Source organism: Tenrec ecaudatus, chromosome 15, assembly GCF_050624435.1.
Source record: "Tenrec ecaudatus isolate mTenEca1 chromosome 15, mTenEca1.hap1, whole genome shotgun sequence".
Taxonomy (NCBI): Eukaryota; Metazoa; Chordata; class Mammalia; order Afrosoricida; family Tenrecidae; genus Tenrec; species Tenrec ecaudatus.
Genome location: NC_134544.1, coordinates 112,358,562 through 112,502,740, shown reverse-complemented (window position 1 = coordinate 112,502,740; position 144,179 = coordinate 112,358,562). Strand labels below are relative to the sequence as shown.

General features: G+C 41.6%; 1 protein-coding gene and 1 pseudogene across 1 annotated transcript; both read right to left on the bottom strand.

The window, feature by feature from the left end:
* Positions 1 to 69,429: 69,429 nt before the first annotated feature.
* On the bottom strand, positions 69,430 to 104,522 carry SUCLA2 (succinate-CoA ligase ADP-forming subunit beta). The gene is made up of 11 exons (XM_075532600.1): positions 104,389 to 104,522; positions 100,055 to 100,229; positions 92,175 to 92,274; positions 91,792 to 91,954; positions 83,188 to 83,316; positions 78,273 to 78,411; positions 76,783 to 76,944; positions 76,528 to 76,670; positions 74,271 to 74,391; positions 73,619 to 73,707; positions 69,430 to 69,541 (listed from the first exon to the last, which is right to left on the bottom strand). Exons 1-11 carry the CDS (start codon positions 104,476 to 104,478, stop codon positions 69,467 to 69,469), a joined length of 1,386 nt encoding a protein of 461 aa, XP_075388715.1. The 5' UTR covers positions 104,479 to 104,522; the 3' UTR covers positions 69,430 to 69,466.
* Positions 104,523 to 126,551: 22,029 nt separating this feature from the next.
* LOC142427690 (proteasome subunit alpha type-5 pseudogene) lies at positions 126,552 to 127,273 on the bottom strand (annotated as a pseudogene).
* Positions 127,274 to 144,179: the final 16,906 nt, after the last annotated feature.

Genomic DNA, 144,179 nt, shown 5'->3' with positions numbered 1-144,179 from the left:
TATACATCATAAGAAAGCCAGGAGGGCATTAAAATAAGTAATCGTCCCAGGCCACCATTCATCAGACATGCTTTCAAAAAGAGTCCAAAGACCTGCAATTCTATAACCTTGGGATTGCAGTCACATGTTTCTTCTCAAACTAGGGCATCTGCTAAAGATGAGTTTGAGATTAGTGGGGTTTCTGCTTCGAATCTTCTGATGTGGTCTCTGAAGGACATTGTGTGCCTTGAAAGAATAGTAGTCTGTAGCACAAGGGTTGGGTCACCACGAGCTGCTCAGAAAGTCAAAATTGGTCAAAAGTGTCCAATTAGGAACATGGTATGTGTACATTCTCCCCTTGTGTTCTGTTGACCACCAACAGAAATGTAATTACCATCCCTGAGACATAAATACAAACACTGCCCCAACACACACACACACACCCTCTATCTTGACTTGAGTTTCCAGTTAAGTTCATTTATCACTCTTGTAGGAATGTCTGTTGATTTGGGGTGAATGGTCTTCTCTCTGTCCTCAGTCTTGAGAAACTGACCCAAGCTGGAGTGAGGTCTCCTCTGTTGAAGTGGTTTTAAGGTGTACATATCAAGAGCATAATATATGATTCATGGACTTTGGAAGACCAGATCAGAAGACTTAGACTCGGGAGCAGAAAATTTTCTTCTTGGTGTGTATCCCTATAGTAGTGGACTCATAAAATATTTCTCCTTTTGTGCTTGGCTAACTTCGCTCAGCATAATGGTTTCCAGGTCCACCCATGTGTCATGAAGTGTTTTTTGTTTCATCAATGTTATTTTAGAAATGTGTGCTATTCCCTTGTGTGTATGTACCACAACTTTTTTATAAATTCTTCTACTGATGGGCATTTGGGCTTGTGAAATTTGGTTCCCGGACTGTCGTTCCCAGGGGAACTAGCAAGGTCCATGTGGTTTGTTAGGGTCCAGAGATAAATTGCACGCTCACACACATACACACAGCAGCAGCAAAGAGGTAAGCCGCATGTTTATTAAAGCACAGAGTCACTTCGTGAGAAAGAAATTGGGTCCCTCTAGCGATCTGAGAAGGACATTTTAAGCATAGATGACATACAGTTTTCTCCAGGACTGAAGTGCTTCCTCCTCACAAGGTGATGGGGAACACCTTCAGCATAGTTAATATATTCTTTGTTCCAGGGCAAAGCAGCACCCCCCCCCCCATCAAGAATTGAAGTGAGGACCTTGTCTAGGAGAACACTTCTAGCTGTTTTGTTTTTTTTAATGGCACTTTCAGAGGGGTTTGCTGCTCTCCAGATAGTCAAGCAAATTTTGAATTAGTTACTCAGATTATCTTTAGGTCTCCTACATCATTTATTTCCATTTTATCTGGGCTTTTGCTTTGGGTCAGCATGTCTCAGAATTTTCTTGAGTACTGTCAGACTTTTATTGGGGCCTGGCTTCAAGGTTAAGGTGTGTACCCAGCCAGTTCACACAGTCTTTTATTCACTTTCTTCACAGGGTCCTTTGTTCATCCTTTTTGCAGACAGAGAGGGGGTCCTTGTTGTGCCCCTGTCACAGGTTTTTCCATCTTCTTCCTTTTGTTAACTGTGCTACAGTGAACACAGGACAGCATACTTCTGTTCGTGTTCTGTCTCTTATTTCTATGGGCTATATGCACAGCAAAGGTATATGCACGGCACATCATATACTATAGGCACAGCAAAGGTATTCCTATGATGTTTCTATTGCCAGTTGTTTTAGGTAAAGCCATGTTCTTTCTACAGTGGCTGTGCATTTTCACAAGCCCACCAGCTGTGCATAAAGGTTCCAATCTCTTTGCACCCCTCTCCAGTAGTTTTCATTCTTTGTGCTTCTTTTTTCAATAGGGCATTGTGTTGATGTGCATTTCGTGGGTGGCTAGGGTTCATAAGCATTCCCTCACATGATTGTTAGTCATTCAAATGCTGTCCCTTGTGAGTTGTCCATTTATAAGTGTTATTTTTCAATTTAGTTTCTTATTGAGATGTTGCAGAATTCGATAGGGACACAATTCAAACCATAACAGTAAGTACCGCAATATGTTATAAATTCTCTATTTATGATCTTTTGGATTGCAATTTCATTTTTGCCTTCTACATACCCCAACAGGGTTCTGGGTCCTTGTTCGATAACCAAAGAATAAATGTACTCCCAACACAGCCTCATGCTGACCTCCTAAGAACCCCCTGAATACTCATTGATTAATTCTGCAGGCTGCCGGCTCTAATTCTTTGTGATTTCCTTCTCTCCCGTGCCCTATGGTTGTTTACTTTTCATTTGGGTGAAATCAATACTGCAGCTTTATTGCAGCTGGGAAGGCTTTCTGATTGCAAAGCAGATGTGATAGCTTGTGGGGATAATTCAACTGGAAGAGTTTTGGAAAGTGGAGTACTGGAAGGGTCAGCAAATGCATCTTGTCACTTCAGTTTCTCTTTTACAGATGCATCTTTTCCTCATTCTCAAAACCTCGAAGAACAGCAATTTCAGAGACCCTGTGATTGACATCTTTCCAGCAGCAGGGTGGCTACGCAGATGTGACAGGCAGTTCCGCAACATTCAGATGGGCATTGTTCAGAGTGCAGAATTCAGGGTTCGGGCGTAGGGTGCGCTTAATAAAAGGTCCAGCCTCACAGGAATGGTAATGGACTCACAGCTACATAACCTCAGTCCCACATCTTGGCCTTCCATCTTTCAGGAGACCACAGGGTCATTTTGGACTTGATAATTTCTGCTATTTAACTGGTGTTTTATCCCACTCCCCTTCCTGCTTCATTTTTTGCAGTATTTCTTCAGGGTTAGAATTCTGTCTGTATCTGGGCATGGTCAAATAATAGTATTATTTTTTTAAACTATTGCTTTTGAGTAGATTCCGAGTCATCGCAACCTTGTTGGACAAGGTAGAACTGCCCCATAGAGTTTCCAAGACTTTACAGAAGTGGATTACCACATCTTTCTCCCTTAGAGCTGTTGGTAGGTTTGAACCGCTGACCTTTCAGTTAGCAGCCAGTGCCAACCGAGCATCTGGATGCACACTCCACTCTGATACTAGGGTGCAGTCATCCATTTAAGTGTTATAATGCTTTGACACATATGAGTGGTTACTCCCCCCCACACAAAAAAACTATTTTTTCCAAAATTATGTATTCAATTTTTTTTTACAAAACAACCTTATCACCTTCAAAGTACACCCCATTACACTTAATACAGTGTTCAAATATGCAATTCCATTCTTGGAAACAATTTTCAGACTTATCTGTTTGGATGGCTGACAGCAATTCCCTTGATTTTTCTTCACCTCTTCTATGTCCTCAGATAATGTCCTTTCATGTCCTCTTCATTTGCAGAAACAAAAGGAAGTTGCACAGAAGAGAGTTCGTATGTGTAAGGTGCAAGAGAGGTATGCTGGGTTTTGCCCAAAACTGGTGCACTGAGATGGCTATGTGAGCAGGTGCACTGTTGTGGTGGAAACCTCAGATCCCCATCTGCAGCAAATCAGGCCCTTTTTTTTTTTTTTTGGTCACAATGTGTTATGCAGTCTTTTCAGAACTTCTAAATAGAAAGCTAGATTAACAGTCTGGCCTGGTGGAACAAACTCCAAATGCATTATGAGTCCACATTTTTGTCCATTCGGGAAGTTGATGGACTAATGAGGTTTGTCAGCAATAGACGTTTGATCTCTTTTGAAATGAGAAAACCACTCATACACCTGAGTCTATCCCATAGTGCTGCCCTTGTAAGCTGTGTCAACATCACAACAATCTCAGCACCTTTTTCCTGAGAGGTAAACAAAAAAACAGCCACACGCTGTTCTCTTAAATTGACCATCACCAAAAACAAAAAAAATGAGGTTTGAGCAAAACTGCTTTTATGAAAAAATTCACTGTGCCCAGAGAGAACCTTCCCAGGTGATGCCACTGGGTGCACTAACTCAGAGCTAGTTGCCGTATGCTCTCCCAGCAGGAAATATACATACTACAAAGCTCCTCCCAGTGGAACTTTGTTCTAGTTTTTGTTTGTTTGTTTGATTTTTGTTTTTTGAAGGGGGACCTCTCCATATACGCACACATACATATATATACGTGTGTCACTCGTTAGCATGGAACTGCCTCTGATTCATGGTAACCCCATGTGGAACAGAGCAAAATGTTGCTTAGTCCTGTGTGTCATCTTCATGATCATTAATATGCTTGAGTTCATTGTTGCAGCCACTGTATGGTTTTGAATCCCTTCCAAATTAAGGGGCTCATGTTCCAATATTTTCACTCGCTTTTAATTCGCAGCGTTTTCATTGGCTAATTTTTGGAAATAAGTTACCAGGACTTTCTTCCTAGCCTTCCTGACTTAGTCTGTGAAAGTTCCACTGAAACAATCCACCAAACACCCTACTGGCATTTGAAATACCGGTTAGCTTCCAGCATCAAAGGCCTCCAGCAACAAAGCACCAGTTTAACATCTAGCAAGAAAGCACCTAGCCATTATAATATGAAAAACTGATAAACTATCTTTCTATTTATTGAAGATGGGGCTTCGAACGTCCTTAAAAAAATTCTATTTTTTTCATTCCATTTTTGCACAAACATTTGGAAACCCTCTCATGCGTGTGTGCATGTACACACACACACCAACACACACGTGTCTGTCTATCTATATATCATCTCTCTGAATATGGTGCGATTGTAGCTGTGGTATAAAGTGTGGCTTAGAAGAGGCAGGGCTACCCATTTTTAAAGGTTTGGCCTCATGTAATCATGCATCCTGTTTTCTAGCAAGTCAAATCAGCAATGAGTCCCCTTCTCATTTCACATAGTCATAAAAATGTAACTGCATGTCTCATTCTCACAGCTGTGAGAATTTCAAGGGGAAACAAAGGCCAGATGTGTTTTGCTTTTTCCCCTTAGTAACCGCGCATGTCTTTGTTGGCTATCTGTGTCTCCAGGATGCTCTTCGCTCTCTGAGGCCTGCGCTATTGTTAGCGCAGCACACGTGGGCTGCATGGGTAATTTGGGTCCTGGGAGGTTTCAGTTGACAAAAATAGGCAATGCATGACTTTTCACAGTTGCTTCCTCTGTAATTAAAATGACATCTGAAGTGAGAAATGGGTGAATTTGTGGTATGGAACTGAATTTATATTCTTGAACCATTGCCACAGATCATAAAAGGCTCATTATTAATTGAAAGTCATTTTCAGGGTTGGTGTAACTAGATAGTGCAAATTGAATAAATTATCCTTCGGGCTCTTTTGGAGAGCATTCTGCCTTTTTTTCCTGGTTGATCCTGGGGAAGTGGATTAAAAAGGAGTTTTTGGCAAGGTGCATTTTTAAAAAATGTAGTTAGAAATATGCAAATATGCATATCTTCTTCTGGAGGGGTAGAGAGATTTTTTTCCCCCTAACTTTGTTTTTGAGTTCAGGTACTGTCAATTAAAGTATATGAGCGGGCTTCAAACAGTCTATGGAAAAAGTCTTTTATCTTTGAATTCCAGTTTCCCATGAACTTTATAAAGCCTCCTGGTATAGTATTTGGCTCTTTTTTTACTTGCACATTTAGTTTATGATGGAAAATACTCTGCCATTTCATCTGTGGAAACAATGCTGTTCACACACCACAGACATTACAAGAGTGACAACCACCTAATGAAAGCATTAATGCTTGTTACTACTTACAGCTCATCTGGGACAAGGGTAGCCTGGGCTGATGCCTTACACCGGCAGTAAAAGGACTGGTAATGAATTGTTTCCATTAGTTTCTCAGAGCCACCTGGGAGAATTTGAAATTGACTACAAGAAGAAAAATGTTTAGGAGAAAATCTCTCTCTCTCTCTCTGAATATCTATAGACAAAAATCTTTGCATCATCTTTGGAGTAATTGAGGTAAAGGGGCTGTTTGCTTTGCTTATTCAGCTATCTCAATTTTCCACCTTGTATGTGAAGTGTGGTTCTGGGGAATATATAAAGTAGCATGGACTGATAAAAGGACAAATTGATCCGTGTTGGAAGAAGTAAGGCCAGAATGGTCCTTAGAGGCAAGGATGGTAAAACTTTGTTTTACATACTTTGGACGTGTTTCCAGGAGAGCTCGGGCCCTGGAGAAGGACATTATGCTTGGTAAAGTGGAGGGATATCGAGAAAAGAAAGACCCTCCTCAAGATGGACTGATACAGCGGCTGCAACAGGGGACTCAGGCATGGGAACAGCTGTGAGAATGGCGCAGGACCGTGTCAGTTTGGGTTCCGTTGTGCAGAGGGTCGCTATGGGTCAGAGCTGCTTTGGTGGCACCTAACCACAACCACATGTCAGCTGAGACCTTTAATGTGACTAAATGCCTGGTTTCAATGATGATCGAAATAGCAAGTGTAGTGGGTCGTGAAGATAATGTCCTTTTTTGTTCTAATTTATGTATGTAGCAAATATTGAGATTTGTTACAGGCACAGCTTTGCCCTAGGACGTGATGTTCACAATTCAGTCCTCACGAGGTAGCAGTTTCACCAGAGACTGTATATGTGAAGATGCTGGTGAACCTTGGCAGGGCAAAACCAAGTGGAGGTTTTCTGTAGTTCATAGATTCTTCAACATTCTATCAAGAAAGGGTGAAGATTATTTTTTCTCTATGAGAATAAGAATGTTAACTACACTTGACGACTTGCTTCTAGCTAATTATTAGCTGCTAGTATATTGTGGTGGGGGGATGTTCCATGGCTTCTTCAAACCAAAAAACTCAGTGATACGGAGTCGATTCCTACTCAAAGTGATCCTATAGGACAGAGTACACTTGCTTCTGTGTGTTTCTGAGACTGTAAATCTTTACAGAAACAGAAAGCCCAGTAGTAATAAGGATACTTTTAGAAATGAGATAATTGTACTGAATCTTTGTCCTAAATCACACTCTAGTGTAACAGTAAAATCCTTTAAATACATATATAATTGAATTAAATGTAACCTGTGAGGTTGATTTGGCGACAGAAAGAAAGAAGATAAAGGTAGAAAACCAGATTGCTGATAATTTTATATGTATATATATATATATATATGAAGATAGTTAGACATACAGCACAAGAAATAAACTGTTAAATTGTATACAGATAGATATATAATACAAAAATGAATAGTTAAATTATAGATGATAGATAGATAGATAGATAGATAGATAGATAGATAGATAGATAGATAGATAGATACAAGAAATGAACAGGTAAATTATAAAGCAGTACAAATGGCTCAGGGCAACTCACTCCCATGAGAGAGTTGTGAGACACTAGCAATCCTTCAAGTCTTGAGAGCCACCAGGTAGTCCTCTGTAGAGAGAGAGAGAGAGCTAGGCTGTCCCAGCACAGGCAGCAAACAGCAAGGCAGGTCACCAACCATCAGCCAGGTCAAAAACTGTCAGTCCCCAGCTCCAGAGATGTAAATTTCAATCGTGTGGTCTTCAAGGGACCTCAATTTACAGCGACACAGTCCACAGGCTTGGTGTCCCACAGATACTATACCCTTTAAATTGAGGCCTAGAACAGGCAAAACAGTTGCACACTGGTCTGATGATTAAAGAGCGAGAGACAAAGGCAAGGCTCACTGAGCCATTATCTCTCGGCCCTTCAATTAATCCCACTTGTGTTTATCGGCCAGGCTGACACAATAAACTATCTCATGGGGTGTCATTGTGTGTCTGGCTGCTTCGTGCTGGTAGGGGGCACTGTAGGATTAGACACTGGAGCAGGCAGAAGGGCTCATGGACAAGTGGGTCTACTGTGACCCTGGACAGTTCTTATATGTGCTGCTGGGCAAATCTGAGAAAACATGGAGCTAAGAGAAAAAACAAAGAAATAAGGATTAGTGGCCCTAATAGGGGCAGCAACCGGGTGGCCAAGGAGGATTGCAGCCAGCCAAAAGAGGAGTAATTTGTCCTTCCATGACCATTGAGGTCCTCACTTAGGTGGTCAGCGTTTCTATGTCTTGCTCCACCAGTCCAGATTCATTGATGTAATAACAGCACTCTTCCATGAAGAAAAGGCAGGTACCCCTTTTTCAGCAGTGAGAAGATCCAAGGCCCATCTGTTTTGTCGGGCAACTTGGGCCAGAGAGGTGATCTGGTGCTGCAACAAGGCCAAGGAGGCTGTGGTAGACTCCAAAGCAGTCTGCAATCGGTCTTTGAAATCTTGTGCTGAGATGATGGAGTGGCCGAGTGCTCCTCCAGCCACTAGAGATGCTGTGACTGGAGGCGAGGCTTATACCTACCATTATAGGAAGGAATACTGTTGTCTTTGGTCATGGGACAGAGAGTGACCAGGCTAACTCAGACTGACTATACAGGGTGAGCTGAGGAACTACGGTAACTGGAAAACAAGGTGCTGCTGTGGAGGAATTTACACATTTAGTTAAAGTTCCATTGCACCAAAAGAATTTTCTGGGGTTGGAGAAAATTTTGGTATTAACAGTTAAATTATGTCTGCAAATTCTGTGCAGAGAAAAGCCATTTACATTCTGACCTGTGACGTACCAGAATTCCTGTGGCTGAGTCCAATTCACTTCCTCTGGTTCCCATAGTGGGACCTGACTCAGTGGAGTGGTGCATCCTGTTGGGGGTGCTTTTGGGGGAATGAGCTTACCAACGTTGACAGGGACTACGGCCAATAGGGGTCTCTGAAGGAGGCACACAGGAAGCAATGTGGGGCATTCGTTAGCGCATGGGTTCGGTTAAGGAAGAGCAGAGTGCGTTTCATTATCTGGATCCACGAGGACATGATGTAGTCTGAAGTTTGTGAAGTATCTGATTCTGAAGTGTTTGTTCCACCTGGAGAATGTTGGAGACTTGAAAAGCTAAAACATTCCCTGCAAATGTTAATCCTGCCTGAGGGCCCTGAGCTATATTGAGAGCTGTATAGTTTGCCTGACTCCCTCAACCCATCTCTGGCTCCATGGGTCGGTAATACAAAGGTGGAATATCACGTCCTAAATAAAAAAGGTTGAATCAGCAAGTGCTCATCTGTTAGATGCATCGTGTATTTTGCATGACCAGTATGGACACCCACCGTACTGCTCAGGCCACAGTCGAGAGAGGGTCCATTTTGGGTCACATAGGAAGCAGACATATGGTCTAAAATGAGTTGTGACCGCCTTAAGACGAAGGGGGAAAAATAAACTATAACTTATCACTGGGTTTACCATGAACAGGAGTTGATGTGATGGTAACTAACAACAACAGGAAACAGTACAAAGTATAAACACAAGGTCAGGCTACATGATGATGTAAGTGAACTGTAGCTTCCAAGGTGGGGGGTGGGGGAGGGTTGTTGTTGTTGTTGTGCTTCTTGGAGATGTGTTTGTCAAAAGTTGAATGGTTTCAGCAATCTACAACAAGAAAAAAAATTCAGTCAGGTCAGAGGAAACCATAGATTTATGATTCTTTGGGGGCAATACAGCTAAAAATCATATAACGTATCTTAGTCTGGATTCTGCAGAAAGCAGAGACTGAGGCAAAGATTATGTGCTCTTATGTTATCAAGTATTCCATAAGAGTAAGGCAGAGAGCAAGAAAAAGCAAGGAGGAATTATTAAAGGTGATCATTTGAATACAGTGAAACTGTCTTCCAAGAGGCATGCGATGGCTAATTTTGCATGTCAATTTGATGAGGAAGAATACAGCTCAACATTTATCAAGTTAAAAAATGAAGAACAAATTCAAGCTTTGAGTCACAACATTGAAAGACTATAGGCAAAATATTGAACCGAATGCAGGAAGCAGTAAAAGAAGATTGAAGGAGTACAGAGAATGACAGAGTAACAATACCAAAAATAAATGGTTGACAGTCACTTCAAGAGGGAGCATATAATCAAGAACTAATAGTACTGAAGGAAGAAATCCAAGTTGCACTGAAGATATTATTTTAAAAAACACTCCAGGAATTAACAGGATAGCAATACAAATGTTCCAACAAGCTCATGAAGCATTGGAAGCACTACTCATCTCTGCCAAGAGATTTGGAAGACAGCTACCCTGACAACTGATTGGAAGCGTTTCATAATTTTACCCACTGCAACGAAAACTGACCCAACAGAATCAGGACAATATTGAATAATATCATTAATGTTGCATGCAAGTCAAATTGTCCTGAAGATTATTCAACAGTGGCTTCCGCAGAACATTAATATTAATATTGTCAAATGATAAGGTGTTACGTTTCAACCTAAAGACGCCATCAGTAATAGACTTTCAATACTCTCTGTCTGACAGCAAAGCTGTTCACATTGCTGGGCTATATTGCAGGGACCGCTGGAAGCTTGATCGATGTAGGGACATTGTGAATGGATTTGGGGCTTCCAGTGTCATCCATAGCCTTCTTCAAATGAGATGTTCATAATTTGATCTCTAATACCATTTCCTCCAGATTTGGATTGTATTATTTAAAATCCTTGGATCACACAGCTGCTGTGCTTACTCCGTGTGGACTTAGTTGACTCCTCACTTGGGTGTCTGCTTGTTTTAAGACAAGACTTTAAGACCTCAGATGCTATTCTTTCTGATAGTTGGGTACCAGCTCATTTCTTCTCTACACTTTTCTACAGCACCCATATCTTAAGTGAGGGTGAGTATCGAGTAGGCCCATGTCATAAGAACTAAGTTCATAAGAACTTACACTAGGCCTAGGATTAAATATGATTAAGAGCCCCAAATCCACTCATATACTTAGGGCTCATGTACATCACTGGTTCACTTTAGAGATATCATTATGAGTTTATAAAAGAGAACATTATAAATCATTCCCATGAGACAGAAAGTAATTCTTTTAATAGTATCATTAATTAAGCCAGTGGTGTAGAATCTCAAATGCCATGGAGAGAAGGAGAGTATGCATGTATCGTCTGGTTTTCCAGACCTTAATACATGAATTGTTGACTTGGACTGATTAAAAGCTTAAGTGACTGGATGTTAGATACATGAACAATGAGGACAAGGAAAATCTTTCAGCAATACTCATTCACAAAGGCAGAACCATGCCTGCTAGACTAATCTATACCACAAAAAATCAACGAGAGCAGTAAAATAGCAAATAAATGGTAGTCCCAGGGCCACCATTTATTGGGCATCCTCAGAGCAAGAGATCCAAAGCAAAGTCCAAGGATCAACAACTCCATAACCTTGGATGGCAGGCTTCTGCTTCTTCTCACATGAGGGCGGTTCAGATTGAAGGGAGTAAGTCGGATCCTTATATCTACCAGATGTGAGTGTCAACTATAGCCCAGTTGGCTTGGTGGGTTTTCTGCCTTGAGTTCTTCTGCCTATGAAGAAAGTTGTACGCTTTGAAAGGACAGAGTCTAAAGTCCCAGTTGTCTGAGTCACCAAGAGCTGCATAGAAATGAGGTCAAATGTGTACAATTAGAAACATGATACCAGGACTATTATCTCCTTGGGTATTAAGATTTAAGTATTAAGATTTTTTTTTTCCTATTGGCAGTTACCCCATCGGATTATCCAACTCTTACTTAATCCCTGTCCAGTTGCCCCATCCCATTTATCTAACGCTTTCTGAATCATTGTCCAGTTGCCCCATCTTATTTATCCAACTCTTACTTAATCATTGTCTGGTTGCCCCATCCAATTTATCCAACTCCTACTTAATCACTGCCCAGTTTTCACATGCATATGAAGCAATTAAAGAATACCAGGGCTAGGGTCATGTACGCCTTACTTCTCAAAGTGATGTTTTTGCTTTTTAACCCTTTAAAGAAGTTTTTTCCAGCATATGTTCCCCAGTGCATTGTCATTTGATTTCTTGTCTGTTGCTTCTAGGAGCATTCACTGTGAATCCAAGGAAATAGGAATCTTTGACAACTGTAATCTTTTCCCTGTTTATCATGTTGTTGTTTATTGGCCTGATTGTTTGGATTTTAATATTCTTTATTTTGATGTGAAATCCATACTGACACTTTTAGTCTTTAACTCCATCAGTGTTTCAAGGCTTCTGATATCAGCAAGCAAGGTTGCAGGTTTTTAATGGCTTTCAACCCTGATGCCCTGTTTTTCTTCATATAGTCTAGCTCCTTGGATTATTTACTCAGAGTACAGATTGAATAGTATGGTGTACTAAAAGGGTCCAATGCTGGTGCACACATTTCCTGATTGTAAACCATGTATGTTTTCCATGTTTTGTGACATAGAGGATTAAGCACTTTCAGAATTACAACTGTTTATCAAAACAGCTCAACAACTATTCCATTAATTCCTGCAAACTTGTTTTTTGTTGTTGTTGTTGTTGTTGTTGTTTTCAACCTTGTTTCTCTCAAATGTCTTCAGTGCAGTCAGCACTTCTTTCTTCCATTTTAATCATACGTTTCCCCCTGAAATAGCTGAATGCTCACCAATTCTCTTTGGTACAGTGGCTGTATTTCTTCCATTTTATTTTGATGCTTCCCATGACATTCAATAGTTTGCCCATAGAATCCTTGAATATTTCACTTCAAAGTTTGCATTTATTTCTTCTATTAGTTCAACTTGAGAAATGCTGAGCAACAACTTCCTTTTCGGCTTCTATCTCCAGGTCTTTGCATATTTCATTATAATTCTTTACATTGTCGTCTTAAGCTACCCTCTGAAGTCTTCAGTCTGGCTCTTTTGTTTCATCCTTTCTTCCTTTCACTTTAGCTACTTTATGTTAAAAAGTAAATTTCAGAGTCTCTTCTGACCACTGTTTGGCTTTTTCTTTCTTTCCTGTCTTTTAAATGACCTTTTTCTTTTTTTCTTGTGTGATGCTTTTTATGTTATCCCACAACTGGTTTGGTCGTTTGTTATTAATGTTCAATGTTTCACATGTATTCATGACATGGCCTTTAAAATCAAGTGAGCTATACACAAGGTCATACTTTGGCTCTCATAGACATGTTTTAACTTTCTTCAGCTTCAACTTGAATTTTCATATGTAAAATGGGTTTTAAAAAAAACATTGCTGGTGAACACAGCCCGACTCATGGTGACTCTATGTGTGTCAGAGTAGAATTACCCTCTAAAGCAGCGGTTCTCAACCAGTGAGTCGCGACACCTTTGAGGGTGGAACGAGCCTTTCACAGGGGTCATCCGATTCATAACAGTAGAAAAATTACAGTGATGAAGTAGCAATGAAAATAGTTTTATGGTTGGGGGAGTCACCACAACATGAGGAACTGTATTAAAGGGCCGCAGCATCAGGAAGGTTGAGAACCACTGCTCTAAAGGGTTTTCAATTAGTGATATTGTTTTTAGAGGTCATGCAGTAAATTCCTATTCATAATGATCCTATGTACAATAGGGTGCTTTTAATGATATTATTCTGTAATTTGAGCATTCAGTTTGATTAGAGGAGATCCATATTTGTACTCATTCCAAAGAAAGAAGACCAAATGACCACGAATTTCCTGTCATAGGCGAGTATTTCCCGTACTTCATCAGATTTTTGACACAGTTCAGTTGGTATTTCATCAATTCTTGGAGCCTTGTTTTGGGCTAAATCTTTCAGTGCAGCTTGACATTCTTCCTTCAATATCATTGATTCTTGGTCATGTACGACCTCTCGAAATGACTGAGTGTTGATGAGTTCTTTTTGATACAGTGACTGTGTGTTCTTACCATCTACTTTTGATGCTTCCTGCATCATTCAATATTTTTCCCATAGACTATTTCAATACTGCAACTCAGATCTTGATTTTGTTGTTGTTGTTGCTGTTGTTGCTGCTGTTCTTTCAGTTTAAGATATGCAGAGCATGCTCTTCCTTTTAGTTTCCAAATTCGATGGCTGTGAACATTTCATTATGAAAGTTTACCTCATCTTCTCAAGCTGCCCTTTGAATTTTTCTGTTCAGTTCTTTCATACTATATTTCTTCCACTTGTCTTAGCTACTCTCTAATGGAGAACAAGTTTCAGAGTCTCTTCTGACATCCACTTTGATCTTTTCTTTCTTCTTTCCTTTTCAAAGCAGCTGAGTGGTAATTCATATGCACTACCTAGGTTCCCTTTTTATTGTCCTAAATATGTATGCAGCGAAATACTCTTTATATGTTTCACATGCACAGTTTGGTGATTTTGTGTTTATCATGTCTAGCCATAACCACTATCTGTATGATAGATCTATATGATTCCAGAATCTGTATGATTCTTTGGGGGCAACACAGCTAAAAATTATATAATGTATCTTAGTCTGGGTTCCACAGAAAGCAGAGACTGAGGCAAAGATTACGTGCTCTTATGTTATCAAGTATTCCATGGCTTTTTCTTTCACCCTTAATAATTTATGTGTCCATGAAGCATTTAGTTTCCCTTCCTTGACCCCTGATTAATCATGTGGACCTTGAATAAACTTATGCATAGTAAACCATAAGAACCACTAAAAATAGGTCATTAGACCCTATTAGAGTTGATTTTATTGGGTCCTGCAGAACATCTTTAAAAACCATATGAATCAGTGTAGGCCTTGAAGTAATTTTCATGTCAAGTAAATTATCTACTAGGATCCCTTTAATTCAAGAATCCTGACAAGCAATTACCATTGAAATTCATTGATTGTGGAAATAATTGTACAATTCTATTTGAGGTGATTAAACGATGGAATGATATGATATGATATATGAATTAACTCCCAATTAATAAATACAATTTTAAAGAAATTCACTAATTATACTTTATTTAAATGCTGAGTATTGGAGTACTTTGGATCTTTGAGTACACTTAATAACATGCATACCCATTGTTTTGGGGAAAACACACTTTGTTGTCACCCATTATTTTTATAAGATTTCCCAGAGCTCTGAGATTAACTTTACAGGATCCCTTCTCTATGGCTTATGGGGTCCATTTCCTAGCCACTGTCAACACAGTTTAGGAAGAGCCATTCACAAAGAAACTTCTGCCATGAAACTGCATACATTTAAGCTTAGAACACAAAGTACTTTGAGTTAAATCTGTAGAATACTAAATTTATCAAGAGATATGGTCAACTATTTCATTGATTTTATTTACTTACTTCAGAGATTTGTGATATGAATATTGTCCTATATACTGCAGTCTATCAAATCAACATCAACTCATGGCAATCCCATCTGTGTTCAATCAGAATTAACCCTATAACACCTGAATTTTTATGTTCAGGGGAAATTTTTTTGTTTTTATTCTTTATTTTCAGAGTTACCAATATATATTATAAATATATACAATAAATGTCATGAAAGCATTGTACTCAGCATTATAGGGTTAAGCAGAATTGTTCTCTATAGGAATTCCAATAACTGACTTTTTAAAGTAGAGTACCAAACTTTTCTTCTGGCATATCTCTCTGTGGACGTGAGCCTCTAAACTGTTGAATAGCAGGCCAGCATGTTAACTATATATACCACCTTAAAGAACACCTCCTTCAATTTTCCAACTCCGCTTAAATGTGTTTTGTTTAAATTTGGTTTTGGAGAAGTGTTTAAATTTGGTTTTGGAGAAGTGTTTAAATTTGGTTTTGGAGAAGGGCAAAGCAGAACTTAATTTGCTGACTTGTTGGTTTTATAAATAATAATGTAAAAATCTATTATGTGTTCTTCAATATTCAACGGTGACAATAAGCTTATGGCTGCATCCTTTGCCTCAAGGAGCTCCTAATCTAGTATGGAAGATGGATACCTGGGGTGGGGTGGGGGTGGACCGCCCTCTGATTACTCTCCGAATCTTTTAGGAAAGCCTTCTGCCTCATTTGGGCTGCCTAAGCAGAGGGCCCAGATTATTCTCTGATGAGGAGGCTGGAAATTAAGTCATACTTTCTCTGCTAGTTCCCTTTGATTGGAGAAGCCTTCCTGTGCTCTAGACACACAGCAACTTTGTCTCTTGCAGATGCCTGGGCCAATCCCATTCCTACATCCATTTTCAATCTTGAGGAACAGAGATCCTTGAAGTGCAGCATAAGAGGGTTGTGTATAAAATATCTGCCCTACACCAGTAGGGATTGGTGTCCTGGCCCTGAAAGATTGGTGGCCATTAGTGAATCTGATCTGACTGTCTTTCTCTATGCAAGTAAAGCATTATCCCTTGAATAAGTAGAACAGATGTGTGTCTTTTGTTGATGACTTCAAACTCTAACAGGAAAAATTCCTTAGGACACGTGTATGTATTATCCAAAACATAATTCTAACAGCAATTCTCTAGGACAAGGTAGAACTGCCCTATAGAGTTTTCAAAGCTGTGGGTCTTTATTGAAAAAGACTTCCATGTATTTTTCCTGTGGTGAAGTTGGTGGGTTCCCACTGCCAACCTTTTGGTTCATATCTGAGTGCCAACCACATGTGTAGTGGCAATTATATTTCAGTGTAGTGGCTCTATATATATATTTTCTGCCTTTCTGATGGGGTGAGATGACATCGTTCTATGTTAGTTAAAGAATTAAGAGCATACACTTGAGTAGATTTAGAAAACATTTTATCTGGAGCCTTTAATCTAACAAGAAATTCAAGGGAAAAAATATTTAGACTATGATTCTTAACTATAATTGTATCACTTATATTGGAATACTGTTGTTTAGAGGCTACAGAATTTTTTCAAGAATTTCTGAAAATGCACAAATTGTTTTTGGTGAATTTGTAATTTAAATTAAAATGCTGCTCTGATGGATATGCTTCAAGCAAAAAGATTTCATTAGTTCTTATTTTCCATTTTTGAAATTAATAAAGATGCTTATGAGTGAGAAGCAGGAAGAGAAAGATGAATTTCTAACTTATTTCATCTGCCACTCAGACACAATGCTGTTTGGTGCTTTTTTTTTTTTTAAGCTTAGTTTTTGATAATGCAGTTCCTCATATAATTAATGGATAGCTTTGCTGGCTTAGCAAATGCATAATTTCCCCATTCTTTGGCAACTGCCAGCTTGAAGTAAGTATAACTAAAAGTTGAATATGATCTGTAAGATATACACTAATTTTCATGACTTTTATTCTAATTAACTTTTTTGTAATGGATATTACTAAAATGATTAATGTCAAAAAATTGTTTTGAAACAATTCGGGAAAACTAATATGGTAGACAGCGAGTGATAAATAGATATTTCAATGATTGTTTCAGAAGAAGCAAGTTTATAATGTGAAAAAAATAGCCATTTGCATCACAAAACCCAATGTATTTCATTCTGTTGCGAGAGTGGAATGCTTGATGATTGATTACAAATCGAGAGTGCTGCATTAAAAATCTATTGTCATTGAGTGGATCTTGACTTACAGCCACCTTATGGTGCTGAATTCTGACATCTGTTCCCTGATAAACCACTGGTTTTGTTTTGACAAATACTATTACAATACATAATTTTCCTGATTGTGAACATAATATATCATTTATTTATATATTGATATTAAAAAGATAAAATAATGTTATTCCTAATCCTACATCAAAAAAATAGCTGTTGCTATTATTTTGGTATCTGTCTTTACTATCTATATGTAACTACTTTATTGAATGTGCCTAATTTATTAGTGCTCAATAATGAAAAGGAATTATTTTTCCTCCAATATTTTCAAAAGCATTCTATTAATTTTCCATTCCATGTATCTTGACAATATTCTTGGTATAAAATTCTTCTACCATATCTCACTCTTGCTGTCTCTCCCAAACATTATTGGCTGTGGCAGAAGTATTTGCAGCAAGGGAACTGACAAGTGTTATAAATCAAGGTCCTGTCCTGTCACCCCAGCCACCACAATAATTACGTTGGGTAGCCTAGTTCTAAGGATTTAGTATATGACATTACCTCAATTTTAGGGCTTGAATCAGAGGTTGTCCAATTAACTTGATGCTCAGAAAATATGCTGGGAATTTTGGAACACAGAAAATCTTTCATATGCTATGATGCATATGAAGCCTTAAATTGCTGTGGCTATTGTGTCATATTGGGAAGCTACCTTGAAGAAGTTCACAGAGGAAAGGAAAATGTACAGATTGAACTGAAGTCACCTAAGCAAACCATGCCTAATTTCTGAGCTAGCTCTTTACTATTAAATTAAGTGGCCCAATAAGTCACGTTCACTGTTTGACACAGTTTGAGTCATTTTCTGTTCATAACTACTGAAAGTTTCTTGATTCGCTCAAATGTAGTTTTAGTAGATGATAATTGGAAATTATACTCACTTCCTCTTGTTGATCTGAACCTCCATGAATTCTCATGACTTATGGAGTTCATGAGCTAATCTGTGGAAGCAGCTGATTTCTTTAATTATTAAGAATTAGGTAACAACTCTGTGGAAAATCTTTGCCTACTCACTATGGTCAGAAGACCCTCATCCACCAAGTACACGCAGGAGACCACCATATACCCCAACTCCACCCAGAAGCCAACACACTGAAAACAATTACCATGATAACATAGCCTCAAAGGGAAAAGAAGGCAAGAATGAAGCCCCACACACAAACACAGCACACTGATATGAAGGGAGATAGGAAAACACCCAACACAAAAGGTATGAGAAGACAACAATGAATCCACAGATGACGATAATAACTGAATGTCAATAGCCTCTACTCGCCCATTAAAAGAAAAAGGATAGTAGACTTCACAGAAAACATGACCCATCAATATGTTCCCTGCAAGGGACATATCTTAAGCTTGCAGACAAAAATAGACTAAGTATAAAAGTTGGGTAAGATATACCAGACAAACAGCAACTTAAAAAAAATAAGGGTTGCAATCCTAATCTCTCTGAAAAAAATTGACCTCAAGGTGCAAACCACAAGAGACCAGGAAGGGGACTATATAATTCTCAAAGGATCAGTAGACCAGGAACCAGTGAGCATAATAAATATATATGTGCCTAATGAGAGACCTGCAAAATTCAGCAAACTATTCCAAAAATGAAGAAATAAATCACAGATTCAATAATAATGGTAGGTGACTTTAATACACTGCTATCAGAGAAAGATGGATCACTAGGAAAGAAGCTCAGCAAAGATACTACAGAGCTAAATATAGGTAAATGGACCTGATCGACATTTATAGAGCATTCCATCCAAATGCTAGAAAATTCACATTCTTTTCAAATTTTCATGGCTCATTTCGAAAATAGACCACATGTGGGGGCACAACTCGAGCCTGAGTAAATTCAAATATATAGAGATTATTTAGATGTCCCTCTCAGATCACCACTCCATAAAGCTGGAGATGGATAAAAGGACAACCAGAAAAACAAGGGCAAACAACTTGAGAATGAACAATGATCTTCTGTGCCACAAATGGGAACTGGGCCAAATTAGAGAGGAGTTTAGGAAGTTTCTGGAAACTATGAGAATGAGGGCACATCATGTCTTCAGCTGTTGTCAGTCTTACAGTCCTCTCTGTGACTTAGCAGCTCCATGCAGGGAAAACGTCCTCCAGGTTTGGTGTGCAAACATAGGGTGTAGACTGTCCCTGTATTTTTTCTCTTCTTGCTTTGCTTTCATGTAGGTGTGGTATATCAGCCCTTCTCCCCAACCTGTAGGTTCAGTGTTGTTCTCTGTAGCACAGACTTTTAGGAGGGGGTCAGTTTGGATCTGATTGGGGCCGTCCCTGTAGCCCACTCTGCTCATGCATTTCTCCATGTGGTTACATTTCCCTCAAGGTTTGATGCGCCATGGTGGAGTCTGTATGCACACTCCCAATTTTGTGAAGACATAACCAATACTCTCTCCCTAGGTGGTTTAGTGCCCTGCTTCCCCCATGCCATCAACCCACTTTTCTCCATCCTCCTTCCCTGCTTTCCCCTTCTTTGTGTTGGATTAGCATGCCCCTCCTTGGGTTTGATCTGACCTCCACTCGACTGCCTGTACCTCAACCTGTATATTGTGAGATAAGTGACTTTTCTTCTATACCTACTGTGCTGATTATACTTACCTCAGGGCACTCATGTTGCACTTGTCCTTCTGTGATTGGCTAACTTTTCCTCTATTGCTCTCAGTACTCCTGTTGTGGAGCTTTTGGGATTTTCAATGTGTAGAATCATGTCATCTGCAAATAGCAATAGTTGCATCTCCTCCTCTCCCAGTTGGATAGTTTTAATGTCTATCCACTAACTTATGTTTTTAGCTAGATCTCCAGTACAATGTGGAATAGAAGATGGGACAAGGAGCATTCTTGTCGTATGATCTTTTTCAATGGGATTATTTTAATTGTTTCTCCATTGACTATGATGTTGGCTGATGGCTTTTCATAGATAGCTTGTATTAACTTGAGGAATTTTCCCTCCATTTCTATCTTCTTGTGTGTCTTAAATAGAAGTGGCTGTTGGATGTTGTCAAATGCTTTTTCTGCATCTGTTGATATTATCATGTGATTCTTATACCTTTTCTTATCAATGTGGTGTATAATATTGATGAATTTCTGGATATTTAACTATCCATGCATAACTGGAATGAATCCCACCTGATCATGATGGATATTTTTTTGTACTTTTGCATTCTATTGGACAATATTTTGTAAAGGATGTTTACATCTAAGTTCATTAGAGATATCTGTCTGTAGTTCTTTATTCCTGTGGGATCTTTACCATATTTGGCTTCATAAAGTGAGTTTGGGCGTTCACCCTCCTTTTCTATGCTTTGGAATAATATGTGGAGAATCAATTTCAACTCTTCCCTGAATGCTTGATAGAATTCTCCTGTGAAGCTGTCTGGTTCGGGAGTGTTTTTGTTGTTGTTGGAAGTTTCTTTTTTTTTCAGTATTGTAATATATTTTTAATTTCAACATAAAGTACAATATACAAATATAATACATTAAAATTATGTATAGTGTTATTTTATTCTTTGGCATATTTCTCATTTGAGTGAATTTTTTAAACAATTTATTAGGGGCTCATATAACTCTTATCACGGTCCATACATATACATACATCAATTGTATAAAGCACATCTGTACATTCTTTGCCCTAATCATTTTCTTTTTTTCTCCTCTTTTCTTTTTTTACATTTTATTAGGGACTCATACAACTCTTATCACAATCCATACATATACATACATCAATTGTATAAAGCACATCCATACATTCCCTGCCCCAATCATTCTCAAAGTGTTGGCAGTTTCTTGATGGCCGTATCTGTTTCTGCCTTTGGTATGAGTCTGTTGAGGTTCTTGACCTCTATCTGGGATAATCTAGGGATGGATTATTTTTCCAAGTATGTATCCATGTCTTCCATGTTGTTGAATTCCTTAGAGTACAGACTATCTTTTTAAATTTATTTTATTGCTGACTCTTACAGCTCTTATCACAATCCATACATATATCCATTGTGTCAAACACATCTATACATATGTTGTCATCATCTTTTTCAAAACATTGTTATATCTACTTGAGCCCTTGGCATCAGCTCCTCATTTCTTTCCCTCCCTTTTTCACCCTCCCTCCCCCATGTCCCCTTGATAATTTATAAATTATTCTTTTTTCATGTCTTATATTGATCGCTGTCTCCCTTCACCCACTTTCCTGATGTTAGTCCCCCTGGGAGAGAGGCCATATGTCAATTATTGTGATTGGTTCCTCCTTACTCCCCCCTCCCTCCCTGCCCTCCCCTTACCCTCCTAGTATTGCTGCTCCCCTTATTGATCCTGAGGGGTTTATCTGTCCTGGATTCCTTGTGTTGCGAGCTCTTATCTGTACCAGTATACATGTTATGGTCTAGCCAGATTAGTAAGATAGAATTGGAGTCTTGATAGTGGGTGGCGGGGGGGGGGGGGAGCATTGAAGAACTAGAGGAAGGTTGTGTGTTTCATCAGTGCTATACTGCACCCTGACTGGCTCATCTCTTCCTTGTGACCCTTCTGTAAGGGGATGTCCAATTGTCTACAGATGGGCTTTGAGTCTCCACTTCCTGAATCGCCTCATTGACATTGATATGATTTTCTGTTCTGGGTTTTTGGTGTTTGATACCTGATTCCATCAACACCTCATGATCACACAGGCTGGTATGCTTTATCCATGTGGGCTTTGTTGCTTCTCAGCTAGATGGCCTCTTGTTTATCTTCAAGCCTTTAAGATCCCATACACTCTATCTTTTGACAGCCAGGCACCATCAGCTTTCTTCACCACATTTGCTTATGCACCCATTTTGTCTTCAGTGGTCATGTCAGGGAAGGTGAATATCACAGAATGCCGTATTAGTAAAACAAAGTGTTCTTGCATTGAGGGAGTACTTAAGTGGAGGCCCAAGTCCATCTGCTGTCATAAGACCTTATAAATAAATATATGAACATAGATATATTCCCCTCTCATTATATATAAATGTATTTACATATATAGATCCCTGTATTTAGACCTCTATAAATGTCCTTGTCTCCCAGCTCTTTCCTCTATTTCTTTTTACTTTCCTTCTGTCCCACTATCATGTTCAGCCTTCATTTGGGTTTTGGTAATTCCTTTCGGCTACATTGCCCTTGATGGAGGACCGCCCCCCCCCCCCAAGCATCCTATGCCCTCATCACCATCAATTTTAGATCACTTATTCTTCCCTTTTCCCTGGGATTTTGACACCCCCTCCCTTTCCCCCACCTCCCCCTCTACTCTGTCCCCACAGAACCATCAGTCCCATTATTCTCTCCTCTGGATTGTTCTTCACGCCTATCTTGTCTAGATAGACATGCATAGACAATAATACACACAAAAACAAAGCAAAGCAAAACTTAGCAAAGAAATAAAACAACTAATACAACAAAACAAATTCATTAATTGAAACAGCAAAAAAAGAAAAGCCTTCAAATAGTTCCAGGTCTGTTCATTGACCTTTATGAGTGTTTTCCAGTCGAATCTTCTGGGGTGCCAAGCCCTGGCCCCAAAGTCTACCTCTGGCATTACTCAGGAACTTTGTTGCTTTGCTCCCCTTGCCATGCCACTGTACACCCTTGGTGTTTCACCCCAGTGGGATGAGGTCGGATCGAGCACATCTCCCACCTTTAGTGCTATGTTTCAGTGAGGGAGGTCGTCGTGTCTTCTGGTGGGGTCAGAACTGTTATGCTTGCTGTGCATTGACTGCTCTGAGCTAGAATATTGTCCTCAGGACTTGGTGGGCTGGGATGTGCTGCTCTTAAAATTTTCTCTTTTTCCTCAAAGTTGGATAATTTAACTATAATATGCCTTGGTGAGTCCTTCCTGGGGTTTAGTCTAATTGGTGTCCTCTCGGCTTCCTGTATGAGGGTCTGATTTTCATTCATTAATTAGGGGCAGTTTCTTCCAGAAATTCCCTTGTTAATTTAGCTGTTGGATCTCTTCATTGTGTCTTATTCTGGTAAATCAATTATTTGGATATTTTCCCCTGCATATCATCTATCATTGATCTCAGGTTTTCTTCTGCCTCTTCGATTATCTTGTTTGACTGTCTTTCCCATTTATTGAAGTCTGCCTGATTTGTGCTTGAGATCACTAATGTGATTCTCTGCCTCCTCTAGTCTGCTTGTGTGATCTGTGATCTTGTGTTTAGCTTGGGTTACCTCATCCATTAACTCCTGTCTTTCCCTTTGGCTTGTGGACTTCATCTCCTCTATCATTGTTTTCTTATTCTGTGTTGCTTCCCTCATCCCCTGTTTTACTCCAAGCAGTCTTCTGAAGATTTCTTTTTGTGACAGATTCACATCTGATTCTTCTATGAGCATCGTTAGCTTCTCTGTAGTAGTTTGTTTATCATGTTTTCTTGATGAGGGTGTTGTGGTATGTTGTTGTTTCTGTGTCATTTTGGAAGAACTGGACTTCATGTTTCTGGGGGACCACGGGACCCTGAGCTCTTTCTCCGTGTGATTAGTAAGAGTGTTTTCTGGGGCTGCCTTTGGACTACTATGGTGGTGGGTCGGACCACTATGTAAGCAGTGTGCCGAGGTTAGTCAGTGGCCAAAGGCAGTGGGGGGCCTTAGAGACTGGGGTGAGGCTGGTGACTGTTAGGTATGCCTCCTAAGCCAGGTTGTGGCAGGCCTGCAGCTTGGTCGGAGGTCTGGTCTGGACAGGCAGGCCATGATTTGCAGCCTTTTTTTAAAAAGGCACAAATAGAAGACAAAAGTGGGGAAGCTTCACTGCCATGGGAAGGAGTACTGAGTGAAGTCAGGGATAGCCCAGCTGCTGCTGCTGGTGCAGATGCCCAGATTAAAGCCTCTCTCCCTGCTGCAGGTGGGATGAAGGGCACATGTATGGTGGGGGGTGTTATTGAGGGAGGGAAGAGGCTGGGTGCCACAGCATGGGAGGTCAGACAATTATGGGGAGAGCTGCCATGGTCACAGGTGACCAAATTGCTGCAGGCTGGCTTCAGACATGCCACTGGGACCACAGGTGGATGGTGGGAGGGACCCAAGCTTGGCGGCATGACCCACCACCCTTTGGGGAGAAAGGAGCCTCAGGAGGAGGGAGCAGCTCATGATGGAGTGTGTCTTGGGTGGACTATCACCATGTGGGGGTCCACCTGTGGTTGTGGGGAACTCAATATGGTTTCTGACTAACTCTGGGTGCAGCGATAAGGCAGAGGGGGGCCAATTGGTGGGTGGTGACCTCTGAAATAGTGTGGTCAGCATGGGCTGGGGTGATCCAGGGACCAGTTTGCTGATCCCCATGGTTCAAGAGCACTGCTAGATGAGGGGGAGGGTTGCCTCCCAAACTGAGGATGTATCCTCGGCTGTCACAGGATATTTTTCACTTACCTAAATCCCTACATTGGCCTTCCTGGAGACTGCTTATACATATGTAAACATATTAATTCATGAAATAGAGGTATTGGCCTATGTACATATATTTATATGGCAATACACTGTGGTGGTGGAAGGATTTCAGGCATCTGCTCAGGTCCTCCATCACTGTAAGAGCACCTTGTTCTAACAAACTGGCATTCTGTGATGCTCACCCACCTGGCACAATCACTGAAGATGAAATGGGTGCATAAGCAAATGTGGTAAAGAAAGCTGATTGTGCTCAGCTTTCAAAAGATATAGCTTCTTGGGTCTTAAAGGATTGAAGTTAAAAAAGTAGCTATCTAGCAGAGAAGCAACAAGCCCACACGGAAGAAGCATGCCAGCCTATGGGATCATGAAGTGTCTTTGGGATCCAGTAACAGGCATCAGACACAGACAACAGGCACAGGCACCAAAACAAACAAACAAAACATATTGTTGAGAATGAGGGGGCTTGGAGCAGAAACCCAAAGCCCATCTGTAGACAATGGCACATTCTCCTCACCAAAGGGTCGCAAAGAAGATATGAGTCAACCAAGGTGAAGTATAGCACTGATGAAACACACAATATTCCTCTGAATGTTTTTAAACTGACTGTGGTATCAGTTGTATAATACTGCTAGATGTGATTGAACTATGAAATGTTATGATATCTGTAAGAGCTCCCAAAAAATGGTTTAAACAAAGAAACAGATCTGTCCTGGGTGAAGTGCAGCCAGAATGCTCCTGAGAGTCAAGGATGGCAAGACTTCATCATTTCATGTAATTTGGACGGGATATCAGGAGAGACCAGTCCCGTGAGAAGGACATCATGCTCAATAAAGTGGAGGGGCAATGATGAAGAAGGCCATCAAGGAGATGGATTAACACCATGGCTGCAACAATGGGCTCAGACATAAGGACAATTGTGAGGATGGCACTGGACTGCCCAGTGTTTTGCTGTGTTGTACATAGGGTTGCCATGAGTCATAACCAACTCAATGGCATCTAATAACGGCACCTTAGAATCTTTGTAAAGTTAAAAACCAATGTATGCATTCCAAACCTGTAATGAAATTAAGTGCTGTATGGTTAAAGTGGGGGTAGCATTTATTTCTACCCCACTACCTGAAAATTCTTTAAGAGGAGTTTATATACAATTTAAGAATTATCTTTGAGATAACTCTAGAGTCATAGACATATTAATGTCATAATTTTTGAAACCTGTTCATTTTTATTCAAATCATTATTTTGATTGATTTGATCAATTTCAATATCCATCTGAATGTAGTTGATCATTTGACTGTTCTTTTTGTATTCCATCTGTAAAAATACTTTGATCACTATTGGTGTAGGGAGACTATGGTGGTTAAATAGTAAAATTCTCACATCCCATGCTGGAGACTTGACTTCAATTGCTGGCCAATGCACTTCATGCACAGTCACCATTTTTCTGTCAGTGGAAATGTGCTTGTTGCTTTGATGCTGAGAAGTTTCCATGGAGTTTCTGGACTTAAACAGACTAGGAAAAAAGAGTTGGAGACATACTTCCAAAAAACAGTCAATGGAAACCCTATGGCTCATGATAGTCTGATCCTATTATATATGGAGCAACTAAAGCGCAGAGGTTGACTAAATGGCAGCTTACAACAATAGCAATGTCACCATTTTAATCATTTTCAAAATTCATGCAATTTCAGATATTTGATTCTCTGATCAGGTGTCCCTTTGTTAAAGACTCTTGTATGCTCCTGTGTTAATTTGTGGGTGTATAGAAATCAAATATTTTTCACTATTAATTTTATTTGATGGTACCTGTTCATTTCTCTCTGGATGTATTGAATCCTATTTTCACAAGATAGACCATCATCAGAAGATCCAAATCAAGCCAACAACAACACCACATTGCTGAGAAGGAGGGGCTCAGAGCGGAGACGCAAAATCCATCTGCAGAGAGTGAGCACATCCTAGCTCACCGATTGCCAAGGATGACATTGCTGTTTAAAACAGCCAATGCACAGAGAGGACCATCGGGCTGGCCCCACCATGAGACACAACATCCCTCACTGACCCTTAGCACTTGAACAGACAACATTGGCAGCACAGTGTGGGGATTATGGCCAATCTGACACCCACACCGGGTGAAACCCTAAGGGCGTGCAACAGAGCAGCAAAGGGAGCAGAGCAATGAAGTCCCTAGGGAATACCAAAAATAGACTTTGGGGCCAGGGTGTGGCATCCAAGCAGACTCAACTGGAAAATACTCCCCAAGGTCAACAAACAGACCTGGAACTATTTATAGGCTTTTATTTTTTGTTGAGATTTTTTTTACTGTTGTTTTGTTTTCTTTTGTTGTTTTGCTCTGTCTTGTTTCAGAGCTTATTATTGTCTCTACATGTCAATCTAGATAAGATAGGCAGGATAAACAATCTGGGGGAGAAAACAATGGGACCAATGATTCCAGGGGGAACATGGAAAAGGGGGAGGTGGGGGGGAAGGAAGTGGGTGTTAACAAACCCAGGGACAAGGAAACAACAAGTGTTCTAAAATCAAAGATAAGGAGGTCATAGGATGCCTGGTAGGGCTTGATCAAAGGCAAGGTAACCAAGAGGAATTACTGAAACCTGAATGAAGGCAGAACATAATAGTGGGACAAGAGGAACGTAAAAGGAATTAGAGGAAAGAACTAGGAGGCAAAAGGCATTTATAGAGTTCTAAATACAGGCATGTACATTTGTAAATATATTTATATACTTATAGGAAGATAGATCTATGTACATATATTTACATATTTAGTATTTAGGCAACAGAGGGATATTGGGCCTCTACTCAAATACTCCCTCAACACAAGAACTTTTTGTTCTAATAACCTGGCATTCCATGATGCTCACCCTCCCGACATGATCACTGAAGACAAAATGGGTGCATAAGCAAATGTGGTAAAGAAAGCTGATGGTGCCTGCCTCTCAAAAGATATAGTATCTGGGATCTTAAAGGCTTGAAGGTAAACAAGTGGTCATCTAGTTGAGAAGCAACAAAGCCCACATGAAAGAAGAACACCAGCTTGTGTGATCATGAGGTGTCAATGGGATCGGGTATTAGGCATCAAAGGCACAGAACAAAAAATTATTTCATGTGAAGGAGGGGGAGTTCAGAGAGGAGATCCAAACCTCATCTGTAGACAATTGGACATACCCTTACAGAGGGGTCACAAGGAAGAGATGAACCAGTCAGCATGCAGTATAGCACTGTTGAAACATACAACATCCCTCTGGTTCTTTAACGCTTCCCCCCACACACACACTATCATGACACCAGTTCTACCTTACAAATCTGGATAGACAAGAACATATACATGGGTACAGATAAGAGCTGGAAACAAAGGGAATCCTGGACAGATAAAACCCTCATGACCAATATTGAAAGTAGTGATACCAGAAGGGTAAGAGGAAGGTAGGGTTAGAAAGGGGGGACTGACCACAATGATTGACATATAACCCCCTCTCAGGGGGATGGACAACAGAAAAGTGGGTGAAGGGAGACATCGGTCATGAAGACATGAAAAAATAATAATACTTTGTAAATTATTGATGGTTCATGAGGGAGTGAGGAGGGAAGGGGAAAATGAGGAGCTTATGCCAAGGGCTCAAGTAGAAAGAAAATGTTTTGAAAATGATGATGGCAACAAATGTACAAATGTGCTTGATACAATGGCTGTATGTATGAATTGTGATAAGAGTTGTATGAGCCTCCAATAAAATGATTTTTTAAAAATCTGTAGACAATGGGATATCCCCTTACAGAAGGGTCACAAGGATGGGATGAATCAACCGATGAAGCACACAATATTTCTCTGGTTCCTTGAGGCTTCCTTACCCCTCACGACCATGACCCCAGACCTGCCTTTCACTGTGTTCTAGACTGAAGCATGTGCACAGGTACAGATAAGAGATAAGAACTGATGATACACCAAATCCAGGAACAGGAATGGGAGTAGCAATACCAGGAGGAGTGGAGGAAGGGGTAACCAATCCAAATAATCAGCACATAAACGCACACCCCCAGGAGGACAAACAACAGAAACCGTGGGGAAGGGAGACAGTGGTCAGTGTAAGATATGAAAATAATAATAATTTATAATTTATCAAGGGCTTAGGAGGAAGGAGGATGGGAAAACATATTAGCTGGTACCAAGGGCTCAATAGAAAGTAAATATTTAGAAAATAATGATGCCAACATATGTACGAATATACTTGATAAATTGATTATGGATTGTTTAGGAGCTGTAAGAGCCCCTGATTTTTAAAAAATTAACCTTGTTAACAAGAACACACAAATGATTAATATAATCCTATCATTATCTTTCCCCACCTTCTCTTGTTCAGACCCATCAGGAAACAATCATTTGGTGGAAATTACAAAGACTATGACTAAAAGGGCTATAGTAAACAATTCACTGCACAGTACTGTAGAGATTCTTCTGGAAATTTTGTGAACTACCCAATACATTCTCATAAATACGTCTCTATTTAAAGAAAGAAAAGGACATGTCAAAAACTATCATTTCAGTCCCCATTTCAGAAAGAAAGCCTATCTGCTCTGTCATTATTCTTAGTAGATGTGTGACTATTTGTGTGGGGTTTTTTTTGTGGTTATCTATACAGATAATTCAGGTTAAGCAACCTTACGGAGACAGCGACTGGACCAATGGTTCCTGGGGGACATGGAAGGGGAGAGGTTGGAGGAGGAGAGCAGGGAGCCAATGATGATGGGTACAAGAGAATAGTAAATGTTCTAAAATTGATGGTGAGGAGTGGGTAACTTTTCTTACATATTTGAACAATTGAAAAGCATCAGAGAGGAATTATTGAAATGTGAATAATAGATAAACATAACATTGGGATGAGGAAAAAATATATATATAAATGTAACAAGTAGATGAACTTTGGGCTTCTACTTAAATCCTGCCTCAGTCCAAGAACAGTTTGTTCTAAGAATGTGGTATAGTATGATACTCACCTTCCTGACATGATCACTGAAGACAAAATGGGTACATAGCAAATGTGGTGAAGAAAGCTGGTGGTGCCCAGCTATCAAAAGACATAGCAACAGGGTAATTAAAGGCTTGTAATTAAACAAATGACCATCTAGCTGGGAAGCAACAAAGCGCACATAGAAGAAGCACACCAGCCTGTGTGATCATGAGATGTCAACGGGAAAAGGTATCTGAAGTTCAAGGACGCCCAACCAACTTAATGTGAAGGGGCATGGATGCAATGGAGACCCAAATATCACCTGAAGGGTGATTGGATAGACCTTCTCAAAAGAGCCACACAGAAAGGATGATAAAGTCAGGCTGTGGTAAGTCACTGGTGAATCACATAATTATCCACTAGTTCTTCAGTATTTCCTCCCCTTACTATTAAGGCTGTTGTTTTTCCTCATCAATCATGCTAGATTTTCATATGCTCATTTTTATGTTTAAGATTAATTGGTATATAAAAGACAAGATAGATAACCCTGCAGAAATAGTAAAAAGGCATAATAGTTCCCTAAGGTGTGGGAAGAGAGAAGGGTATGTGATAGTTAGGTTTATTGTGCCAACTAGGTGTCCATAGAAACATGTGGGCAGAATTTAATCAGGTCCCAGCATGATTGGCAGGCATCTGAGACAAAAACTTTCTATGGTTGGCATCCCATCTTCCTTTCCCCCTGGTGATCAGATCAGCATGCTGCTGCTTGAACTAGTTCTTTGGCCTCAGCCATGTGTTGCACTACCTGTGGGCCAAGCCAACCTGTGGATCATGTCGCTACACCTTGAGGCTATGTCAAGTCCTGCTTCACCACGCTACTGGTGCATACAAGGCTTGAGCTCAAGCTGGTGAATTGTGTCCCCATGTATCCCATCGGGGCCCGCTTCACCAAGTTCCTGAGTTACTGACTGTTGCTGCCCTACTCTGCCGTCTGCTGCCTGTGGACCTATTGTCCTGTCTTGCCTGAGGAACGACTCCTCGGTCTGCCTCCTTGATCTTGGACCAGCAGCCTGCATGAGTTAAAGGATCTTCAGTATATTAACTCTTCCAAGAAAGTGAGTTGAACTGAGCCCTCTGTACTGCTGTGTGGACTAATTAGCCACTATATTCCTTCTTGCTGTAAAAACCTATCCTTTTATATATAAATGTGTTAGTCTGGGTACTTTAGAGAAACAAATCCACAGAAAGTCATGTATAAGAGAGAGTTTTACATAAAGGTTAAGTGCTCATCCAGAAAACATCCCAACCCAGTGCTGCCCAAGCCCACAAGTCCAACATTAGCCCATATGTCCGACACCAATCCACAAAGTCCTCCTCCATCTCACAAAACACACCCAATGATGCCGACTGCAGGGGGAAAGCCGAGTCAGTGAGTGTGTAAGCATCTCAGTGCTGGCAGGGGTCTCCACACGGCTTCTCCAGTACCTAGGGCTGCATCAGGGTAGGTCCATGTGGCTTCTCCTCAGGGATGTCTTGCAGGAGCTGAGCCTTGCCAGTTAAAGCAGGGAACTGGATAAGGCAACTGCACCCTGATCTGACCATCACAAATCAAGAGACTCGAGGACTCGAAAGGTGAGGCTCACTGAGCCATTTATCCTTCTGCCCTTCAATTAGCCCCACATGTGTTTATCAGCCAGGTTGGCACAATAAACTAACTACCTCAATGTATAATCATAACTATCCTGGTTTTGTTTCTCTAGAGAACCCTGCCTGACACAGGTGGGGAGGGTTGGGAGGTAATGGGAAGCTGTTAGACTTGATGATAGTATAACTCCACTCAGTGGGATTGAACAGCAGAATTGTATGTGAATGGATATATTGGATTGTGTAAGATATGTCAATAAGACATATTATATTATATATTGGATTGTGTAAGATGTCAATAAGACTATTATAATATATAATATATTATATTATATATTCTCCAAGGGAGAATGTTGGGGTTGGGGGAGCAAGCAATATATGAGAGAGGCAAAGGAGCACTCTCTAGAAATGATGGTGATTATACAACTTATTTTTAAAGTGATTTAGGCCAGAGGAGGGGCGATGGGAGGGAATAAAGTATTCTAAAATTGATTGTGGTAATGACTATACAACTTTTTTCATGTGATTGAACTACTGAATTTTGTGATGTGTGAATTAAGTGCCAATAAAATTATTAAATAAATAAATAGCCTTCCTACATTGAATTAACCAAAGTCGATTTCTAACACCCCAATAGAGTAGTTACTGATGCCCAATAGCATCACAGAATGTGTCAAAGTTGAACAAACCCTAGTGTGACATAAACAATGCTACATTAATTATACAACTTTCCATAGCTTAATTAATAAACATACATTTGTGAACATCAAAATAACAATTTTTAACAATAAATATAGATAATGTGCTGGCCTGTAGAACTTGCTACGTGTTGCTTCAACATGGCTTTCAAATCTCTTGACTGTCACAAGTGGGAAAACTGATATTTGGAGACTTGCCTAAGTTATATAGCTAGCTAATGACAAGCATTTGAGCTCTGAGTCTGACTGTAATATATGTGAATAAGCTTTCTGAAACAATCCCCTAAAGAAGACATTAAAAATGAAAGCAATAAGGGAAAATGCAAAGTTTCTGATACTGAACCTGCTATAAAACAGTATTTGAAGTCTGCTTAATCCCTACCTATTTGTCTGAGAAAACTTACATGGCTCTTTTCCTGAAGGAGGAGAAATTAACTAGAAAGCCTCTACTTTTCTGGTAGTGAGCCAAGTGAAATCAATGCAAACAGCCAAGTAATTTCAGGCACGAATTATTCAGGCAACAGAAAGAACGAGTTTTAATTTAGCTGAAAAATTATATTATGTCTGCTTGACTTATAAAACCAAATTAATTTTTTAATGTGTTGGTTATTACAAGTTCTAAGAAACTTGGTCAGCTTTATCCTTGTCAAATGAGAGCGGTTGAAGAAAAAAAACAGATGTAGAGAACAGAGCTAAAATATGTGGTTCAAAAATGATGAAAACTGAAAAGCAAGTATCAGGATAAATGCCATTCTCCTGTGTGGCAGAGATGTCACTATCAGACTGACAGCACCGTATTTGAGGAAATGTGGAGATACTTGTGGAGTAGAGTACAGGAGACACGTTTCCCTTTTTCCAAGGTCACACCATTCTCAGAAGAAACCATTTCTTACAGGGTTTACTACTGAAAAGGGTACTTGCCTGTATATTTATCCAGAATCAGGTCAAAAATGCTATTGATCAGTTTCCAAAGAACATTGTAATGACAAGGATACTGTTCTTGCTATTGCCAAGTTCAATGGACTGGTTAATACATTGTAAATATTCACATACATATAACCAAAAACCAAACTCAATGCCATCAATCCATATTCATAGAAACACCCAAAATGCTCCATTTTTTAAATAAATAAAGAGTAAGAAATGGTTTCTGTTGATTCATTACCTCTGCATAGACTTTGGGATTAAGCCATTGGAGTTCTTTGCTGGCCTGTCTTGGGTGTCATCTGTCAATTTGTCAAGCTCTGACTTTCTCATTAAACTCAGAGGCTACCTGCCTTACACTGACTGGCCTTCCATTGCTGTCAGGAGAGGCTGCGGCTGCTGAGATCCCTGCCAGTTTCCAGGTCACTTCTCTTTTCTCCCCAGGCTCTGAGCTAGGAAGCTGGGGAAGCTGAGGTTCACCAAAGTGAAAGCTTAGATCCAAGATTCAATGAGGCTCAGGCAAGCTATTTGGTCAGATTCGCTCAAGCTAAACGTACATTTATCCCACAATCCATCACCCCTATTTCAAGGTACATAAAAGCAAAAAACCACATATGTTACTATCAAAATGGATGCACTCAGGGGCGATTCCATGTGTACAGAGTCAAACTATTTCAAAATTGAGTTTTCTGGTTTTGTGTGGAGTTTGGGGTTACAATCTTTACCGAAGAAGATCATCAGGCTTCTCCTTCATGGAGCCACCTAGTGAATTTGAACAGCTAACCCTGTGCTACCAATGCACCCACACAGTACAAACCCAAGAATAATGAGTGTAAACCTCTTTCAGAAGACAGGTGCTCCTGATAGGCAAAAACAGGGCATAATCTAAATGGGCATCAGTAGTACAGTGGATCAATTGCAGCATCTTCATAGATACTTGTGTTCTATTGATTAATCAAAGGCATTCAATGTGTGGATTATAACAAGCTATAGATAACATTGTGAAAAAGGGGAATTCCAAAACACTTAATTGTGCTCATGAGGAACAACAAACAGTTGTTTGAACAGAAAAAGGAATGCTACATAGTTTCTATGAAGAAAGATGTTTGTCAGGATTTTATAATCCAAGAAATTACATGATATGAAGAAGAACTTGTCATCAGGATTGGATGAGGACTTAATAGCAACCTTTGATATACAGAGGACACAACCTTATTTTCTGAAGGCTAAGAGGACTTGAAACGCTCGCTGATAAAAAGCAGACTGTAGGCATCAGTATGGGTTGCAACTCAATGTGAAGAAAACTGAACTAAGAAACAACTTAATGGCAAATGGAGAAAAGATTGAAGTTAGCAAGGCTTTCATTTTACTTGGATCCATAATAGTTGCTCATGGCCGCAGCCAAGAAATCAAACCATATCATGAATTGGGCATATCTGTTACACAAGAACTCTTTAAAATTTTGAAGAGCAAGGATGTCACGTTAAGGACTAAGGGGCACCTAACCCAAGCCATGATATATCCAATCACCTCATATACATGTCATAGCTGGACAGGTAACAAGGAAAACAGCAAAACTGGTGCCTTTCAATTATGGCATTAGTGAAGAATATTAAAAGTACCGTGAAGTGCCAGAAAAAACAAATCTGTCTTTGAACATATTATCAAGAAAGACCAGTCACTGGAAAAGGACATCATGCTTGGCAAGATAGAGTCAAAGGAAGAGCGGAAGACATTCAAGCAAATTGGTTGACACTGTGGCTGCAATAGTGGACTCAAAGATAACAAGTGTAAAGGACCAGGCAGTGTTTCCCTCTGATGTACAATGGGTTGCTATGAGTCAGAACTGACTCAATGGCACCTGACAACAAAAGCAACATCTTCAGATATTATTAAACCCAACCCCCACTGCCATCGAGTAAATTCTGACTCATAGCAACCCTAAAGTATAGAGCAAAATTGTCCCATAGAGTTTACAAAACTATAATCCTGACAGAAGCATACTGCCATATCTTTGTCCCATGAAGAAGCTTGCGGGTTTAAACTGTCAACCTTCATATTAGTAGGTTACTATTATAGGCAACAATACTGATACATAATGAGTGGAAAAGCTAGACACCAAAAGTTTATATTTTATGATTCTGTGGTAGTTAGATAATCTGGTGTCCATTTGGGCATAAAAGGATTAAGAGTGAAGGGGTGGAGTCTGCTCTGTCAATCAGGTCATAGCCAATGAAGCCTCTGTGTGGGCATGGGTTTTCCCTAAGAATTCTGGAAAATCCGGTTTTTCCTCCTGGGAGGCAAGAGACACTTCTCTCACTTTACTCACTTCCTTGGAGACACTCTACTGACAAAACACAAGGCTGACTACCTGCCAGACATCCCTGAGGAGAAGCCACATGGACCTACCCTGATGCAGCCCTGGGAGCTGGAGAAGCCACATGGAGACCTCTGTCAGCGCTGAGATGCTTGCAACACCACTGGATCCAAAGACTTTCTTCTGACCTGTGATCATTCTGTATTTGGCATTATTTCATGTGTTTCATGGGTCTGAAGAGGACTTTATAGGTTGGTATTGAACATATGGGCTAATATCATATGTAGGGGCTTAGACTGGACTGGATTGAGATGCTTTCTTAATGTACAATTAGCCTTTATGTAAAACTCTTTCTTATACACATATGAGCTTCAATGGATTTGTTTCTCTAATCAACCCAGACTGACACAGATTCCATTTATATAAAGTTCATATATGTCTTTTATTTATTTTATATAACATAAATTATTATAAATATGTATTTCTGTGTATATTTAGATATGATTTCATTTATATAAAGTACATGCACAGGGATCACAAATCTGTGGTGAAAAGAACACAGCATAGGAACTTCCCACAGGAGGGAAGATGAGTATTAAAATGGGAGCAATAAAAATGCTAAAAATATTCTTGATCTCTGCTTTAATGGAAATTTCATGGTATACACGTGTTTTGTTAGGTGCCAGGAGTCATGATCAAGGGCAATGTAACCAAGAAGAATTACTATAAACCAAATGAAGGCTGAGCATGATAGTGGGACAAAAAGAAAGTAAAAGGAAACAGAGAAAAGAACTAGGAGGCAAAGGGCATTTATAGTGGTCTAAATACAGGCATTGTACATATGTAAATATATTTATATATGATGGTGGGGAAATATATCTATGTGCATATATTGTAGATTTAGTATTAAGGTAGCAGATTATGCTGATTCTAACTCATCTCTTGGTCAGTTGACCACCCTATAGACTTGACCTGAATTTGGTCTCCGTGAAAATATCTCTTACTGTTTCCTTTACAGAAATTTCTTCCCTGGCTTTTTTATTATTGCTGGGGGTCTTTCCCTATTAAGGCATTATTAGTGTTTTCGTCTGATTACTATTATGCTTTCACCCTTACCATCTTAGCACAGTTTTGTTTGCCATTGCTTTCTGTTGAGTCTCCCACCTGTAACACACCTGTGAATGTATAATAATGCTAACAGATACAAGGGAATACAGGTGTGGGGTGGGGGAGCTAAGGAGAGAAAGGGGATTTCAGGAGTAACTAATGAAGATGGGAGAAGGGAGGGATTGTGACCAAATTATCCCCTATTGACAATAGGGGATGGTGAATGCTCTAATATTGATGGGTGGGGAGTATTGTACAATTCTCTGTGATATGATTGAGTGATTCAACTATTGAATTATATGATATGTAAATTGCTTACGAATAAAACTAGAAAAAATGTTTTGACAAAATGAAGTTAAGGTAGGTTGTAGCAGGGAGGAGCAAGAGAGATCCCAATTAAAGGTGCTGAAGTGAGAGCACACGCCTCAGTGTTCATCATTTGAGATGAATCAGCATTCAGACACTGGAAACAGAAATATTCACAAATATCCATTTTGCAGAATCAGGAAGCACCTTGAGCAAGGCCACGCTGCCAGAGAGGGGTGAGGTCAGGTTCTAAAGCCGCTCTTTCCAGGATGGAGGAGTATACGATAGCAAGCAAGGGAGATGAATTTTCATGTTCCTTTGTTTTCAGCCTTTATTTTTCTTGGCCAGACATTAATCAATGCTTCAGAAACAGTAATTCCTCACCTTCCCTAGGCGGCCAAGCAATCAATAAATAGAAGTAAGGAATATGTTAAAGGGCCAGTGAGAGAGTGGCTTCTGCTTTTGTCCACCAGCACTTTCCCTCCCCTTTCTTCTGGAACAAATCCCACTCTGTGACTACAGCTGATCAGCATCCTCTCTTAAGAAGAGAAGCTCTAGTTCTGACACAAGGATGTGGAAGAGGCTGGGGCAACTCACTGCACACTGTAGCTGAGCCCCTAGGGACATCTTCTGGTACCTTATTTCCCACCCTCTTCATGAGCTGTTTCCCCCCACCCCCCAATAAATCCAATGTCATTAATATTCAGAACTCTTGGTATCTGTGATGGTGAATTTTATGTGTCCACTTGGCTAGGCTCTGGTGCCAGTTGTTTGGTCAAACATTAGCCTAGATCAGCAGTTCTCAACCTGTGGGTCGTGACCCGTTTCGGGGATCGAATGACCCTTTCACAGGGGTCACCCAATTCATAACAGTAGCAAAATTACAATTAAGAAGTAGCAATGAAAATAATTTTATGGTTGGAGTTTAGGAAGTTCGAGAACCACTGACCTAGATGTTACTGTGAAGGTATTCTGTAGCTCTGTTTAATATTGACAATCAGTTGACTTTAGATAGAAAAGATTCCCTGTGGCTATGTAGGTTGGCCAATCAGTAAAGGCCTTACAGCAAAAACTGAGGTGTTCCAAAGGACCAAAAATTCTGCCTCAAGATGGTACCATAGAAAGACTGCTGGAACTTCCAGTGCACAGGCCTGACCTGCGAAATCCAAACTCAAGGTTGAAACATCAACTTTTGACTAAGTTTTCAGCCAGTCTGCCCTGAAAATTACAGAATATCCAGCCCCCACAATCTTATGAGCCTAAAAGAAATCCTTTCTGTATGTAAATACTTATTATAGTTCTTGTTTCAACGCACAACAACCCTAGAGGACCAAGTAGACTTGCTTCCACAAGGTTTCCTCTGCCATAAGAATCCTTATGGAAGCATATCTGCAGGCTTTTTCCTCCTGTGGAGTTGTTGGTGATTTCTGTTAACAGCTGAGATTGTTAAGGTTTATTGTACTTAGCTGATAAACACATGTGGGATTAATTGAAGGGCAAAGAGATAAATGGCTCGGTGAACCTCACCTTTCTAGTTCTTGGGTTGGTTGCTCTCTGATGGTCGGACCATGGTTCAGCTGCCTTAGCCAGTTCCCTGCTTCAGCTGGCAAGGCTCACTTCCTGCAAGACATCCTAGAGGAGAAGCCACATGAACCTACCCCGATGCAGCCCTGCGTGCTGGAGAAGCTGTGTGGAGACCCCTGCCAGCACTGAGATGCTTGCGCTCACTGATTCAGCTTTCCTCCTGCAGTCGGCATCATTGCATGTGTTTTGTGTGGTTGAGGAGGACTTTGTAGATTGGTATTGGACATACCGGCTTGGACAGCACTGGGTAGGGATGTTTTCATAATGTACACTTACCTTTTATATAAAACTCTCTCATACGTTTTTTGAGTTTCTGTGGATTTAGTTCCCTAGTTTATCCAGACTAACACAACAGCTAAGCACTTAACCATTGTGCCACCAGGTATCCATATACACATGAGGGGGCTTCAAAAACATTGTGGAAAAATGGAATTGGAACGAATGGAAGTTTTTCACCAATTTTTTAATGTACACCTCATATATAACAAAAAGCCCTATTGAAATCAAGTTGAGTCCTCCTCATATGTTACAGAATTTCACTGTTTCACAGGGTTTACTTGGATGTAATTTTTACAGGAGCAAATCAAAAGACCTTTCTTATGAGACACCGAACTACCAAACTGTAGGTTAGTAGTTGAGTGTAAGTCATTTCTGCCACCCAAGAGTCTAATAACACACACACACACACACACACACACATTTCCTATCAGTTTTATTTCTCTGGAGGAGAACTGATACCTTCCCCCTCTACCCTCAGCCCCCCCAAAACAAGCTCACTGCCATCACATGATTTCTGACTCAGACTGACCCCATAGGACTGGGTAGAACTGCCCCCTTTGGATTTCTGAGACTTCACATCTTTACAGAAAAGATGCCCTTAACAAATAAGCTGACCTGTGGTTAGCAATTCAGTGCGTAGCCCACTATTCCACGACAGGCATATCAAACCACACCAAACTCGGCCATCAAGTGGATGCCGGCTTATAGTTAACCTATAGGAAAGGCTAGAACTTCCCCTAATACTGTTTAGACCTTTTGGATCACAGCCAAATGCATAACCATTATGCTATCCCACCAGTTTTCCAACACCGGCATACACACACGCACACACACACACACACACTTACGTATTGTGGGAAACAAAAAGATTTCTCCAAGATTTGTCTCCCCAAAATATATGCCAAACCTAGCTGCTTGCTACACATGGTAAATGACTATACACTTGGAAGTCAATGAAAATAGGTCAGGGGTTATTCGCCCTCAGGATTAGCAGTCATCTAGAGCAATCAGACTGTATAGTCTGTCCCACATAGGGCCCATTCCTTTCTGATAAGGATAGTAGTAGATTGTTTCCCTGAAGGAGAGCCCGGGAAGGTCAAGTCCACTCAAGGGTGACCAAGGTTAGGCTGCCATCATGAATCTAGGGTTCACTCTTGTTCTCATATATGTACACCCCTAGTCCCTCCCCTTCCTATTATGTGCACACCCCTAGCTCATCCCCTTCCTGTTATGCTTATTCCTATTGTACAAGCCCTTCCTGTGATGTATGTCTTTACTTGTAATTAGGGGTGTGCACTCCCCCAAAGGCATATAAGCTTTGGTTAGCAATAAATCGCTCTCTGGCTCTCGCTCCTGCACTCTCTGGCCGTGCTGTGCATGGACCAGGCTGTTAAGATCATGGGTGTCCAGAAGGTGAGCATGCTACTATGAAATGTGTCTTTCTGACTTCTTTATTTTACTCTCTCTACCAACTCTCCCATTTCTTTATGCCTTTAATATAATCCTGATATATCTTAACCATATTTCCTTTTAGTTTTGTCTCTGGAAAAGAACTAAGACCATTACAGTTTAAAACAAATTCAATCTGCTTAAAGGTTAAAAAGAAAAAGTCTTTCATTCAAAAACCTGGGACATCTTGCAAACTCCAACGATGAAGGTACAGCCAAGTTCAGAAATGAAAGGGTGTCTGGAGCCCTCATTACTCACCTCCCTCCCCGTCTGCATCTCTTTTATTACAGTCTAACTTTTATTACAGACCGGCCTCCTCTATCCATACGGTGAGGTGGCCACCACTGTTTCCAGTCAAAGCATCCAACAAGACACCCATCTCTGTCTTTTACTTCCAGCCCCCAAACCCAGGGGGACGGAGCCAGCTTCAGTCACGTTCCTCAGGTGAAGCAAAGGTGGCAGCCGTCAAGGTTACAGAGAACCAGGGCAACTCTTTGCACAACTGTGTAGATGCACTAGAGAAAAAGTGGGAAAGGGAGGGTGAGCAAAAAGGATCTATCGCATGGCCCAATTACTTAATCCTCTGACAAGAGGGAAAACATCAGCTTTGGGTTCCAGGGCATTTGGGTAAGAGCTCCACCACTTAGAAGTTGTGCAGTCTTGAGCAAGTTATTTGACCTACCTCGCGATGTACTCGTTGATGAGCCAGCAAGAATATGCCAGCACATACCGAAACCTACTACCATGGAGTCAATTCCAACTTATTGTGTCCTTGTAGGTTAAAGTCGACTTTGCTAGTCTGCACTTAAAAAAAAGAAAGAAAGAAAGAAAGAAAAGGAAGTAAATCGCCCTCATCTTTCTCCCTTGGAGTGGCTGGTAGATTTGAACACGGACTTTGCAGTTATCAGCCCAATGCTCAGCCCACTGTACCCAAAGGGCTTTTTAGTTCAGCCCTTCGTACATTCTCTTATTTTGAGCATTATGCCTTGGGGTTTAATTTTGTTGTTGCTGCTGGCATGGAGATCTTCTTATGCTATGTAGCACATCGACTTTTAACTAGAGCACCTCACACATCCAAAATTGTGTTCTCTTGAAATCACATAATAGTTCCCTTAAAGCCAGTTGCAATAAAGGTGAGAAGCCAAGACGCTCATACTGGGCATACCACACTATTTTCTTGCTATGAGGCAGATAAAGGCTAAGCTTTATTCTGAGGATGCGCACATATTTTTTTTTTGAATGATGAGCAGTAAGTTTTAAAGAAGCTAAAAGACTTTTCAGATGAGAGGGAACTTCCGGTTGTCAGAAAATGAGGGTGAGTCATTCTTCCATCTTTTCCTCTCCTTTCAGAGATCAAAGAGGAAGATTCCTTATTTCAGAAAATCCCCTATTGTCTCAAACACACAGCATTCTGGGGCTGACTTAGCATGTTGAATGAGCTGGCTCTGTGTTATCCATAGCAAGATGGCATTTTCAGATAACAAAGACAGGAGACATTGACTTTGAAGACTGCATGTCAGGGCTTTGAGGCAGTGTCTTCTAAAGAGAAAAGGCCACTCTCTTGACATTTATCAGAGTGATACATCTTTGCTCAGGATTCCCAAAACAGTTAACAGCCGGCTTCTTGCTTACCGCAGGATCCATGATAGCTAATGTATATTCTCTGAAGCTCAGTGAAGACAGGGAAATTGCTCCATCTACTGTCCTTGCTGGAAATCAATGTATGTGTGTCGATAATATTCCAATATAAAATACCATGGGGCTTATAAATATTGTAAAATAGTAATCCAATTTTTCCTCAGGTGGACAAAGAATTGGCTTGCAACATAAAATTTTGAGACTTCTTTGATTCATTTTAAATTGACGAAGGCAGAATTTCCTTATGAGCATCATGAAAACTATAACATATTCTTATAAGAATCATAGAAATACACCCATCAGGATTAGCGTCTCAGAGGATACACTGGCATAACAGGGTTCACACAGACAAAGTTCTACACCCTACTTTGGTAAATAGGTGTGGGGTCTTAACGGCTGTTAAGCTATTCATATAGCTGTTGAAGTTGCAGGCCTTAGTCTCTCCCTATCTGGAGGAAAGAAAATTAATGAAACTCAAAGACATGTGCACATATACAGTACACAACCTTTAGACAAGTAGTAGATGGTACTCAGCTACCACTGCCAACTGTTCTAAAAGGGATCGCCTTAGAAAGTTCTGGATAGAACGGGAGAAAATGTGGAACATAATTCAAAATCATACGGGAAACCAAGATTACTGTTTGGATAGAGACTGATGGATCCCCCAATACTATGGCTTTTCAGGTCCAGAACTGAACTCACCTCCGTGTTAGAAAAATCAACCGATCAAGATTGACAAGTCAAGGTTTACCCAAGCACAAAGTCCATGGTGTTATGAAAGAAGAAAAAAATGGAAACAGGAGACAAAAGGAGGAATTAAGACTGAGGGGACTGCAATGGAAAAGTTCAAACAAAATATCATGAATTACTAAATATAAAGCTAGTCTGAGCTGTAAACCTTCACCTAATTCACCATCAAAAGTTTTAAAAAAAAAAAATAAATAAAGCCACCCAACACAGAAGACCCCTTGAGCACGGTCCTGTCAATAATCGTCTGGCTCTGTTCATCCTTTCACATGACAGAGAGCTTCTCATTAATTCATAAGAAGTCCTTGCCTTCATTGCCCTTCTTTCACTTTCTACCCGCTGATACTTCTGATGCTTCTGAATAAAAGAAGAACGAGCCTGCCTTCCATGACAAAATTATTGTTCAAAGATATAACAATGGTCATTGTATTGGGTCTCAGTCTTCTTCACACCCAACGAAGTATTTGTCATCCTCTCAAGAAAATGCAGTTTCCAGTCTTTCAAACATCTTGGAGAAGGTCCTGGGTGATGCACGTGGTTAACACACTCAGCTGCTAACCCAAAGTTTGGTGATTCAAGTCCATCCACAGGAACCTCAGAAATAACTCCTAGTGGTCTTTTGTCCAAAATAAATCAGTCATTTAAAATCCTGGGCTCTCAGTTCTCCTCTGACCCACATGAGGTCATCATGAATCAGAAGCCACTCAAAGTCATTCTTGCGTTGTTTTGTTTGGCTTGGCTTGACTATCTTAAATTCCTTCCTTTTTCAATTATAACAATTGCTCTTGAAACTCCATATTAATAATGGAATGGAATGGCTTAGCCATGATTTGATGTAGCAATTTGCTTTCAGGGTGATGTTTCCTAATTCCTTGGAAACCACAGCATACTGCTACTTTCAAAACATCAGAAAATTAATTGCTTTCTCCAAGATATGATATGTCATTTTCAATACTACACATTACTTCCTTTTCTTTTTTTTAAGTGATGCTTATTTAATCAGTTATATTACAGGCTACCACTGACCTTAAACTGGATCGATTGTAAAGAAATTGCTGATGTCAGTCAGGGAATGATTCTTTTGCTGGCAGGCAGAAAGGTCACTAGGTTCTGGTAGAAGCAAAATAAAGAAAATGTCTTTCAAATTGGGCAGTGTCTTTGAGAAAGAGAGAAAATAAAAAATGATGTGAACCTCTCTGGGGAGAAATAATGAGCCATGAAAAGAAGTGAAGTACATATAATTTTATTTGATGTGTTAATTAGATAACACACTGTGCTGAAGACTGAATAAAAGACAAAGAAAAGCCACATACCATTTCTGATGCTAACATTCTCCCGGCCCTACTCATCCCTAACTTACAGGAGAGGAGCATGCCTTGCTCACCAGAGAATTTTCTTCAAGAAAGATATCCTTAGAGTGGTTGACTTTGTACTCAACTTTTGGGCATTGTGGTAGACATAATATTGAGAAAGATTTATACTGAGAAGCTGGTTCCTGAGAACTGATCTTCAATTTTTTTTTTCATTCAAAGCATTCTTCCTTTTTGCCATCTCAGCTACACTTGGTGAAATTGTAGATAAAACAGGGGACAATCTTCAAATAAGAATAACTGACAAAAAGAAAGGTATGGGATGAAAATCAGAATGATTAGTGTTGCTATTTGGTCAGATAGTATGTACTCTTCAATGATAATGGTATAGTATGCTATGGGAGTGTTCCGGGAGAGAATCATGATGTATCCTTTCTCACCACATTCATTCCTTGCAGAAAGCTTCTAAGTCATAAGGTCGTTCCTCACGTACTGCCATCACGTCCAGTCTGACTCATGGTGACTCTACGGGGAAGAGCGTTGCTGCCCCTTTGAGTTCCTGAGGTTGTACTGAAACAGACAACCTCATCTTTCTCCTCTGTTCAAACCACTGACCTAATGCATACCCCACTATACCACCAAGGATCCGATAAAAGTAGTTCATACTAGTGTAATTCTGTATGAATCTCTTCAAGTGAATATTGGGAAATAGAGTTACTTTTTCCATACCACATATCCAGAGGCACCATGTGTACTCCTGGGAGTACTTAAAGAGGGAGGAAAACATGTGCACTCTGTGGTTTCACGAGACAAAATGGGTGCATAAGCAAATGTGACAAAGAAAGCTGATGGTGCTCGGTTATCAAAAGGTATAGCATCTGAGGTCCTAAAGGCTTGTGATTCAACAAGCGGCCATCCAGCAGAAAAGCAACAAAGTCTACATGGAAGAAGCGCACCAGCCTGTGTGATCTTGAGGTGTCCACAGGAAGAGGTATCAGACATTCATAAACAAACAACTCGATGTGAAGATGTAATATAGACTCAAAGTTTATCTGCAAAGTAATTGGACAGACCCTCTCAAAAGGTCCACATGGAACAGATGATAAATCCAGGGTGCAGTATGGTACCGATGAACCACATAAATATCTTCGAATTGGTCTATATTTCCTCCCCTTACTATTAAGGTATTTATCTGTTTGTAATCATGTACGATCCACGTATGCTCATTTGTCCTTGTAAGGTTGCTCAGTACATGAAAGTTAAAATAGATAACCCTTCAGAAACTGGAACAGGAATAATGGTTCCCTTAGGCTACGGAAAGCAGGGGAGGGAAGGCTGGCATGTGGAGCTGATAGATAGCATTGATGATTGTGCAACTCCTCTCAGGGGGATTGAAAAACAGAATTGAGAATTGTATGAATTGTATGTGAATATTGGATTGTGTAAGATATGTCAATAAAACTTTTATTTTAAAAAATGAAGTATAATGGTCTTAATAAATAATTCATGCTCTCAAGAAAAATCAACTTCTGTTTGAACTCGAACAATGGAAGTTGACTCCTACAAGCCAGTTCTTCCTGCAGTGTGCATTTCATTAATAAGATTTTGTTTGTAAGTTTGACTAATAATGAAGCCCAGGAGTTCTTTTATAAAGAACAATATCTCTAATGAATATAAAAGCTATTTGACAGAAATGAAATCATAATCACAAAACATACGTTCCATATCCACTCTGAGAAACCCTAGGCAATCTTGATAGTGACCATTTTCTTTTTTTTTTTTAATTTCTCTCCAAAATATTTTCATGCTATCCCTTCCTTTGCTCAGTCACCTTTGACCTCCTCTGGGACCAAACTTTCTGGCTATATGTCGATTGCATGAAATCTTCTCTGCCATTTGAAGCCTATAATGCCAACTATGGATGTTCCTGGTTACATTCCTATCTCTGCTGCCATGTGTTTCAATCCCAGCTGTATACAGAATCACTTTGAGACTTCCTTTTTTTCTTTTCAGGGAGGGGGGTACTTTTAATCATGTATTCTGATACTTCAAAGCCTACTTTGTAAAATTCTTAAAGTCTGAGTAACTTGAAACCTTTCCAGTTCAGCCTGCCAATAGGTCTTTTCTGAGAATCACAGTAAATGGAATTCTTCGAGAATGATTTGCTTTATGGGCCAGAGACAGAATGATTACTGATTATTTTATTGATCAAGGGATGTGGAAGCCTGAAACTTTGTAAGAGTGGGCTTGTTTATTTTTCCTTTGCAGTTCCATTAGTTCTCATTCCTGAATTTCAACGATTGATTTTAGCCTTTCTGGCTTCATTTTTCTTCTGTGCATTTGTTAGCTTTTCTAATTATGAAATTATGACTTCTATTGTAGGAAGTAGAGGAAAATGAAACTTAACAAAAATCGTTTCAAAAATGCCCATGATGACTTTTGTTAATACTGGACAATTTATTTTTGTCAAATGCTTTTTAAGTACATCAAAGGCACTAAGCTGAAAGGTGAGAGAGAAAATAGTTGAGTTCTGGTGGAAGATGGCCAGCTGCAATCACATACAATTGCGCCCTTCTGCGAGAACCAAGAGAAATTCAGCAGGAAAAAGGTAGAAAGTGCCCTGAGATCTCAGAGAACAACTGTAAAGCTAAAGTAAATCAAAATTCCCACCTCCCAAAGTTTGAGGACCTATCCTGGAAAAGGGAATTGACGCACACACGAGCTACCCAGAATATCCCTCGGACTCCAGCCAACCGCCTCAGAGCTCCCCATGGCACCAGTTACCAGGCTTGGGTGTTGGCATCCTTGAGGCCAGATGCCAGATCCCTGCTAGGCCCCCCATGGTGCCAGCAACCAGGCTCAAGAGTGGACCTAAGCAGTAGTAGCATTCAGGCCTCTGCTCAGTCTATGTGGCCCAGCAATCAGGCTACACAGTGAATCTCTGTGACTACAATGATCAGTCCTGTTTGCTTGACCCATGCAGAGCCAGCAGCCAGATTTAGGGGCAAGCCTCCACAATACAAGAGAATACGCCCCTTCCCAGCCCCCCATGGCGCCAGCAACCAGGCCCTGGTGTGCCTGGTGGTAGGGAAGGCCCCCTACCAAGCCAGAGACCAAGACCCAGCAGAGTTCCCCCTGGTACCAAGAAGCAGTCTCTAGCATGACGCTGCACCACAGGGCCCAAAGAGCCAATCATGACTGTCTCAGGCATGACCTGGAGCCAAGGCATTTTCTCTGTTGATGATTCAACTCTCACTGACCAGCACTATAAACGTTCCTAGACCAAGGAATGGATCCAACCAAAAAAGATCTTGTCCCCGCCCCCTTTTTTCGTTTTGCTTTATTCCTCTAATTAATATTCTTCCTTTCCCCTCAGTCTCAAACTCCCATTTTCCCTTTCTTTCTCCTTTTCTTTCGTTTTTTTAAAATTTAGTCATTTTATTTGGGGCTCATACCACTCTTATCCCAATCCATACATCCACCCCTTGTGTCAGGCACATTTATACATTTGTTGCCCTCATCATTCTCAAAACATTTGCTTTCTACTTCAGCCCTTGGTATCAACTCCTCGTTTTTTCCCCTCCCTCCCTGCTCCCCCCTCCCTCATGAACCCTTGATAATTTATAACTTATTATTAGTTTGTCATATCTTACACTGCCCGACGTCTCCCTTTACCCACTGTTCTGTTGTCTCTCCCACAGGGAGGAGGTCACATGTAGATCCTTGCCATCGTTCCCCCTCTCTCTCCTTTTCTTCAAAGTGCCTTTTTCTTTTCTCTACTTTCTTTTTTTCTACCTTCTCACTACTTTCATTTCAGGTTCCTATTGCTTCTCTCCAGTAGGACCTAACACAGTGAAGTGCCCCAACGTGACTAACAGCTGAACCACAGCATTAGAGGCTCTTCTGGCATAGGTGGATCTTTTCTTTCTTGCCTCTCCATGTCCTCCCACAGTTGACCAGGTCTTCTGTCTTTAGTGTTCAGTGCAACATATATGTTCTTGAGATGCTCTCGAAATTCAGGTGGGATAGAGTCAAGGTCGTATTTGGCTCAAGGACTTGATTTCATTTTCTTCAACTTGAACTTGAACTTACATAGGACAATTGATGGTCTGTTCCACAGTCATCCCCTGGCCTGGTTTTAGTTGCTGATATCGAGCTTCTCCATCTTCTCTTCCTACAGATGTAGTCTATTTGATTTCTGTGTATTCCATCTGGAAACATTCATGTGTATGTTAGCTTTTTTGTGTTGTTGACAAAAGGTATTTGCCATGAGCAAATCATTTATCTTGCAAAATTCTATCATGCGATCTCCAGCTTCACCTCTATCATTGAGGCCATATTTTCCTGGTGTTATTCTTTCATCTTGGTTTCCAACTTTGTATTCAAATCACCAATAATTATCAATGCATCTTGATTTCATATGTGATCAGCTGAAGTTGTTAGAATTCTTCAATTTCTTCATCACTAGTTTTGTGGTGGGTGCATAAATTTGAATAATAGTGTATTGTCTGGATTTCCTTGAAGGTGGATAGATATAATCCTGTCACAGACAGTGCTGTACTTCAAGATCGCTCTCAAAATGTGCTTTTTGGCAATGAATGCAATACCATTCCTCTTGATTGTGCCGTTGTTGACATAGTAAGCTATACGATTTTCTAATTCAAAAGGGCCAATATCAGTTCAGCTCAGCTCACCAAAGCCTAGGATATTCATCTTTATGTGTCCCATTTCATTTTTGACCACTTCCAATTTTCCTAGATTCATACTTCACCTATTCCATGCTCGCATATCAGCAGATGTTTGCACCTGTTTCTCCTTACCTTGATTCATGCCCCATCAGCAAATGAAGATCCTGCAGCTCCACTCCCCCAGTATTACCCCACTCACACAGACTCCATGCTGAGAAAGCAGCTCCATCTCAGTCACATTTCAAGTGCCCTCCAACCCCAGGGCCTCATCCTCTGACACCATCTCTGACAATGTTATATTTCCATTCATTAGGCCTTCAATATCTGACAAGTTTTGAAGCTTTACATAAAGTTTTCAGCAGCTACTTCCTCTGAAGTGGTTGAGTCCTTCTTCATTGTCTAGTTTCATCTGGAAATGCTACTGAAACCTGTTCACTTTGGATAGCCCTGCTGGCATTCGAAACACCAGTGAAATACCTTACAGGATCACAGGAACACATAAGCAACCACCTTACAATAACTAACAGACAACAGTGGATAATGAACATTTACATACCCAATGAAAGACCCTCAAAATCCATTAGTCAAACTCTTACACAGTTGAAGGAATAAATAGAGGTGGGGGTGGCGAACAGCTATAAAGTGTAAGAGACTTCAATGCAACAATCTCAAGGAAAGAAAGATGGGGGTGGGGGAGAGACTCAGTATAAAGACACAGTAGAAGAAAACAACTGGCTACAATTACACAACACAAACAATACAATTAACTCAACCTCCTAGAGCACTCCACCCAACAACATAGTATACATTCTTTCAGTGCACATGGGGACATTCTGCAGACTACCATATGTTAAGTCACATAGCAAGCCTTAATATATTTTGAAATATTGAGATTCTATATTTAATTTTCTTAGACACAGTGCTGTAAAACTAGAAAACCACAATAGAAAGAATAAGGGCAAAAAATCAAATGCATGAAAACTGAATAACAAATGACTTTAAAATAATTAGATAGTAGATACAATCTTTAAATTACTTGAAACAAATTATAAAGAAAGCACAACACAGTAAAACCATAGGGACACAGCCAAAATAGTTATTAGAGGACAATGACAGCACATAGGGGGGAAAAAGGAGAGACCTATCATCTTCAATGACTAGAACAAGAACAACAAAATAAAACTTTAACCACCAGAGGAAAAGAAATAATAAAGAGTAGAGCAGAAATAGATGAATTGGAAAAACAATAGGAAAAGCAATAAGACAAGAAGTCAGGTCTTTAGCAGATTAACAAACTTAACTACCCACAGGCAAACTTAAGAATGGAAAAGAGAAGATGTAACTATCAAGAATTAGAGAAGAGCAGGGTGACGTCACAATGAAATAAAAAGAATAATAACACAGTACTATGCAAGATAGTACTCCAGCAAATTTAGATAAAACTCCAAAATCTAGAAACTCCAAAACCCTAGAAGAAATGAACAAATTTCTAGAAACACACCATCCAAGCAAATTAATACACACTAACATAGAAAAATTTGGCAGACCCATAAGAAAAGGAGAAATAGAGCAGGTCATTAATAAACTCACAACTAAGAAAATCTAGCAACAGATGTCTTCATAGGAGAATTCTGCCATGTATTAAGAGACTACATCAATTCTACCCAGACTATTCCAAAGTACAGTAAAGGACAGAAACTCCTAAACTCATTTTATGAAATGAGTATAACCCTGAAACTAAAACCAAGTAGATACATCCCAAAGATGAAAAATTACAGACCAGTATGCCTCATGAACATAGACAGGAAAACACTTAACAAGATCCTGGCCAATAGAATCCAACATTATATAAAAATAATAATACATCATGATCAAGTGAGATTCATAGTAGATACTCAAGGATGGTTCAACATTAGAAAAACAATCAGTACAATCCACCACATAAGCAAAATAAAAAATAACACCAAATGATCATAACAGAAAGGGTATTTGACAAAATACCATTCCTGATAAATTCATTTAACAAAATTAAAATAGAAGAGAAAATCAGCGCAAGAATTGTCAATGATCAATAGCTCACTCAGTGGGAAAAAACTGAAAGCATTCTCCCATCGCTCTTATGCAGTGTTGTGCTGGAATTCTTAGCTAGAACGATTAGACGACAACAACAACAAAAAAAAACAATCAAAGGAATATGACCGGGCAAAGAAAAGGTGAACCTCTCACTATTTGTAGATGACATAATTTTATATTCAAAACTAATGACACTACAAAAATGTTGCCGGACGTGTTAGTCTATGTTGACTAGACAAATCCAGGGAGATACTCATGTGTGTAAGAGAGAATTTTATATCAAAGAGCAATTGGACATTACGAAAACATCCCATCCCAGTCCAGGTCAAGTCCATAAGTCCAATATTAGCCCATGTGACCCATATCAATCTGTAAGTTCCTCTTCAAACTCACACAACACATACAATGACACCAAATGCCGGATGATCACCTACCAGTAGGTAGAAAATCTTGTGGATCCAGTGGCAGTGAAAGCATTTCAACGCTGACAGGGGTCTCCATGTGTTCTGGTTTTTTTTCAGCAAGAATGTCTCTAGGCTGTGAGGGTGTGTTCCGCCTCCAGTAATCTATTTATCTCCTTAGTGTCTGCAAATGAGGTCATCAAACTGCAACCTGGTTGACTGGCTAAACTCCACCACTTCACTCTTAATAGTCTCAAATTGACAACAGACTACCACACTGGAAATCATTGAAAGATTTGGCAATGTTACAGGATACAAGTTCCCATTCAAAAATCAACTGGATTCTTGTACACTAAGGAAAAGAACTCTGAAAATAATACCATTTAAAATAGCCACACAAAAGATGAAATACATAGGAATAAATCTAACCCAAGACAAAAGACCTATACACAGAAAACAACAGAACACTACTACAAGAAACCAAAACAGACCTACGCAAATGGAATAGTATTCGATGTTTATAGATAGGAAAGCTTAACATTGTTCAAATATCAATACCACCCAAAGTTAAATATAACACAATTTTGATCCAGATCCCAACTTTATTCTTCTAAAAAAGTGTGTGGGAGTCGGGGAGGGGGGGGGGTTGCTAACTTTATATGGAGAGGACCCAGGATATTGAGTGATTCAGGAAGCTTCACGAGGCGAGGAATACACAAAGTCACTGTATCAAAGAGAACTAGTCGACAGTCCTGAATTTCAGTGGATAGCACAGGAGCAAGAACTAATGGTACTGAAGAAAGAAATCCAAACTGCACTGACTCCATTAACCAAAAACAAGGCTCCAGGTATTGACAGAATACCCATTAAAATATACTAGAAAGCTCAACTGGAAGCACTCACTCATCTGTGCCAGGAAATTTGGAAGACAGTTACTTAGTCAACTGACTGAAAGAGATCCATTCTTGTGCCCATTGCAAAGAAAGGTGACCCAACAGAATGTTCAAACTATAGAGCGATCTCATTGATATTGCACACAAGTAAAATTTTGCTGAAGATTATTTCAGCAACATTTGCAGTAGTACATTGACAGGGAACTGCCAGCAGTTACGGCCGGATTCAGAAAAGAACATGAAACAAAAGATATCATTGCTGATGTAAGACAGATCTTGGTTTCAAGCAGAAAATACTGGAAAGATATTTATTAGTGTTTCATTGTGTGGACTCTAATAAACTGGGGCTAAGCTTGAGAAGAACGGAAATTCCAGAACATGTCATTGTGCTCATTCAGAATGTGCTCATGGATCAAACAAGCAGTTGTAAGAACAGAACAAGGGAATACTGCATGATTTAAAATCTAAAATCAGGAAAGATGTTTAATATGGTTGTCTTCTCTCACCATACTTAATGAGTTAGACTGGGTTGACTAGAAAAACAAACCCAAGAACATTACTGTCACATAATCTGGTAGTTACATAATCTGGTGTCAATTTGAAAGGATTATGAGTGAAGGGGTGGAATATAGTCTGTTAATTGGATTATAGTCAATGAGGCCTCTGTGTGGGCATGGTCTTCTCCTGAGAATTCTGGAAAGCCTGTTTTCCTCCTTGGAGATGGGGGACACTCTCTCTCCCCACTCCTTGGAGACTCACTACTGATAAGGCTAATTCCCTGTGAGACATCCCTGAGGAGAAGCCACATGGACCTACTATGATGCAGCCCTGGGTGCTGGAGAAGCTACATGGAGACCCCTGTGAGCACTGAGATCAGCGGTTCTCAACCTGTGGGTCATGACCCCTCTGGGAGTCAAATGATCCTTTCACAGGGGTCACCCAATTCATAACAGTAGCAAAATTATAGTTATGAAGTAGCAACGAGAATAATTTTATGGTTGAGGGGGTCACCACAACATGAGGAACTGTATTAAAGGGTTGCAGCATTAGGAAGGTTGAGAACCACTGGCTGAGATGCTTACAATGCCACTGGATCCACAAGACTTGCCACCCACTGGTCTGTGATCTTCCTGCATTCGTCATCATTGCATGTGTTACATGAGTCAAAAGAGGACTTTTTAGATTGGTATCAGACATATGGGTTAATATTGGATTAATGGACTTGATCTGGACTGGGCTGAGATATTTTCTTAATATTCAACTGCTCTAGTATATAAAGCTCTTTCTTATGTACATATGAGCGCTCTATGAATTTGTTTCTCTAGTCTACCCATACTAACACAATTCAAATGTGTGTAAGACAGAACTTTGTATCAAAGAGTACTTGTATATTAAGGAAACATCTCAGTCCTGTCCAGATCAAGTCCATAAGTCCAATATTAGCCCATATGTCTGAAACCAGTCTATAAATTCCTCTTCAGATTCATGCAACACATGCAATGGCACCAAATGCAAGAAGATCACAGGCCACTGGGTGGAAGGTCTTGTGGATCCAGTGGTGGTGGAAGTATCTCAGAGCTGGTGTGGGTCTCCACATGGCTCCTCCAGCTCCAAGGCTCTGGCTCCATCAACATAGCTCCATGTGGCTTGTCAACAGGAATGTGTAGCAGGAGACTGTGTCTGGCCTCCAGTGAGCTATTTATCTCTCTTGCACTTCCAAATGAGTTCATCAAGCTGTGACCTGATTGACAAGCTAGACTCCACCCCTTCCTCAAGTTGACAGTAGATTATGTAATTGACACACTTATTCAATCTATATGCCAAGCAAATCATCAAAGAAGCTGAATTAGAAGAATTATGTGCAGCATTGGAAGGATTGGAAGAAGGCTGATTAACAAACTTTGATATGCAGATGACATAGCCTTGCTTGCTGAAACTAAGGAGGAATTGAAGCATTTATTAACGAAGATCAAGGGCTGTAACCTTCAGTATGGATTACAGCTCCATGTAAGGAAGACCAAATTCCTCACAACTGAACCATATAACATCATGGTAAATGGAGAAAATGTTGAAACTGTCGAGGATTTTTGTCTTACTTGGGTCCGCAATCAATGCTCATGGAAGCAGCAATGAAGACATCAAAAGATGTATTGCATTAGGTAAATCTGCTGCTCAAGACCTCTTTAAAGTATTAAAGGGCAAGGATGTTACTTTGAGGACTAAAGTATGCCTGACCCAAGCCATAGTATTCTCAAGTGCACCATATGCATGTGAAAGTTGGACAGAGGAAGAAATTAGCATTTGAATTGTGTGCTAGAGAAGATTATTGAAAGTACCATGACCTGCTAAAAGGACATATCAAGCTGTATTTCAAGAAGTGAGGCCAGTGTGCTCCTTAGAAGCAAGAGTGGAAATACTGTGTGTGACATACTTAGGACCCATTGTCAGAAGAGATCAGCCCCTGGAGAAGAACATCAGGTTAGGTAAAGCGGAAGGTTGGCAAAAAGAGGAAGTCCCTCAGTGAAGTGGATTGACACCATGATGGTGTCAAAGGGCTCAGGCATCAGGACAATTGGGAGGAGGGCACAGGGTCATGCAGCATTGCATTCTGTTGTGCATAGAACCGCTAATCGAAGCTGACTGAATGGCTCCTGAAAGCAACTTTAAATGGAGAGGAAAGAGACCCAGTGCATTAGTCTGGGTAGACTAGAGAAACAAATCCATGGACACACATATCTGTATAAGAAAGAGTTTTATATACAAGAGGAATTAAACATTGAGAAAGCATCCCAACCCAGTCCGGTCCAAGACTATAGTCTGATATTAGCCCATATGTCAGATACCAATCTATAAAGTCCTCTGCAGACTCACGAAACATGCAACGAAGCCAACTGCAGGGCAATCACAAGCCAGTGGGTAGAAAGTCTTTGGGTCCAGTGGTGTTGTAAGCATCTCAGTGCTGGCAGGAGTCTCTCTGTGGCTTCTCTGGCTTCCGAGGTCTGCTTGCATCCATGTGGCTTGTCTTGTGCAATGTCTCCAAGGGAGTGGCAGGGAGAGAGAGAGAAAGAGAGAGAGGTTTTCCACCTCCAAGGAGGAAGTACCAGATTTCCCAGAATTCTCAGGAGAAGGCCATGCCCACACAGAAGTCTCATTGGGTTTCTCCAGATTGACAGCCTAGACTCCACCCTTACACCCTTAATCCTTACATTGTCACCAGATTAGGTGACTACCACATCCAGGAGAAGCCAAGAACTTCTTGAGAAAAACCAAGTGGGAGATTTTTCACTACCTGACCTTAAACCCTATGACACAGTTACAATAATCCAAACAAGCGGGAACCAACTCAGTGATAGGTACATAGACCAATGGTTCAGAATGGAAGACTCAGAAATAAAGGTCCCAAAAACATCACTAAATGGGATAGGAACAATCTAGGGGGAAAAATTCGTGCTGGCACAATCAGCTCTCCATCTGCAAATGAATGAAGCAGGACCCAATATTCACCCATGGGCAGAAATGAACTCAAGATGTATCAAATACCTCAATGTTAATCCCAGAGCTATAAAGATAGTGCAAAACTAGGGGCAAATTTAAGGGCTCTATGGACGTCAAGAACATTAGACTCAGTGAAGCTAGTCAAGGACAAACATCTTGTGAGACTGCTACTGGAAGGCTAAAACACTTGCAGACCCAAAGGAACAGGTTTTGGAGGTTCCCCAGGGAAGATTTGGAGGTTCCCAAAGGTGCGGACGATGGTGCAAGACTGGAAGGTTGACAGATGTTGACTCAGGTGTAAAGGAGAACAGTGACTCGTAAGAGAGAGGAGAGGAATGAAGGGGACAGGATAGCATTAAGGGGCAGGGACTGATGGGTGATTTGAACTGTTGAAAGCACAACTGGTTGTCTGAAATGTAACACATCTAATTCATGATTTTTAAAAATCATTTTAAAAAGAAATAGCAATTCCAGTTTCTAAAGACATAAATTCACTACTGTGGCTTTTTATGCAGTTTTTAGAATCTTTATATAATAGAAAATAATATATAAGGCATTTACTCTTCTTATTTAATACATGGCCATCAAGAAAATTATTGTTTAGTCCTGCAGACATAGTTCTGTTTTAGTAAATGAGTGTTACTGATATTATTTGCCTTCTGGCTAACACTCGTTGTTTTTTAAAACAGTGTTTGGTCATTTAAGTTTTAGCCTGTATAAGTAAGCATCCCATGTATTTTAGTCTGAAATTTTTTCCTATATGTGGGCAGAGGTCAAATGCTTACAGATATCCTCCCCAGGGTAGTTAGTCACCAGACTACAGGGTAGGCCTCTAGGGCAGTTAGTCAACCAGACTATATGGCAGGCCTCACTCCCTGCTACTGGGGACAATAAACTATTCCTCCTTGAGGCCTGAGACCAAGCGTTCACACCCTATTGATAATGGTTCCTATGGAGATCTAGGGAATAGGTCAAAGTTAGGCCGCCATCCTGAACCTAGGATCCCTCCCCTTCCTATTGTGTGTATGTCCCTAGACCACCCCCCTCTAATTACTGTATTACCTATAGGACAGCCTCTTCCAGTGACATATGTACTCACCTGTAATTAGAGGGCTTGCATGTCCTCAGAGAATATAAAAGGGGCCAGGGCTACCCTTAATCTCTCTGTCCCTCCACATGGACCATCAGCAGGGCAGAGGTGAGCATGTTACCATGAATTGTGACTGACTTCCATTTATTTCAATACTTCACTTCTATCTCTCATGCTCTCATAACTTTACTATAATCTTTACTTATTATCGCTGTACAATTGCGCCTACCGGACCCGTAATGATGTGTTAGGGGCTGGCTTCCCCTGACACCTATATATGCATATTTTCCTTTTCTCAATAGTAGCTTAAATTCTATACCACTGGTTAGATAAATATTATTGTGAGAATTGGCAAATATCTCATGGAAGTTACTTAAATTATTCCTCAAAAAATTAAGAACGCAGCCTCTAAAGTGGAGCAGGGATTTATATAAGCTTAGATAGAGGAATGGGTTTTGAAGCTCACATTTAATTGTAAAGCCTAATGTAAGAACCATTACTTCATACACTGTGGCCCTGATCAGTACTTTCCCTCGTAAAGGGAGCACTGAAGATATACGGGTGCCAGAGAAAAGTGCAGCGAAGGAATCCGGGGATGTCTGCTATCAGAAACAACATCTGGAGTCTTTTTTGTCCTTCTATCTTGCCATTACTTCCGGGTTTTTTTGTTTGTTTGTTTTTAATCACTTTATTAGAGCCTCTTACAACTCTTATCATAATCTATACATGCATCAATTGTGTAAAGCACATTTGTACATTTATTGCCCTCATCAGTCTCAAAACATTTGCTCTCCACCTAAGCCCCTGGCATCAGTTCATTTTTTCCCTCCCTCCCTACTCCCCGCTCCTTCATGAACCCTTGATAATTTATAAATTATTATTTTTGTCATATCTTGCCCTGTCCAACGTTTCACCCTTCACCCACTTTTCTGTTTTCCATCCCCCAGAGAGGAGGTCACATGTAGATCCTTGTAATCGGTTCCCACTTTCCAATCCACCCTCCTTCCACCCTCCCAGTATCACCGCTCACACCACTGGTCCTGAAGGGATCATCCTTCCTGGATTCCCTGTGTTTCCAATTCCTACCTGTACCAATGTACATCCTCTGGGCTAGCCAGATATGTAAGGTAGAATTGGGATCATGAGATAGTGGGGGGTGGGGGGAAGCATTTATGAACTAGAGGAAAGTTATATGTTTCATCGATACTATATCACACCCTGACTGGCTCGTCTCCTCCCCAAGACACTTCTGTAAGGAGATGTCCAGTGGCCTACAAATGGGCTTTGGGTCTCCACTCCACACTCTCCCCCTCAATATCTGGAGTCTTGAAGATTTGTCTTAACATAAGCAGCCAATTGAGGTGTCAGCTAAATCCATGTGGAAGAAACCCACCAGCCTATCAAAGGATTGTAAACAATAAAATCCAAAATCAGAAGAGAGAATTTTATTGGTATTTAAATTCTGAGCACCTGGGTTGTGGATTGAAGTTGTTCTGTGTTTAATTTGGTTGTGGCTGTTTTGTGTGATTTCCTTTATATGATATCCAGGGTAGGTAAATCTATAGAGACAGTAACTGGATCAATAGTTCTTTAGGCTTAGTAGGGAAGTACATGTGGGCGCACAGGCTAGGCCATGACTTCACATAGGTGGAACTAAACTCAATCAATGGCTCATCCAAAACCCACACCCACCCCTAGGTAGTGAGTGGGAGAGAATAAAAGTCAGGCTTGAAACCCAACACACCCTCTTTGTCCTCTGGGTCCGCATCCAGTCTGTCTTTTACCATGCTCCTGTTCAGCTGTAGGCAGAGGGTGGGCATCGCTCTCCCACATGCAGGAGCACAGGCAATTGTGTGCCCCTCAGGGTCTCTCAGGGCCTATTCTTGGTCCACATACTCTTGGCCTCTGGGTCTGGGGATGCCCCAGTTACACACCTGGGTTCCAAGCTCCTGTTCCAGAGATCTTTACCATGTGGTTTTTTGCTCCCAGTTGTGAATGCCAGCACGGCTTCCATGAAGCCTGGCCCGCATTCCAGAAACAGTGTGTACCCTTTTGAGACTGTAAAACCTGAAACTTTTCTTTTCCTTAAAAAAAAAAACTCACTTGGATTACAAAAGTGTTTTTGCAGCGTGAATTCTTTCAGCACCATTGTGTTAGATAGGGTTCTCTAGAGACAAAACCAGATTGCTAATAATTTATATATATATACATATAGATATATAACACTAGAAATTAACAGTTAAATTATATACAGATAGATAGGTATATAATACAAAAAATGAACAGTTAAATTATAAAGCAGTACAAATGGCTCAGTGCCACTCACTCCCGTGAGAGTTGTGAAACACTGGCAGTCCTTCAAGTCTTGAGGGCCACCAGGTAGTCCTCTGAAGAGAGATTCAGACTATCCCTGCACAGGCAGCAAACAGCAAGGCAGGTCACCAACTATTAGCCAGGTCACCAACAGTTCCCAGCGCAAGAGATATAAATTCCAACAGGGTGGCGAAGCAGGTTTTAAAGGGATCTCAAATTACAGTGACACAGTCCACAGGTTAGGTGTCCCACAGGTAGTGTAGCTTGCAAATTGAGGCACAGAACAAATAAGGCAGCTGAACACTGGTCCGATGATCAAAGAGCGAGAGACAAGAAAGGTGAGGCTCACCGAGCCATTTATCTCTCTGCCCTTCAATTAATCCCACATGTGTTTATCGGTCAGGCTGGGACAATAAACTAACTACCTCAGCCATGAAGCAAGAACGGAGGTATATCCCACTCCAAAAACAAAATATTTTTCTTATAACTTTAGGAAAGGTTTCTTTATATTTAGAATATTAATCTTTTTTCTATATTTACAGCAAGAATTTTTTTACTTCATGTACATATTAATGTCTAATTCTTTCAACAGTTTTATTGGCACTTAATCCACATACCACATAATTCAATCATTCAATTGTATCAAAAAGAGTTGTAGAATCACTACCACAATCAGTTTTAGAATATTTTCTCCCTCCCCCGGCCCCCGCCATGGTTAAATAACTTTTTTAATGAGTTGTGTAATCACCATCAGTTCCAGTTCTCTCTCCCCACTCCCACATACATTGTCCCCTCATCCTCCCTGTCTCCCACCCCTGACCTCTACCTCCCCTATAAACCCTTGAATCAGTCGTTATCTCTATGCATGTACTCCTTCTGTGTGTCACAAACTGGAAAATCCAAAAGAATCAATAAAAAACAGAAACAAAATAAAGTGGTAAGGAAAAAATAATAATAATATAAAGATAAAAATATAAATAGCGAATAAGAAAGAAAAGACCACTGTGAATATTTAAAGGCCAGATTAAAAATTTTTATCATGGAACGAGCAAGAAATATTTGTACCTAGAAGGGAGAGCAGGGAGGGAGGGGGGAAAATGAGGAGCTGATGCCAGGGGCTTAAGTGGAGAGCAGATGTTTTGAGAATGATGAGGGCAATGAATGTACAAGTGTGCATTACACAATTGATGTATGTATGGATTGTGATAAGAGTTGTATGGGCCCCTAATAAAATGATTTTTTAAACAAAGAAATATTTGTACCTAGAAGAATTTCAGCTTGGTCAAAAGGGAGGTCAACTGACCAAGTATCAGGTGCCATTCAGTATAATCACAATTACAATGATCTTTATCTGATAGTAAAGCTATTGGAGACCCTTGCCTGTGGCTAGCGGGGACCTGTCAGTGGCTTGATTGGACTAGCTACTCTGAAAATAGGTTTTGGGCCCCTACTGTCCTCCATAGCGTTCTACTAATTGGATGTTCACAATTTTGGTTCTGATACTTTTCCCATTGTCATATTTGAATTTTGTTATTGTCATCTTTGGATCACACAAACTGGTGTGCTTCTTCCACGTGGACTTAGTTGTCTCCTTGATTAGATAGCTGCTTGTTGGAATACAAAGCCTTTAAGACTCCAGACAGTATTCTGATTAATAGCAGGCACCATCTGCTTTCTTCTCCACAACTTGCTCTAGCACCTTTATCTTCAGTGATCATTTCATGAAGGTGAATATTGAGCAGGGCCAAGTTATCAGAATGAACTGTTCTTGGATTGGACTAGAGTTCAGTGGGGTCCCAGAATCTATCTGGTTGTCCCTGGGACATGCATGATTCAGCTTTACTTTGGGGGTCCTATGATGACAAATTCAAAGCCCCAGAAGATCAACTACCTCAACAACAGCAACAAATCAATTAGCAGACAACAAAAGACAAACAACCAAACGAAAATAAGAAAACTAATGGTGAGAAAACAAAAACCCATAGAAGAAGAAAAGTAAAACATAGTCAATCACCCCCCTGGGGTAAAAGGCAATTGCACTTGTAATGTCATCAATTTGTCCAATGACACATCCTGGGCACTGTGGCTAGGAGTCTGTGCAAGCACAGTTCTACTGTGAGCAGAAATCCATGAGGTTCTTCTCCACACAATTCAATTTCCCATTCGATTGGGATCTGTTTACTTACTCTAAGCATGGAGCTTGGTGCCAGGGGGAAACTTCCTGGATCAGTTCTTCCAAGTTCAAATCCTTGCCCAACAGACCAAAATGTGTCACGTTGCTGCAAAGCGGGCATTGAGGTACTAAGTATATGGCGACTCTGGGACCCTTTCCATTGGACACCCACCCACCAAACTGAGGATTCCCCCCAAGGTCCAATGACTGACACTTCCACAGGTACAGGACAACCAGTCTCTGCTTCCTCTCCCATCTGAGTACCCCAGTTCTCAATCCTAGGGTTCAGGAACCTTTGAGGCAGGGCTCAGTTCATTCTGCTGGGTCTCTATGTTAAGTTCTTCTGGCGTAGCCCCTGGGTTACACCACATGCTGGTCTTAAGGTCAGCATCCAAGGCCATCGTGGTGTTTAGACCACACATTTTTTCACTGAGGGTTGGGTAGAAACATATTTGTAGTGTCTACCCAGGACCAAAAAATATGTATCATTGGTCCCCTATAATTCCCTACAATGTTTAGCATCCCTTCCCAAGGGTGAGGCTACTTCCGCCACATCAGCCACCATACTCACCAACAGAACTGTCAGTGTCTCCCTGGAAATGTAAATGCTCCTCTCCCTGGTGTTTAGCTTGGTTTTCCGGAAAAGTTCTCCTTTCCTTCCTGTGAGTTTGGGTTGTCCCAGCCTTGCCTCCATTTTATCTAGCCTCAAGTGGATGGTCTCCTCCCCTTTTTGCCCCCCTTGAAGCAGTGACCCCAATGTAAGGTCTCCTTCCAGGTGGCTCTTGGAAGGTATGTAAAAGGGAGATGGTGTATGTTTCATGTGTCTCCCCTTTTGTTCAGGAATTGGTCTCTAAGATTTGTTTAACTGGTGTTTCTCCTTATAGTAGTGGACTCAAACAATACTTGTCCTTAAGTCCTTCCATGTCATGTGATGTTTCATGCTTTCATCTCTGTTTTTAGGGATGCATAGTATTCCATTGTATGTATGTACCACTGTTGGGCATTTGGGCTGCTTCCAGTTTCTTGCTATTATGAACTGTGCTGCTGTGAACATGAGAGAGCACACCTCCACTTGTGCTGTCTCAAATTCCCTCAGGGTATTGCTGGATCGTATGAGATTTCAATTCCCAGCTGCTTTAAATATCGCCATACCATTTCCCACAGTAGCTGTATGTACTTACAGGTCCACCAACAGTGTATGAGTTCCAATCTCTCCGCATCCTCCCCAGCACTTATTGTTTTCTGTTATTTTGATTTGAGCTAGCACTGTGGGTGTAAAGTGGTATCTCATTGTGGTTTTAATTTGCATCTCCCTGAAGGCTAGTGATCATGAGCATTTTTTCATGTGCTTGTTAGCCATTTTATTTCCCTTTTGGTGAACTGTCTGTTCATATCTTTTCCCCATTTCATAATTGGTGTTTTTGTTATTATCTTATTGAGCTGTTGTAGAGTTCTGTATGTTTGGGTAATTAACTCTTTGTACAATGTATCACTGGTTAAAAAATAAAATCCCAATCTGTGGGCTCTTGTTTTACTCTCCTGATGAAGTCCTTTGATGTGCATACGTGATGTAATTTCAGCATGTCCCAGTCATCTATCTTGTGTTCTGCTGTATGCACCTTCTTCATTACACTTGGTAATTTATGTATGCCCTGCAATAGGGCCCTTAAATTTGCGCCAGCCTCCTCCTTGATGATCCTGAGAGCTTTGGGATTTACTTTTAGGTATTTGATCCATCTTGAGTTCATTTTTGTACATGGGGGAATGGCTTGGGTCTTGTTTCATACTTCTGCATATGGAAATCCAGTTTGTCCAACACCATTTGTTGAAGAGGCTGTCTTTCTCCCATTAGATCTTTCTAAGTCCTTTGTCAAAGATTAGGTGCCAGTCCGGGTGCAGTGTAGCAATGATGAAACATACAACTTTCTGGAGTTCCCAGAATACTCAAGAGAAGGCCATACCCACACTGAGGCTTCATTGGCATTGACAGGCTAGACTCCATCCCTTCACTCAAGTTGACAAAATATTATTTAACTGCCACAGGGCACTTAGCTAGTGGGTGGGCTGAAAATGTGGTGGGTGCATCTGGGTAAGGTCACTGGCTCCCAATTGCTGGGAGAAAGTTTTTTGTTAAGAGGAAAAAAAGAGTGGAGACCCTAAGTCCACCTGTAGACAATTGGACATTCCTTCACAGAAGTGTCACATGGAAGGGATGCAGTATAGCATCCAGGGTGCAGTATAGCACTGATGAAACACACATTCCTCTAGTTCTTCAATGTTATCTGTCCTTACAACCATGACCCAAGTTCTACCTCACAAATCCTGCCAGACCAGAATATGTACATTGGTACAAATAAGTGCTTTCATCATATGGATTCCAGGACAGTTAAGAAGCAGTAATGGGAGTAGCAATACCATGAGGGTAGGAGTGGGGGAGAAAGAAAGGGGAACTGATAGCAATAATGAATACAACACACACACACACACGGACAAATAACCGAAATGTGGGTGAAGGGATACAGCAAATGGTATAAAATATGAAAAAATATATAATTTATTAAGGTTCACGAGAGTGGGAGAGTGGGGGAGGGAGGGGGAAAGGAGCTGATATTAGAAAAGAGAAAGACAATGTTTTGAAAATGATGGCAACATATGTACAAGTTCACTTGATATAATTGATTTATGGATTGTTTGAATATCTGTAAGAGCCCCCAATAAAATGATTTTTGAGAGAAAAAAGGGGCAGATAGAAAAAATAAGATGGAGATGGCAAGAAAGAATAAGAAATACTTGAAATGGGGTAGGGGAGCGGGGAAAGTGGCACAGCTGTGGGAGAGTGCACAGAGGGGGCTGGGACACTCCACGGCTGGGGCCCCCTCCACGATATTCAGAAGGAAAAAAAAGAAAATGAATACAGGCAGGAAAAAAAGGGTGTGGGGGATTAAAGGATAGAAGCGGGATAAAACGTGGCGCAGGATTGCCACAAGCACTAGTTGCCAAACACAAATGCAGCAGCCACTTCCCAAGAGTGCATACTGCTCCACACAAGGATGGGGGTCGGGGTGGACTCTGCTGACCTTGGAGGTTGGAGAGGGTGGGTCCCTACCTTGTGGGAACCATAACAAGTGGGGACAGAAGAAGTAAAAAAGACAAGAGGAGGGGGCGAAGGTAAGGAGGTACTAGCTAAAAAACACAGCTGTCAGCAACACAGCACTTGCTCCACCAGCTAGCACACTACCAGCGGGGAAGGGACATATGCAGAGGTGGCAGGGGCGGGGCTTAAAGTAGGGAGAGAGAAGAGGGAAGAACTAAAGGGAATGGGCAGCAGGGGGGCGGGGGAGAGGAGTTACTTACTGGCAGCTGCTGGTGTCACCAGCTGTCTGATGGGTGGGCTGGGGCGAGACCTACCTCTGGTCACTGGGAGGTTGTGTGAGGTGGGTGGGTGGCTCTGGTAGCCAGTTGTCAATGTGGGTGCTGATGCAGTCACTCCTGGGTGAGCGGGGCCAGTTATTTGGTGCCTGCTCCCATCAGAACACTGCTGGCCATCAATGGCCTCTGTGCCAGGGGACAGTAATCCTGGACGGCTGTTTACTGTTCCCAGTCTCTTCCTCTCGCTGGTACCTACTCTTCTTGGTCCTCTCCTTTGACGCTCTGGTTTCCAGGATTGTCGTTTGTATTTGTCTTGCTGACTCTTTGTTTCAAAGGGTTTGGATAGTGTCTCTGTTTAGTCTTGCCATCTTAGACCTGCCCCACCCATAAACGCAATCAAATGGGCTTCATAGGGAGTGGTTCATAACTATGAGACATTGACCTACCGTGGGCTAACAATTTAGTTTCTTTTCCTTTGTCAGAAAGAAACTCACCAAAACATTAAAGTTCAATGTCTACCTTCAATGTCCTGCTGGAGTTTTTGTTTTGGGCTTTTGCTTTCCCAATTGTGGATTTTAAACATTTCCTTTGCTACCAGGTAGTCATGGTGTCCTGGGTGTTGCAACTGTAAATTGAATGCAGTAGTCAAAGGTTGCTATAGTCTGTGTACAAACTGTAGTCTCTATGGATCTACTCAAGAGGATTCAAACATGAATGCAGCGGTTTTCCATAAGGAAGCAGATAGGAATGTGGGGAACTACCAACCCTTTATAAAAATTTCAATAATGCAGGAGGAGGCCTGGTGGGGAAGTGATTCTGGGTTGGGCTGCAATCTGCAAGGTCAGTAATTCGAAACCACCAGCTGCTCCATGGGAGAAAGATAGGCTTTCAACTCTCATTAACAATTAGACTCAGAAACTCACAGGGGCAGCTCTATCCTGACCCAGACTGTGAGTTGGTATCAACTCAATGGCAGTGCATTTTTGGGGTATATGTTTACAGGATGAAGTGAGATGCTTTTAGATAAGCATCTACCAGCAACTCCATTCGCCATACAAATTTGAGCTCCTCCTTCCAATTTCACTATCATTCTTGTCAAGATTACTTATACGAGACACAGTTCAATGCCACTGGTTACCTTTTAGTTCTGACTTCTTGGCAGATCACCCTATTGATCACGTCCTCCTTGAAACACTCTTTCCTGGCCTCTCCTTGTCCAAAATTGTTTTCTTTGATCTCCCTTCCACTTTAGGTTTGGACACCAGCAGACAAGACACTACTTTCATTAGACAAACCACTAGAAATCTTCTAAACTTTTAGGCTCTGGATTACCACCTCACTCTTATCATTTATCAGTCTCTAAGTTAATTCCGCATCCCCTCTATCTTCAAATGTGTTGGTCCATCTCCCCTCAAGAAGTGGCAGGATAGAAAACACACTGTGGTTTCCACTTTGCTCTCATGGATCCCTTGTCAGAGGAAATCAGCTGCCCTGTCACAGGCGGCCTCTAAAGTGGCCCGTGTGGTGAGGAACTGAGCCCTATTGCCACAGTAACATGAGTAAGCTATTCAACCATGTCAGACTCTCACACGGAAACTGCTCCCAAACGTATAACCCACAAGCATTTGTTAAAAATTAGGTAGAGGGTAGTTTGTTATCCGAGAACAGATACCTAAAGCATCAGTATTATCAATTACCTGTCTTGCATTTTGAGTGAAATATTAGGTACTGTTTGTAAGTACTGTTTAAAAAAAAACACCCACAGATGCAAACCAGTTGCTGTTGAGTTCATTACACCTCATGTCGATCTGTGATCCACAGGCAGCTGGTCTTTCAGTGGCCATGATCTTGCAGTAGATCAGCAAGCCTTTTTCCACAGTGCTTCCAAGTGGCTTTGAGCTGCTAACCTTTCTGTTGTCATCTGTGCCATTCAGAATCTTAATTCCTAATTAAACCCACTGCCATCAAGTGGATTACAACCTTATGTACTATGTACTGTATAGGGTTCCTGAGCCTATAATCTTTATGGGAACAGCCAACCTCATCTTTCTCCCATGGAACAGCTGATGGATTTGAACTGCCAACTTTGAGACACAGTACCACCAGGACTCCCAATTCCTGAGTAGATCCTAATAATACAAATCCTAAGCTTAACTAATCACTGCCTGGCATTTTTTGGAAATGGATTTTCTTTAACACAAGCTAAAGGCTAGAACTTTCAAACTTAAGTTTATCACAATACATGATTTATAGCTCTGATTTGGTCTCTTAATGCTTAAGGCAGACCAGTTAAATAAAATGTAGAGACATTACGTGAAATGTAATGTTTAAAATACACAATTGGGAAACCAAATAAGCAAAATCAAAAAACAAAAACTCTAGCAGGACACTGAAGCTTTAATATTTTGATGACCTTTCTGACAAAGCAAAAGAAGTCTTAAATTGTTACCCCCCAGTTGGCCAGTATTTCATAGTTATGAACCACAGTTTATAGGTGGGGCAGGTCTAAGATGGCAAGACTAAACAGATAACACTATTCAAACCCTTTGCAATGAAGAGTCAAGAAACCAAATAACTCTTCTACATCATCAAACTGTGACCCTTTCATGTCCCTCTTCATTCTCGGGGCGGGGAGAAGTCTCACAGAGCTAGGTTAGGTAAGTCAGGTGTGTGGGGCAAGAGAGGCATGCTATTTTTTTTGCCCAAAACTGGCACAGAGATGGCTGTGTAAGTAGGTGCATTGTCGTGGTGGCAAAACCAGTCCCCCGTTGTCTGTCAAAAATCAGGCCATTTTTGTTGAACACTGTTATACAATCTTGATCAACAGTCTGACCTGGTGAAATGAACCATCCCCTCACCTCAAAAAAACCAAAAGAGCATTGTCTTGATCTTTGATTTCACTTGACGAGGATACGAGGAGCAAGGTGACGATGGCGTCTTCCACTGGCTTGGCTGGTGCTTGCTTTCGGGGTTCTAAGAACAGCACCATGTCATGGTGTCTTGCTACCAGTAATGACCTTGGGGGGGAAGTCTGGTTATTTTGGTGCTGTTCTTTCAAAGCACGGGATGTTTCCAGTAGACGCTCTTTTTGCTGGTCAGTCAGAACCAAGGTTCAAATTTCCCAGCAACCCTTCTCATTCCCAAATTTTCATTAAAATTCACAAAACTGAGCTCCAGGGTAGTCCAGAAAACTGCCCCATCTCTTCAGTGGTCTGGCGTTAGTCTTCAAGCAGAAGTGCATAAATTTTTGTCAACAATTTTGTCTGTTTGGGAAGTTGATGGGCATCCAAAACGAGGTTTGGCATCAACTGACATTTCTTCTCTTTTGAAATGAAAAAAACCACTCGTACACTTGGTTTTCCCATAGCGCTGTCCTTGTACGCTGTTCAACATCACAACATCTCCACCCCACCCCTGCCCAAAGTGGGAAACAATTTCACAGATGCAGGCTGTTCTCTTAAATCAGCCATCATTAAAAACAAGGTTCAACAAACTTTTACGAACAAATTTACTGTGACCAGAGAGAATCTTCCCAGGCGACGTCACTGGGTGCACTAACTCATAGTGAGTTGCTCAGTGCTCACCCAGCAGGAAAAAGGCGTGCTACAAAACCTCAGCTCAGCCCAGCGGCCTTTTTCCATTGTGCAGGGAAGGTAACCCCTCATAGCATATATATATACATATTTGACTTGAGCATTTTTTTGTATGTTCTCTCTATAAAAATACCTTCAGATAGACAGGCTATAGATCGATAACTGAATAATTCTCATGAGGATTAGAATTGAGTTAAGGAAACTGAGGTACACCGAAACTAACACATTTGGACAAACTCATGTATCTATACATGAATACGGCCAAGCTTCAAACCAGGCTGTCTTACGATTACTATGCTCTGTTGCCTCTCATAGAATGTATTCTGACCACATTTAAGAACTCACAATAGTAAAACAAGAGAGACGGTAACTGGATTAACAATGTCCTGGGGTGGGGGGATGACGACAAGGATCCCTGATAGTGTAGCGGTTACACACTGGGCTGCCAACTGCAAGGTCAGCAGTTTGAAACCACTAGCTGCTCCAAGGGAGCGCGGTTGGACTTTTTGCTCCTGGGAAGAGTTACAGTCATGGAAACACACACAGGCACTTCCACCCTGTCCTGTAGAGTTGCTATGAGCTAGCACCGCCTCCTTAGCAATGACTTTTGATTTGAGGAAAATAGCAGGGAAGGCTTGTGGGAAATGTGGAACGAACAACAATGAGTGGAGAATAAGAAGAAAATGTTCTGAAATTGTGGTGAAGCTTGTACAACTCTTCTTAATAAGATGGAAAAATTAAATTGTAAGGTATGTGAGGTATATGCCAATAAAACTATTAAAAAAACTCAAAAATAGGTGGAAGTTTCTGAGGCGACCAATAGTACTGAATAGGCCACTGCTTGGCTGATACTACCATGCATGTTATCACATGTTATCTCTCTGGAGAATGTACCAGATGGGATACACAACTGCAGGATCCCAGTGGCATACCACCTGCAGATCACTTTATAACATGTACGTGCCGTGAACACAGTTCTTTAGTGCTTTTAGGACAATGATTAGCACATCATATTCAGCTACATTTACTACAAATGAGGGAAAAAAATAAAAATACATGAAATCCGATCACATTTCAAAAATTTTTATTAACTTAAATCGACAGTCCTAATTTTGTCTGCCAAGTTCTTAGTAAATATGCCTTTATTTGATACAGACCTATGGGCATTTCTCAATAATACAGCAGAATCATGAAGACTTGTAGCTATCAATGTTTCATAGTGATTAAAACAATGTACAAATAATTAACTAGCTACCTCACTAAAAAACTTGAAAGGCTACTCTGGGGAGTGTTTGAGAGCTGTTTATAAATAGTGATTGACATAATGAGCTTGCATTTGGTGTTTCCCATAACCACTTCTTATACAAAACTTTGTTTTAATACAGTACTCCAGCAAGGCTAGTTATTAGATATAATATGCTTCTAAGACTAAAGAATAAAGCTTTATCTTCATATTTATTTTATTCATAGGAAACCTATCAATGAAAAACTCTGTAGCCAATAGTAATACACAGGCATATCACACGTGACATTCTACAGAAGCAGAAAAAGTTGCAAGCAAAGGAACTAACTGCATTCTATACACTCTTTATACAAACAGCTCACCCTAAACAGTAGAATTAAATGCAGACAAAACGCTTTGTAGAAGTTTGTTTCCCGACAAGGCAATCACAACCTCCACACACTGAACAGAAAAGGAATAATACAGACACAGTATTTTCAATGTTTGTAGCACATTTAACAGCTTCCACCATCCACTGGGTTGTCAGTTCAGATGGGCAACTGAAATTTCACATCCACCTGGGCTTGCTTGGCTAAGGTCACTATTTCAGATAGTTTTACAACCTGAAAGGAAACACAACAACAGAATGCGAAATCAGAACGGGAAAATGAATGCACAAGTCGATCTATTTTCATTTGGAACATGATATAAGAATAAACTACATTCCTGAATTGGCATCAGATATGTCAGTTTGAACCAAGAACTAATCTCTTGAAAAAATATCGTTTCCAAGATTTTCCCTAAAAAAAGCCTAGAAACAGTCAACAATGCAGTAGCAGTCATTAGGGCTCTTAAGATCACATGATGGTCTCTAGTATTTGGCTGGCTCCAGGTCTGGGCTGAGAAAGGTACCTGCGAGGGTCCTAAAACATGTCACACCAGGAAGCACACCCCAGAAGGAGTGGAAGAAGGTCTCAGGAGTCAACTGGAAGACGTTCTCACTGACCAAAGTCAGGGCAGTTTGAGAATCGTTAAGAATTAACTAAGGTAAAACACTAAGGGGGTGCAACAGAACAGAAAGGGAACGGAGTGGCGAGGTCCCCAGGGAATGCTGAAGGTGGACTTTGGGGCCAGGGCATGGTGCCCCAATAGAGTGGACTGGAAAATACTACTAAAGGCCAACAAACAGTCCTTGAATTAACTATAAGCTTTTCTTTCTTGTGGGTTTTGTTGTTTTTTGTCATTGATTTGTTGCTGTTTTGTTGTATATTGTTGCTTGGTTTTGCTCTGTCTTGTTTTTGTGCATGTTATTATCTCCGCAGGTCTGTCTAAATAAGATAGGCTGGATGAACAAGCTGAAGGAGAAAGCAACGGGACTGACAGTTCCGGGGGGGACATGGGAGAGGGGGACGTGGGGGGAAAGGTAGTGGTGTTAACAAACCCAGGGACAAGGGAACAACAAGTGACCCAAATCAGTGGTGAGGTGGGTGTAGGAGGCCTGGTAGGGCGTGATCAAGGGTAATGTAACCAAGAGGAATTAGTGAATCCCAAATGAAGACTGAGCATGAGAGTGGTACAAGAGGAAAGTAAAAGGAAATAGAGGAAAGAGCTGAGGCAAAGGGCATTTATAGAGGTCTAAATAAAGGCATGTACATATGTAAATATATTTATATATGAGGATGGGGAAATAGATCTATGTGCATATATTTATAGGTTTAGTATTAAGGTAGCCAAAGGACATGGGGCCTCCACTCAAGTACTCTCTCAATGCAAGAATACTGTCTTCTATTAAACTGGCATTCTATGATTATCACCTTCCCGACACAACCGCTGAAGACAAAGCGGGTGCATAAGCAAATGTGTTGAAGAAAGCTGATGTTGCCCAGCTATCAAAAGATATAGCATCTGGGGTCTTAAAGGCTTAAAGGTAAACAAGTGGCCATCTAGCTCAGAAGCAACAAAGCCCTCATGGAAGAATTACACAAGCCTCTGTGGTCACAAGGTGCTTAAGGGATCAGTTATTATGCATCAAAGAACAAAAAAGCATATCATTGTGTGCTCATCTCCCTGATATGATCACTGAAGACAAATGGGTGCATAAGCAAATGCGGTAAAGATAGCTGATGGCGCCCGGCTATCAAAAGATATAACATCTGGGATCTTAAAGGCTTGAAGGTAAACAAGCGGCCATCTAGCTCAGAATCAACAAAGCCCACATGGAGGAAGTTTACCAGCCTGTACGATCACGAGGTGTCAAAGGGATGAGGTATCAGGTATCATCAGAACAAAAAACCATATTATAGTGAATGAGGGTGGGGGGAGTCCCGAGTGGAGACCCAAAGCCCATCTGTAGGCCACTGGACATCCCCTTATATAAGGGTCTCACAGAGAAGAGCCAGTCAGGGTGCGATGTAGCAATGATGAAATATAAAACTTTCCTCTAGTTCCTAAATGCTTCCTCCTCCCCCACTATTATCACCCCAATTCTACCTTAAAAATATGGCTAGCCCAATTCTACCTTAAAAATATGGTACAGATAGGAACTGGAAAGACAGGGAATCCAGGTCGGATGATGCCTTCAGGACCAGTGGTGTGAGTGGCGGATACTGGGAAGGTGGAGGGAGATGGGTTGGAAAAGGGAAAACAATTACAAGGATCTACATGTGACTTCCTTCCTGGAGGACGGACAACAGAAAAGTGGGTGAAGGGAGACATCGAACAGGGTAAGATATGTGACAAAATAATAATTTGTAAATTATCAAGGGTTCATGAGGGAGTGGGGAGCGAGGAGGGAAGGGAAAAAAAGAGGACCTGATGCCTGGGGCTTACATGGGAGAGTAAATGCTTTGAGAATGATGAGGGTAATGAATGTACAGATGTGCTTTACACAATTGATGCATGTATGGATTGTGATAAAAGTGGTATGAGCCCCTAATAAAACGATTTAAAAAAGAATTAACTAAAATTAATCAAATATATCTAAATCCATGGGTTCAAAGTAGCATGTGTGCTTATACACATGTGCCTGTACACACACACACACTTGAAAACAACAAAAAAACACTTTAAAATCTTTGTAAGATATAAGAAAACCCATCTCCTCTCCTAAATGAGTGGGTTAATTAGGGTGCGAGGTAGTACCGATGAAGAACACAGCTTTCCCCCAGATCCTGGATGCTTCCTCCCCCCAACTACCATGATCCGAATTCAACCTTGCAGGGCTGGATAGGGCAGAGGTTGTACACTGGTACATTTGAGAGCTGGAGGTACAGGGAATCCAGGGTGGATGATACCTTCATGACCAAGGGTGTGAGGGGCGATGCTGGGAGAGTGGAGGGTGAGTGGGTTGGAAAGGGGGAACTGATTACAAGGATCTACATGTGACCTCTTCCCTGGGAGAGGGACAGCAGAGAAGGGGGGGAAGGGAGACTCCGGATAGGGCAAGATATGACAAAATAACGATGTATAAATTACCAAGGGCACATGAGGGAGGGGGGAAATGGGAGGGAGGGAAGGAAAAAAAAAAGAGGACCTGATGCAAGGGCTTAAGTGGAGAGCAAATGCTTTGAGAATGATTGGGGCAGGGAATGTATGGATGTGCTTTATACAATTGATGTATGTATATGTATGGATTGTGATAAGAGTTGTATGAGGAGAAAAAAAATGATTAGGGCAAAGACTGTACAGATGTGCTTTATACAATTGATGTATGTATATGTATGGACTGTGATAAGAGTTGTATGAGCCCCAAGAAATTGTTAAAAAAAACTGGAAAATAAAGCAAATCATTGTGGCTTTCAGTACACAAAATGTCCTTCATGGTAGCAAATGACTGTAGAAGCTTTCACTTTTTAGAGATGTTCCACTGTGGCAAAATATATATATTTTAAATGTATCCTCAACTATCTTTATTCTAAAAATAAATAAATAGAACACTGAGGGTGGGGGACGAGTATTCTACATCCATAAATGAAATAGATCTAAGCAGTATTTTTCATCTTACATACTTTCTATGGAATTACACGACATGAACTATCCTATGTCCTTGCTCGCTGGTCCCCACATACAAAGAGGATCAAACCCCTAAGTCACACTCCAGCAACACAGACGAGAGCACCACAGGGCTGCAACAATCATCAACACCCAGCCATGAGAAACCCTTGAAGACTTTTACCGGAATTGCTTCGAACGGCAATGGAAAAATCAATTACGAACCTAACAATTAAGAGATCTAAGAACCAAATGCAATGTCTGGACTTATTTTTATCTTAATTCTAGCAAACAACCCAGACCAAAAAATATGTACATTTGCAAAGAACAAGGAAATTTTAAAACTGGCTGAATTCTCTTTATAAAATAGCCACAGTTCCATTATCCCACCTGAAACACAAATTAGTCTATATAATTATCAATATTCTTTTATAGACAATTTGCTTGAAAATAATCACGGGCAAGGGGAGAATTTGTATTCTTCAGAATACAAATAAAAAACAAGGTTGAGCAAAACCCAAACAAACAAGATTGAGCAAGAGTTGATCGTCATTTGGAAAATGGGGGAAGAGCACAGGGGACTCATTATGTTCACAGTAATCAATTGAAATACCTTGAACAGTATTAGCTGGTTCATATGAGGCTCTCAATGCTTACAAATCTTTCACACGTGTTGCAAATATGGTCTTCAATGAACAGAACCTACTTACCATTTTAGCAGCTTCATCCAAATCATCACAAGCAAGAATTTTCAGTCCGCTGTCTGTTATGAGTGCCTTAGCATCATCAACTCGTGTTCCTGAATTGAATGCATGCAAACATAAAGATGTTTAAATACAAACACAAAATCATCTAAACCGTTTGCCACAACACATTCAAAGTATGAAATTTCAATGTAACTCATTACTTAATAGAAATAATTCCAAACAAAATAAATGAGCAAAACCCAGGTTAGTTCATACAACATATCGCGTCTCCGAACACTCATAGTAACTCAAGCAAGTGAGAATGAGTGACAGACCACAGCACACAAGAGAAGGATCAAAAGTGTACGCTTTGTTTGTTTGCCACTATGTGAAAAAATGTTAAAGCAAACTGGTTGTCAATGCTTTCCTGTTCTATAAAATGTCATTAAAAAGATAGAACTACAAAAGGACAGCTGTTGAAATCTATCTTTAAATGAAGTGGATTCTTTGGAATTATATAAGAGTTTCTTTTTTTTTTTTAATATAAAAGAGTTTCAAAGAGTTTGGGGAAAACTGGAATTAAAAGATAAGGGAATGTTTCCACAAACTTTGTGCAGTCCCTCATCAGTATGTGAACAAGTTCGCTGAGCAACTGCAAGCTGCCTTTTCCCCTCACCTTGCAACCGTACGACAATCGGTATTCTGATTTCCAAATCCTTGACCGCCATAACTATACCCTGTGCAATGACGTCACACCGCATGATTCCTCCAAAAATGTTGACCAGGATAGCCTGGACCTATGAATAAAGAGTGTGGGGCAGACGCAAGTTAAACAGAAAAATGAGTTTTTGTTTACCTTTCCCCCACAAAATACTAGTGGCTGTGTCTTCTGATAAAAATTAACTCCACAGAAACATTGTCAGACCACGACAGCATACCCTCTGTATTTCTAGTTCTCATCCCGGATGTTAGTACTCCAGCACCTGGCTCACACTCTCTTCTCCGTCCCCACAAGAACAAGCCCTCCTGATTCCATGCACTTGCTCCCTATGCACCATCACGACACGACATTAGGCCATGTTATTGGCAACAGCACGTGCAAGAACTCCTACTTAGTCCTCATGATCTATTCGCTCTTCGTATAGCCCCAGCAATTCAGCCAGCTTTCCCCTGCGTGCCCACTCACTCCTGGCTTCATTTCAATTCAAGCTGCCAGGCCTGTTTGGGTCAGTGTTTTCACCGCCACCACCACACTTTAATCTACCAGTCGTGAATCACTTTCGTACTGTTTCCAGAGGAGGTTCATTCACCTAGACCCCAGCTTCTCAGCCAGTGAGATGTAAACGAGCTACAGATACACAGACGTGAGTAATGTGCCTCTCCTTCCTTAGGGTAGCTAGGAAGGGGGACCTGGAGCCTCTGCTCTCTGACCATAAATAACTTTCTCCACCTACCACTAATCCCTGTTCTGTGACTGCTATGGCACCGAGAAGGTGGCGATGTGCTGAGCTTACACAGCTTAGTCTTTGTATTCACTACGACGGACAACCTAGGGTTGGCAGCATGGTAAGATTCACAGTGGACTGTGGCACCCATTCTCCTCTCCCCCACCCCGCTCCTCCCAGCCTCATTCTGGATGGCTTCAATATTGGCCACAGTGTCACCTAAGAGCTCAGCCTTAAAGTCCTGGATCTCTCTCTCTCTTCCAGTTCATTCCAACGAATTGCTAGCACGGACAAGCACTCGAATGGCCCCGAATGACTGTCTCGGGAATAACAAATGACAATCTCGTCTCAGCTTTCACATCTATCACCACTAAACGATGTTCCTCCTAAAGGCTTCCGGGTCCTCTACATCGTGCTAATCTTCTCAGTCCATCAGCCCTGCACTGATCCCGCTTTCCTCATTAAAGAATCTGGACCTCTGGCTGAGTGATCCAGTGACACGTCACCTGTGTGCTCAATTCTCATGGGCTCCTCCTTCACCGGCCCTTTGGTGGAGCTGACCTTCCCTCTGGACATCTTGGCGGGGGCGGGGGGGGAGGTTGCTGGATGCCTGTGGACCTGCTGGCTAACTGCAGACCACAGGACACTGAGCTTTCTCCAAAGGCCACATAATAAAGACTTAATAAGCAAGTATGCCTGTGGGCATTATTCCAGCTACTGAAAGAAGTAACACAGGAAAGACAGGGCGCATACCAAAGTACTGATCTGGTTTGTGCTCTGCTAACGGGTGGTAGTTCAAACTCACCCAGCGGCACTGCGGAAGAATGACCTGGCAATCTGTTTCCACAGAGGTCACAGCCAAGAAAAGCCCATTCTGCTCTGTAATACGTGGAACTGCTATAAATTAGAATTGACTCTATTATAATGAGTTTGATTTTGGGTAAAAAAGCAGTATTTTTTTCCCTAAAGGAATGGCACCCATGCCAGATCACAACAACTTATGTTACCATGCAAGTTATGGGGGTTCATGGGTAGAATTCTCTTTCCACATGGGAGAACTAGTTTGAATCCCACTCAATGTACTTCATGTGCACACATCACCCACCTATCAGTGGATGTTTGCATGCGACAAAGATGCTGAACAGATTTCAGAAAAGCTTCCAGATGAAGACAAACTAGGAAGAAAGGGCTACTTTCAAAAATCAGCCAATGGATCCCAACAACCCAATCCCACTGTGCATGGGTCACCATGAGTCAATAGCTGACCTGACAGCCAATGACACCACCATTTAATATTCTCCTACTGTGCTTTCTAAATCACAGCGTACCACGTTATCTTGTTCTCTAGTTAACCTCTACTCCTTTAACTCCCGCCTCTCTCTGCACACTGTTGAGAATGCTTTCATTTCTAATGCTCAACCAAATGACCACATTAACTAATTAATCAAGGGACTTCTCACTATTCCACCTCCAAAGCAAGAGTCTTACCTTTTTATCTGAAGTAATAAGCTTGAATGCTTCTGTCACTTGGTGGACTGTGGCACCGCCCCCAACATCAAGGAAGTTGGCTGGAGTCCCTCCGTGAAGCTTTATTATGTCCATCGTAGCCATGGCCAAGCCAGCCCCATTCACTGCAAAGAGGAGAAAACTATTTGGATAAGACACACACACACACACACACACACACACACACACAGAATGAATTATGCTTAAATCCAACCCCAACGATTAAAGCACGGATACCCAGACAGCCTATGGTTCCATCCAGGCCAATGTAGTTGAGGTTTGCTTCACTTGCAGCTTTGTCCCTGGCATCTTCCTGGGTCCAGTCCTGTAGGGCAAAGAGTTTCTTCTGGCGGAAGGCTGAATTACTATCAAAATTAATCTTTGCATCCATACACACCACTTTGAAAAGAAAAAAAAAGTAATGTTATTTCAGTAGCAGTTAACATACAGGAAAAACGGGTATTTTAATATCACAGCTTTCGAAAATATTTTAATTTATGCTTACAATGAATTCAAACTGCTTTGTGAAAATGAAACTTAAAACTACCCCAGGAGAATTGCTGGTACTACACTTACCCTAGACAACAGACACAGAAGGGGGGGGGGACTCAAAAACATTTCAACACATTTTTCAATTATTAAGAATTTGCTGTCCATGCTCCTGGCACTTGTGTCCCAGATAATCTCACTCACTTATCTCAGGACTTCACGACAGTCATTATCGTTCCTGAATTACTAAGTTCCCCTTTCTATTAGCTATATCCCTCTGGCTTGCAGAATGTTGTGATTTCCCCCATTGTCAAATAAAAAGCAAGCAATCTGACTCCACATTCCCTTACATTCCTCTTTGTTTAAATCAGGGGTCAGCAAACTAGTTGCCCATATAGACCAAATATAGCCTAGGCCAATTTTTTTTATAGTCTGTGAGCTAAAGATAGTTTCTCTATTTTTAAGAAGCTGTGGAGAAATAAATACTGAGGGGAAATGAGGTGTGGCCCATAAAGCCTAACATATCTGTCAACTCCTGGTTTGAACTTTGTATATCAGACTTACCCCATCATTCTCTCGTGAGCCCTGTTTAACCAGGCTTTTAGGTCTAGTGCTCGAGCAAGAAGGCTCCTATGAAATCACCAAAGACACCTAGGTTGCAACTAAGTGACCTAGTGGACAATATCAAGGAGTCTAGTATCTGTGAAACTGGAATAAAAAGGGAATAGTCAAAATATTTGAATAATGGCTAAAAGTTCTCCCAGCTGAAAGCTTGCTGAGGCCCAAAAATTCACTTAAAACGGAAACGGCCCTATCACGTGAAAGCCCGGCTAGCGTACAGAGGCTGCTGCATCAATGGCGACCTGTGGTCTCTTCCCTCCAGCGTCTGGACTTCAGCCCTGGCTTCCTCATTCACTGAGGCTGATGATGCTCTCTTTCTGGGTTCAACTTGAGGTTCTCCGGCCTTTCTAAAAAGGCTTGATCCCGCTAAAAACTGCTGTTTTATGTGAGGCCGCATTCCTGTGAACATGTTGCAACGCTTTGATGATTTGAGTCTGTAAATCTCTAGTGGACCAGAAGAGCTTCAACCTCCCTCGCATAAGAAAATGCTGGGTTTGAAACGCCAGCCTTGTATTATGCAGCCCAACGCCAAACCCTAAGCATGACCAGGACTCCTGACGAAAGCTTATAGGTGGATAAAGGTATCGTCAATATTTTACTGCAAGGAGATCCTTTACCAGCTCCATCTGAATCTTCTACCATGGGGTTGATCTCTACCATGGTTGCATCATACTTCAGGAAAAGGGCATAAAGCTTGACCATGTTCTCTGCTGCAGATTCCAAAATATTAGGTGGAAATCCCATCTTCTCTGCAACCTGAAAGAAGTATCTCTTTTTATTATTATTAATAATTTGTGCATATCTAATCAATATTAAATTACTTTAAGCAAAAAACTTAATTTATCACTTCAATAATAAGCATGAACCCTTTGTAATTAAATGTTAATGATTGTTACTATTATTAATTAGCTAAATAAAATGCATACTCAAAATCCTCACAAGGTATTACGCCCACTTTACAATAAGAAATTCAGAGAGTACAAATAACGCCAATCCCTTACATTCTAATTCCGTAGTTTATTCTATAGTTTCCATACTGCCTCTACCTAAAAGAGGCTTATACTTTATTAAAATTACAAATCACAAGTAGATTTACAATCAAATTAGTTCCGATCGTTAGGTTTTTTGTACTAACATGGCACCCAAAAGAAGATGTAGGTATAGAGTTTGGCTTGTCAATCAAGTCGCAACTTGATGACCTCATTTAGAGGTGCCACTGAGATAAAGGGCTCTCTGGAGGCAGGCCCCTCTCCCCGCCCCTCTCTCTGCCTTCACATTCCTGTTGGCTAGCCATGCAGAGAACTGCGCCAGCCCTGGGATGCTTCCACCGCCATTGACCCACAAGACTTTTCACTTACCAGCCTGTGATCTTCTTGCATTTGGCATCATTGCTTGTGGCTGCCTGAGTCTGAAGAGGGATTTATGGACTGGTATTGGACTTAGGGACCTGATCTGCAAAGGGCCGGGATGTTTTCCCTGACACATAGCTAGTTCTTGGTATAAAGCTCTCTCTCACAGATTTATCTCACTAGATTTGTTCCTCTTGTCCACCTGGGCTAACACATGAGTATTACCTCAATCCATTAAATCTACTGAGCACTTAACATGGGCCAGACACTGCGCTAGGCTCTAAGAATATAGGCATTGAAGCTTCTAATCCACTAGAAGAATTTACAGCCTTGAGCAAAATTCCCAACCAGAAATCAGTGGAGCTTTTTCTAAAACAAACAAACAAACAAATATAAACCAAGGTCCCAATCCAGAAGTTAAAGTTTAAAAGTTCTAAAGTGGACCAAGCATCTTTTGTTTTAAAGTTCCATAAGCAATTCTCAAATATTGACACAGAGGCTGTACATCTGCATATTAACCCTAACAGTGCTGCCACTGCCCAGAGCATTGTAAAATGGCCCTTTCCTTTTTCACAATTGCTATTTAAGGTTGCCAACCCATTCTTTTGATTTTCAGTAATAGAAAATATTAAATTCTTTAAGAGTAAATTTGAGTTTTACAGAGTCAAATGCCAATAAATAGATGAATTATGCTTAAATGTGGTTGAGATTTTTCAAGTAAAGAATTCTCTCAAAACTCATGGCCCTCAAGTTGAGTCTGCCTCACAGTAACCCTACTAAACAGTGTAGAACTCCCCCTGTGGGTTTCTGAAACTGAAACTGTTTACGAGAAGAAAAAGGCTCATCTTTCTCCGATGGAACGGCTGGCTTTGGGGTTAGCAGGCCAACACATAACCTGCTGTGTGCCAAGAAGGCTCAAGTAAAGAATAAGGAGGGGGGAAAAAAAGTTCACTACGAAAGCTCACTAGGTCATAGCTCACCACTGTTAGATTTAAACATTTGAGACTTGCAATCCTTCTGCTTGACAAAGCTGGATATTAACTCGGCAAGCACTGTATGAAACTGTTTCTGTTCATTGCTTCAAGTGTTATGTTCTAAGCAAATTATTCCATTGAATATTCTTGTGAAACAAGTATTTTCTTCCTTATCTAAACTTAACTCTTCAGTCATCAGTCTCACATACAAATAACTATGCAAATGGATCCCATTTTGGTACTTTTCAAACATTTATATCATTAGCTCACTTAAATGCTTTATTGCATGCTTTATCAAGAAAGCTTCCCTCTTTAAATCTTTGTTTTACTGAAAAGTCTTGCTCTTTCTGTACTTCAACATCAAACATTTATTTTGGTATGTTCTTTCTCAGTGAACGGATGTTTACTTTCTTTTTTTTTTCAGATGTTTACTTTCATTCCAGGTTTAATATTCAAACTTTTAAAAATGGGTCACTATTTCTATTCTTAAGCAATTTACAAAATATTCCAAGTAATCCTCCGATAACACAGTAAGTGATTGTATGAGTAGAGAGGCTTTTGTGTGTGTGTTGGGGGGGGGGGGGGGGGAATGCACAAAGGAAAGACAGGACGGAAAACTAATGAAACTTCAGGCAAATTTAGTATGTGTGTACATACTGAGATTCTTTAAAGGGTCAGATCCTTTAGAAGACCCATAAACTCAAAAAATAAATAATAAAACCATTATCTATCATAAAGATACAGAAGGCAGTATCCCTACCTTGCATGGGTGGCACCAAAAAATGAAAACAGTGCAACCAACCACAGGACAGAGTGTGATAAGTAGGTTTACTGTGCCAACCAGGCCTATACGAATATATGGGATTAACAAAGTCACAGTTTGATTGGAGGGCAAAGAGAAAAATGGCTAGGCGAGCCCTGCCTCTCTCTCTCTTGCTCTCTGGTGATCTTACCAGTGTGTAGCTGCCTTCGCTACTTCTGCCTCAACTTGTGAGCTACACTACCTGTGGGACACCCAGCCCGTGGACGTGTCACTAGAGCTTGGGGTTCCTTCAAGACCTGCTTCACCACACTGCTGGGGTGTACATCGCTTGAGCTGGGCACTGTCGAATCCTGTCACCTGGCTGACTGCTGGTGACCCGCCCTGCTGTTTGCTGCCTGTGCCTGGACTGCCTGCATTGCTCTACGGAAGTCTCAGTTGTCTGCTTTCTTGACCTTGAACCCAACAGCCCATGTGGGTTGAAGGACTTCCAGGATATTAACTCTGTCATGGAACTGAGCCCTCCGTACTGCCGGGTGGACTAATTAGCTGTTATATTCCTAAAACCGTAAGTGTCCTGACTTTGTTTCTCTAGAGAACCCTGTCTAACACACAGAGATAGTGAAGAAGAAAAAAAAAAGCTGTAGTTATCAGAAAAGGTTCAGGAAAGCAATCCGGGGACACGGAGTTGTAATCTAAGGGAAGAGATGAGCATTCTGACAAAGGGCATGTAAGACCACCAAGAAAAAGCAGGCAAAATGTTCTGAAGTTAAAGTAGCTTGACATTGAAGTGTAGCATATAAGGGATCGGAGAACGCTGGAGAAGTGGAGGAGGGACAAAATCTGAAAGCACAATAGAAACCATAGGCACGAGCACACGAGTGAGTACTTGGCCCCTGTGCGCTTCTATAAGCTGCGGGAACTCATCCATCCCAACGCACGCCCTCACCTCAGTGAATGGGACACAGCGCTGCCTACACGTCCTAACCTCCACTATGACCATTGAAATACCAGGGGCTTTAAAACGTTCATGGAGAAATAGCATTGCTTTAAGTCCTGTTTGCCACACTTTTTGAAGTCCCAGTGTATTAATTTTTTGGCCTCTCTTAATAATACCTCCCCATACCAATTATAGGAAACAGAGGTGCGTATTAAATGCCACAGGTGCATATTAAATGGCACTCTGGGGGCGAGCAAAATCTGGAATGAGAAATAAAAAGACTAACCACCCCAGCTTCTCCAACAGATTTGAAAGAAAGGGAGGGAAAGATCAAGAGAGGAGGAACTTCTAAGTTATTAAAATACCCACTGCAGTAGTTAGTTCATTGTGCCAACCAGACCGATAAGCACATGTGGGGTTAACTGAAGGTGGAGGGATAAATGGCCTCGCCTTTCTAGTTCTCGGGTCTCTTGCTTTCTGATGGTCGGACTAGGGTGCAGCTGCCTTAGCCAGTTCCTGATTCAACTGGCAAGGCTCACCACCTGCGAGACATCCCTGAGGAGAAGCCACAAGAAACTACCCCAACGCAGCCCTGGGTGCTGGAGCAGCCGTGTGGAGATCCCTGCCAGCACTGAGATGCTTACACATTCAGTGACTCGGATTTCCTCCTGCAGTCGGCATCATTGCATCTGTTTTGCGAGATGGAGGAGGACTTTGTGGACTGGTGTTGGACATATGGGTTAATGGGTTAAGTTGGACTTGTGGGCTTGGGCAGCACTGGGTGGGGATGTTTTCTCCATGTACACTTACCCTTTATATAAAACTCTCTCTTATACATATGAGTGGTTATGGATTTGTTTCTTTAAAGTACCCAGGCTAACACACCCATAGTACTCTATAGACTATAGATGGATCTTGACACAAACTGGAAAAGTAACCTGAAACCAATAGATTTGAAAAACTGGGTGATAATACTCAAACCCAAACCAAACTCACTGCCACTGAGCTGATTCCAACTCATGGCAACCCTGTAGGGCAGGGTAGAACTGCCCCTGTGGGTTTCTGAGACTATACCTCTACAGGAGTAAAGTCTTGTCTTGCTCCTGCAGAGCGGACTGGAGGTTTCAAACTGCCAACCTTGTGTTTAGCAGCCCAATGTGTAACCACTACGCCACCAGGATTCCTAATGACAATATTAAGGAATTACTATTAATTTTACAAAATATGTTAATGACACGGTGACTCTTTTTAAAGAATCCTTATCTTCTCAAGGTACATTATAAAGTATTTAAGGAGGATGTGAAGAAAAATATTATAGGTATCTCAAAAATGTCAAAACAAGATATGCACATTCAGATTTCAAACAAAATACTAATGTGTTGGCATTCTTGAAATTTTTTTTCAAAAAAATGTTTGGGGACTCATTTCACTTGTACAAGGTGAACTGATATTCTTCGGTTGCTGTACTTCTCTAATTGGAGTTTGGAAAATTCTCATAACATAACATACCCTGAGAGCTTGTTCCTTCTTGATGCCTTCTACAATATCAATTGGCTCGGTAACTATGGCCTCTGGAGACTCCGCAGCAACGTCTTCGATGTTGACGCCACCTTGGGAACTACCTATTAAGACAGGACCCTGGTGGGAGGGAAAAGGAAAAATGACGACGGCTAACTTTGCTCCAGCCAACAACATACTAAAGCCTATCTGCATGCAACTGCTACTCCACATCACTACACATTTTCCATAAGAATTTCTCTCTCGATGGCCCCAGCAATGCTCCCTTAACTGAAGGAATGGAAAAAAATAAAGAGGAAGAAGGGAAGGGATTACAGATACACTTGAAATATATAAAACATGAGACAATTTCTTTACAATGAATATACTAGTCTTAAAAACCAGTAAAAAGTGGACATTCATTTTTTTATTTAGTTTTAATTTTTTTTCAAAAGACGAACTTCGCTTTTTTGTAAAGAACCTTGTGTTTCATTAACAAAATCATGTCAAGGTAAATTTAAAGGAATATTATTGCATTTATTACTATTTAAAAATCCTTAAAATAAGGCAACAATCCAAGGGGGTAAAATAGTCTATTACATTTTGAAAGAACAAAATAGGGAAGAATGCAGACACAGAGGAGGCACAAATAGACAAGTGGGAAATACTGAAGATAAATCACCTGTGTCCATCGAAAAAATTCACCAAGAGAGTAATAAGAGAGCCCACAAACTGGGAAACATCTTTAGCAATGACACATCAGACAAAGGCCTTATTACTAAAATCTACAATACTTTGCAAGCTTTCAATAAGAGAAAAACTAACTGCCCACTGAGGAGGTGGGCAAAGGACCTGAACAGAAACTTCAGAGTCTGAAATCGGAAGGGCCAATAAACATATGAGAAAATGTTCCCAATCATTAGCCATAAGAGAAATGCAAATCAAAACAACTACGAGATACCACAGCCCAATTCAAAAAATCAGAAAGCAACAAGTGTTAAAGGGGCTCTGGTGAGATAGGAACTCTCATCCACTGCTGGTGGATCTGTAGGTATGTACAGCTACCATGGAAATGGATTTCGCAATTTCTAAAACAGAGAGAAATTGAGCTACCAATCCCCTACTGGGCATATACCCAGAACAGGCAAGAAACAAACCATGGCCAGACATCTGTGCTCCAATGTTCATTGTGGCACAGTTCACGATCGCAAACAGTTGGAAACAACCCAAATTTCTATTAGCAGACAAATGGATTAAAAAACTGTGGTCCATACATACAATGGAGTACTATGCATCGCTAAAAAGCAGTGATGAACGCACCAAGCATATCGCTGCATGGGAAGAAGTGGAGGAAATTATGCAAAGTGAAGTAAGCCAAGCACAAAAGAACAAGTACTACATGAGTGTGCTGAGGTAAGTTTATTTAAAAAAAAGAAAAATGCAAAAGGGGCACAGGGAAAAAAACTACTGTACACAAACACTCCAGGGGTGAGGTCCATGTAGTATGGCAGGGGCCAGACCAAATCCAGGGGTACATATGGAAGCCAAATAAAAAGGAGGGGGGTGGGGAGAAGGTTAAAAAAAAGATGTGTGGCGGGAGAATAGGGCACTGACCCACCCAAGAGAAGGGTATTGCTTGTGTCTCCTCAGGGAAAGAGGGACCAGACTCAAACCCAGTGTTCCGGGATGCGAATGCAGCGTGAAGGGGAGCCAGTGGAGGGGCCTGAGGACTCGGCCCCCATACCAGCTATGTGGACAACTGTCCCACCCCCCCCCACCCCCCCCGAAGAATTTACTTTAGAGGACGGCACTGAAGCTGCAGCTAGGGGAGTGGGGCATGTCTGGTCAGAGCACACGGGAGCAAATGAATGGCAGGAACAAAGAGTGGAACACATCCTGGCCCACCAGGCCTTGAGGGCAATATCCCCACTCCGAACAGCCAATCACAGAGTGGACCATATGGCTGATCCCACTACGAGACACTCCGTCCCTGCTGGCCCAGGGCCCTAAAGAGGAAACACTGGAGACTCAGTGTCAGGATTGGCCCCGACTGACCCCGCGACATGGAGGCAAAACACTAAAGGCGAGCGGCAGAGCAACAGGGGGAGCAGAGCAGGGAGCTCCCGAGGGAGTACAAAGGACAGACTCTGGGGCCAGAGCGTGGCACCCCATTGGACTTGATTGGAGGACACGCCTAGAAGTCAATAATCAGACCTTGATCTATTTACAGGTTTTTCTTTCTTTTGTAAAATTTTTTAATTATCTGGTTTTCTTTTTTTAATTAACTTATTCTTTTCTGGGTCATTGGTTTTCTTATTTGTTGTCATCCTTGTGTTCTCTTTCCTTGCTTTGTCTTGCCATGCCTTGTTTTCTGGTACATGTTCTTATCTCTGCAGGTCTATCTAGATCAGACAGACTGGATGAGCAGTCTGGAGGAGAAAACAATGGGACCAGTGGTTCCAGGGGGGACACGGGAGAGGGGGAGGAGGGGGCAAGGAGGTGGTGCTGACCAACCCAGGGACAGGGGAGCAACAAGTGATCCAAAATTGATAGCAAGGAGGATGTGAGAGGCCTCATAGGGAGTGATCAAGGGCAATGTAACCGAGAGAAATTAGTGAAACCTAAATGAAGGCTGAGCATGATGGTGGGACAAGAGGAAAGTAAAATGGAATAGAGGAAAGAACAAGGAGACAAAGGACATTTATAGAGGTCTAAATACAGGCATGCACATATGTAAATATATTTATATAGGAATGGTGGGGAAATAGAGCTATGTGCATATATTTATAGGTTTAGTAATAAGACAGCAGATGAACATTGGACCTCCACTCAAGTACTCCCTCAATGCAAGAACACTTTGTTCTATTAAATTGGCATTCCATGATGCACACCTTCCCAACAAGATCAATGAAGACAAATGTGCGCATAAGCAAATGTGGCGAAGAAAGCTGATGGTGCCCAGCTATCAAAAGATATAGCATCTGGGGTCTTAAATGCTTGCAAGTAAACAAACAGCCATTTAGCTGAGAAGCCTCAAAGCCCACATGGAAGAAGCACAACAGCCTGTGTGACCACAAGGTGCAGAAGCAACCAGGTATCAGACATCAAAGAACAGAAAAAATCATATCAGTGGATGCCCACCTTCCCGATATGATCACTGAAGACAAATGTGTGCATAAGCAAATGTGGTGAAGAAAGCTGATGTGCTCAGCTATCAAAAGATATACATAGCGTCTGAGGTCTTAAAGGCTTGAAGATAAACAAGTGGCCATCTAGCTCAGAAGCAACAAAGCCCACATGGAAGAAACACACCAGCCTGTGTGACCACAAGGTGTTGAAGGGATCAGGTATCAGGCAACATCAGAAAAAAATCATAAAATTATAAAGGTGGGTGAGTACAGAGTGGAGACTCAAAGCCCATCTGTAGGCAACTGGACATCCCTTACTGAAGGGTCACGGGGAGGAGATGAGCCAGTCAGGGTGCAGGGTAGCAATGAAGAAACATACAACGTTCCTCTGATTCTTAAATGCTTCCTTCCTCACCCTCACCCTCACCCCCACTATCATGATCCCAATTCCACTTTATAAATCTGGCTAGACCAGAGGATGTACACTAGTTCAGATTGGAACTGGAAACACGGGGAATCCAGGGCAGATGACCCTTTCAGGACAAGTGGTGGGAGTGGCGATACTGGGAGGGTGGAGGGAGGGTGGGGTAGAAAAGGGGAACTGATGACAAGGATCTACATATAGCCTCCTCCCTGGGGGATGGACAACAGGAAAGTGGGTGAAGGGCGTCGGACAGTGTAAGATAATGACAAAATAATAACAATTTATAAATTATCAAGGGTTCATGAGGAAAGGGAGAGCAGGGAGGGAAGGGGAAAATGAGGAGCTGATATTAAGGGCTCAAGTTGTAAGCAAAGGTTTTCAGAATGATGGCTACAAATGTACGTAACACAATGGATGTATGTATGGATTGTGATAAGAATTTTTTAAACATTTTATTAGGGGCTCATACAACTCTTATCACAACCCATACATATACATACATCAGTTGTATAAAGCACATCTGTACATTCTTGCCCTAATCATTTTCTTTTTTTTTTCTTTTCTTTTTTTACATTTTATTAGGGGCTCATACAACTCTTATCACAATCCACACATATACATACATCAATTGTATAAAGCACATCCATACATTCCCTGCCCCAATCATTCTCAAAGCATTTGCTCTCCACTTAAGCCCTCCGCATCAGGTCCTCTTTTTTCCCCCCTCCCTCCCCGCTCCCCCCTCCCTCATGAGCCCTTGATAAACCACAGATTGTTATTTTGTCATATCTTGCCCTATCCAGAGTCTCCCTTCCCCCCTTTCTCTGCCGTCCATCTCCCAGGTCACATGTGGATCCTTGTGATAAGAATTTTAAGAGCCCCCAATAAAATGATTTTAAAAATAGTATTGCCTATTACATAAGCCCGAAAATCCAGACTAACTGCCACTGAGTAATTCAGAGTCATGCATAATGACCGTATATAAAGGGTTTCTGAGGCAATAAATCCCTATAGAAGCAAATAGTCTCATCTTTTCCCCGCAGAGCCGCTAGTGCGTTGGAAAGCCATGTGATTAACAGGCCAGCATTTACTAAACAGCATAACCAGGGCTCCCAACTCCAAAGAATCCCAAACTAAGCCCACTGCCAAGAAGTCGATGATGACCCTTAGTGAGCCTGTACTTGTGCCACTATCTGGGCAGAGTAGAGCTGCACTTTTGGTTTCAGAGGCTGTCAGGGGTCCTCAAACTACGGCCCGCGGGCCACATGTGGCCCACAGAGGACATTTATCCCACCCGCCATTGTGTTTTTGCCCATGTTGCTTTTTACTTCAAAATAGGGTATGTGCAGTGTGTGTAGGAATTTGTTCATAGTTTTTTTTTTTAACTATAGTCCAGCCCTCCAGCGGGTCTGAGGGACAGGGAACTGACCCCGTTTAAGAAGTTTGAGGACCCCTGCAATTCATTCTAGGAGCAGAAAGCACCATCTTTCTTCCTTCTCTCTCAGGAGAAGCTAATGAGTTTGAGCTGCTGACCATGCAGTTGGCTGCCAAATGTATAATTCACTATGGCACCAGGGCACTCTCGGGGTTCCTAACTATCACATAGAAACTGCCACTGAGTTGATTCTGACTTAAGAGACCCTAGATAAGGCTTCCAATGCTGGAAAGGACACAGCTTCCTCTTCCTCTCTCAGGCAGTTGATGCGTTTGTCCACTAACCTGGCAGTTAGCAGTAACAAGGCTTACCTGATGGGGCCACAAAATAACTGTCTCCAAATTAAACAACTGAGTAGCTAACAATTAAGAGCAGTAGAGAGATAGATATATCCTATATAGCTTTTCTTTATTCCCCCTCTGCAAGGTGATTTAATATAAACAAATAAATGTACATATATTCTATTAAAAGAATTCATTGTGACTAGAGAGAACATCAGTAAGTCTGATTAAGGAAATGGAAGAAATTGTAGTCTAATTTTAGGTTCTTCTACAAATTTTAAATGTAATGGTATTTATTTCCTTTTTCTCCCTATCAAGACAATTCTTCATTCATAATTATAAGCTTTTACAAAGATCAAAGTAGGTGGGGTGGGGGGTTAAGAAGTAAGAAGAGTGTGTTCTCAGGTTATTGGGTAGAATACAAGTAAATTAAATCTAAAGATAATCACACGATATAATTTTAGTCACCAGAAGTTGAAGTCAACAAACCATTAAAGTATTTGATCAGATTTAGTTTTACTTTCCTTCTTATTTTATATCTAACATTACGGGAAATTAAAAGATCTAGACAGCAATAAACTCTTCCTAAAGTTTACACTTTCAACAGTGGCACAATTAGTGAGGAGAAAACGCTAGAAAAATGCTGAATGTGAAACAATAATAAAAGAGAGAAAGTAGTCTCTCCTTGTACTAATTCCATGCCCAGTTCAGAAGGAACCCACCACTCGCACGGCATAACTGGAGGTCAGTGAATCGGAGGACCACAGTTTCCCACGCGGCCACAGAAACAAAGAGCTGCTCCCGTGCAAAAGCTGGCTTAACATTCAAATCTTCATGATAAACTTTCAAACAAATTCCTAGCAAATCGCTGTGACTTCAAGTTAATTAGTAATTCTATTTTTCACTTTCTTAAAATAAATCCCTCGTCTTGCTTTTTGCTTCAAATATACTTGGTTTTAACATTATATGGCAAAATAGCCACTCAACAAATAGTACATCTCTCCAAAAAATAAATTTGAAATTCTTCTAGAACATTTCATATCTATTCAAGGCAGTAAAACAATGATGTAGTGAAAGGCAGCATCCATTTTCAGCAGACTGAAAATGATTTTACTTGAAAACAAAGTATCAAGTAGGATTTGTAAGATTAAATTTGTTGCAGTTCAAAAGTACCCAGAAGGCACTGGACAAAAGTCCCAAATGCAGAGTAGGTGCGGAAATCCATTTCCTCGGTTCATTACTGCCCATAGATACCTGTTCAGGCATTCTCATGTGGTAAGCACTAAAGACGGCGGATACGTCTTAAAACTAGATATACAACAAATGCAATTTTTGTTGATTAGGCAACTGCTACACGTAGAACTCTAATCTAAAATACCACTTTCTCTTTGTTTAAATAGTTGATTGCTTTTTTTAATTGTTGTAATAGGGTTCTAATGTCCATAGAGATTCCCAAAAAATAGTTGGCAACACCCCCAAAGTACTGCCAACCTACTCCATATTGGCCTAGTGCAAAAATAACAAAGTTATTTTAAGAGTTTTGGCCAAAGGATTTTACTAATATTATATTGCTAGCTTGAATTATTACAACTATGTATTACTCTATAGTTAAAAATAAAAATGTTTCACTCTTAATAAGACTCAAATAGTTTTCTGAAAATTTAAATTCCTGAAACTTAAGAACTAAAATTTGATCATTTTACCCTAAAGTTTTAACGTATTTAGTAATATACAGTACATTTGCTACCCATATTACAATCAAGATGAGCTAGAGGATCTCTGTCAGTTCATACACGTACACAGATATACACAAACAGACCTTGTTTCTGGCTATAATCAAAAATAAAAACCTAACTAAAAGATGAAACATGCTGATATCTAAGGCCAAATAAAAGCAAAAAATGTAATAAAAATAAATGAAGGTTTTTAAATTTTTAATTTCTACAAGCATGAGTAAAATATTAGGTTATCTTTAAGGTATTTCTAGTAAAATTTACAAAACTAAATTCTGTTAAAAAGCAAAGAAACCTCTTAAGAATATCTTGTATTCTGTATGGGTTTTTACTACCATCTTGTTATAACTTAAGAAATATTCTTACATAAAAAATAAAATTTAAAATAAATTAATTCTACCACTCAAACATTACTACAAAATTATAGGGTAAACACAATACGAAAAGGTTGCTGTTTTTAAAAGAGCTTTTCTATGTAAGTTACTCTCATACACTGAAAAAAAATTTTTAAATCATTTTACCAGGGACTCATACAACTCCTATTACAATCCATACATACATCAATTGTGTAAAGCACATCTGTACATTCGTTGCCCTCATCATTCTGAAAGCATTTGCTCTCCACCCAAGCCCCTGGCATCAGCTCATTTTTCCCCTCCCTCCCATAAGCTTAAAAATTTTTATTACATTAACTTGTACACAATAACGTTCTATATAAAATACTAACTAGGGCTTCCAACGTGTACCTGAATTACTTCAAGAGAAGCTAGTTATCGCATAGGTTCATCTTGCAGTACCTGACTGATGAACTGAAAATGCCTTTAATAACATGGCATAAGATTAGCAATGCTCTCTCCAGGCGCCACATCTCAGAAAGGCTTGTTTTCTGCCCTGATTACTCAAGTTCTTGCTAGCATTTTCAGATCCTTACAGAAGAGAGGGCTGCCTTTCCGTTGGACTCCTCAGGAACACACTCTTTGTAATTAAATGTCACCTTTCAACTTACCAAGCACCAAATGATGGAGTACAAGCAACTCCAAACCATACAAAGTACCTAAACCGCTGCCATCAACTGGACTGCACATCACAGCAAGCCCGCAGGGCAGACTCAGGTGCCTCACAGGCTTCCGCGAGCACAAACCTTTCCAGAAGCGCCCTATGCCACCTTTCCTCTGCAGAGCGCCTGCTGGGCTGGAGCAGCGGCTTCAAGGACTCGCCACTGTGCCGGCAGAGCTCTTAGAAACGCTCCAGAGGGTGGGACGCAAAGGATACATACATAGCCCCTTACTGGATTCAGACTTCTTTGGTTATAAGTTACTATGTGGGGTTATGTTCCAGTCTCATAAACTACAGATAAATAGAATAATTCCAACAATTCTTAGTAAATTAACAGTTTGAAAATCACTTTGATCTAAAGCTCACCCCATCGTACTATATATGAAAATTTATGGTAATAGCCATGCTGTTTGTCAAAAATAATGTAAATATTTTATTTATGATATATACAGATTACAGATCATCCTTTTTTTCTCTCATGTTAATAGCAATAATCATCAACCACTTCAAATTAATGTATTGAACTGATTTTAAATCTATCCTATCAGCAGTTACTCACTTGAAATGACCTTTCCATTGTTATTGCAAAATAGCACTCTCTCCTGGGATATCTTCTCTCGCAGACCAGCACTTGATTGCATATTCTGCCCTTTTTCCCAGTTTGCTTGGTAATCAACTTTTTTCCAATCATTTGTGATGAAACAGCTTTTGCTTCTTCTGGTCTAAAATAAGAAAGAAAACAAAAACCCTCAAACGCTTCTCCTCCAATTAGAAGACAAACAGAAACAAAAACAAAACCAATAAGCCCAGAGAATAGCCAAAATCGTATCCACTATTTAAATCCCAGTATTCTCATCAACTCAGTAATAAAGAGAAGTCTATCTTGTATAAGAGAGGTTTTTCTTTAATAAAGACCATTTTTCTTTAAAAAATATGACTCACGAGAAAACAATCTTCACCCCTCCTTTGAGGCCACTCTCAAATGTTCCTTTTCCTCTCCCACCAGCTAAAACCTGGGCCTTGATCACAACATCTTTTGAACCTAGAAGAAAAAGATGTCAACTAAATGAAATGACGCGTGAAGCAGTATGTCAGACACATATAGGGACATTTTAAATACAACAAAACTGTCAAAACCATGAACCCCGACAGGACACAGCTCATCTAGCAAATTGGAGCACTAAACATTCAGATTCAAACTTAAAAAAAAAACAGCTGCTCACATTAAACAGTTTTTCAATGTATGCTGAAAACAAGCTAACCCTTTTTGACACCTTAAAAATGTCAATTACTTTAAGAGATATTTAAAAATGCAAATTGAGACTCAAATGCCTTCCTAACATTTCCACTCCCTAACTATACTTGAGATGGCGCCTAACCAAAGCATATGTACACAAACTTGCCCTATGAATTTTAATCTCTGCTACTGGGGGCAGAGATAGGCAGTACCTTAACTAGGCAATGCTGGCATTGATACCAATGCACACGGTCCTGAAAAAAAGTCTTTAATATAAACTGTACGATTATGGTGGTGTGGACGACCCTTGGTGGCAGAGTTTGCAGGGCTGCAAGCCACAAGGTCGGCAGTTTGAAACTACTAGCAGCTCTGTGGGAGAAAGACAGGGCTTTCTATACCCTTCGAACCACACAGGGGCAGTTCTGCCCTGTCCTATAGGGTTGTTATGAGTCGGCATCGACATGATGGCAGTAAGTTTTGGTTTATTATGAGACATAAGGAGCCCTAGTGGTGCTGTCATCTAAGTGTTGGGCTTCTAACCAAAAGATCAGTGGTTCAAATCCACCAAACAATCCACAGGATAAAGATGAGGCTGTTCCCTGAAAGACTTACGGCCTCAAAAACCCAGTACAAACCTCTACAAGTGAGAACCAACTCAATGGCAGTCAATTTATTAGTGCTGTAGGTATTATGAAGATCTACAAAACTCTGTGGAAAAATTCTATTATCTTTTCATTCCCTTTCCCACAAAGTTTTTGAAGACTCCTGATATTTACCCAAAGATTTCAGAACATTATAAAGTGCTATGGATTACAGGATTTTAAAAAAATAGTCGTAGTTATTCTTCAAGGCTCTTTTCCTCCCTCTTGTAACTTATTATAGAAACCCAGGAATTGGGGGAACATGAGAGAGGGGAAGGTGGGGGGAAAAGGTAGGGGTGTTAACAAACCCAGGGACAAGGGAACAACAAGTGATCCAAGTCGGTGGTGAGGAGGGTGTAAGAGACCTTGTAGGGCGTGATCTAGGGTAATGTACCCAAATGAAGGCCGAGCATGATAGTGGGACAAGAGGAAAGTCAAAGGAAATAGAGGAAAGAGCTAGGAGGTAAAGGGCATGTATAGAGGTCTAAAGAAAGGCATATACATGTGTACATATATCTATATGATGGGGAAATAGATGTATGTGCATGTTTATGTTTTAGTATTAAGGTAGCAGATGGATATTGGGTCTCCACTCAAGTACTACCTCAATGCAAGAATACTTTCTTCTATTAAACTGACATTCCATGATGTCACCTTCCTGACACAATCACTGAAGACAAAGCAGGTACATAAGCAAATGTGGTGAAGAAAGCTGATGGTACCTGGCCATCAAAAGCTATAGCGTCTAGGGTCTTAAAGACTTGAAGGTAAACAAGCGGTCATCTAGTTCAGAACCAACAAAGCCCACATGGAAGAAGCACACCAGCCTGTGTGATCATGAGGTACCGAAGGGATCAGTTAATAGGCATCAAAGAACAAAAAAACCATATCATTGTGTGCTCACCTCCCCAATACAATCACTGAAGACAAATGGGTACATAAGCAAATGTGGTGAAGAAAGCTGATGGTGCCCGGCTAGCAAAAGAGATAGCATCTGGGGTCTTAAAGACTTGAAAGTAAACAAGCGGCCATCTAGCTCAGAAGAAATAAAGCCCACGTGGAAGAAGCACACCAGCCTGTGTGATCACAAGATGTTTAATGGATCAGGTGTCAGGCATCAAGAACAAAAAATCATATCATTGTGAATGAGAGGGAGTGTGGAATGGGGACCCAAAGACCAACTGTAGGTACTGGGACAGAGGGGAGGAGCCAGTGTGCAGTGTAGCAACAACGAAACATACAATTTTCCTCTAGTTCCTAAATGCTTCCTCCCCCACTATCATGATCTCAACTCTACCTTAGAAATCTGGCTAGACCAGAGGATGTACACTGGTACAGATAGGAACTGGAAACACAGGGAATCCAAGACGGATGACCCCTTCAGGACGACTGGTGAGAGTGGCAATACCAAGAGGGTGGAGTTGAGAGGGGGAACAGATTATAAGGATCTACATATAACCTCCTCCCTGGGGTACGGACAATAGAAAAGTGGGTGAAGGGAGACATCGAACATTGTAAGATATGACAAAATAATATTAATTTATAAATTATCAAGAGTTCATGAGGGAGTGGGGAGCGGGGAGTGAGGGGGAAAAAATGAGGAGCTGATGCCAGAGGCGTATGGGGAGAACAAATGTTTTTAAAATGATGAGAGTAACGAATGTACATATGTGCTTTATACAATTGATGTATGCATGGATTGTGATAAGAGTTGTATGAGGACCAAAATAAAATGATTAAAAAAAGAAACAAACCTAGGAAGATGATGTCTTACTGAGGTGTCTCATCATAGCAACCCTATAGCACAGTGTAGAACTGCCCTGTAGGTTTCCAGGGCAATAATTCATGGGGGGAGAAAGTCCTGGCTTTCTCTCCAGGAGGGACTGGTGGTTTTAAACTGCTGGCCTGTGGGTTAACAACCCAACATGTACTACACGACAGCACCTCATCAAGATGGATTGACACGAGGGCTGCAACAATGGGCTGAAGCAGAGGAACCAGAGTGAGCATGGCACAGGATTAGGCAGTGTTGCCATCTGTTGTGTATAAGGCTGACATGAGTCAGAATCGAGTTGATGACACCCGACAACAGCAGTAGTGTAGCAACTATATTACATCATGGCCAAGTAATTACCTTCTCTACTCATTAAAGCCGTAGAGCAAAGCAATCTTTGGGATATAACCGCCACTCTTTAAAGACTTGAAAAGCAAGGCTGTTCCTTTGAGGACTGAGGTTCCCTGGACCCAAGCCAATGGATTTTCAATCGCTTCATATGAACCTGAAAACTGGATCATGAATAAGAAACACCAAAGAAGAGATGCTTTTGAAGTGTGGTGCTGGCGAGGAATACTGAGAACCATGGACTGCCGAAAGAACCAACCAGTCTGCCTCGGAAGAAGCGCAGCCAGAAGGCTCCCTAGAATCAAGGAGGGCAAGACTTTGTTTCAAGCACTGAGGACATATTTGAGACCTGCCCCTGGAAGAAGACAGCAGGCGTGGTAAGGTAGGGGCAGGGAATAGAGACAGGCTGACTAATACCGTAGCTGCAACAAGGGCTCGAGCATAACGAGTGAGGGTGGCCCAGGGCTGCGGTGCTTCCTTCAGCTGGACATGCGGTTGCTATGAGCTGTACCCAAACTGACGGTGCCTAGCAACAACTACACATCTGCAGTTGTATAAGCTGACGAGGGAGATTCTACTCTTGGGGAAAACCATCCTCTAATGAACATGGCCAAACAAATAAAAGGGTCTCCCACCTACTAATCTAATGAACAAATCCATGTAGTCACAAATGCCATTCGTGATCAAACAATTAATGAGACAGCAAAGGAGATGTGTGCAAGATGGCCCTGTGAGTCAGTGAAGGGTGTTTAAAAAAATTGTTTTTAACTCTTTCTCATATTCCACATCCAATCCACCAGGAACTCCTACTAGTTGTACCATCCACAGAGAGAGAATCCGATGACTCCCATCACCTCCTGGTTGGACCATTTCCTCTTCCCTAGATTACCTTTATCCTCAACTGGCTTTGCTCCAAAGTCAGCAAATCACTGCTTCACTTACAACCCGGCAATGAATGCCCATTCCACTCAGAGTTAAAGGCAGTCCTTATGGTGGCCTGCAATAATCTCAACAGCCTTACCCTCCTCACCCCTATGCCCCACTCACTGTACTCCAATACACTCCTCTCCTCACCATTCCTGGACACATTCTGGCTTTTGTACTAAAGCGCCCTCTGCCTTGAACACTTTCCTGCCAGATGTCCCTATGGGAAAGGTCCTGCTCTTTTTCTCACATTGACAATGCACTTCCTCTGAGAGCACACTGGATAGTGCAACCTGTCCACATGCAACCCAGCTCTCTTCCGGCTCTACTTTTACCCATAGAACAAACTTCTAAGTATATGTGTATCCTTTCCTGTTTTCCTTCGCACTAAAAGACACGATTCAAGACGGCAGAACCCTAATGGTCCTTGATGCTTCCAAGCTGCTAAAAGGGTTCTCAGCATGTAAAATTTTGCTGAATGTTGAATAAGAGAACATTTCAAAATAGGGAGAAGTCTTCTAAATCTAGACTTGCTGCTGCTCTTGAAGATTCTGGGAACTCTCGATTTAGTCATCCAAAGAGGCGGGTCTCTCTCTCTCATTCCCACTGACAAGTCACATGGAGCCATGCTGATGGCAGCCAGAGTCCTGGAGATGCTTCCACCGCCACTGGACCCACAGGACTTCCCCACCCACCGGCCTGTGATCTTCCTGCATCATTGCAGGTGTTGTGTGAGTCTGAAGAGGAATCCATGGGCTAATATTGGACTGTGGGCTAATACTGAACTTATGGACTTGATCTGGACTGAGCTGTTTGATTGATATAAAGTTCTCTTTTATACATATATGAGCGTCTCTGGATTTGTTTCTCTAGTCCATCCAGACTAACACACCGAGCAGGAGGCATCCAAAGAAGATGAAAGGGCTACAAAGAGTGACTGTAACCAAAAAGAATTGGTCGACATTCAACTGTTTTAAGAAGTAGCATCTGATCAAGGACCAATGGAATTCACAAGTTGTCCAAACCATACTGAAGGTATTAGCTAAAAACAAGGCTCCAGAAACTGACAAAACACCAATTAAAATACTTCAACAAGCTGACAATTGCTGAAAGAACTAAGCCAAGAAACTTGGAAGACATGGATAACTAACTGGAAGAGATCCATATCTGTGCTTATTCTGAAGAAACGTGACCCATATTGATGCCTACTCCAACGAACCGTGACCCAACAAGAGACAGAAGAAGTTACCCAACAAGATCACTCAATTATATGCAAGTAAAGTTTTGTGAAAGATTAATGGAAATTGCAGTCATTCATAATCAGGGAGCAGCCATAAATCCAAGTTACACGCCAAAGAGAACTTGAAAGAAGAAACACCATTGTTGATGTCAGCCAGATTGCTGGATCTTAGCCAAAAGCTGAGAGAGAATACAGAATGTTTCCTTGTGTTTTACTGACTACCAAGGCATTTGTATGTTTGCACCAAGACTAAGGGTAACACTTTGAAGAACAGAAATTCCAGACATTTTTAACCATGCTCATGTGGAACCTGTACATAAACCAAGAGCAGCCATTAAAACAGAACTAGAGAAGACTGCATGACTTGTAATCAGCAGAGCTATGTGTCAGGGTTGTATCCTTTCACCATACTTATTTAATCTGGATGCTGAGCAAACATCCGAGAAGCTGGACTATGTGGAGAACTCAGCACCAGAAGAGAAGGAAGGTTCAATAACAACCTGAAATGTGGAGGGGAGACCATCTTGCTCGCTGAGAGCCAAGAGGACTTGAGGCATTTATTAATGAAGATCACACTGCAGGCTTCGGTATGAATTACAACTCAACGTAAGAAAATCAAAATCCTCACAACTGGGCCCACAGACATCAGGATAGCATGCTGTGTTGAAGGATAAAGATGTCTCTAAGGTGCGCCTGACCTGAGCCAGTTTTTCAATTGCCTCCGATACATATGAAACATGGACAATGAGTAAGGAGGAATGCAGTACAAATGATGTGTTTGAATTATGGTGTTGGTAAGAATATTGAAGTACCATGTACTGTCCAAAGAACAAACAAATAAAAATCTGTCTTGAAAGAAGTATACCCATCATAAATATTTTGGATGTGGTTAGGAGGGGCCAGTCCCTGGAAAAGAGCATTACACTTGATAAAAGTAGAAGGTCAGCAAAAAAAAGAGGAAGCTCCTCTAGGAGACAGACTCATACAGTGGCTGCAACAATGGGCTCCAGTGTCACAATTGTGAAGGTGATGCTGGATAGGACAATGTTCTATTCTGCTATACACAGGGTTGTTATGAGTCTGAACCAATTAGGCCGCAGCAAATACCCACCTAAAAGGAAGCAGTCCTTGTCAGTTTCTGGTTACCAAACAAATCCCAGTAAAAATTTGATCTTGTAACCCTAAACTGAAATCCACTTGCCAAGACTTCAAAAATATTTATTTAAATCTAAGGAAAACAATTATAATCTAAACAGAGGAACTGCGGTATAACCATGGTCAATAGTTAAACCAGTACCAACTGGTCAGTTATGCTATGGAGCTGATTTTGACTCCTACTGACCACATGGGACAGAACAGAACTGCCCCAAAGGGCTTGCTTGGCTGCAATCTTTACAGGGGATGGTGACCAGGTCTTTCTTTCTCTGCAGACCTGCTGGGTGGGTGCAACGAGCCACCTCTCAGTCCGCACAGCAAGGAGGGCTTACTATATTGATCTACTAAATGAGGGCCAGGAAGCCATACTTTTCAACAATTATTCTACAAGATGGAGACTCTTCCCTCAAAGTGGCTAACCTTGCTTTCTTTGGAAATGTAACAACCCAAGAAGAGTCGAATGATGATGACGACAATAACTATCAGGAAAGAGACTGGAAGGTAAGTGATTGAAATAAATATACTGCTAATTACACTCAGTCATGCATTCAACTGGTACTACTAAATTTGAGACTGCACAGGAGCTGTGGATAAAAACAGAACACAAGTGACCACACTCAGTCTCCCAGCTTACAATCTTTTTAGATTTGCTTCTTTGTTCCAGTCACAAGATCTTTTTTCGATCCCAAGGAAATAGTCAAAATATATTCACTGTCTCCCCCAGCTGTATTCATTCACAAGTATTTTAAACATCCCCCTTATAGCTAATAAAAGACTAGAAAGCAGAAAATGACAAGACAAAGTTCTTTTGTTCTCTATTTAGAAGTCTTTCTGGGCTGACATTTATTAACCATCACCATGTGCATTCACTTATCCAACTATACGCTCTACCTTAATACTAGAATCTAAACTGCACTTAAAGTTATAAGAAATTCTTGTCTGACTGGTTTAGTAAGGAGCCCTGGCGGTGTGGTGGGTGAGCACGGAGCTATGAATACAAGGCTGGTGTTCAAGCTCACCAGCTACTCCGAAGGAGAAACATGAAGCTGTCTTTTCCAGTGAGAATTGAGTCATGAAAACCCCCAGGAGCAATTCCAGGGTCAACTATGAGCTAGAATCACCTCGATGGAACTAGACTTTACAGCCCGGTTGTCAGTGCTCCTTGTCACACAGCCATCACAAGTATAAGCCAAAGCAGTAGGTAGGAGTGTCTGCTCCACAAATAAAAGCGAGACTTCAGCTACTTTCTAAAGAACCGCAGTCTCAGAAATTCACAGGGGCCAGTTCCACCCAGTCTACAGCATTGCTGCGTGTCCACTCGATGGCAGTGAGAATGCGAATATAAATAACTTTTGAGTTTACTAGCCACCTCGCATAGTAATTCTAGAATCTCAATAACCACAATGTTCTTTTCAGTAAATAACATTTATTTTCCAGCGCGAACATTTGTCATCATATCACAATAATGTTCACATTCTGTCAAAGGTTTTCTTAATTCGGTACCTAGTTTTTTCGCAATTGCAAACGCTTCATCTGGCGATTTTGCGACGTGCCCTTTGGGAACAGAGATCCCGGCCTCCTGCAGCAGCTCCATGCTCATGTACTCATGGAGCGACAGATTCCTTTGCTGCTGCGCTTGGAGCCCATGACTGCTTAGCACTCCAGAACTTCCCAGAACCTGAAAAAATTGGGACATATTCATATCACACAGACTTGGCAGTTAATCTTATTAAAAATACCTTTTCCAAATACTTTGTTTATATATGCACACATTTTTTTCATAACGGTAATGAGACTGCTATGCTAAATCATCAAAATACTTCAATTACAACCTGAAACTGACGGCTACTCTACCAGCTACGTTGTTAAAACCCCAAGATATTAATTGCGGTTAAATCTTCTGATGAACATCTTGTCGTTTTTAACTATTTCTTCATCATCTCCACTGCTTCTCCTGCATTTGAGTCGTACGGCCATGTCTCCAACAAGAGTCAGGTGGTACAATGGTTACAGAAGCACTCTGATGCAACACAGAGGCTAGCAGCTCAAACTTACCAGCCAGGTCACAGGAAAAAGATGCCAGTCTGTTACCACAGAGATTGTAGCTTGCGTTAACTCTACAAGGCAATTCTACTATGTGGAGTGGTAATGAGTCAGAATGGACCCTCGGCAAACGGGTTACCACATTTCCATACCAACAGGACGGTTCTCTCTCAGTGTCAACTTCAGCAGCAACAAAAATCAAAAAGTTTCTCCAAGCTTCTTCTACCATGACTCCAGAACCCAGCAAATGCCCAGGAAATAAATAGATGATAACTGGATGATTTGTACCATTACTCTTCCATACACTCAGGGTCAAGACGCCTGCATCATCAGTAGTGGGCACTTGCTTGCCAATTTCAGGTGCCATGAAGTGTTTCTTATCAAAAGAACTGAGCTGAATCCCTTCACTGAACCCCAATTATCCAGCCACGTCTCTTTCCACTGGCAGCCTGCATTCAATGACTGGCTGGCAGAGCACAGGGGAGACATGGGGACCCAGTACCAATTGCCGATGAGTCACCTCCAACTCAGCAACCTCAGGAGTGTCAGAATTGAACTTTGTTCCCTAGGGTTTCCCTGCGAGATCTACTGGCTCTGGATCACCAGGCCTTTCTTCCAAGACACCCGCAGATAGGCTTGAAACCTCCACGTTTGCCGTTAGCAGCTTAGAGTTAACTGTGTACCACGCTGTGTATCACAAAGTAACTGGTTACTTAGTGGTAGAATTCTCTTTTCATGAATTTCTCACCAATGCACCTCGTGCACAGCAGCAACCATCTGTCAGTGAACAATTGGAAGTTACTAGGTTGAGTTTCTAGACAAGCTAAGAAAGAAAGGCTGGTGATCTACTTAAAAATTAGGCAATGAAACCCATATAGAACTCAATGAGCCAATGCCCAACCAATAATGGAGATGGCTCAGATCCGGGCAGCACTTCATTCTACTGTAAATGAGGCCACCAGGAATTGGGGTCCAACTCAACGGGCGCTAACAACAGAGCAACAATAATGCTCGCTACACACAGTAGATGAGTTGTACTAAAACACTATTGAACAAAAGAAGTCAAACTGAAGAGAGTCGATTATATAATCGCCTTTTATATATTTCAAAATGGTTCAAATTAGCCACGGTGACAGTAGTCCAGATTAGTGGGAACCTTCTGTGGAGAGTAGAGGTAGGGAGAGACCAAGGGGGCCTCTGGGGGCTGGAAAGCTGTATTTTGAGCTGCATGGAATCTAGACAGGCACATGCATATGAGAAAATTAGTATGTGTGTATGAAAATTAGCCTAACAGCCACCTGAGTTCACTTTTTATATTCACTGTCATTAAGTGATTCCGACTCATAAGGATCCTGCTGCGGAGTACAAGGGCTCCCTCCCTAGGCTTTCCAAGACTAAACCTTTAAGGAAGCAGAATGCCTCATCTTTCCCACTGGTGGGTTGGAACTGCCAAGTTTGTGGTTATTGGCCCAATGCTTAACCAGGGCTGGGGACAAAAAAACCAAATGATTAAAACACTAAGTTCATAGATATGTAAATAAACAACAACAATCCATATAAGAGGACACTAGGGGATGAATCAGAAAAGATAGAGGCCCCATTCTGCAGGTGAAAGAGAAGGGTCCTTTAACAGCCTAAGGATTAAAGCTGTTATTGACAGTGGGTTACTCACTGGGCTGCTGAACCAAGGTGGAACCCACGCGCTGCCAGAAGGGAGCGTTGAGGCAGTAGGCTTCCTAAAAGCCTGTACAGCACAGGGCCCCTAAGGATCTCAACTATACATTAGTATTATATCAACGTGAAATTTTCTGAGTATGATCATTGTACTGTGACTACATGGGAGAATGTCCTTTTTGTAAAGCGATTTCTGATTAAGTGTCACAATACCTGCAATGTACTCTTCAGTGGCTCAGCAAAAATAAACAGATATTGTGTGATTTTACAAATAGACACGTTACCGTATACACGTTTTAAAGATAAAGCAAATGTGGCGAACAGTTAACAAATTTCAGTGAAGGTAACACAGGTGTTCGATGTGCTACTCAAACATTTCTATTGGCTTAAAATTTTTTTACACAAAAAAGTTGAGGGAATACCAAGGCGCAATACTCTTACGATTTTTATGTTTGCAAAGAATTAGTACTCATAGGCATTGCCCACAGCTTTTATCACAATGTAAAGGGTTTTTAATACCTGAATTACGACCAGAACTCCTCATCTGAAATACCATCGGGTTCCAAATTTGTTGCTATTATTGACCTACTGACCCTGACATAATCATTTATAATATTTATATTTCTTGATATTAGTAAATAGATACCTATTGCTAAAAGGTCACCTAATTCTAGTTAGATTCCCCACACCATCACCCAAATAATATTAGTCTAAAAAAATGCTTATTCAATGGTGGGAAAATATAGTTACTGGATAGTATGTTCCACAATGACATACACACAAAAAGGCCTTAATTACTAAATGTGTGTAACCTGAACAATTTTCAAAGATACAGGGGAAGAAAGATAGAGAGAAATTGGAAAAGGATAACAGAACTAAACTAAATTTTGAAGAGAATTTCCTCAACTTTCCTAGTATTCTGCTGTGGTCCCATCTACAAAAAGCCAGGCATCAGACTGAGGTACTGTACTTCCAAATTCTAATTCTACACTCTGCTACTTCATGAGAAAGATGCTTTTACACTCAGCATATTAGGCATTTCCATATGGTGACAGTCTTTCAACTGTCAATAAAAGTTTATGATTTGATGAAAATAAATTAGCACACCAAATGCTCCGTTTTACAAAACTAGGACAAGCACCCTTTAAAAATCATCAGCAAGTTCATGGCAAAAAAATATTTAATTACATCTCTTACTAGTAGTAAACTCAGAACTCATTATTAGCTCTATGCTGAAATTGAGAACAGCTCTAAGAGAGGACGGGGTAGGTCTGAATGAATTCACAGCCTCAAAGCTACAATTGCAGAGACTTCGGATGCCCTCCTCCCAGGAGTTCCTGGGAGCGCACGTCGGAAGGACAGGCCGATCCCTAAGTTCCAGAAGTTGGGGACAACTCTGGAATTAAAACTCTGCTTTAGCACTGAACGGATGGCAGTGGGTTTGGTCTCCTCGTCACATTTTCATCAATGCTGCCGAAAAATACATGGCACTGCCAAGGAGGCTGGGGGGCAGGGGGTAGTTTGTGGCTATTTCTCTCTGGTCTATGCAAAAAGGAAGGGATCCCAAAAGATTGGTATCTTAACCCCCCCACCCCCCCACTTCGAGCGCTGGAAAGCATCCAATTTTCACTCTCAGCCCGAGCAGCTCCTGACCACTAGGGGAGGAAGGCCATGTCCAGGGCTCGGCCGAAAAAGGCAAGTGAGCAAGCAGTGGGGGTGCTCCGAAGTCACTCCCATGACAGCTCCCAGGGGACACAGAGTGCGCTCGAAGGGCACCTCCTCCTCCCCTAGCGGGGGCCCGGGCGCCTCGACTCCGGGCGCGGCGGCCCGGTCCGCCGTCTTCCCGAACCCAGCGGGCAGGGGAGCCGCGGCGGGACGCCGGCTCCGGGCAGACGGAGGGAGGGAGGGAGGGCCGGGCGGAGTGGGCCAACGCGAGGCACCCGCTCGCTCTGCGGGGCCGCCCATCGCGCCAGTTCCCCGCCGGCCCCGCCGGGCCCCCGGGAGTGTCACCGCCAGAGAAGCGGCCGCGAGCCGGGGTTCGAGTCCCCTCCCGCGTCGCCCACCCACGCCGGCCTCCCACCTCGCCACCCTCCACGAGAGCGCGGGGCGAGCCGTGCTACCTGCGCCGTGGCCCGCAGCGCCGTGCGGGCACCCCGGCCCCGAAGGCCGGCGCAAGCCAACTGCCGGCTGTACAACATGCAGGCCGCCATGTCTGCGTCCGACCCTGTCCCCGCCGCGCTACGCGCCTGCGCAGAGACGCGGGACGAGTCCCCGCCCCGGACACGCCCCCTCGGGGCGGGGCTTTGGATTAACTATGCGGATGCCAGACCCGAAGCTTCCAGGGAACTCGAACCCGGCATTGGCTTGCACAGCGCAAGCTTTCACCTTTGGAACTGGCCGCCAAAGTAGTGATGTCACTGGTGGGGTGCGGGGACGTGTGTGTGTGTGTGTGTGTGTGTGTGTGTGTGTGTGTGTGTGTGTGTGTGTGTGTGTGTGTGTTGAGGAGTTGCCCTCACCCCGTGACACTATCAAATGAGGTGGCACCAAAATGACTATTAAATTTTGTATATTGTTTCAAATGAGGTGGCACCAAAATGACTATTAAATTTTGTATATTGTTTCAACAGGAATTTATTTTATTTTTTAACTGTGGTAACAGTTATATATTTTCAATTACGGAAACATTTAAATGTATAAGTTATTTTTAAAGTTTTTTTTAAAACGTTTTATTAGGGGCTCATACAACTCTTATCACAATCCATACATACCTCAATTGTGTAAAGCACATCTGTACATTCATTGCCCTCATCATTTTCAAAACATTTGCTCTCCACTTAAGCCCCTGCCATCAGGTCCTCTTTTTTACCCCTCCCTCCCTACTCCCCCTTCCCTCATGAGCCCTTGGTAATTTATAAATTATTATTTTGTCATATCATGCCCTGTCCGATGTCTCCCTTCACCCCCTTTTCTGTTGTCAGTCCCCCAGGGAGGAGGTCACATGTAGATCCTTGTAATCGGTTCCCTCTTTCCAATCCACTCACCCTCTACCCTCCCAGTATCGCCACTCACACCCCTGGTCCTGAAGGTACCATCCGCCCTGGATTCCCTGTGCCTCCAGCTCCTATCTCAGGAGGAATTTTTTCAATTAAAATATTCCCCCCGAAGTTCATATGTTCCCAAATTTATTGGGCCTACTGCCCCTTTTCAGAAGGGGGGGGGCTGCTCAGGACAAAAAATTGTTACCTCCAGGGTAAATGGAAACATCTCCTTTTGTAGCCCCCCTGCATGGATCTAGTGACCTCGCCCCAAGGGGATGGCATCTCTCACGCATTTTTCGTAAACAGTTTGCATGAATCAATATAGCCCAAACTCTATGCTAACGGAAAAAGAAGACAAGCCGTGAGATGGATTGGCCCAATGGCTGACACAATGACCTCAAAGGTAACACTTTTGAGGATTGCAGAATATCAGCCAGTTTTTCAATCGTGTATCGGGTCCCTATGAGTCAAAATCAACTCAGTGGCACTGAACAGCAATAAAGTGCTCCAGTCAGAGCTAAAGTTATTACCCAATCACAATGAATGCCGTGCTCCTGTTTTCACTGCTGTCAGCCATTCGAAACCGTCATTAAGTCCCATTAAGAGTCACAGTCTCAATTGGACCTCCCCTAACAGAAGGGTTACAAGGAAGGGAATTGCCAGTCGGGGTGCAATATAGCACCAATGAAACGTACAACGTTCCTCTAGTTTTTTAATGCTTCCGACCCCCCACTATCATGACCCCAGTTCTACCTTACAAGTCCAGTTAGACCATGGACACTGGTACAGATAAGAGCTCTAGACGCACAGAATCTAGCAGAGCTAAACCCCTCAGGAACAATGATGGGAGTAAAGATACCATGAGAGTAGGGGTAAGGTGTGGGGGAAAAGGGGGAACTGATTACAATGATTATGTATAACCGCCCCCTCCCCCAGGATGACAAACAACAGAAACATGGGTGAAGGGAGACAGAGGATGGTGTAAGAGATGAAAATAATAATAATTTATAATTGATCAAGGATTCATGAGGGTGGGGGGGGGGAGGAAATGAGGAACTGATACCAAAGGCTCAAGTAGAAAGAAAATATTTTGAAAAGGATGATGGCAACATACGTACAAATGTGCTTGACACAAGGGAAGTATGGATTGTTGTAGGACCTGTAAAAGCCCCCAATAAAATGATTTATTGAGATTTTTTTTAAAGAGTTACAGTGTCATAAACCCAGGGGCAGTTCTACCTTGTGTTATTGGGGCACTAAGAGTCAGCATCAACTCTGTGGCAATGAGGGTTTTTTTTTTTTAGAGGTGTTTCTGTAGATGCTGATTTCTTTTCAAATTTTCTAGTGTTTAGCTACAATAATGTGATTATTTAGTATTTGAGACCCTGTATCAGTAACTCTTTTGCAAATGAAGCAGTAAATAAAGAGAATGGAGAGAGATCAAGCAAGGCTTCTGTTCAGTTCTAATATTGAAACTAATAATACAGTAATTCAATATAGAAAGCTTTGACAAAACAACTCTGTTGTTAGTTGAGAAATGACATGGGGTCCACAAATGGCTCCAAAGGAGAAGGAGAATCCAACCCTAAAGCGACCTCCATATTTCTTTACCTCACCTGACACCGACAGTTCCTCAACCAACACTCTGCTTCTCTGCTGGGTTCAGAAATTCATTGCAATGGCCACACCCAACTCACAGACAAAAGTCACAATGATGAGGGGGTATTGGGGAAGTTCGGGGAAACTCTACTCCAGTAAAGAGTCCTGGTGTCAGGAACCCACAGGAGCGGTTCTACCCTGTCCTATAGGGTCTCTATGATTTGGCTTCCACTCGATGGCAGCAGGTCTGGTTGATTTATTCGGGAAGTTGCAGGTTACCACAGGTCAGAATTGGTAAGCCGTAGGGCTAGTCCTTGGTCTGCCGCAGTGCCAAGTCTCAGCCAAGTCTCTCTCTGGTCCTCAGCCTCTCAACTATGTCAGAGGTCCCTGAGCCTCTGCCTTTGTGGACTAGAAAACTTTCCCACGGCTCTGCCTCGCAGTCTCATAGGTCAGTGCTGCTCCTCTGCTCTGTCTCACAGTCTCCTTGCCCTGACCACTGGTACTGGCCAAACTCCTGTGTTCTGCCCCATGGTCTTCTTGCCACAGCCTGTGGGTCCACCGGCTTCAGCTGCTTTCCACTGAAATCTTGAGCATGCTAGATGAAATCTCGAGCATGCTGCATTCGTGGCTCTTCTGATGGGCCAGGACAGCTCTGTATGTTTCTGCTTCTAAAATGGTTCAGTCCTAACCGGAGGTATGGTTTTGCCTGTCAGCAGACCATCATCCCAAGGAAACAAAAGGTGGTGCCTGCAGTTACACCCTGGATTAAGGTGAGACTCAGATTACAAGCCCATCATAATTCTGTAACAGAACTCTTTCTAAAATGGGATAATTGCAGGTCTAAAAACTAGAATTTATAATACATCACAAGGCATTGTGGTTAGAAAGGCCATGTTAAGTAACCTACTAGCATTCATTTGTGTTCATCTAATCTAAGAAATATTACATTCAAGAACTTTACAACTACATTCATCACATATTTCAAGCATGATGGTGTTCACTGCAATAGAGTACAAGTCCTTTCTCAAGCAAGGGTGCTCAATTGCATGATACTCTGAAAGACTTGCAAGTTGTCAGGTATAATATGAGGGTAAGTCCAAACGTATTTTCAAAAAATCATACAAATCGTTATTAAACAAAATTTTTAAATATGAAGCTATTCTTTATCAACCCATCTCCCATCTAGGTCTACACATTTCTGAAGGCAAGGTGAGGTTTCAACCTCCTAACCCTTCCCTGAATTGGTCTGTGCTCTTCTATTTGCATCACCTCAAAACAGTAGTTTGGGCATTCTTGAGGGACCCAAACCATGTTTCTTTTCAATATTCTTTGAGTTTGGGGCGCAAATAGGAGAGACAAAATCAGGGCTGTACAGCAGTTGGGTTGAGCTTTTAAAGCGAAATTCACATAGGACAGACCTTGACACTCTTGAAGAAGGAGCAACTGCATGGATACAATAAAATAAATAAATAAAGCTCTCAGCACACTTTTTCCCTGGCCTTTTTCTCACCAATGTGGTCTTCGTTTTCCTCAGACATCTCCACAAGAAGCCTCCATGATGATCCTGTGCCTATCAGGATGGCTCCCTTGGACTCGCAACACACAGTGACCACGACCTTCTGAACCCACCTCTCTGCCTTGAATTGAATTGTCCCAATAGATCTCCACAGCCGCCATTGTTTTGGTTGGATCTCTTTTGAAAGCATCCTAACAAGACTGAGGCATGTGTGTCACCGAGATAACTTGTCTACAATCACCCATTGAGCACAGGGGCGTGTTAATAATACTTTGTTTGAAACAAGCCTGTGGGTGTGGAAACTGGGACCATTGTAGCAATACTCTTACTCTGATAGAGTATGTTGATCACGCACCCGAGCTAAACTAGACATGCATCCAACTGAGTACTCTCCGAAATAGTATAGCTAGTGTCGGGGAATAGTGATGAAGACTGTGAGCTACTGATGCAGACAACTTGGCCTGAGATCTCAGCTTCACCACTAAGACTCTCCGTGACCCTGGGCAAGGCACTTACCTTGCCGTCTCTCCGTGTCTTCACTGGTAAAATAAGGATACTAACAACGCCACTCCTTCAGAAGGTCGGGGTGAGAATTGCATGAGTCAGTAATCAAGGGAGAGCTTTCACAAGGGCCCAGCCATGTTTCCTTCCGTCGTGCAGAGTCACTGCGAATTGGGACTGACTCCAGGAGGTCTACCAACATCATAATTCTACCTTTAACAATTACATACGTAAAACAATTGGTAAAAAAAACACAATGTTATTAAAAACCTGGAACACGAGCGCAGGGATTCTGTCTGTCTCACCATCTCAGGAGACTCAGTAAATGTTGTTGCTGTCCTTAGGTGTCACTGTGTTGGTTCCGACCCATAATGAGGAACAGTGACAAGAGAGCTGAACCCTGGCTGTATATGCACTATTCTCAATTGTTTCTCCACTTGAGCTCGTTATTACAGCCACTGTGCTAGTCCATCTCGTCGCGGGCCTTCCTCTTTGCTGCTGCTACCCTACTTTATCTAGCATGCGGTCCTGCTCCGGGGAATGGTCTCTCCTGACAGCACGTCCAAAGGATGTCAGAGAAAGTCTCACCATCCTTGCCTCTCAGGAGCGCTCCGCCCTTCCTTCTTCCAAGACAGATGGGTTGTCCTTTTAGCAGCGCATGCTACTTTCAATGTTCTTCTCCAGCACCACCATTCAACTGCACTGCTTTTTCCTCACTCTTCCTTATTGAATGCTCGACTGTCACATGCATGTGTGAAAATCGAAGATACTGTGGTTTGAGTCAGGTGCACCCTAGTCCTCAAAGTCACATGCTTGCCTTCAAATACTCTAAAAAAAATGTCTTACGCAGCATATTTACCCAATGTAATGTGCTGCTTCCAGGAGCATGGGTTGTCGATCCAAGCAAGACAAAATCCTTGCCAACTTCAACCTTTTGCTCCATTTTCATGATGTCACCTATTGATCCACTTGTGAGGCATGTGGTCTTCCTTCCATTAAACTGTGATCCATACAGAAGGCTGCAGTCCTTGATCTTCATCGGCAAGAGCTTCAAGTCCTCCACATTTTCAGCAAGCAAAGTTGTGTCATCTGCGTATTGCAGGTTGTTAATATCTTCCCCAATCCTGATGCCCAATTCTGCATATAATTCTTCATATAATCTAGTTTCTCTGCTGATTTGCTCAGCATTCAAGTAGTACAAGTATCGTGAGAGGATGCAACCCGGTCACACACCTTCCCCGATTTTAAATGATGCACTATTCCTTTGTTCTATTTTGCACAGATGCCTTTTGATCCACGTGCACGTTCCACGTGGGCACACTGAAGTGTTCTGGAATTCCCATTTTCCTCAAGGTTATCCAAAGCTTGCTATGATCTACAAAGTAGAATGCCTTCCCATAGTCAATAAAACACAAGTAAACCGTTTTCTGTCTTTCTCTGCTCTGAGCTATCTGACATCAGCAACGATATCCCTTGTTACATGTCCTCCTCTACATCCGCCTTGAACCTACGGCGGCAGCAGAAACTGTTGTTGAGCTTTTCTTCAGAAAAAATTACTTGTATGTGATATCAATGAAGTTGTTCTATAATTTGAGCATTCTATTGAGTCACCTTACTTTGGAATGGGTACAGATATGGATCTCTTCTGGTCAGTTGGCCAAGTAGCTGTCTTTCAAATTGCCTGGCAGAGACCAGTGAATAATCCCAGTGCTTCATCGGCTTGTTGAAACACTTTCATTGGCATTCCGTCAATTTCTGAAGCGGTGTTTTTCGTTAATGCTTTCATTGGAGCTTAAACTATTTCCTTCAGCATCACTGGTTTTTGTTCATGTGCTAACTCCTGCAATAGTCGATTGTTGACTAGTGCTTTTTGGTAATGACTCTATTCTTTCTATCCTCTTTTGATGCTTCCCACGTCACTCACGATTTTGACCACAGAATCTTTAAATATAGCAACTCAGGGTTGAATTTTTTCTTGAGTTTTTTTTTTTTTTCAGTTTAAGCTATGCTGAGTATGGTAGACAGGGTTCTCTAGAGAAACAAAACCAGGACACTTATGATTTTTTTAATTATTAAGTATTTTATTACATGAGCAAAACAGAAACAACTATGTATGTTCCCAAGCAGAAATATACATGAGTTGCATGATTAAAACTATAAAAATATACCAAAGATAATTTGTTCACACAGAAGATGAAGGAAGGAAACATGTTATTGAATGGAAAGCATGGGTATGAAAAAGATTTCTTTTCAAATTAACATATACATTTAAAGTATTCTTATAAAAATCACAATAGAATCCTTTTCAAGAACCAGTACACTACTTCTAACTCTTATTTTCAAGATAAAAATAAACACAGGTAGTCAAGAAAATTTTAAGGATAAAATAAAAATGTCAAAACCTAAGACATAAAAGTATAGTTAAGCTGTATTATTTGAAACAAAGAATAGTTTATGCAAATGTTAAATAGAAAAATTGATCAATCACAACAGATAATTAAAATCAAGATGATACTAAGAGTCTTAACAGAGAGACTAAAACATACAGATGGAATATGGATTGCCTAGAAAACATTGAGAAATTGATGATTTTTTTTATACTCTATGGTTTGTTTTTGTTTTTTAATCTTTTTATTGGGGCTCATAAGGCTCTTATCACAATCTGTACATACATCAATTGAGCAAAGCACCCTTATACATTCGTTGCACTCATCACTCTCATAATTCACCTTCCACTTGGGTTCCTGGAATCAGCTCGGTTTCCCTTTTTTTTCCCCCCATCCCCGTCCCTCCCCAATCCCACCCCTGGTCCCTTAATAGTTTATAAATAATTATTATATCTTATCTTACACTCCCCGGCGTCTCCCCTCACCCGCCTCCCCCTTGCCCATCTCCCAGAGAGGAGGTTACACATAGATCTCCGAGATCGGTTCTCCCTTTCTACACGCCCTTCCCTCCTGGTGTTGCCACTCCCACCACTGGTGTTGAGGGGTTCATCTGTCCTAGATTCCCTGTGCCTCCAGATCCCCACTGCACCACTGTACATCCTCTGGTATAACCAGGTCCGCAAGGCAAGGTAGAATTGGGGTCATGATGATTGGGAGGGGAGGAAGCGTTCAGGAGAGATATAGCGTCTGGGGACTTAAAGGCTTGAAAGCAAACAAGCGGCCATCTAGCCCAGAAGCAACCGAGCCCACACGGAAGCAGCACACCAACATAGGTGACCATGAAGGACAGAGGAGACCAGGTCTCCAACAACAAAGGTGGGGTAGTGGTGAGAATCGCATCACCGTGAAAGAGAGGGAGTGCATGATGGGGACCCAATGCCCACCTGTAGACAGCTGGACACCCCTTCCAGAGGGGTAGTGAGGAGGAGATGGGCCACTCAGGGTTCAGTGTAGCAACACTTAGGATTTTATATATGTTTATATAGATAAATATACAACATACAAAATAAACAGCTAATTGGTCTATAGAGCAGTACCAATGGCTCAGTGCAGCTCACTTCCATGAGACAGCTAATGCACTGCCAATCCTTCGAGTCTTGAGGGGCACTGGGTACAAGGCAAGGAAGCAGAGAGCTGAGTCCTCTGTAGAGCACTTCAGGCAATCCGGCCACAGGCAGCAAACAGCAGGGCAGGTCACCAACAGTCAGCCAGATGACAGGGTCCGACAGTCCCCAGCTCAAGCAATACATACTCCAATAGTGTAGCAAAACAGGTCTTAAAGGAACCTCAAACTACAGTGACATATTCCACAGGTTAGGTGTCCTACAGGTAGTGTAGCTTGCAAGTTGAGGCAGAGAACCAGCTAAGGCAGCTGCAAACTGGTCCGATCATCAAAGAGCAAGAGACCAGAAAGACGAGCCTCGCCGAGCCATTTAGCTCTCCACCCTTCAATGAATCCCACGTTTGTTCATTGGTGAGGTTGGCACAATAAACCTACCTATTATCACACTGAGCATGCTCTTCCCTTTCTGTTTTCTAACTCTAGGTCTTATAATATTTTACTTTGTCTTCTCAAGTTGCCCTTTGAAATTTCTATTCAACTCTTTGGCTTCATCTTTTCTTCCATTTGCTTTAGTATGATGAAGAGAAAGTTTCAGAATCTCTTCTGACATCCACTTGGATCTTTTCTTTCCTGCCTTTTTAATAACTTCTAGATTTCCTCATGGATGATGTTCTTGATGTTCTCCCACAGTTCATCAGGTCTTTTGTCATTAGTATTCAGCGCACCGAATTAATCCTTAAGATGTCCTCAAAATTCAGGTGGGATACACTCAAGGTTGCATTTTGACCCAGATGAATTTTTTTTTTCAGCTTCAACCTGAACATACATATAAGCAATTGATGATCTGCTCCCAAGTTAGTCCCTGGCCTAGTTTTAACTGCTGATATTAAGTTTCTCTATTGTCTCTTCCTACAGATATAAATATACTTTTTTTGGATTCCGTCTCAAGAATTCCCTGTGTTGTTGAAACAAAGGTATTTGGTATGAACAAGTCATTGGGTGGTTTTGCAAAATTCTATCATGTGATCTCAAGCTTCATTTCTATTACCAATGCTATCTTTTCCAACGACTACTATTCCTCCCATTCTGCTTCCAACTTTTGAATTCTAATCACCAATAATTATCAATGCATCTTGATTGCATATTTTTATCAATTTCAGATTGAACTGAAAAATTCAATTTCTTCATCACTAGTTTTTGTGGTTGGTGCATAAATTTTAATAATCACTGTGTTGATTGGCTTTCCTTGAAGGTGGATCTAAATATAATCCTCTCACAGGGAGTATGTACTTCATGATTGATTTTGAAATGCTCTTTTTCACTAGGAAGGCAACACCATTCCCCTTCAGTGTGTCATTCCCAGCACAGTAAACCATATGGTTTTCTGATTCAAAATGGCCAGTGCCAGTCCATTTCAGCTCACGAATGCCCAGATTGATCAATCTTTATGCATGCCACTTTATTTTTTACCCCTTCCAATTTTCTTAGGTTTATACTCCATTCATTTCAAGTTCAAATTATTAGATTTTTGCAGTTGTTTATCCTTCCATTATGCTCCATCAGCAGATGAAGGCTTTTCTCCCACAAGCATTACTCCATTCAAGTCACGATGGTCGACTCTCCTCTGAGGAAGCAGCTCCTGCTGTCACATCTTGAGTGCCTTCTGACCCCTGGGGCCCACCCTCCAGCACGACCTCTGAAAGGGTTCTGCTTCTACGCCTCAGGCTTTCCATATCTGACAATGTTTGGAACCTATGCGTAAGATGTTCAGTGACTGTGTCCTCTGACCTGGGGAGCCGAGCTCTTCTTCATTGTCTATTCTTTGTTTAGAAACTCTGCTGAAACCTGGTCACTTTGGGTGACCCCTGATGTCTTTTGAAATACCAGTGACATGGCTTCCGGCATCACAGCAACACACAGCCACAGCACAACGGTTGACGGAAACTGACAGGGCAACAATTGACAGAAAAGTGTAAGTATTCCATTACATATTTTAATGAGTTAATTAAGTAAATGAATCTAAATTTAAACAACAACCATAAAGCCAATATTCTATATCTGATTTTTAAAGGTCTTAAAAGTTTGTTATCAGAGAACCATTCACAAGGATCTACATATATCCTCCTCCTTGGGAAACGGACAACAGGTAAGTGGGTGAAGGGAGATGTCGGACAGGGCAAGAAATGAAAAAATAATAATTTATAAATTATCAAGGGTTCATGAGGGAGGGGGGAGTGGAGAGGGAGGGGAAAAAAATGAGGACCTGATGCTAGAGGCTTAAGTGGAGAGCAAATGTTTTGAGAATGATGAGGGCAATGAATGTACAAATGTGCTTTTCACAATGGATGGATATATGTATTGTGATAAGAGACCATAATAAAATTATTAAATAAATAAACAGGAAAGAAAAGTTTGTTATCAAAACTCTGAGACTTGAAGAAATATATGGTGCCCATATTCAAATATACAGGTATATGTTTTTTTTAATTAATGAAGATGGGGGGTGGGGAAAAATTAATGAAGACGTGTATATTTGAATTTTTAGTTAAATAATTTTTAATATTGCTCACTGTAACTGTAGAAATAAAAACTCTCTGGGGTGCTCAATAAATTTAAGGGTATAAATAAATGATCTTCATGAATTCTGGTGGTGCAGTGGTTAAGCAATTGACTGCTAACCCAAAGTCTGACCATTTAAACCCTCTAGTCACTCTAGGGGGAACATACGGAATGGTCTGTTTCCATACAGATTACAGCCTTACAAACACCTGAAAGCTGTTTGACAATTTCTTGAGATGACAAGAAATTATTTGGTATAACTTTCTATCCATAGTCTGTGTAACTCTCACCAAATGACGAGGTAGGAGCTTGCAAATAAGGTATAGAAGAGTCTGATTCACAGGTTTGTCAGTTTTGACATTCCACTCGGGTCGAGAGCAATGACACATCTCAGAAGCAGAAGCACAGGAATCCTGAGGTGATCAAGAAAGAAGAGCATGTAAGGGAACCCTGTCATTTGGTAGTTTCCCAGCCCCCCCCCCAAAAAAAAAAAACATGGAAGAGGCCAAGGGACCACATGGCTGAGAGGCAGGGACCAGAGAGATAAATGCCTTCTAGCACGACTGAGAAGTGGCGCTGCAGGCGATAGTACTATATCCTTAATGTTCTGTAGCCCATTCGCTTCTCTCAGAGGCTTCATACTTGTGAATATTGTCTGTGAGTTGGACATGGCTATTAGAATGGAATGCTGAACCTAGCAGAGAAGTAAAGTGATGTGGGGGAGATGGTTGGTATCAGAATAGGGTAAAGAAAGAGGGCGGGTAGAAACAGATCTGACCTCTAGTCCACCCCCCCCCAATTAGAAATGTGCCCCCAAGTTATCATTGCAAGTGCTTCGAATACTAAGGCATAAGCGGTGTGGTGGGTTGTATTTCCCAGTATCAATACATATAAGAGCTCTCCATCTCCCAGCTTCCTCCAGTTCCTCACAGGGTCCAGAGATCCCCTGGACTGCTTGGAGTTAAAGGTCTGTGTCGGGGCTTCTCAGAGCACTGTGCAAATGCACAAGTTCCCTCTGCCTAGAGGGAATGCCTGAACAAGTACTCACTCACTGATTAATTCCTAGTTGACTTTTAGGACTCAGTACAATGGGCAGCTCTTCTTGGAAGCCTTTCCCAGCTGCCTTCATGAGACTCTCTTCACCCCCTACTCTCACACCAGGTGAGGCAGAAGACACTGCACGGTGTCTGCTTCTTCATGGCACACGCTATGTGGAAGTCATCGGGATGTTTCGCTTCGTTCCCTCCCTTGCTTTCCAAAAATCTACCATTTTCATCCTCGGTGCTTCATTCCGTGCATGGCAGCTGGTAGAAAATCAAGTGCTGAATAGGTGAAAGAATTTGGCATAACCTAACAGCTGATTTGGTGCCCGCTGTGTCCTAGATATTTTGGTTCTTTGCACTCAACCGAGAACACAGTGGCAAGCAAAAATCAACACACTGACCCTCATTGATATCTATTCAATAGGGGCACAGGCACGAGCTTAGTGCTCACAATAACTTACTGCCATTAAGTAGATTCTGACTCGGAGGAATGCTTCGGGCATAAGAGAATTACCTCCTATGAATTTCCAAGGCTGTACATCTTTATGGAACTTGAAGTCTCATCTTTCTCCCAAACAGCAGCTTGTGCAATGCTTACATTAAAGAGCTGCAAATGAAAACATATGCTTGGCAGATAAGGGGTACAACTCCATAAGAGCAATTAACAAGGAAGATCTAGCTAAGATTCTTCTTTGTTTTCTCTTTGTTTTTTAGATGGATGAAGTCTGCTCTTTCACAGTTGATAGGAAAGACTCGGTTTGATGAGAGAAATAATATATGACGGAAAAAGATCAAATGATTAAATACAGTTCTTGAGAGGATAGAGCAGTTTCTTCGGTCATAGTAGAGAGACAGCCCTGGGCATTAGAAGAAATCCCACTCAAGGTCCAAGATCAGAAATAGAAAAGGTGGTCTGATAGTTAACCTGAGTGGAACCATCTTGTGAGTCTCCGTTTTGAATCAAGTTATAGAAATCCCCCTGAGGTTAAAGTCAAGCAAACATTGGCCAGAAAATAGCAGCTGCAAAATAAGGCCACACATCTATCTGGAAGGAAAAAAAAGTCTTAAAATGTCAAGGCTAACGGCAAGGTCTGCTTCTGTCCTTGCTTGCTTGCTTGCCCAGCTGCAAAGCCCCCATTGTTTGCCCCACCCTATAAAAACCCAAGTGTGTGAGTGATCAGGGCCAGTCACTCTCTTTAGACTCAAGTGGCTGGTGCCTGCACAGGTTCTTTCTTCTCTTTTCAGCCCCCCTTTAATAAACTGTTTTCCTTCTGACCAGAGACTGAGTTGTTCTTGTCCGGTTCATGTACAGCAGTGAATGCAGAAATAGGGAAGTAATAGTTTTTGTAACAGGAAGTTTGAATTTTCTGTGAAAGAGTAGAAGTGCTAGGAGTAATGTAGATGGGACCATTAGAAATTTAAAAACAGGAGAGGGTTTGAAGTTTTCTCTGTAGATTGCGGGAAAGTAAGTCAACAGAGAAATGTAGCGTGTTTGCTTGGCTATGTAAAGGACAGCCTATTGAATATTTGAAAATTGTTTTTATTTGAACCATTGAGTTGTATAGCATATATTAGTTATGTGTCAATAAAACATACATACAAAGGAGTAACATAGTGAAGTCCCTGAGTAGGTACAACTAGTTCACATGCTCAGCTGCTACCTGTAAGGTGAGAGGTTTGATTCCACTCAGAGACGCCTCAGGGAAAAAACAATCAAACAAACAAACAAAGCACCTTGATGATCTACTGCTGAGAAATCATCCCTTGAAAACCCTGTTGAGTCAAGTTCTACTCTGTTAGGCACAGGGTTGCCAAGGATTGAAACTCACCCAGCAGCGACTGGTTTCAGGAAAGAGCGGAGCTCTTCCATCAGTGACTAGCAAAGATCCTATGCCCATTCCACAGCCTACTGATGCGCAGTTCTATCTTCTCGTTCTTGGGACCTGTATAGGACTATAGGGAGGAAAAGATACAGTTAGATATCAGAATGTTGAAATTCATTATTTTGGAGCTGGGCTGTTTAAGATGCTGGCAAGATCCAGGTGTGACTGTGGGAGTGGGTATCGAAATAGAGAGGAGGTCATTAGAGATGAAGAATTCAGGGAAATTTTCAGGGTCAGCCCTGGAAGAAGACGACTAATGGAGAATACTGTGGGCCAAGTGTTAAAGTCTTCACTTAACAAAGGAACGTAGCCAGAAGGTGCATATATGACAAGGACTGGGATAGAAAGAAGACTGGCATGATGCTAAGTAAATATATATATATATATATATATATATATATATATATATGTAAGAGAACAAGGGAGAAAGCAATATTGACACAAAACTAATACTGGTTCCTGAGGTAAGTGAAGTATAAGATCATGAAAAGCCAACATTTGATCTAGAGGAAGGGGCATGCTAGGGTAGCCACTCCCTAAACTATGCCCCAATGAACTATGCCAGCCCCCAAGGTTCAATTTGTTCAATACACACTCTGCGTTAACTGTGAGTTTGACTGGAGAAATTGCCATATTTTAGTTAATTGAAACAAATGGACAGATAAAGAAGAAAGGCTGATTGCATTTCAGCTAAGGGCACGGAAGAATGAAATAATGAACAAATGTCCGTCAGTCATGAAAGAGAAAGCTGCCATTCCATTTTCTCACTAGATTTAAGCTGCCTGAAGAAATGTGGATCTTGTTCATCATTGTATCTGTGGGGGTGCAACCCTGTCCCCAGTAGACAGCAGACTTTTGAAATATCTTTGTTGACGGTGGGAGTGAATTTCCTATCGCTCAACTCGCAGTAATTAAAGGAAATTGGTGCGAAAAGGCAGACATACGCTCTTGAAACTGCATCATGAAAACAAGGCTACAGAGCATAGAGTAAAATGAAAGTTTCTGCCCTCAAAGAGAAGCTCTGCAAAACGCACTGACTTCTGAAGGCCGTTGTTTCAGAAATACAAGATACTCGTGCATGTTGAAGTGAAATGACTTAAATATGACTTTTCTATCCATGTTGCGTAAAGTCCCACCAAATGACTGGGTGGGACCATGCAAATAAGGTATAGGTGACTAGAAACCAAGGATTGGCCAAGTTTGCCACTTCTCTGTATATTAGAGAATCATCTCAGAGGCAGGAACAGAGAGAATTCCCAGGATCACCAAGGAAGAAGAATCTCCTGCAGAGCATGTTCCAGATCCCTGCCTGAAGTGGCAGAGACAGCAGAAGCCATCCCATGCTGAGACCATGCCGCAGTGACACAGAGAAGCAGGTGGGCTTCCCGGCCCATGTAGGCAGAGGCCAAGGAATAACGTGACAGAGAGGCTGAAGACCAGAAAGAGACTTGACTGCTGGATGAGAAGCACTACTGTGCACACAAGATTATATCCTTAACTTTCATTAATCATTTTATTGGGAGCTCTTTCAGATATTACAACAATCCATAATTCAGTTAGGTCAAGCATCATTTTACAATTTCTACCACCATCAGTTTCCAAACATTTTCTTTCTTCTTGAATTCTTGAATATCAACTTCATTTTGCCCCTCCCTCCCCAACCCTCACCCCCAGGAACCCCTTTTTATTATATTATATATTATATATTATATATTATTATTATTTTGCCATATCTTACACCATCCAATGTATCCGTTCCCCTACCATTCTGTTAATCATTCCCCTTGAGTGGGGTTATACAGTCATCATTGCTATCAGCTCCCCCTACCCTTCCATGCCCCACCCTCTTCCCATACTCTCAGGGAATTGTTACTCCTGTTACTGTTTCTAAAGGGTTATCTATCTTGGTTTTCATGCATCAAATGTTCTTAATTATACAAATGAACAGACTCAGGTTTAACAAGATGAATGAGATAATACAAAGACCAGAATAGTAAGGGTGGAAATATTAAAGAACTAGACGACAGTTATATGTTTCCGCAGAGCTATACTGCTCCCGAGATGCATCATTCTTTCCATGTGACTCTTCTATGAGGGACTGTCCAATTATCTTACAGATAGGTTTCACGTTTCCACTCTGTCTACCCTCCTTCGTGTCAATTTGATTGCTTGTTTTTGAACTTCTGATACCTATCCCCATCAACACCTCATGATCATATAGGCTGGTGTGCTTCTTTCATGTGGGTTTGTTGCTTCTCTGCTAGATGACCGCTTGTTTGACTTCAAGCATTTAAGACAGCAGACACTATATCATTTACTAGCCAGGCACCATCAGCTTTCTTCACCACACTTGCTGAACCAGCCTAATCAGTTCAGATGAAATGCCAAGCTCTGCCCCCAGAGTCAGAAGTCTACAATTGGGATTCCTCGGGGACTTCTTGGCTTTGCTCCCGTTGCTGGTCTGTGGCACTCCCATCTTGGTTTGGCCCCTTATGGGTGGGTCAGACCAGCCACTCCCCCCAAACTATGTCTTCAGTGCTGTCATCTAGGGAGGGGATGTCTTGGTTCAAGCTAAGGCTTTCTTTGCCATGTTGACTACCACAATCTATCATGCTGGGAAGGCGAGTATCATACATTATTGGAACAAACCCTTCTTGTACTGTAGTAAGATTTAAGTAGAGGCCCAAAGTCCATCTACTTCCTTGTTGTATTTACATATATCTATGCAAACATAGACAAATACACCTAGCTTTATATCTTTATATATTTACATATATACATATGTATATATTATACCTATATATAATTTTTACTTTCTTCTTTACTCCTGCCCCACTAGCATTTTCACTCATTGTTCATCTCTCAGTAATTCCTCTCAAATACATTTCAATTGATCAACCACTACTAGGAGTGCTGCACCCTCCTCACCATCAATTTTAGAACCTTTGCTAGTTCCCTATCCTTGTCGTTATGGGCTCACCACTCCCTCCCCTTCCCTTCACTCCTTCCACTCACCCCTCCCTCCCCACTCGTCATCAGTCCCTTCGATGTCTACTTGAGTTTGCTTATCCAGCCTATCTTATATAGATAGACACCAAAAGAAAGAAATACCATCATACAAATAGTTGCAAGCTTAACTGTTATCCTGACACAAAGTGGATGGGTATCCATTAAATAGCAAGCTGGACCTGTTATAACCCATCAGTCCAATCCCCCTTTCTTTCAAGGTTCCATATCCCAGGATCCACTTACCTACCAGCACTTACCCCCTTTTATTCCTCAGCATTTGTGACCCAAGAGAAGTGACTCCTACAAGTCCCCATTGAGCTTCCTGACATCAGCGATAGAGCATTCTTGTGCGTACACACACACACACACACACACATGCACACCCTTTTATACCTTTAGACTTTAAGCGGACACCTACACTGGTTGTGAGTACCTGCAACCAGTTCAGCTGAGGAACCAAGTACTACCTTTAGAGTCAGAATCAGGATTCTACAATTGGGATTCCTCAGGCACTTCATGACTTTGCTCATATTGCTGGTCTGTTGTACTCCCCTCTGGGTTTTCCCCCATGTAGGTGGCTCAGACCGGCTGATCTCCCTAACTGTATCTTCAGTGTTATATTCTGTTGCACTGTCATCTATGGAAGGGACATCATGTCTCAAGCTGAGACCAGCCCTGCAGTCCTCTCTGTGAATGAGCTAATCCGAGCAGGAACGTCGTCCTCAAGGGTTGGTGCACCAGAATGAGGTCTACTCTCTCTCCCTTTCCTTGGAGATATAACCAATACTCTCCCCTGGGGTGGATTAGTGTCCTGGTCCCCCATTGCCTCCAGAACTGTGGGGGGGAAACACAGCAATAACCCAAATTCTCTGAAAAATGGAATCATATTTTTCTTAAATCATTTTATTGGGGGTTCGTACAATTATTATCACAATCCATACATCCATCCATGTGTCAAACACATTTGTACATTTGTTGCTATCATCATTCTCAAAACATTTGCTTTCTACCTGAGCCCTTAATATCAGCTCCTCATTTCCCCCTCCCTCCCAACTCCCGCCTCCCTCATTAACCCTTCATAATTCATAAATTATTATTATTTTGTCATATCTTACACTGTCCAACGTCTCCCTTCACCCATTTTTCTGTTTTCCATCCCCCAGGGAGGAGTGCTATGTAGATCCTTGTAATCAATTCCCCTCTTATTTTTCTTACAACAGTTATATTGCCATATAATTATATCATATTATAAATAGAAGTCAATAGTTTAATCACATTAAGAAGAGTTGCATAATCATCACCATAATCAATTTCAGAACATTTTCTTTATTCTTATTAGCTCCCCATTTCCCCCAAACTTTCCCTATCATACCCCAAGGAACCATTAATCCAGTTATTGTCTCTATAGATTTACCTAACCTACATACAGAAAAAAATATTTTTAAAGCAAAACAAAACACTAATAAGAACAACAAAGTAAAATAGATTTTAAAAATCTCAGTCACAAAGAAAGCAGAAAATATTAAAATCCAGAGTAAATTTAGATGGATCACCAGGGCAATCAAATGATAGGGTAGTAAATTTTAATCTAAATCCACTCGCAATAATTCACTTTCCAGTGCATCTGCATATTAGCAAAGCTACTTACATCCCTGGTCCACAGTCAGAGGGGCCAGAAGTTTAATTCACAGGGATTTCCCCTTCACTTAAAAAAAATGAAGCATCTTTAAAATGGGTCAAAAGGAAGACCAAATGATATTACATTTTTAGCAATTATATCTGAATTTTGAATTCATAGTTGAATTACAATGTCCTCTGTATGATAACAGGGCTATTCACATACCTCATCAATGATCGGAGCAAATTCACCAGAGGCTGGGTTTGATAATGGCCCATAGAACTCACAGACAGTGTTCACAATTAAGGCGATTTATTAGGGAAGTTAATAGATTACCATGAATCAGGATAGGTAAACAGTAAGGATGTAGTCATTGTTACCCTTAGCAAGCAATCAAGTTTCTCTCTGGTTCTTAGCCTCTCAGAAATGTAAGAGTCAGGTCTCTCTATGGTTCAGTCTCTTGGCCACATGATCACTTTGCTTTTACCTACATGGGCCAGGAAGTCAATCTTCCTGTCACTCTGTTCCACACAGCAAAACATATTTGGGAGAGAAATAAAAGTATTTCCAGATTTTTTTTAAAAACCTAAATGATTATGTAAAAATAAGATAGCCCTCACAAGAAATATTAAAAGGAGTTCTTTGGACAGAGAAAACATCCAACTAAGTAATACACAAAGTAAAACAGAACTACATGAACTAAAATAAGGACTCACAAATAGCATTTCTACAATGAAGACAACGACAACGAAAGAGGGAACAGAGAATAGATAATTAATAGTTGAACAAGAAAATGTCAAGTAATTCAAAAAAAGCGCAACAAACTGTTTTGAAATTGAAAAAACACAAAAGCATAAAAACAAATGATCCTCAAAGAAAAAGTTAAATCCTCAACAAAACAGAAAAATGGAAAATCATATAATAATGTTAAATAAGAAAACAAAAACAGTTGGAAAGGGGGAACTGATTACAAGGATCCACATGTGACCTCCTCCCTGGGAGAGGGACAGCAGAGAAGGGGGGGAAGGGAGACTCCGGATAGGGCAAGGTATGACAAAATAACGATGTATAAATTACCAAGGGCACATGAGGGAGGGGGGATCAGGGAGGGAGGGGGAAAAAAGGAGGACCTGATGCAAAGGGCTTAAGTGGAGAGCAAATGCTTTGAGAATGATTGGGGCGGGGAATGTATGGATGTGCTTTATACAATTGATGTATGTATATGTGTGGATTGTGATAAGAGTTGTATAAGTCTCTAATAAAATGTAAAAAAAGAAAAGAGGAGAAAAAAAAGAAAATGATTAGGGCAAAAAATGTACAGATGTGCTTTATACAACTGATGTATGTATATGTATGGACTGTGATAAGAGTTGTATGAGCCCCTAATAAATTGTTTTAAAAAAAAGAAAACAAAAACAAAGTATTGACAGGAAAATCTGCAAAAAAAGAAATTCAACGCAAAAAATATTTTGAACATTGAACCCAAATCACCATTAAAATGCATAACAAAATTATGGCAATAAAAGCATACTTATCAATAACTACATTGAATGTAAATAGGTTGAGCTTACCAGTTGAGAGACAAAGACTAACAGAATGGATAAGAAAATATGAGTCTTTAATATGCTGCTTAAAACAAGAAACAATTTAGACCTAAAGACAAACATACACTAAAAATCAAAACTTGGAAAAAATATACCAAGCTAAAAATATGCATACTGCTAACAAAGGAAAGTAAGAGTAACAATATTAATCGCTGACAAAATAGATATCAGAGTAAAAGACAAAATGCAACATAAATAGTCATTATGTGATCATGAAAGCTTCAATGGAACAACAAATTTTAATCATAATTAATATCCACACACCAAATGAAAGACCTTCAAGACACATTATTAAAATGATAATAGAAATGAAAACATCAAAATACTATAACCCATTTTTTCAAGATAACGATGCTATGAAATTAGAAACCATCCATGAGATGATCAACTCCCAAAAGGCAAAAGCATGAAAACTGAACATTTTACTTAAAAACTATGAGGTAATTGAAGAAATAAAGAACAACAACCAAAAAAAAAAAAACTCCTTGAAACAAATGAGAAAGAAAATACGACGTACAAAAATCTCTGGGACAAGAGATTTTTTTTTTTGACTATGCAAAAGCAGTATTCAGAGGGCAATTTTTGGTAAAAAGTGCACATATCAAAAAGAAAGAATTAAAATAAATGCCTTAACAAATCAATTGCAAAACAACTCCTCAAATGCCCAAAGAAAATAAATAATGAAAATTAGAACAGAACAGATGAACAAACTTGATAACCAACAGGCTCGTCTAAAAAAGGGAAAAGGAGAAAAAGCAAATATTATGAATAAGAAATGAAATGGGGACATTACAACAGAACCAACTGAGATTTTAAAAAATCTTCACACAGAATTATGAAAAAAGGTATTTGCATTACAACAAATTAAAAAATCTAGACGAAACGAACACATGTCTAGACATGCATTATCAACTTAACATAACACAGACTTCTGTAGAAACTCTCAACAAAGCTATAATACAAGAAGAAATTAATCTTATTTAAAAAAAACTCTAATCATCAAAAGATCTGGGAGCAGCAGATGGTTTTACTGGGGAATTCTCCCAAATATTTAGAAAAGAATTAACACCAGTCTTGCATGAACTGTTTCACAATGTATAAACTTATGCTATTAAACAAGCATAACCCTGATACCTAAGCAAGACAAAGACATCACCAGAACTGAAAATTAGGGACCATGATCCCTGATGAATTCAGACGCCAAAATTTCCAGCAAAAATTGGAACTACATAATTGAAAATGTTGATAACATATAATAAAGGGATATATGAAAATATAAGGAATCTGATATGTCACTTTCATTAATTTTCTTCAACTACACTTTGATTGGACAGATTAGGCATCTGAGTGATTTTGGATTTCTATGAGACAGCCCCAATGGTCACAGATTTTCTGATAATTAGCAACTGTTTTTTCTTTTGACTTATTATTCCTGTTTAAGTGAATTGATTATTGTCATTGAAACCATGTATTTAACAATGAACTATTTACTATTCATTTGTAGCAATCTTTGTTATAATCTCTCTCTCTCTCTCTCTCTCTCTCTCTCTCTCTCTATATATATATATATATATATATATATATATATATATATGCAACATAGATCTGCAAGCTAGATTAACTATAGCTTGCAAAGCATATGGATATGTAGATAAATGTATATGCCAAAGTAAGCCACCTACATTTTGATACATACAAAAATCTCTTTAGAGTGAAAACTTGGATGATCATCTCAAGTTTGGACTTTGTGGTTTTACTGATATACTGAACGTTAGCTACTCTTTCTGAACATACCTTAGGCTTTAATTATATTTGTGAGAATAGTTAAGTCTTTTTATTTAGCTGTCTAACTTGACAGCTCCAAGAGTTTCACAAGCACATGCTTAGTCGGCTCATAAACTCAAACAAACGTAATTACCCATTCAGTCAGTTCTGACTCACAGGACAGAGTAGAATTGCCCTGGTGGGTTTCTGAGGCTGTAACTCTTTACAGGAGAGGAAAATTATTTTGTTTTGTTTTCTTATTCATTTACTTCTACCCTAATTTTCATGATTTCTTTTCTTCGGGGGGCTGAGGGCTTGTTTTGTCGCTGTTCTAATTGTTGTGAGCATTGCGCTAAGGGATTGGTTTTGGTTCTTTCCTTTTTTTGATGTGTGCATTGTTGCTACAAATTTCCCTCTGTGGACTGCATTTTCTGTTCCCCAAAGGTTTTGGCATATTGCCTTTTTATCCTGATTTGTTTTATTTTAAAATTCCTTTTATTTCAGAATTGCCTTTATGTAGACATCATTTTAAAAAATGCACAGACACTGGAGATTTCCCAAATGGGAGCTGGAAATCAAATTTGAGGGCAACTAGGACAACTGAAACTGTCCCAGAGAAGACCTGAGGATCACACTTCCTTAATTGTCCTTGATAACCTCTTCAAGTTCTTCCTTGGTGGACATGTGGAAATTCTGGCCAGGCTGCACCGTAGCTAGCTCTATGTTCATTGCCTTTAGTTTCTCTTCCATTACTTGACTGAGAATGATGAGTGAAAACTTGATGGCTCCTTTCAGTGTCATAGACTTGTGGTAAACTTCTTGCAAGGAGCTCTGGACACCCTCTGAAGCAGAGCCAATCACTCGAGCATCACATGGAACAAAGGCTCCAGATGGGTCCATGAGAGACAGCTGTGGTCCTTTCTCATCAACGCCTCCAAATACTAGTGCTACTCCAAAGGGCCGAGACATGGCACCTGGATCTGCATCTTCTCCAAACCGTAAAGCCAGATTGGACACAGCCTGGGTCACACGCTCCACGGTCATTGTTTCATTGGAGGGGAACCAATGATTCTGTGTCTCCACTCTGGCTTTATCAATTAAAGTCTTGGCATCATCAATTAGCTCACTCATGGCACAACCTATGTGAGCATCAATCTCTACAATTTTCTCAATGCTGCTAGACTCCATGAGTGGGGAGGTAATTCCCTTCTCCACAGCTAGGCACACACCCTTAGCTGTCTGGATCCCAAAGGCTGTCAACCAAGCTTTCTAACCTCAATGGCATATTCCACTTGAAATAATCTTCCTTCGGAAGAAAAAGTATTCATGTCCCTGTCATACTCAGACCGGGTGAGGAACATGGCGAGGGCAGGACAAGGCGGCACTGGCAGTTCCAAAAGTCTGAGGGCCGGCAAGACACTACCAGCACCAAATCACCCACACCGCCATCGCAGAGAGGGCCCTGCTCACTGATGTGTTTTGATGAATTTTCACATTGTACTCTCTATTTCTTCACTTTGCAAGTGGTTTTTAAGTAAAATCTTTGTTTAAAGTTTTTACTTAAAATTGTTCGGTTTTTCATATATTTTCAATTGTCATATAATTGATTTACTTGATCTTCCTATTATTGATTTCTAATTGTATATCATTGTAATCTGAAAATACCATTTGCCTTCTCGCAATGCTTATAAATTTCTGTTTGCTTTGCGGCCTAGCCCATGATCTGTGATGGGGAACATTTCTTGTGTACTGGGGAGGAATGTAAACTGTGTTGTTGTTGGCTGAGTGTTTTGCATACGCCTGAGAGATTGACTTGATTCATTGCGTTGTCTAGTTCTTCTTTATCTTAGTTGATTTTCTTTCCTGTTGCTCTGTCTTTCCTTGGGAGTGGTGTTTTGAAGTCTCCTCCTGTTATCATAGCATCGTATTTGTCTTTTCGACGCTGTAAGATTTTGACTCACGGATTTTCACGGTCTTCCTTTGGGTGCAGGATCCCTGGCGTGTAGCGGTCATTCACTGGACTGCACAGGAACAACTGCAGTCCCCAAACCATCAACTGCTCGTCAGGAGAAACGCTGCGCTTTCTGTTCCCACAAACAGCTACAATCTCCGAAACCCACAGGGACAGTACTACCCTATCTTACAGGCGCTCTGAAAATCAGCGTGGTCACCATTGCAGTGCATTCTGTTTCGTTTTTCTTTTATTGCGTGTGTCGATGTTGAAGTGAGGTTTTCTTGTGTTATTGTGGCTTTTGTCACTCTCGTGATGGCTTTTGCTTTGCCATGTACTTTGTCAGAAATTAATGTTGCTACTTTTGCCCTTCTATGAGTACGCCATCCAGGCGTCCTCAAACTACGGCCCGCGGGCCACATGCGGCCCGCCGAGGACATGTGTCCGGCCCGCCGGGTGTTTGTGCCCCGTTTGTTTATTTACTTCAAAATAAGATACGTGAAGGGTGCATAGGAATTTGTTCATATTTTTTTTAACTACAGTCCGGCCCTCCAATGGTCTGAGGGACAGTGAACTGGCCCCCTGTTTAAGAAGTTTAAGGACCCTGACTTAGGCTTTCTCCTGGTCTCTTTGAAGATTGTTCTTCATGTTTTTGAGAATGTCTTCAGAGATTTGTCTTTGTGTTCACTGATTCATGCTTCCATTATTTCAATTACATGCTTTTGTTCTTTCAGGGTGCTATCTGGTTCTAATATCTCAGTGTTTGTCTTCTGAATTTCTATTTGGAGTTGTTGAGTTAGACCTAGTTTTTCATTAATTTTGTCAGATTGTTCTTAGAGAGCTTTCCTGAGTTCTTCTGTCTTCTTTTGACTATATTTCTGTTTAATTTTTCCTCCATCTGCTTAAAGCATCTGAAGATCATTCTTCTGCATTCCCTTGGAGGACTATATAATTCCTTTATGCATCGAAGATATCAACTGGGTCTGTTTCTGCATGTAGGCCCATCATTACTGCCATCTTTAATTGTTTGAAATTGGCTCATATTTCTTTGATATACATTATGTTTATATTTTTCTGTGTTTGTTGTTTGGGTGATAATAGAATGAATAACAGTATCTGTGTACTTGCTGTAACTCTCGAAGATTCAAGGGTAGCCGGATTGTGTAATAATAGCCTATTATGCATGAAGGTGAAGACAGGGAAAAATTAAAAACTATTCCTTCTTCTTTTTAATCATTTTATTGGGGGCTTGTACCACTCATTGCAATCCATACATACATCAATTGTGCCAAGCACATTTGTACATTCTCAAAACATTTGCTCTCCACTTAAGCCCTTGATATCAGCCCCTCATTTCCCCTTCCCTCATGAACCCTTGATAATTTATAAATTATTATTATAATTATTATTATTTTGTCGTACCTTCCACTGTCCGACATCTCCCTTAACCCACTTTTGTGTTGTCCATCCCCCAGGGAGGAGGTTATAATCACGTCCCTCTTTCTACCCACTTCCCTCCATCTTCCTGGTATTGCCACTCTCACCACTGGTCCTGAAGGAGAATCTGTCTGGATTCCCTGTGATTCCAGTTCCTAGCTGTACCAGTGTACATCCTCAGTGTAGCCAGATTTGTAAGGTAGAATTGGGATCGTGATAGTGGGGGTGGGGGTAGGTGGGGAGCATTTCAGAATTAGAGGAAAGTTGTATGTTTCATTGTTGCTACACTACGCACCGACTGGTTCGTCTTCGCCCCACGACCCTTCTGTTAGGGGGTGTCCCGTTACCTACAGATGGACTTTGGGTCTCCACTCTGCACTCCCCCTCATTTACAATGATATGGTTTTTTTGTTCTTTGATGCCTGATCCCTTATCCCTTCAAACCTCATGGTCACACAGGCTGGTGTGCTTCTTCCATGTGGGCTTTGTTGCTTCTGAGCTAGGTGGCCGCTTGTTTACCTGCAGGCCTTTAAGACCCCAGATGTTATATCTTTTTATTGTCAAGGTCTTTGTCTCAAGGTCTGCCTGGCATTTTTCCAGAGGGGTAGGCAATGACTGAAACAGCTATTATGAAAGAAATGAGAAGGAAATGTGCAAGATGCTTTGCCCACCCACATGAGTCTTCTTTGTTGACTATAAATAGCATAGGGTCAAAGTATCTTTATTTTAACCCTCTTTGACCTTAAGCTGACAAGCAACCTGCTTCTCTTTAAACCTGTGGCTATAGCTCATTGATAAACTTCAGTTTCTCCCATTCTCATTTTCCCCATGCTGGTTCAATCAAGTTTACCCCTCTCCATGGAGGTCCACGTAATCTCCTCCTCCAACAGGCCTATCAGAGAACGGGTGTCGCTATTGTTCATGGCATTATATCAAGTTTCAAGTCCCAGGCATGGTGGAGAGTGAGTGGTCAGCTGACCTTTTCCCCTCTTCTGAAGCCATAGACCAGAGCACTGTGAGGAAGGATCACCCATCAATGCCGTGGTGGGGCAGTGTTTTCCGTGTGTGGGAAGAATTTTCTGTGGTTTGCCCTCTGAATTTACAGGCTATGTTTGGCCCAGACCTCTCTTCTACCAGGAAGTCCAGAACTCAGGCTTGCTCGTTTTACACACACACACACACACACACACACACACACACACACACACACACACAAACACACACACGCACACGCGTGCGTGTGTGTGTATACATAAATATATAAATGTATAGGAATTACACAGTGTCTCACTAGGCAGCCTTGTTCGACTTGCTATGAGAAAAATCAGTTATTTAACCCTGTAACTACCTGGGCTCTTTAGAAAGTACTATAGGCTTTGGGAAAACATTTCAATGGTCATTTCTTACCCGTTATCCCAGGCATCACACGATAGCTTTATTGAGCTATAATTCATATACTATATGGTTCACACATTTAAGATGTACAATGAAAATATTTTAGGATATTGAGAAAATTGTCATCACCCTAAAGTTAAGCCCTACACCCATTAGCAATCACTCCCTGTTGTCTCCCAACCTCATGCTCCCAGCCTTAGGAAACCTCAGTCTACTTTCTGTCTCGATGTATTTGCCTATTCTGCATATTTCATATAAATGGAACCTTGCACCATCTTATCCTGGGTTCTCAAGAGAAGCAAAACCAGTGATACAGAGAGAGAGGAGAGAGGGTCATGGTTCACAGGGAACAGGATGCTCTCTTGGGCCTATCACTCCCTAAGGTACCAGGGTCCGCTGTTCATCTAAAATGACCTTGCTTGCCCAGAACATTTTATTTGCCTAAGCTTGCTGAATTAGATCATTCTTACTGATTAAATTTAAAAGGAATTTTTTTCCTACACAGGGGTGCTGCTACATTTGGGGTTTTTAGTGAACAGACTAGTTCCCAAAATATGTCGCATACCCAGAATTTGATTAGTAGTGGGGTAGCTCTTTTACCCTCTCTCAGAAGCAAGCAAATCCCAAGTCTGGGACATTTTGAGTTTGTGGGTGAGATGCGAGGCTGGAAGCGTCTCCTAATTCACATAGCTGTGGTAGCTGATGAATACAAGATTCGTAGGAAGATGACCAAATGACTGCAAGGGCAAATGAGTTGAAATCCAGCAGGTCGGATAGCAGGCTGCTGATGACTCGCAAGATAGACAGGCAACACAACAGACCAAAGAATCAGAGGTCAGAGAACAAGCCAGATGCTGCATTCAGACCCAACAAATCAGCAAGATTTTCTACAGCATTCACTTACACTGGAGGCAGGTCACATCCCTGATGAAACTTCCTTTTCATTCATTAGACAGAAGTGATTACATGGTGACAGATTACATTATGGGGACTTACTATGTCTTAACTGCTAAACCACTGAGGATCCTGACCCACAAAACTATACATAGACCACTCGGTCTTTTATGATTGGCTCCTTTTACTTACCCTGCTTCCCTGAAAATAAGACAGTGTCTTATATGAATTTTTGCTCCCAGAGATGCGCTAAGTCTTATTTTCAGGAGATGTCTTATTTTTCCATGAAGAAGAATACAGTACACATTTATTGTTTTATTAAAAGAGACCTCGTGCTTCCTGTCTGCTCCGGCTGCGCTGCGGCCAACAGTGAGCTGTGCAGTGGTGCCCAATGCTAAGGTCCAGAGTCCAGAGTTACGGTAGCTTCGGGGGGGCCTTATTTTCGGGGCAGCCTTATATTTCAGGGCATGCCTTATATTTCAGCAAGAGGCAGAAGTGTAAGTGGGTCTATTTTCAGGGGATGTCTTACTTTTGGGGAAACTGGGTAGCATAATGCTTTCAGATGTCATTTAGATTGCACCATAGCTTAACATTTGAGAGGTAGCTACAAATTGTTTCCATCCTCTTTCCTTTCATCAACTAAACACACATCGTGATTAACATTGGAGAAAGATATAGTCTTGTTCCATAATACTATTGCTTCTGCTATCTAACACTGTGTAATAAACCACTTCCCTAATGAAACTATGAGCATCTCCATTTTGTGGGTCAGGCACTGTGAGGAGGCCACAGTAGAGAGAGTTTACCCCACGTTCACAAAGATCGATGGCTTGTGGGATGGTTTTGGGAGCGTTCACCCAGCAAATTAGGTTTTCTTTTACTAATATTTATACAAACTGTTCTGTGTCACTGGTTACAATTTCACACGTCAGCATTCTCGTTATTTCCATCCTACTGATTTTGCTTTCCTCCATCTAGGTTCTCTTCCCCCTCCTTGAACTTTTGTCTCATTTTGGGTAGCTGTTGGTCATTTGGGCTCTTACAGTTAATTATTGGAGTGAGCAAATTGCTACTCACTGGAAGCAAAACCAAACTCATTGCCCTTGAGTTAATTCTGACTTGTGGTAGCCCTATAAGGCAGGGTAGAACTGCCTCTGTGGGTTTCTGAGACTGTCACTCTTTACTGGAGTAGAAAGCCTCATCTTTCTCCCACTGGTGGTTTCTAACTGCTGACTTCAGGCTTAGCAGCCCAGCTGCATAACCACTATGTTAACAGGGCTCCTACATTACTCAGAGGTAATAGTTATTCTATAAACCAAGCAATATTTGGCTGAAAAGTAACGCACCACCTAGTTTTATTCTGTTGTTGCTGTCTTGATATTCTTAATAGTTTTGTTGTTGTTTTTGGTTTGGTTTTTAATAAGACGCATTGCATTTTCATTTAGCATTGAGGAGAGCAGAAATTGGAAAAGAAAGAGGCGAGTGGACTATCCAGATATAAGTCTCAGTTGTTCTTCTTTGTGCTCTTTAGGAGGAGAAGGAAGGCATGTTAAATCAGCAAGGACAAAACTGAAGGCAGAGAAAAATTCTTAGATTCCGTCCTAAGCTAGACCCAGGCTAGCCAAAGTGGCCATTTGAGGCTTGGCAAGGTCACCTCAGAGAGTCCACAGGGCCCAAATGACCTTGGTAACATGATCTTTTCAGGCTGAGGGCAGAGCACTTGTTTTGTTTAAAAACCCTTAGTTCCCTGTGGACTTTTCTCATCTCCAGGCACTACATCAAGCCCATATGGGTTAAAGGTCCCAACTGTTAAAATTGGGCATAACCACATACGTTGATTTCACACATCGGGGACATCGTAGGAAACTATGCAAACGGATAAGGCTGCCTGCCAGACCAGCTGGTGAAATCAAAGCAGACGAAGCATAGTTTAAAGGGACGGATTAGATTATTATTTTTTTTTTTAAACAATTTATTAGGGGCTCATACAACTCTTATCACAGTCCATGCATATACATACATCAATTGTATAAAGCACATCTGTACATTCTTTGCCCTAATCATTTTCTCTTGTTTTCTCCTCTTTTCTTTTTTTTTTTTTTACATTTTTTTTTCTTCTTTTACATTTTATTAGGGACTCCAACAACTCTTACCACAATCCATACATATACATACATCAATTGTACAAAGCACACCCATACACTCCCTGTCCCAATCACTCTCAAGGCATTTGCTCTTCACCTAAGCCCCTTGCATCAGGTCCTCCTTTTTTTCCCCCCCTCCCTCCCTTTTCCCCCCTCCCTCATATGCCCTTGGTAATTTATACCTCGTTATTTTGTCATATCTTGCCCTATTCGGGGTCTCCCTTCCCCCCTTCTCTGCTGTCGGATTAGATTATTTAGGAGCCCTGGTGGTGTACGACTGTGTGTTGGCCTCCTAACCACAAGGCCAACATTCTGAACCCACCAGTCACTGCATGGGAGAAAGAAAAGGCTTTTTCCTCCCTTAAAGATTTAAAATTTCAGAAACACACAAGAGCAATCCTACCCTATTTGATAGGGTCGCTATAAATCAGAATTACTGTTTTGAGTGAGACTGACCTTCAGTAAATTCTGCACAAATCCATATCCCAACTACAGGGAGGTTTTGAGGGAAGGGCCAGACTTTTTGACAAAAAATAAATTAATTCCTTTTTTTTTTTTATATATACATCTGAGTTGTGGTGAGTGAAATGTGTAAATCTGCCACAATCTGTATTATACTATGTTAAAAAGAACCACAAGGTGGGTTCTTGAGTTATATGTGCCTTCAACTATGGAACACAAGGAAAGACGGGAAGATTGAGGAACTGGAAACTGATTACGTGCAGAGCAGAGAGAGGGGTGACTCTGGCAGCTCTAAGAATTGAGGTGACCATTGACACCGAGTGGCCCAGGGCAGAATGCCAGCAAAGGAATAGATCCGCGTACAGAAAGTGCTCTCTTCCAAATCAGTCTCCTGAGAGCCAACGTAGACAAGGAAAGAGGGACTGGGTTCTACTTCTTTGATAGCCTCTTTCCATCATATAACTGCTTATTACTAGATTATAACTATCATATCACTAGAGTTTCCCAGGAAAATAAAGGAGGGCCTGCTTCCTCTTTAAACATTTTTTTAAATTTAATCATTTTATTGGGGGTTGCCAACCCTTATAACAATACATCCATCCATCATTGTCTCAAGAACATTTGTATATATGTTGCCATAATCATTTTAAAACATTTTCTTTTTACTTGAGCCCTTGGTATCAATTACTCATTTTCCCCTCCCATCCTTCACCCTCCCTCCCTCATGAACCCTTGATAATTTATAAATTGTTATTATTTCCATATGTTACACTGACTGCTGTCTCCCTTCACCTACATTGATCATTGCTATCAGTTCCCCCTTTCACCCCCCACCTACCCCGACCCTCCTGGTATCGCTATTCTCATTATTGGTCCAAAGGGGTTTATCTGTCCTGGGTTCCCTGTGTTGTGAGCTCTTATCTGTACCAGTGTACATGCTCTGGTCTAGCCAGGTTTGTAAGGTAGAATTGGGGTCATAACAGTGGCAGGATGGGGGGGTGGAACATTAAAGAATTAGAGGAATGTTGTATGTTTCCTTGGTGCTATACTGAACCCTGACGGGCTCATCCCTTCTTTGTGACCCTTGTGTGAGGGGATGTCCAATTGTCTGCAGATGGACTTTGGGTCTCCACTCTGCCCTCTACCCTTCCCCTCATTAGCACCCATTGATTTGTTCTGGGTCTTTTGATGCCTGATACCTGATCGCATTGACACATCTTGTGATCACACAGGCTGGTGTGCTTCTCCCATGTGAGCTTTGTTGCTTCTCAGTTAGACAGCAGCTTGTTTATCTTCAAGCCTTTAAGACCCCAGACACTATATCTTTTGATAACTGGGCACCATCAGCTTTCTTCACCACACTTGCTTATGCACCTGCTTTGTCTTCAGTGATCGTGTCAAGAAGGTGAGCATCACAGAATGCCAGGTTATTAGAACAAAGTGTTCTTGCATTGAGGGCATACTTGAGTAGAGGCGTAATGTCCAACTGCTACTGTAATACTTAACATATAAATATATGTACATAGATCTATTTCCCTATTATTATATATAAATATATTTACATATGTGCATGCCTGTATTTGTACCTCTGTAAAAGTCCTTTGCCTCCTAGTTCTGTCCTCTGTTCCCTTTTACTTTCCTCTTGTCTCACTATCATGTTCGACCTTCATTCTGCTTTCATTAATTCCTCTTGGCTAAACTGCACTTGATCAAGCCCCACCAGGCATCCTACACCCTCCTTGCCATCGATTTTAGATCACTTGTTATTCCCTTGTCTCTGGGTTTCTTGACTCCCACCTTTCTTTCCCCTGCCTCCCCCTCTCCCATGTGCCCCTGGAACTGTCAGTCCCATTGTTTTCTTCTCCCGATTGTTCATCCAGCCTATCTTATTTAGATAGACCTGCGGAGATAATAACACACACAAATCAAGACAGAGCAAAACCAAGCAACAATATACAAGAAAACAACAACAACAAACCAATGACAAAAAAACACAACAAGAAAGAAAAGCTTGTACTTAGTTCAAGGATTGTTGGCCTTTAGGAGTGTTTTCCAGTCCAGTCTGTTGAGGTACCAAACCCTGGCCCCAAAGTCCACCTTCAGCATTCCCTGGGGACCTCGCTGCTCCATTCCTTTGCTGTTCTGTTGCACCCCCTTAGCGTTTTGCCTCAGTGTGGTGGGATCAGATCGGGCGCAATTCCCACACTGTGTCTCCAGTGTTGTCCCCTGTAGGGCTATGGGTCAGTGAGGGATGTCATGTCTCATAGTGGGGTTGGCCATGTAGTCCTCTCTGTGGATTGGCTGCTCTGAGCAGGAACATTGTCCTCAAGGCCTGGTTGGCCAGATGTGCTCCATTCTCTCCTCCTCCCCCTTCATCTGCTCCTATGTGCTTTGATCAGAGATGCCCCTCTTCCTGAGCTGTGGTTTCAGTGCCCTCCTTTGAAATAAATGTTCTGGGGGGAGGGGCAGGTGTCCACATAGTAGTTGGGATTGGGCCGGCCCCTCAGACCTCTCCACTGGTTTCCTACTCCACGCCAGCATGTGATCCCTATTCTTTAGGCGTGATCTACCCCTTTTGTCCCTGGAATACCTGGTACATCTCCTGAAGTGTTCCCTTAGAGAGCACAGGCTATCTAAGATTAAGAATTGCCCGTTCTATTGTGTATGTTTTAACAAGAGGCTTGTAGGCCTCGTTTCTATAAAGCCCCATTGTTGAATAAACTTAAGACTCTTCTCTGGATATTGGAGGTTAATCCCTTGTGTTCCGATTTTCTGTGTCATTTTTTTCTCTAATTGTGCCATCTTTCCACAGGAACCCTGTTTAACTGTGGGCCTAGACCCCATAATATTACAACGTATGTGGGAACATTGGGAACATTAGCACGGGAGTGCCCATACAGCATTGTGATAGTAAGTCAGCATGTATTTGAATAAGAAGAATGTAAACCTTTTTGTATATCCGTGTGTTTGAAAAGGATAAGTCTGACTCGTTTTCTCATGTTTAGGACGTGTAAAGGACATATCCAAGTTTCGTTTTTTAACACAAAAGACACCTTTCTTTTTATATTACTCCTGCCTTATTCAAAGAGTGTATTCACAAGTATTCTTGTGACTGTTAGATTTCTCCGGTGAGATATACCTCAGTTCTTGGCTTTACACAAGAACGAATTCACTCTGAAGCATGGTTTGTGATCCTAGTGGGTTTGTATAAAGGAAGGAAGAAGTTTCAGGTTTTACAATGACTGAACATGGGCAACCTTGTGGGACTCACACCCATGCTAGAGACTACACCATGGCCGAGCAGGCACAGGACTGGAGCCAAAGGGCCAAGAAGAAGGGGCGAGGGGGGTAGGGAGATGGGGGTGGGGGGTTGTCTTATAGTCAAGGTATTTCAGGCCTCTGTCTGGGGGGTTGTGGTTGAAGGTATTGGTTAACAACATTGGCTAACTTAAGCCCACCTGTGCCTAGTTTAATGTACCACCCATCCTGCTCTGGCTTGAATTGGCACGGCCCATTTAGTCTTTATGGCTGGCTGAGGGCTTTCCTGATTCTCCTCTGACCTCTTGTAGGGGCCTTCAGGCATGGAGGGAGAGGACCCCTGTTCGTGTTTCTTGCTACCTAACATCTACCTACTGAAGGAGTATGGATCCAAATCTTTGGGGTACTGGGTGATGACATCTGTAGCTGCTTCCTACTGGCAAAAAGGGGTACAACATGGGGCCTTGGGTCCACACCCTTCCTACTCTGGTGGAAGGGGTTGTCCAGGCAGGGCCCACAATGGATGAGGTTGGAGTGATCTGGGAGCTGGTGATCCTGGGGTTGGCATACTTGGCTCAGAGATATTGGTAACCTGGCGAAGAAACAAAACAGGTGAGCAATTTAGGTAAGGCAGGGGCGAGCCGTGAGATAGCAGTGGCCTTGGAGGTTGGGGTTAGTGTCACAGGAAGTTCAGAAAAGAAATCTTAGGACTGACGGGCATGCGTGCCAATTTACTTGAAACACAGGATTTGTGTAAAAGCATTTACTGGCTTAGAGAGTATGGTGGGTCTGAGCTGGGGTTTTCTGTGGATCGCTCATCTTTCCCAGGGTGGCAGTGAAACACCCCCAGCAGCTCTCAGGTGTGCTTGTCAGTATGCTCTGCTTCTAAGGGGTCCGGGTGCAACAGTTTCCACGGTTTCACACATGAATTGTGCCCAGGGTCCAGGGAAGAAGGTAAGGACAGGATAGGAAGCCCCAGTATCTAGGAGGAAATTTACAAGGAGGAAATCCCTGTCACCTCAATTGCTCACCTGAGATTCCACACCAGTAACATCTATCTCCTTCTGCTTCGCTGGCTGGGCCAGGCCAATTTTCAATTAGCAGCTGCCTGCAGGTCCCTCCCATGCTGGTTATTTGCCATAGGACAGAGGGCTTCCCAGAGGCCAGTTTTTTACAGTGGTGGCCTGGCCCTGGGGGGTCTAATTCCTAGCCAGTGACCCGGCTGCCAGCACGGTGACACTTAGTGCCTTGTTCAGGGATCTGGGAAACCTGAGAAGCAGTTGATGAGAGGTGGTTAGGAAGGGCGGCCAGTACCTAGGCATGTCTAATGTCCTTCCTTCTCTCCTTCTCCGGAGCCTGGACCTCCCACTCCTGGTCTCTATGGTAAAAGGTGGCATTTGCACTAGTGACCATCTCTTCTAGGGTAACACCTTCCGTCTTCCACACTAACTTCTGGAGCTTTCTCTGAATGTCTGGAGTGGCCTGTGTGGGAAATTGTCCCTAAGTAAGACTTGCCCTTGGGAGGAATCGATGTGTACTCCAGTGTGATTCCCCAGGTACTCTTTTAGCCGCTCTAAGAAGCCCCCAGGGCTTTCCTCAGGCCCCTGGTGAACAGCTGTCATTTTAGCGTAATTCATGGCCTTTTATCTACCTGACTTCAGTCCACCTGGGATGCACCCCAGAAAATCTTTACATGCCCACCCATCCTTGGGATCATTAAAATCCCAAGTAGGGTCAGTAATAGGCACAGTTGTTTCTCCTATTGGGTACTTATCATTCATGACATGTAAACCCTCTGCAAACTTCCTAGCACCTTGTAGCGCACGTTCTTGAAGTCTGTCATAGTCTGTCCCAGTATGACCATTACATCCTTCCAAGTTAAGTCATAGGCTAGGGAAGTGGTTCTCAACCTTCCTGTGGGAAACAGAAAGATTTCTCTCAAGTTGTCTTCCCCAAATGTATGCCAAATTTAGCTGCTTGTTACCCATGGTCAATAACTATACACTTGGAGGTCAACAGAAGTAGGTCAGGGGTTATTCTCCCTAAGGGTAATCAGCCATCCTGAGCAAGCAGACACCACTGTCTATCCCACAATAAGGAGGGCCCACTCTCTATGGACAAGGATAGTAGTAGATTTTTTTTCTCTGAAGGAGAGCCCAGGGAAGTCAAGCCCACTCCAGGGTGACCAAGGTTAGGCTGCCATCATGAACTTACAGTCCGCCTTTCTTGTCACATGTATATCCCTAGTCCCTCCCCTTCCCATTATACCTCTAGCTCATCCTCTTCCTGCTATGTCTATGCCCACTGTATATTTCCCACCTATTGCTTGTATTGCCTATTGTACAGCCCCTTCCTATGATGTGTGTGGTTACCTAGCAATAAAGCTCTCCCCGGCTCCTGCTCTCTCCTCTACCCTCTCGGCCTGTGCTGTGCGTGGACCTGGCTGTTGAGATCAAGGCCATCCAGGAGCATGCTACCATGAAATGTGTCTGACTTCTTTATTTTACTCTCTCTCCTATCGCTCTATGACTTAATTATAATCTTTATATATCTTAACCGTACAATTGTGCTTACTGAACCCCCGATTAGTTGTGGGGGACTGGCTTACCCCATACCTTTCTAATGCCACGACCCTTTAATACAGTTCCTCAGGTTGTGGTGACCCCCCAACCATAAAATTATTTTCTTTGCTACTTTATAACTGTCATTTTGCTATTGCTATGAATCGGGTGACCCCTGTGAAAGGGTTTTTTGACCCCCAACGGGGTCGCGACCCACAGATTGAGAAGCGCTGGGCTAGGGTGAGATACTGGAACTCTCTTTGTACTGTTCAGGTTTGTCAGGGTAACTTCCCAGATTACTTTAATCTGCCTGAATTTAATTTGGGTGAAAGGTCTGAGAACTGCCTGGGGACCAAACTCCCCAGCTGTCCAAAGTTGGCAGAGTCATCTGTTTTCCCAGCCTCTACAGGTTCAGGGTCTGAGGGTGCTGTGGCTAGACTGGGGGTGTAGTAGCCTTCAACTTCAGGGCCCCTTACTGGGTCCTGGGAACACTGGGAACAAAAGTCTTTACTGTTCCTTAACAGAAAAAAAGCCCTAACATAAGGGAGCCCCTCCCACTCCCACAGAAGTGTTCTAGCTGAATCAGGGTGGGAAGGGCAAGGGTGCCATTCCTTGGCGAGGAAGCCCCATCACCTAGAATGAACTGAGGCCCGATGGTATTGCAGAACAAGACCAGCTTCTGTTTCTGCAGCATCTCCAGCCCAAATCGATCCCAATTAGTGTAGCGCCAGCATTATCCATCTTGGGGACAGCATTATCCATCTCAAAAACAAAATCAGCGGAGACCAGGGCTCGATGCCTTGAGGTCATGACTGCAGCTCCAGAGTGTGCCAGGAGGATGCCGTGGAAGTGGGGCCTCAAGCAGGTGTCCCTGCCGAGGGAGGGGTCGGGACACAGTCTCTGCCACCAGACAGCAATGGCCACAGGCTTGGGTGACTATACAGAACCTACACAGGGAACTACCGGCACAAGTCATGCACCAGACCTCTGAAGGTGAGACCACTGACATGAGTGGCCTTTCCACAACCTATGAAGGGGAGGAGACCCCATTGGCTGCATTAAGCCCACCTGGGCCTAGTTTGGCCACCCAGTTAGTCCCTCTCCATGCCTGAAGGCCCCCTACAGGAGGTTGGAAGGGAATCAGTGATCCCTTAGCCAGTCATAAAGACTAACCAGGGTCAACCAATACCTTCAACTGAGTCTCCCAGCCAGAGGCTCAGCTACCGTGACCATGAGGCTGCCACCCCCAACCCCACCCCACCCCCTCCTCCTTCACCTTTGTCCTGTGTCCACTTGGCTGTGCCTCGGTCTGTCTGACCTCATGCTACCACGTGCGGGTGTCCAGTCCCATGAGGTTGCCTGTGTTCAGTGATTGTAAAACCTGAAACTTCTTCCGTCCTTCCTAAAAACCCACTTGGATCACAAACCCAGCTTCAGAGTGAATTCTTTCTGCTAGGAAGCCAAGAGCTGAGGTATTTCCCCATCCAAGATATCTAACATGACTGTGGTAGTTAACATAATCTGGTGTCGATTTGGGACTTGAGAGAATAATGAGTGAAGGGGTGGAGTCTAGTCTGTCAATCAGTTCATAGCCAATGAGGTCTCTGTGTGGGCATGGCCTTCTCCTGAGGATTCTGGGAATTCCTGATTTTCCTCCTTGGAGAGGGGACACACTCTCTCTCTCTCACCACTTCATTTCTTTGGAGAGACTCTACTGACAAGACCCAAGGCTGACTCCCTGTGAGACCTCCCAGAGGAGAAGCCCCATGGACCTATCATGATAAAACTCATCAATATCAACTTAGGGCACTTTTGTTTTCTAACCATTTGTATTTTGTATGAATCATGCCAACTTTTTACATGCAACATAAAAATTTCAGGAAAAATGTTTCTGGTTTGCTCTTTAATGCTGTTGCACTGGTCTCGAGGAGAGACATTTATTGAAGTACTCATTGAGCAGGGCTCTTACATGTCAGGAAAGCAGAAGGTCCTACATGATCTGGCTTGACCCAGTGGCTGCAGCAATGAGCTCCAGCATAGGAATGCTTGGGAGGACGGCACCAGACCAGGTAGTGGTTTGTTCTGGTGTGCATAGGACAGAACCAACGGGAGGGCACCGAACACCCAAATTCTGTATTCGTCATGATGATGCTGTGACATTTTACTGGTAGAATCCTTGCCTCTCATTTTGGAGATCCGGGTTTGATTCCTGGTCTGTGCTGCTCATACTTCCACAGATGGTCTGTTAGTAGACAGTTGTCTGCTGCTTTGATGCTGAATAGTTTTCCTCAGAGCTTTCAGACTATGACAAACTAGGAAGAAAGGACTGGTAATCTACTTCTGAAAATCAGCCAGTGAAACCCTATGGAGCCCATCTACAATTGACCGTATAAATAGTGTGGAGTTGGGTGTGTTTCACTCTCTTGTGCGTGGGCTCCCCATGAGTGGGAATTACTCCACAGCAATTAACAACAGTGGATTAGCCACTGTTCTGGGAAGGGAACAACGGATTATGGGATCAGGCCTGGTAAACATCTTGACCTTGACACTAGCCTGGGTGAAGGTCCTGACATCCTCATATGGAGCTACAGGCTGAGATACATTTGAAATAAAACTTGCCAGAGACCTAACTCAGAACTAACGAAGCAAACTCACTAGAAAGGCATATGATCATCTGCAGACCGGCAATCTCTACCCCTCTGACTGCGCCTTTGAACACAAGAAAAGCTCCCATGGAGGGCTCCTTCTGAGCTTTTCAAGGGGACCTGCTCTGCTCCTTGATGTATCAACTCTACGTGAAAATGAAACTTTTGCTTAGCTCTTTCGCTGCAGTGTGAATGTGTGTGCTTCTGTGTGGTTAATCTCTGAAGCTGTGGAAAGCTTCTGGGATGAAACTTGCTAGCATATCTGTGGAAGATAACCTTGGTGGTGGCAGCAGAACTTCACATCCCCCCATAAGACAGAATGTCACATTTGGGGGTTTGTCCAGGATCGAGACCACATCTTCAAGTTTGTCTAGTTTTAGATGTAAGCCATTGGGAAGTGAAACATACCCTCTTGCATGTCTTCATATTTGGTTTTTATGTGTTTCTCTCTCATTAAATATACAGTATGCTTTGTTTGAGGCAGAAGGTGGGAAAGTCCCTCTCAGTCCAAAGAAAAGGCAGCACTTCCCGTTTTGTTCATAAGGCTAACAGAAGGTGAGTCCATCCCAATTGAAGAATTAAAAACAACCACGTTCTCCTTCATTGTGAGGTGGCACAGTTCATGGCTCTTGCTGAGGCAGGACTGCAGAGGATCCCACACCCACAATTAGATTGTTGATGGCTTCACACATCTATGGTCCAAAAATAGTAAAGGCACATCCAGGGGTCAAATCAGTTGGTTACTGGTCACTGTTGGCCTGGGCCACTCACCCAATCATAGGAGAGTAAATTCCGAGATATATTACGAGTGAAGTCAGTTCTGTAACATTCATAGAAGATTCAGATTATACATGCAACATACTCTGAATAGCACACGATCCCATGGAATCTTTGAAAGAAGATGGGAGAGCCCTGGCCTTTAGTGTTTCTTCCCTTGTTAAAGCTCTTCTTGTCTCATATTTTCCAATGTTTGTTCATCAATTTCTGTTACACGTTGCTGAGGAGACCTGAAAGGGAGTGACCTTTGCTTGGTAAATTCTGCAAGAGATTCCGGAGCACCTGAAGAGCCAGAACACAAGAACCGTTTTTCATTTATTTAGGACATAGCCAAGGATTGGACTTTTTTAACTCAGAGAGAATTGTTTTATCTTATTGGCAGTCCTGAAGAAAACCTACACAGAGAGGTTTGGTACCCAACAAATTTTGGCTTTTACTAAAATCTTGAGAAAATAGTCAGTGTTTGGGCTTGAGGAGTGCAAAGAACATAATAGGCCATTAATTATAGAATACTCTGGAAAGAGAATCCCAAGCCATTGAGAGGCTGGTGGACACCTATCTGAATTTAACTTTCTGCCTGCAGTTCTATGAGGAATCCAAAAGTTATCATTTGTATCTTCTTGTGAGCTTTGCCCTAATTAGAGGGTAGAGGAAATAAACCGTGAAGAAAAAACATGAGTGAAGGGTGACAGGCATCGTCTGAACTGCACTCAGCAATTCCCACCTGTAGCCAAAGGGTTTGA

What these genes read in the sequence shown, in the direction of transcription:
- SUCLA2 (XM_075532600.1), bottom strand. Translation starts at nt 104,478, where the DNA reads ATGGCGGCCTGCATGTTGTACAGCCGGCAGTTGGCTTGCGCCGGCCTT. An exon ending in AGAAGATTCAGATGGAGCTG is followed by an intron (nt 76,945 to 78,272) that starts GTAAAGGATCTC and finishes TTCTTTTCAAAG; the next exon opens with TGGTGTGTATGGATGCAAAG. An exon ending in GATTGTCGTACGGTTGCAAG is followed by an intron (nt 73,708 to 74,270) that starts GTGAGGGGAAAA and finishes CATTCAATTCAG; the next exon opens with GAACACGAGTTGATGATGCT.